The sequence below is a fragment of the Entelurus aequoreus genome, linkage group LG22 (genome assembly GCF_033978785.1).
Source record: "Entelurus aequoreus isolate RoL-2023_Sb linkage group LG22, RoL_Eaeq_v1.1, whole genome shotgun sequence".
NCBI lineage: Eukaryota > Metazoa > Chordata > Actinopteri > Syngnathiformes > Syngnathidae > Entelurus > Entelurus aequoreus.
In genome coordinates, this window is record NC_084752.1 from 251 (window position 1) to 144,429 (window position 144,179).

Genomic DNA, 144,179 nt, shown 5'->3' on the forward strand with positions numbered 1-144,179 from the left:
TCCCAGACACCTGTACACCTTGTGTTCTGCTGGAGAGATAGTCTGTGAAGAGGTGGTCCCAGACACCTGTACACCTTGTGTCCTGCTGGAGAGATAGTCTGTGAAGAGGTGGTCCCAGACACCTGTACACCTTGTGTTCTGCTGGAAGAGATAGTCTGTGAAGAGGTGGTCCCAGACACCTGTACACCTTGTGTTCTGCTGGAGAGATAGTCTGTGAAGAGGTGGTCCCAGACACCTGTACACCTTGTGTTCCTGCTGGACAGATAGTCTGTGAAGAGGTGGTCCCAGACACCTGTACACCTTGTGTTCTGCTGGAGAGATAGTCTGTGAAGAGGTGGTCCCAGACACCTGTACACCTTGTGTTCTGCTGGAGAGATAGTCTGTGAAGAGGTGGTCCCAGACACCTGTACACCTTGTGTCCTGCTGGAAAGATAGTCTGTGAAGAGGTGGTCCCAGACACCTGTACACCTTGTGTTCCTGCTGGAGAGATAGTCTGTGAAGAGGTGGTCCCAGACACCTGTACACCTTGTGTCCTGCTGGAAAGATAGTCTGTGAAGAGGTGGTCCCCAGACACCTGTACACCTTGTGTTCTGCTGGAGAGATAGTCTGTGAAGAGGTGGTCCCAGACACCTGTACACCTTGTGTTCTGCTGGAAGAGATAGTCTGTGAAGAGGTGGTCCCAGACACCTGTACACCTTGTGTCCTGCTGGAGAAGATAGTCTGTGAAGAGGTGGTCCCAGACACCTGTACACCTTGTGTCCTGCTGGAGAGATAGTCTGTGAAGAGGTGGTCCCAGACACCTGTACACCTTGTGTTCTGCTGGAGAGATAGTCTGTGAAGAGGTGGTCCCAGACACCTGTACACCTTGTGTTCCTGCTGGAAGATAGTCTGTGAAGAGGTGGTCCCAGACACCTGTACACCTTGTGTTCCTGCTGGAGAGATAGTCTGTGAAGAGGTGGTCCCAGACACCTGTACACCTTGTGTCCTGCTGGAAAGATAGTCTGTGAAGAGGTGGTCCCAGACACCTGTACACCTTGTGTTCTGCTGGAGAGATAGTCTGTGAAGAGGTGGTCCCAGACACCTGTACACCTTGTGTTCTGCTGGAAAGATAGTCTGTGAAGAGGTGGTCCCAGACACCTGTACACCTTGTGTTCCTGCTGGAAGAGATAGTCTGTGAAGAGGTGGTCCCAGACACCTGTACACCTTGTGTCCTGCTGGAGAGATAGTCTGTGAAGAGGTGGTCCCAGACACCTGTACACCTTGTGTTCTGCTGGAGAGATAGTCTGTGAAGAGGTGGTCCCAGACACCTGTACACCTTGTGTCCTGCTGGAGAAGATAGTCTGTGAAGAGGTGGTCCCAGACACCTGTACACCTTGTGTCCTGCTGGAAAGATAGTCTGTGAAGAGGTGGTCCCAGACACCTGTACACCTTGTGTTCTGCTGGAAGATAGTCTGTGAAGAGGTGGTCCCAGACACCTGTACACCTTGTGTCCTGCTGGAGAGATAGTCTGTGAAGAGGTGGTCCCAGACACCTGTACACCTTGTGTTCTGCTGGAGAGATAGTCTGTGAAGAGGTGGTCCCAGACACCTGTACACCTTGTGTTCTGCTGGAGAGATAGTCTGTGAAGAGGTGGTCCCAGACACCTGTACACCTTGTGTTCTGCTGGAGAGATAGTCTGTGAAGAGGTGGTCCCAGACACCTGTACACCTTGTGTTCTGCTGGAGAGATAGTCTGTGAAGAGGTGGTCCCAGACACCTGTACACCTTGTGTTCTGCTGGAGAGATAGTCTGTGAAGAGGTGGTCCCAGACACCTGTACACCTTGTGTCCTGCTGGAAAGATAGTCTGTGAAGAGGTGGTCCCAGACACCTGTACACCTTGTGTCCTGCTGGAAAGATAGTCTGTGAAGAGGTGGTCCCAGACACCTGTACACCTTGTGTCCTGCTGGAAAGATAGTCTGTGAAGAGGTGGTCCCAGACACCTGTACACCTTGTGTCTGCTGGAGAGATAGTCTGTGAAGAGGTGGTCCCAGACACCTGTACACCTTGTGTTCCTGCTGGAGAGATAGTCTGTGAAGAGGTGGTCCCAGACACCTGTACACCTTGTGTTCCTGCTGGAGAGATAGTCTGTGAAGAGGTGGTCCCAGACACCTGTACACCTTGTGTTCTGCTGGAGAGATAGTCTGTGAAGAGGTGGTCCCAGACACCTGTACACCTTGTGTTCTGCTGGAGAGATAGTCTGTGAAGAGGTGGTCCCAGACACCTGTACACCTTGTGTTCTGCTGGAGAGATAGTCTGTGAAGAGGTGGTCCCAGACACCTGTACACCTTGTGTTCTGCTGGAGAGATAGTCTGTGAAGAGGTGGTCCCAGACACCTGTACACCTTGTGTCCTGCTGGAGAGATAGTCTGTGAAGAGGTGGTCCCAGACACCTGTACACCTTGTGTCCTGCTGGAGAGATAGTCTGTGAAGAGGTGGTCCCAGACACCTGTACACCTTGTGTTCTGCTGGAGAGATAGTCTGTGAAGAGGTGGTCCCAGACACCTGTACACCTTGTGTTCTGCTGGAGAGATAGTCTGTGAAGAGGTGGTCCCAGACACCTGTACACCTTGTGTCCTGCTGGAGAGATAGTCTGTGAAGAGGTGGTCCCAGACACCTGTACACCTTGTGTCCTGCTGGAAAGATAGTCTGTGAAGAGGTGGTCCCAGACACCTGTACACCTTGTGTCCTGCTGGAGAGATAGTCTGTGAAGAGGTGGTCCCAGACACCTGTACACCTTGTGTTCTGCTGGAGAGATAGTCTGTGAAGAGGTGGTCCCAGACACCTGTACACCTTGTGTCCTGCTGGAGAGATAGTCTGTGAAGAGGTGGTCCCAGACACCTGTACACCTTGTGTCCTGCTGGAAAGATAGTCTGTGAAGAGGTGGTCCCAGACACCTGTACACCTTGTGTCTGCTGGAGAGATAGTCTGTGAAGAGGTGGTCCCAGACACCTGTACACCTTGTGTCTGCTGGAGAGATAGTCTGTGAAGAGGTGGTCCCAGACACCTGTACACCTTGTGTTCTGCTGGAGAGATAGTCTGTGAAGAGGTGGTCCCAGACACCTGTACACCTTGTGTTCTGCTGGAAAGATAGTCTGTGAAGAGGTGGTCCCAGACACCTGTACACCTTGTGTCCTGCTGGAGAGATAGTCTGTGAAGAGGTGGTCCCAGACACCTGTACACCTTGTGTCCTGCTGGAAAGATAGTCTGTGAAGAGGTGGTCCCAGACACCTGTACACCTTGTGTTCTGCTGGAGAGATAGTCTGTGAAGAGGTGGTCCCAGACACCTGTACACCTTGTGTTCTGCTGGAGAGATAGTCTGTGAAGAGGTGGTCCCAGACACCTGTACACCTTGTGTCCTGCTGGAGAGATAGTCTGTGAAGAGGTGGTCCCAGACACCTGTACACCTTGTGTTCTGCTGGAGAGATAGTCTGTGAAGAGGTGGTCCCAGACACCTGTACACCTTGTGTCCTGCTGGAGAGATAGTCTGTGAAGAGGTGGTCCCAGACACCTGTACACCTTGTGTTCCTGCTGGAAAGATAGTCTGTGAAGAGGTGGTCCCAGACACCTGTACACCTTGTGTTCCTGCTGGAGAGATAGTCTGTGAAGAGGTGGTCCCAGACACCTGTACACCTTGTGTTCTGCTGGAAAGATAGTCTGTGAAGAGGTGGTCCCAGACACCTGTACACCTTGTGTCTGCTGGAGAGATAGTCTGTGAAGAGGTGGTCCCAGACACCTGTACACCTTGTGTTCTGCTGGAGAGATAGTCTGTGAAGAGGTGGTCCCAGACACCTGTACACCTTGTGTTCTGCTGGAGAGATAGTCTGTGAAGAGGTGGTCCCAGACACCTGTACACCTTGTGTCCTGCTGGAGAGATAGTCTGTGAAGAGGTGGTCCCAGACACCTGTACACCTTGTGTCCTGCTGGAGAGATAGTCTGTGAAGAGGTGGTCCCAGACACCTGTACACCTTGTGTCCTGCTGGAAAGATAGTCTGTGAAGAGGTGGTCCCAGACACCTGTACACCTTGTGTTCTGCTGGAAAGATAGTCTGTGAAGAGGTGGTCCCAGACACCTGTACACCTTGTGTCCTGCTGGAGAGATAGTCTGTGAAGAGGTGGTCCCAGACACCTGTACACCTTGTGTCCTGCTGGAAAGATAGTCTGTGAAGAGGTGGTCCCAGACACCTGTACACCTTGTGTTCTGCTGGAGAGATAGTCTGTGAAGAGGTGGTCCCAGACACCTGTACACCTTGTGTTCTGCTGGAGAGATAGTCTGTGAAGAGGTGGTCCCAGACACCTGTACACCTTGTGTTCTGCTGGAGAGATAGTCTGTGAAGAGGTGGTCCCAGACACCTGTACACCTTGTGTTCTGCTGGAGAGATAGTCTGTGAAGAGGTGGTCCCAGACACCTGTACACCTTGTGTTCTGCTGGAGAGATAGTCTGTGAAGAGGTGGTCCCAGACACCTGTACACCTTGTGTCCTGCTGGAGAGATAGTCTGTGAAGAGGTGGTCCCAGACACCTGTACACCTTGTGTTCTGCTGGAGAGATAGTCTGTGAAGAGGTGGTCCCAGACACCTGTACACCTTGTGTTCTGCTGGAGAGATAGTCTGTGAAGAGGTGGTCCCAGACACCTGTACACCTTGTGTTCTGCTGGAGAGATAGTCTGTGAAGAGGTGGTCCCAGACACCTGTACACCTTGTGTCCTGCTGGAGAGATAGTCTGTGAAGAGGTGGTCCCAGACACCTGTACACCTTGTGTCCTGCTGGAAAGATAGTCTGTGAAGAGGTGGTCCCAGACACCTGTACACCTTGTGTCTGCTGGAGAGATAGTCTGTGAAGAGGTGGTCCCAGACACCTGTACACCTTGTGTTCTGCTGGAGAGATAGTCTGTGAAGAGGTGGTCCCAGACACCTGTACACCTTGTGTCCTGCTGGAGAGATAGTCTGTGAAGAGGTGGTCCCAGACACCTGTACACCTTGTGTCCTGCTGGAAAGATAGTCTGTGAAGAGGTGGTCCCAGACACCTGTACACCTTGTGTTCTGCTGGAGAGATAGTCTGTGAAGAGGTGGTCCCAGACACCTGTACACCTTGTGTTCTGCTGGAGAGATAGTCTGTGAAGAGGTGGTCCCAGACACCTGTACACCTTGTGTTCTGCTGGAGAGATAGTCTGTGAAGAGGTGGTCCCAGACACCTGTACACCTTGTGTTCTGCTGGAGAGATAGTCTGTGAAGAGGTGGTCCCAGACACCTGTACACCTTGTGTTCTGCTGGAGAGATAGTCTGTGAAGAGGTGGTCCCAGACACCTGTACACCTTGTGTCCTGCTGGAGAGATAGTCTGTGAAGAGGTGGTCCCAGACACCTGTACACCTTGTGTCCTGCTGGAGAGATAGTCTGTGAAGAGGTGGTCCCAGACACCTGTACACCTTGTGTCCTGCTGGAGAGATAGTCTGTGAAGAGGTGGTCCCAGACACCTGTACACCTTGTGTTCTGCTGGAGAGATAGTCTGTGAAGAGGTGGTCCCAGACACCTGTACACCTTGTGTCCTGCTGGAGAGATAGTCTGTGAAGAGGTGGTCCCAGACACCTGTACACCTTGTGTCCTGCTGGAAGATAGTCTGTGAAGAGGTGGTCCCAGACACCTGTACACCTTGTGTTCTGCTGGAGAGATAGTCTGTGAAGAGGTGGTCCCAGACACCTGTACACCTTGTGTTCTGCTGGAGAGATAGTCTGTGAAGAGGTGGTCCCAGACACCTGTACACCTTGTGTTCTGCTGGAGAGATAGTCTGTGAAGAGGTGGTCCCAGACACCTGTACACCTTGTGTTCTGCTGGAGAGATAGTCTGTGAAGAGGTGGTCCCAGACACCTGTACACCTTGTGTTCTGCTGGAGAGATAGTCTGTGAAGAGGTGGTCCCAGACACCTGTACACCTTGTGTTCTGCTGGAGAGATAGTCTGTGAAGAGGTGGTCCCAGACACCTGTACACCTTGTGTTCTGCTGGAGAGATAGTCTGTGAAGAGGTGGTCCCAGACACCTGTACACCTTGTGTTCTGCTGGAGAGATAGTCTGTGAAGAGGTGGTCCCAGACACCTGTACACCTTGTGTTCTGCTGGAAAGATAGTCTGTGAAGAGGTGGTCCCAGACACCTGTACACCTTGTGTTCTGCTGGAAAGATAGTCTGTGAAGAGGTGGTCCCAGACACCTGTACACCTTGTGTTCTGCTGAGAAGATAGTCTGTGAAGAGGTGGTCCCAGACACCTGTACACCTTGTGTCCTGCTGGAAAGATAGTCTGTGAAGAGGTGGTCCCAGACACCTGTACACCTTGTGTTCTGCTGGAGAGATAGTCTGTGAAGAGGTGGTCCCAGACACCTGTACACCTTGTGTTCTGCTGGAAAGATAGTCTGTGAAGAGGTGGTCCCAGACACCTGTACACCTTGTGTCCTGCTGGAGAGATAGTCTGTGAAGAGGTGGTCCCAGACACCTGTACACCTTGTGTTCTGCTGGAGAGATAGTCTGTGAAGAGGTGGTCCCAGACACCTGTACACCTTGTGTTCTGCTGGAGAGATAGTCTGTGAAGAGGTGGTCCCAGACACCTGTACACCTTGTGTTCTGCTGGAGAGATAGTCTGTGAAGAGGTGGTCCCAGACACCTGTACACCTTGTGTTCTGCTGGAGAGATAGTCTGTGAAGAGGTGGTCCCAGACACCTGTACACCTTGTGTTCTGCTGGAGAGATAGTCTGTGAAGAGGTGGTCCCAGACACCTGTACACCTTGTGTTCTGCTGGAGAGATAGTCTGTGAAGAGGTGGTCCCAGACACCTGTACACCTTGTGTTCTGCTGGAAAGATAGTCTGTGAAGAGGTGGTCCCAGACACCTGTACACCTTGTGTTCTGCTGGAGAGATAGTCTTTGAAGAGGTGGTCCCAGACACCTGTACACCTTGTGTTCTGCTGGAAAGATAGTCTGTGAAGAGGTGGTCCCAGACACCTGTACACCTTGTGTTCTGCTGGAGAGATAGTCTGTGAAGAGGTGGTCCCAGACACCTGTACACCTTGTGTTCTGCTGGAAAGATAGTCTGTGAAGAGGTGGTCCCAGACACCTGTACACCTTGTGTCCTGCTGGAGAGATAGTCTGTGAAGAGGTGGTCCCAGACACCTGTACACCTTGTGTCCTGCTGGAAAGATAGTCTGTGAAGAGGTGGTCCCAGACACCTGTACACCTTGTGTTCTGCTGGAGAGATAGTCTGTGAAGAGGTGGTCCCAGACACCTGTACACCTTGTGTTCTGCTGGAGAGATAGTCTGTGAAGAGGTGGTCCCAGACACCTGTACACCTTGTGTTCTGCTGGAGAGATAGTCTGTGAAGAGGTGGTCCCAGACACCTGTACACCTTGTGTTCTGCTGGAGAGATAGTCTGTGAAGAGGTGGTCCCAGACACCTGTACACCTTGTGTCCTGCTGGAGAGATAGTCTGTGAAGAGGTGGTCCCAGACACCTGTACACCTTGTGTTCTGCTGGAAAGATAGTCTGTGAAGAGGTGGTCCCAGACACCTGTACACCTTGTGTTCTGCTGGAGAGATAGTCTTTGAAGAGGTGGTCCCAGACACCTGTACACCTTGTGTTCTGCTGGAAAGATAGTCTGTGAAGAGGTGGTCCCAGACACCTGTACACCTTGTGTCCTGCTGGAGAGATAGTCTGTGAAGAGGTGGTCCCAGACACCTGTACACCTTGTGTCCTGCTGGAAAGATAGTCTGTGAAGAGGTGGTCCCAGACACCTGTACACCTTGTGTTCTGCTGGAGAGATAGTCTGTGAAGAGGTGGTCCCAGACACCTGTACACCTTGTGTTCTGCTGGAAAGATAGTCTGTGAAGAGGTGGTCCCAGACACCTGTACACCTTGTGTCTGCTGGAAAGATAGTCTGTGAAGAGGTGGTCCCAGACACCTGTACACCTTGTGTCCTGCTGGAAAGATAGTCTGTGAAGAGGTGGTCCCAGACACCTGTACACCTTGTGTTCTGCTGGAGAGATAGTCTGTGAAGAGGTGGTCCCAGACACCTGTACACCTTGTGTTCTGCTGGAAAGATAGTCTGTGAAGAGGTGGTCCCAGACACCTGTACACCTTGTGTCCTGCTGGAGAGATAGTCTGTGAAGAGGTGGTCCAGACACCTGTACACCTTGTGTCCTGCTGGAAAGATAGTCTGTGAAGAGGTGGTCCCAGACACCTGTACACCTTGTGTTCTGCTGGAGAGATAGTCTGTGAAGAGGTGGTCCCAGACACCTGTACACCTTGTGTTCTGCTGGAGAGATAGTCTGTGAAGAGGTGGTCCCAGACACCTGTACACCTTGTGTTCTGCTGGAGAGATAGTCTGTGAAGAGGTGGTCCCAGACACCTGTACACCTTGTGTCCTGCTGGAGAGATAGTCTGTGAAGAGGTGGTCCCAGACACCTGTACACCTTGTGTTCTGCTGGAAAGATAGTCTGTGAAGAGTTGGTCCCAGACACCTGTACACCTTGTGTTCTGCTGGAGAGATAGTCTGTGAAGAGGTGGTCCCAGACACCTGTACACCTTGTGTTCTGCTGGAGAGATAGTCTGTGAAGAGGTGGTCCCAGACACCTGTACACCTTGTGTCCTGCTGGAAAGATAGTCTGTGAAGAGGTGGTCCCAGACACCTGTACACCTTGTGTTCTGCTGGAGAGATAGTCTGTGAAGAGGTGGTCCCAGACACCTGTACACCTTGTGTTCTGCTGGAGAGATAGTCTGTGAAGAGGTGGTCCCAGACACCTGTACACCTTGTGTTCTGCTGGAGAGATAGTCTGTGAAGAGGTGGTCCCAGACACCTGTACACCTTGTGTTCTGCTGGAGAGATAGTCTGTGAAGAGGTGGTCCCAGACACCTGTACACCTTGTGTTCTGCTGGAAAGATAGTCTGTGAAGAGGTGGTCCCAGACACCTGTACACCTTGTGTGCTGCTGGAGAGATAGTCTGTGAAGAGGTGGTCCCAGACAACCTGTACACCTTGTGTTCTGCTGGAAAGATAGTCTGTGAAGAGGTGGTCCAGACACCTGTACACCTTGTGTGCTGCTGGAGAGATAGTCTGTGAAGAGGTGGTCCCAGACACTACTGGTAAAGTTTACTGGTCAGGTACACCTGGTCAGGTACACCTGGTCAGGTACACCTGGTCAGGTACACCTGGTCAGGTACACCACTACAATTGCAGAAAACAAGTCCAGGAAAAAGCATGAATATTAAATACAGAGCTTGTGTCAAAGTCATTGTTAAATGGTTTTACTACCTACCCAGGTCCAACATTCAAAGTTCACATGTCCAGGCTACAACAGTTGGAAGGCCAAGCTAAGGCTAGCAGAGGCCCAGCCTTAGTCAGTCTGAGGCTAGGATAGATCCAGCATGTGGCAGATGGAAGGCCAGGATGAAGCTAGCAGACCCAGTCTATAGGCAGTGAGGGGCCAAACTGGGGCTAGGATAGATCCAGACTGTGGCAGATGGAAGGCCAGGCTGAAGCTAGCAGACCCAGTCTGTAGGCAGTGAGGGGCCAAACTGGGGCTAGGATAGATCCAGACTGTGGCAGATGGAAGGCCAGGATGAAGCTAGCAGACCCAGTCTGTAGGCAGTGAGGGGCCAAACTGGGGCTAGGATTTATCCAGACTGTGGCAGATGGAAGGCCAGGATGAAGCTAGCAGACCCAGTCTGTAGGCAGTGAGGGGCCAAACTGGGGCTAGGATAGATCCAGACTGTGGCAGATGGAAGGCCAGGATGAAGCTAGCAGACCCAGTCTGTAGGCAGTGAGAGGCCAAACTGGGGCTAGGATAGATCCAGCATGTGGCAGATGGAAGGCCAAAATTTCAGCTATGTACAGAAGGGCGATTTACAGTAGTGTGATGTACAGTATGGCCATGTACAGTAGGGTGATGTACAGTATGGTCATGTACAGTAGTACAATGTACACTATGGTCATGTACAGTAGGGTGATGTACAGTAGTGTGATGTACACTATGGTTTTTTTTGTGATTGATTGAGACTTTTATTAGTAGGTTGCACAGTGAAGTACATATTCCGTACAATTGACCACTAAATGGTAACACCCGAATAAGTTTTTCAACTTGTTTAAGTCGGGGTCCACTTAAATGGATTCATGATACAGATATATACTATCATATATACTATCATCATAATACAGTCATCACACAAGATAATCACATTGAATTATTTACATTATTTACAATCAGGAGTGTGGAGGGGGGGTGGGGTGGGGGGGGTGGGGATATGGACATCAAGTAGTGGACATAGAGAGAGAGAGAGAGAGAGAGAGAGAGAGAGAGAGAGAGAGAGAGAGAGAGAGAGAGAGAGAGAGAGATCAGAAGGCATAAGAAAAAGAATCTGCATTTGATTGTTTACATTTGATTATTAGCAATCCGGGGAGGGTGTTAGTTTAGGGTTGTAGCTGCCTGGAGGTGAACTTTTATTGCGGTTTTGAAGGAGGATAGAGATGCCCTTTCTTTTATACCTGTTGGGAGTGCATTCCACATTGATGTGGCATAGAAAGAGAATGAGTTAAGACCTTTGTTAGTTCGGAATCTGGGTTTAACGTGGTTAGTGGAGCACCCCCTGGTGTTGTGGTTATGGCGGTCATTTACGTTAAGGAAGTAGTTTGACATGTACTTCGGTATCAGGGAGGTGTAGCGGATTTTATAGACTAGGCTCAGTGCAAGTTGTTTTACTCTGTCCTCCACCCTGAGCCAGCCCACTTTGGAGAAGTGGGTAGGAGTGAGGTGGGATCTGGGGTGGAGGTCTAGAAGTAACCTGACTAGCTTGTTCTGAGATGTTTGGAGTTTAGATTTGAGGGTTTTGGAGGTGCTAGGGTACCAGGAGGTGCATGCGTAATCGAAAAAGGGTTGAACAAGAGTTCCCGCCAGAATCCTCAAGGTGCTTTTGTTGACCAGAGAGGAAATTCTGTAGAGAAATCTCGTTCGTTGGTTAACCTTTTGATTACCTTGGTTGCCATTTTATCACAGGAAAGGTTAGCCTCTAGAATGGAACCTAGGTAGGTGACCTCATCTTTCCTGGTGATGACACTGTCACCTACTTTTATGGTGAAGTGATTGACTTTCTTAAGGTTGATGTGGGACCCAAACAGGATGGATTCTGTTTTACCCAAGTGGATGGATAGCTTGTTGTCAGCGAGCCAGGTGCAAGTTCTACAGAGCTCAGCACTGAGGATTTTCTCCACCTGTGACTTGTCCTTGCCGGATACCAGCAGGGCAGAGTCATCCGCAAACAATAACAATTCACAGTCGCATGCCGATGACAAGTCGTTTATGTATATTAGGAACAGTAAAGGTCCCAATATACTGCCTTGGGGGACTCCACAGTTCACCGAGAGGGGGGGGGACACGGTGCCGTTCACCTCTACCACCTGCTCCCTCCCCTCCAAGTAAGACTGCATCCAGCTCCAAGAGGTTTTGTTAAATCCGATTGCTCTGAGCTTATCCAACAGTATAGCGTGGTTAACGGTGTCAAAGGCCTTCTGAAGGTCCAGCATGACCATGCCGCAGTATTTGCCCGCGTCCACCTCATGTATGATGTGGTCGCTCACATAGAGAAGGCATGTGTCAGTGGAGTGGTTAGTTCTGAAGTCAGATAGAGAAGGCATGTGTCAGTGGAGTGGTTAGTTCTGAAGCCGGATTGGAATTTGTACATGAGTTTATTAGTGGCAAGGTAACTATCGACCTGTTCATAAACTATTTTCTCCATTACTTTGGAAATGGAGCTGAGAATAGAAACAGGTCGGTAGTTGCCAGGTTCCAATTTGCTTCCTTTTTTAAAGAGGGGAGTTACTCTTGCTATCTTAAAATCTTTTGGTACTTGGCCTTGTGTAATTGATAGGTTTATTATGTGCGTGATGATCGGGGCAATGATGGAGGCAGAGTCCCTGAGGAATCTGGAGGGAATATTATCAAGGCCGGTGGCCTTGTTAGGGTGGAGCGCGCTCAATTTTTTAAACACCTCATCAGCTGTGACCATTTCTAATTTGAAATCATTGTTGGATACTCCTAGCTTTCTGTAGAAGGCTTTAATGTGTTCTACACCAAAGCGACCAGAGTGGTGGGTCAGCTTGTTGACAAGAGTTGCAGCTATGCTGGTGAAAAAGGCGTTAAGTCTGTTTACTACCTCCATTTTGTCTGTAATGAGGGAGTCACCCTCCTTGATGCTGATGTTGGTGAGTCTTGTTTTAAGTTTCTGGCTGCAACCAGGAAGCTGGTTGTTGAGAATTTTCCAGAGCTCACGTGGCTTATTCGTGTTTTCCTCTATTTTGTCGGTAATGTAATTTTTTTTTAAGGATTTAGTCAGGTTAGTTGACTTATTTCTTAATTTATTGCATTGCTTTTTGAGAGTTGAAAGGAGTAATTTGAGGTTGATATTATTGGGTTGTTTATCTACTTCTGTTTTACATTTTTGGTATTCAGAGTATTTCCTGTCTCTGTCTTTTATGGCAGCTAATAGGTCATGTACAGTAGTGCGATGTACAGTAGTGTGATGTACACTATGGTCATGTACAGTAGTGTGATGTACACTATGGTCATGTACAGTAGTGTGATGTACAGTAGTGCAATGTACACTATGGTCATGTACAGTATGGCGATGTACATTACGGTCATGTACAGTAGTGTGATGTACAGTATGGTGGTGTACAGTAGTGCAATGTACACTATGGTCATGTACAGTAGGGTGATGTACAGTAGTGTGATGTACACTATGGTCATGTACAGTAGTGCAATGTACACTATGGTCATGTACAGTAGGGTGATGTACAGTATGGCGATGTACATTACGGTCATGTACAGTAGTGTTATGTACAGTATGGTGGTGTACAGTAGTGCAATGTACACTATGGTCATGTACAGTAGGGTGATGTACACTATGGTCATGTACAGTAGTGCGATGTACACTATGGTCATGTACAGTATGGTCATGTACAGTAGTGCAATGTACACTATGGTCATGTACAGTAGGGTGATGTACAGTATGGCGGTGTACACTACGGTCATGTACAGTAGTGTGATGTACAGTATGGTGGTGTACAGTAGTGCAATGTACACTATGGTCATGTACAGTAGGGTGATGTACAGTATGGTCATGTACAGTAGTGCAATGTACACTATGGTCATGTACAGTAGGGTGATGTACAGTATGGCGATGTACACTATGGTCATGTACAGTAGTGCAATGTACACTATGGTCATGTACAGTAGGGTGATGTACAGTATGGCAATGTACACTATGGTCATGTACAGTAGTGCAATGTGCACTATGGTCATGTACAGTAGGGTGATGTACAGTATGGCGATGTACACTACGGTCATGTACAGTAGTGTGATGTACAGTATGGTGGTGTACAGTAGTGCAATGTACACTATGGTCATGTACAGTAGGGTGATGTACAGTATGGTGGTGTACAGTAGTGCAATGTACACTATGGTCATGTACAGTAGTGTGATGTACAGTATGGTGGTGTACAGTAGTGCAATGTACACTATGGTCATGTACAGTAGGGTGATGTACAGTATGGTGTACAGTAGTGCAATGTACACTATGGTCATGTACAGTAAGGTGAAGTACAGTAGGGTGATATACAGTAAAGTGATGTACAGTAAGGTGAAGTACAGTAGGGCGATGTACAGTAAGGTGAAGTACAGTAGGGTGATGTACAGTAAGGTGAAGTACAGTAGGGTGATATACAGTAAAGTGATGTACAGTAAGGTGAAGTACAGTAGGGCGATGTACAGTAAGGTGAAGTACAGTAGGGTGATATACAGTAAAGTGATGTACAGTAAGGTGAAGTACAGTAGGGCGATATACAGTATTTGTTGTTTCACAACAGAAGGATGTTCCTCCACCTTCTCCTGGCGTGAAGGAGGGCGGAGACTCTCTCCTGGCTCCGCCCAGCGTGGCCTCGCTCTTGGACATCTCTCTGCCCGGCCCCCCCGAGGAGTCTCTGCCCCCTGGAGAGAATCAAAGCCACATCAGCGACTCCATCATCGAGCTGGCCATCAACTCCGCCCACTACGGTAAGCAGGAATATGGAGCTGGCCATCAACTCCGCCCACTAGGGTAAGCAGGAGGCCATGGCGGCGAGAGGACTTGATGATCTGATGTTGTCATGTGGCAGGCGAGGAGGCCAAGATGACCAAAGTGTCTCCCTCGGTCAGCCCGTCCAGAGACTGGATCCCCTCCCCCAGCCACGACCCCCAGTGGTACCCCAGTGACTCCTCTGACTCCACCCTGGGATGTCTTCTCTGTGAGTCTCCATCTTCTTCTTCTTCTTCTGTCTCTCAGCTCACATCATGTACTTCTCTGCAGCCAGCATGGGGCGACGTACCCCCCGCACTTTGTTCACCCCCAGCCTGATGGACTGCAACTCCCATGATTCCTTTCACTCCCGCGGCCTTCCTGACGTGGGCGAGGTGACTCTTCTCTCATGGCCATCACACATCACATCACACTCTGCACGACTGCTTGTATCACACATATCACACTCTGCACGACTGCTTGTATCACACATATCACACTCTGCACGACTGCTTGTATCACACATGATATCACACTCTGCACGACTGCTTGTATCACACATGATATCACACTCTGCACGACTGCTTGTATCACACACACTGCAGGACATTTCATCATCAAACATTTATTACAAGTAGCAGGAATTGGTGCCGTATCGCTTCATTGATTGAGGTGCCTCTATCTTCTTTTTCATTTCAACACACAAACAACATTTGTAATGTTTTCAGCACACACACAATTATTAATGTTTTCAGCACACACACAATTTGTAATGTTTTCAGCACACACAATTATTAATGTTTTCAGCACACACACAATTATTAATGTTTTCAGCACACACAATTAGAAGTGATTTGTGCTCCAGGTGGACTCCCAGCTGGCCTGCATGATGAGTGAGAGCAGTGTGGACTACATCGCTCGCTTCAACGATCTGGCTCAGGAGCTGGCTGTAAGCGAGCCCTCCATGGCGCCTCAAGAGCTGGCTGTAAGCGAGCCCTCCATGGCGCCTCAGGAGCTGGCTGTAAGCGAGCCCTCCATGGCGCCTCAAGAGCTAGCTGTAAGCGAGCCCTCCATGGCGCCTCAGGAGCTGGCTGTCAGCGAGCCCTCCATGGCGCCTCAAGAGCTGGCTGTCAGCGAACCCTCCATGGCGCCTCAAGAGCTGGCTGTCAGGGAGCCCTCCATGGCGCCTCAAGAGCTGGCTGTCAGCGAGCCCTCCATGGCGCCTCAAGAGCTGGCTGTCAGCGAGCCCTCCATGGCGCCTCAAGAGCTGGCTGTCAGCGAGCCCTCCATGGCGCCTCAAGAGCTGGCTGTCAGCGAGCCCTCCATGGCGCCTCAAGAGCTGGCTGTCAGCGAGCCCTCCATGGCGCCTCAAGAGCTGGCTGTCAGCGAGCCCTCCATGGCGCCTCAAGAGCTGGCTGTCAGCGAGCCCTCCATGGCGCCTCAAGAGCTGGCTGTCAGCGAGCCCTCCTTGGCGCCCCCCTGAGGACTGCAAGAAGAAGAAGAAGAAGGTGAATAAAGCCATCCCAGCAGGGGTCCACATTGACCTTTTTCATAGTTTTCATTCTCAAAAGCATTTTTTTGGACTTAAGGGCTCCATGGAGTCAAAAGGCTCATAAAGTCAGAAGTCAAATTGTTGTTATTCAACACAACTTCAGCTCTCTTCTTATCAACTAATGACTTCTATCATTCATAACATTGATTTTAAAATCAATATTTTATGAGCGATGACTTTTTTTTTTTTTTTTACTTTTAAAATCTAAAAGGGTGATAAAAGTGTTCTAAATGGAATTCAGATCTATCCATCAATGATTTTAATGATGACTTATTTCAAATGTGTTTGCCCTCTTTGGTCACATGAAAGTGTTTTTAAGGCAAAAACATGCAATATTTTCCCCCAAATATTTCAAATTGGAATTTTTGATGTGAAATAATTAGAGGCTTGATTTTAAGCAAAGTTTTCAAGGAAAACAACAAAGCAGCTTTGTTTTTTCTTGTGGACAACCTGGACTGAAGTTGGAAAAGAAACAAACTCTTGTTTTGTCACTAAACTTGACTTCTTCTTGCAACTTCAACTCTTGGAAAAGTCTTTGAGTGATTGGATCTGGCTGTGACTTGACTAGTAACACTAGTTCCGCTGCTCCTGAAGGATTTCTTCTACATTTTGTAACATCTAACTATTTATTGCTGAACTAAGTGCTTCTTTAACTTAAAATGTTCACTTGCTACAAATGTCTTTTTATGGCGTGCATAAAGTTGTCTAGAAAACTTCCTTCTGCTCTTGAGTCAATGATTTGTTTAGCAGTTGAAATGTCTTTTACCACAACTGGAACATTTACATTTGGAAAGTCGGCCTTTTAATATGAAAATAACTGCTGCAAACATGTTGTGTGGATTGTTAGGAAAATAATAAAACTACAACAAAAACTATAATCATTAATAACACAAAAACTAGTAGAGTTAATCATATATTAACTATACTAGTCAACTGCAAAACTAATAGTTAATCAAATAAAAAGTATAATAGTTAACTTAAAAACTAATAACAAAAGCTATCATAGTAAGTAACATAAAAACTATAATAGTTAACATAACTTTTTTAGCTGAAATGTTAGCATGCTAGGATAGGTTGGCATACGTCTAAGATGATATTTTGGTTTAAACCAACAAAACTAGTTCAAATTCTAGCATAAAACATTAGCAAGCTAACATTAGCATTATGATATAAGAAAAGTTAATGGACTTCTAAAATGGCGCCAAGAATCAAAATCCAAGATTTTTGGTGCTTTAGCATGCTAACAAATGCTTGAAAAGTGTTATTCAGTCTTAAACGTTAATTTATCCTGCATTTTAAAAGCCAGCTTGAATTTTTGTTGGTAAATGAGAGATTATCATCACACTTCAACATCTCATTGCTAATGAAAATATCTTCTCAGTTGTCTTAGCCTCCATAATAAAATGATAAATACATGTCAACTAGGAAGTTGCCTCCATAATAAAATGATAAATACATGTCAACTAGGAAGTTGCCTCCATAATAAAATGATAAATACATGTCAACTAGGAAGTTGCCTCCATAATAAAATGATAAATACATGTCAACTAGGAAGTTGCCTCCATAATAAAATGATAAATACATGTCAACTAGGAAGTTGCCTCCATAATAAAATGACAAATACATGTCAACTAGGAAGTTGCCTCCATAATAAAATGATAAATACATGTCAACTAGGAAGTTGCCTCCATAATAAAATGATAAATACATGTCAACTAGGAAGTTGCCTCCATAATAAAATGACAAATACATGTCAACTAGGAAGTTGCCTCCATAATAAAATGATAAATACATGTCAACTAGGAAGTTGCCTCCATAATAAAATGATAAATACATGTCAACTAGGAAGTTGCCTCCATAATAAAATGATAAATACATGTCAACTAGGAAGTTGCCTCCATAATAAAATGATAAATACATGTCAACTAGGAAGTTGCCTCCATAATAAAATGATAAATACATGTCAACTAGGAAGTTGCCTCCATAATAAAATGATAAATACATGTCAACTAGGAAGTATGTTCATATAAAAGTGATCAATATGAGTGACAAAGTAATACAAAATGATGACAAGTAAAAAAAAGTCATTAAAAGTGATAAAAAAAGAGATGAAAAGTTATAAAAAGTAATAAAGAGATTAAAAAGTGATTAAAATACAAAGCGATTAAAAAGTGATAGATTTAAAAGTGATTGAAAATTGGTAAAAGGTGATGAAAAGTACTGAAAATAAAAAGTGATGACAATTTGTTTTTTTTATACAAGGTGATACAAAGTCAAAAAATGGTTAAACATGATTAAAGTGATTAAAAATATGATAAAACAGTAATACAAAGTGATTAAATAATGATAAAGAGATTACAAAGTCATGAAAAGTAATACAAAGCAATTAAAAAGTCATAAAGAGATTAAAAAGTGGTACAAAGTAATAAAAGGTGATGAAAAGTAATACAAAGTGGTTAAAAAGTGATTATAAAGTAGTTAAAAGTGATACAAAATTATGAAAAAAGTGATGACACTTTTTTTATTATACAAAGTGATAGTCAAAAATTGATTACCGGTAATAGTGATTTAAAAAAGCGATAGAAAGTGATAAAAAGTAATAAGTGATAAGTGTTGAAAAGTAATACAAAGCGATTAAAAAAAGGATATGTGATGAAAAGTAATAAGCGATGAAAGGTGATAAAAAAAGTAATGAAAAGTTCTTAAAAGTGATAAGTGGAAATAAAATGTGGTAATATTAGTTTTAAAAAGTGGTAATAATAGTGATAATAAGTGGTAATATTAGTGATGAAAAGTGATAATAAAAAGTGGTTATATTAGTATTGAAAAGTGGTAATATTAGTGATGAAAAGTGGTAATATTAGTGATGAAAAGTGGTAATATTAGTGATGAAAAGTGGTAATAATGATGAAAAGTGGTAATATTAGTGATTAAAAGTGGTAATATTAGTGATTAAAAGTGGTAATATTAGTGATGAAAAGTGGTAATATTAGTGATGAAAAGTGGTAATATTAGTGATGAAAAGTGGTAATATTAGTGATGAAAAGTGGTAATATTAGTGATGAAAAGTGGTAATATTAGTGATGAAAAGTGGTAATATTAGTGATTAAAAGTGGCAAAAAAATGGTAATAGTGATTAAAGTGGTAATATTAGTGGTTAAAATGGTAATTACCTCAAGCAGGTTTGTGTTTGTGCTGTTTGCGAGCACGATAGTTGGTGAGGGTGAAGAAGAGGGCGGGGCATAGTGTGCGCAGGTAGATGGCAGCAGTGGGCACTGGTCCAGCCAGGATTAGGTCTTGACTCTTGACACGCACCGCTCTCAGGATGGCGTGGGCCACATCTCTGGGGTCACCACCTGAGGCCGTTGTGGGGTCCTCCACTGCAAACATCACACATTTGAAGGCTGCCTTCTGCTCTGCCTGAACACAAATGTTGTTTACCAAATGTATCTTAACAATGATGTGTTGCATCTGAAGGCAGCCTTCTATGTTGTTTACCAAATGTATCATAACAATGATGTGTTGTATCTGAAGGCAGCCTTCTATGTTGTTTACCAGTCAACAATGATGTGTTGTATCTGAAGGCAGCCTTCTATGTTGTTTACCAAATGTATCTTAACAATGATGTGTTGTATCTGAAGGCAGCCTTCTATGTTGTTTACCAAATGTATCTTAACAATGATGTGTTGTATCTGAAGACAGCCTTCTATGTTGTTTACCAAATGTATCTTAACAATGATGTGTTGTATCTGAAGGCTGCCTTCTATGTTGTTTACCAAATGTATCTTAACAATGATGTGTTGTATCTGAAGGCTGCCTTCTATGTTGTTTACCAGTCAACAATGATGTGTTGTATCTGAAGGCTGCCTTCTATGTTGTTTACCAGTCAACAATGATGTGTTGTATCTGAAGGCTGCCTTCTATGTTGTTTACCAGTCAACAATGATGTGTTGTATCTGAAGGCTGCCTTCTATGTTGTTTACCAGTCAACAATGATGTGTTATATCCGAAGGCTGCCTTCTATGTTGTTTACCAGTCAACAATGATGTGTTGTATCTGAAGGCTGCCTTCTATGTTGTTTATCAGTCAACAATGATGTGTTATATCCGAAGGCTGCCTTCTATGTTGTTTACCAGTCAACAATGATGTGTTGTATCTGAAGGCTGCCTTCTATGTTGTTTATCAGTCAACAATGATGTGTTGTATCTGAAGGCAGCCTTCTATGTTGTTTACCAGTCAACAATGATGTGTTGTATCTGAAGGCTGCCTTCTATGTTGTTTATCAGTCAACAATGATGTGTTGTATCTGAAGGCTGCCTTCTATGTTGTTTACCAGTCAACAATGATGTGTTGTATCTGAAGGCTGCCTTCTATGTTGTTTACCAGTCAACAATGATGTGTTATATCCGAAGGCTGCCTTCTATGTTGTTTACCAGTCAACAATGATGTGTTGTATCTGAAGGCTGCCTTCTATGTTGTTTACCAGTCAACAATGATGTGTTGTATCTGAAGGCTGCCTTCTATGTTGTTTATCAGTCAACAATGATGTGTTGTATCTGAAGGCTGCCTTCTATGTTGTTTACCAGTCAACAATGATGTGTTGTATCCGAAGGCTGCCTTCTATGTTGTTTACCAGTCAACAATGATGTGTTGTATCTGAAGGCTGCCTTCTATGTTGTTTACCAGTCAACAATGATGTGTTGTATCTGAAGGCTGCCTTCTATGTTGTTTATCAGTCAACAATGATGTGTTGTATCTGAAGGCTGCCTTCTATGTTGTTTATCAGTCAACAATGATGTGTTGTATCTGAAGGCAGCCTTCTATGTTGTTTACCAGTCAACAATGATGTGTTGTATCTGAAGGCTGCCTTCTATGTTGTTTACCAGTCAACAATGATGTGTTGTATCTGAAGGCAGCCTTCTATGTTGTTTACCAGTCAACAATGATGTGTTGTATCCGAAGGCTGCCTTCTATGTTGTTTACCAGTCAACAATGATGTGTTGTATCTGAAGGCAGCCTTCTATGTTGTTTACCAGTCAACAATGATGTGTTGTATCTGAAGGCTGCCTTCTATGTTGTTTACCAGTCAACAATGATGTGTTGTATCTGAAGGCTGCCTTCTATGTTGTTTACCAGTCAACAATGATGTGTTGTATCTGAAGGCTGCCTTCTATGTTGTTTACCAGTCAACAATGATGTGTTGTATCTGAAGGCTGCCTTCTATGTTGTTTACCAGTCAACAATGATGTGTTGTATCTGAAGGCAGCCTTCTATGTTGTTTACCAAATGTATCTTAACAATGATGTGTTGTATCTGAAGGCAGCCTTCTATGTTGTTTACCAAATGTATCTTAACAATGATGTGTTGTATCTGAAGATAGCCTTCTATGTTGTTTACCAAATGTATCTTAACAATGATGTGTTGCATCTGAAGGCTGCCTTCTATGTTGTTTACCAAATGTATCTTAACAATGATGTGTTGTATCTGAAGGCTGCCTTCTATGTTGTTTACCAGTCAACAATGATGTGTTGTATCTGAAGGCTGCCTTCTATGTTGTTTACCAGTCAACAATGATGTGTTGTATCTGAAGGCTGCCTTCTATGTTGTTTACCAGTCAACAATGATGTGTTGTATCTGAAGGCAGCCTTCTATGTTGTTTACCAGTCAACAATGATGTGTTGTATCTGAAGGCTGCCTTCTATGTTGTTTACCAGTCAACAATGATGTGTTGTATCTGAAGGCAGCCTTCTATGTTGTTTACCAAATGTATCTTAACAATGATGTGTTGTATCTGAAGGCAGCCTTCTATGTTGTTTACCAAATGTATCTTAACAATGATGTGTTGTATCTGAAGACAGCCTTCTATGTTGTTTACCAAATGTATCTTAACAATGATGTGTTGTATCTGAAGGCTGCCTTCTATGTTGTTTACCAAATGTATCTTAACAATGATGTGTTGTATCTGAAGGCTGCCTTCTATGTTGTTTACCAGTCAACAATGATGTGTTGTATCTGAAGGCTGCCTTCTATGTTGTTTACCAGTCAACAATGATGTGTTGTATCTGAAGGCTGCCTTCTATGTTGTTTACCAGTCAACAATGATGTGTTGTATCTGAAGGCTGCCTTCTATGTTGTTTATCAGTCAACAATGATGTGTTGTATCTGAAGGCTGCCTTCTATGTTGTTTACCAGTCAACAATGATGTGTTGTATCTGAAGGCAGCCTTCTATGTTGTTTACCAGTCAACAATGATGTGTTGTATCTGAAGGCTGCCTTCTATGTTGTTTATCAGTCAACAATGATGTGTTGTATCTGAAGGCTGCCTTCTATGTTGTTTATCAGTCAACAATGATGTGTTGTATCTGAAGGCAGCCTTCTATGTTGTTTACCAGTCAACAATGATGTGTTGTATCTGAAGGCTGCCTTCTATGTTGTTTACCAGTCAACAATGATGTGTTGTATCTGAAGGCAGCCTTCTATGTTGTTTACCAGTCAACAATGATGTGTTGTATCCGAAGGCTGCCTTCTATGTTGTTTACCAGTCAACAATGATGTGTTGTATCTGAAGGCAGCCTTCTATGTTGTTTACCAGTCAACAATGATGTGTTGTATCTGAAGGCTGCCTTCTATGTTGTTTACCAGTCAACAATGATGTGTTGTATCTGAAGGCTGCCTTCTATGTTGTTTACCAGTCAACAATGATGTGTTGTATCTGAAGGCTGCCTTCTATGTTGTTTACCAGTCAACAATGATGTGTTGTATCTGAAGGCTGCCTTCTATGTTGTTTACCAGTCAACAATGATGTGTTGTATCTGAAGGCAGCCTTCTATGTTGTTTACCAAATGTATCTTAACAATGATGTGTTGTATCTGAAGGCAGCCTTCTATGTTGTTTACCAAATGTATCTTAACAATGATGTGTTGTATCTGAAGACAGCCTTCTATGTTGTTTACCAAATGTATCTTAACAATGATGTGTTGCATCTGAAGGCTGCCTTCTATGTTGTTTACCAAATGTATCTTAACAATGATGTGTTGTATCTGAAGGCTGCCTTCTATGTTGTTTACCAGTCAACAATGATGTGTTGTATCTGAAGGCTGCCTTCTATGTTGTTTACCAGTCAACAATGATGTGTTGTATCTGAAGGCTGCCTTCTATGTTGTTTACCAGTCAACAATGATGTGTTGTATCTGAAGGCAGCCTTCTATGTTGTTTACCAGTCAACAATGATGTGTTGTATCTGAAGGCTGCCTTCTATGTTGTTTACCAGTCAACAATGATGTGTTGTATCTGAAGGCAGCCTTCTATGTTGTTTACCAAATGTATCTTAACAATGATGTGTTGTATCTGAAGGCAGCCTTCTATGTTGTTTACCAAATGTATCTTAACAATGATGTGTTGTATCTGAAGACAGCCTTCTATGTTGTTTACCAAATGTATCTTAACAATGATGTGTTGTATCTGAAGGCTGCCTTCTATGTTGTTTACCAAATGTATCTTAACAATGATGTGTTGTATCTGAAGGCTGCCTTCTATGTTGTTTACCAGTCAACAATGATGTGTTGTATCTGAAGGCTGCCTTCTATGTTGTTTACCAGTCAACAATGATGTGTTGTATCTGAAGGCTGCCTTCTATGTTGTTTATCAGTCAACAATGATGTGTTGTATCTGAAGGCTGCCTTCTATGTTGTTTACCAGTCAACAATGATGTGTTGTATCTGAAGGCTGCCTTCTATGTTGTTTACCAGTCAACAATGATGTGTTATATCCGAAGGCTGCCTTCTATGTTGTTTACCAGTCAACAATGATGTGTTGTATCTGAAGGCTGCCTTCTATGTTGTTTACCAGTCAACAATGATGTGTTGTATCTGAAGGCTGCCTTCTATGTTGTTTATCAGTCAACAATGATGTGTTGTATCTGAAGGCTGCCTTCTATGTTGTTTACCAGTCAACAATGATGTGTTGTATCCGAAGGCTGCCTTCTATGTTGTTTACCAGTCAACAATGATGTGTTGTATCTGAAGGCTGCCTTCTATGTTGTTTACCAGTCAACAATGATGTGTTGTATCCGAAGGCTGCCTTCTATGTTGTTTACCAGTCAACAATGATGTGTTGTATCTGGAGGCAGCCTTCTATGTTGTTTACCAGTCAACAATGATGTGTTGTATCTGAAGGCTGCCTTCTATGTTGTTTATCAGTCAACAATGATGTGTTGTATCTGAAGGCTGCCTTCTATGTTGTTTATCAGTCAACAATGATGTGTTGTATCTGAAGGCAGCCTTCTATGTTGTTTACCAGTCAACAATGATGTGTTGTATCTGAAGGCTGCCTTCTATGTTGTTTACCAGTCAACAATGATGTGTTGTATCTGAAGGCAGCCTTCTATGTTGTTTACCAGTCAACAATGATGTGTTGTATCCGAAGGCTGCCTTCTATGTTGTTTACCAGTCAACAATGATGTGTTGTATCTGAAGGCAGCCTTCTATGTTGTTTACCAGTCAACAATGATGTGTTGTATCTGAAGGCTGCCTTCTATGTTGTTTACCAGTCAACAATGATGTGTTGTATCTGAAGGCTGCCTTCTATGTTGTTTACCAGTCAACAATGATGTGTTGTATCTGAAGGCTGCCTTCTATGTTGTTTACCAGTCAACAATGATGTGTTGTATCTGAAGGCTGCCTTCTATGTTGTTTACCAGTCAACAATGATGTGTTGTATCTGAAGGCAGCCTTCTATGTTGTTTACCAAATGTATCTTAACAATGATGTGTTGTATCTGAAGGCAGCCTTCTATGTTGTTTACCAAATGTATCTTAACAATGATGTGTTGTATCTGAAGACAGCCTTCTATGTTGTTTACCAAATGTATCTTAACAATGATGTGTTGCATCTGAAGGCTGCCTTCTATGTTGTTTACCAAATGTATCTTAACAATGATGTGTTGTATCTGAAGGCTGCCTTCTATGTTGTTTACCAGTCAACAATGATGTGTTGTATCTGAAGGCTGCCTTCTATGTTGTTTACCAGTCAACAATGATGTGTTGTATCTGAAGGCTGCCTTCTATGTTGTTTACCAGTCAACAATGATGTGTTGTATCTGAAGGCAGCCTTCTATGTTGTTTACCAGTCAACAATGATGTGTTGTATCTGAAGGCTGCCTTCTATGTTGTTTACCAGTCAACAATGATGTGTTGTATCTGAAGGCAGCCTTCTATGTTGTTTACCAAATGTATCTTAACAATGATGTGTTGTATCTGAAGGCAGCCTTCTATGTTGTTTACCAAATGTATCTTAACAATGATGTGTTGTATCTGAAGACAGCCTTCTATGTTGTTTACCAAATGTATCTTAACAATGATGTGTTGTATCTGAAGGCTGCCTTCTATGTTGTTTACCAAATGTATCTTAACAATGATGTGTTGTATCTGAAGGCTGCCTTCTATGTTGTTTACCAGTCAACAATGATGTGTTGTATCTGAAGGCTGCCTTCTATGTTGTTTACCAGTCAACAATGATGTGTTGTATCTGAAGGCTGCCTTCTATGTTGTTTACCAGTCAACAATGATGTGTTGTATCTGAAGGCTGCCTTCTATGTTGTTTATCAGTCAACAATGATGTGTTGTATCTGAAGGCTGCCTTCTATGTTGTTTACCAGTCAACAATGATGTGTTGTATCTGAAGGCAGCCTTCTATGTTGTTTACCAGTCAACAATGATGTGTTGTATCTGAAGGCTGCCTTCTATGTTGTTTATCAGTCAACAATGATGTGTTGTATCTGAAGGCTGCCTTCTATGTTGTTTATCAGTCAACAATGATGTGTTGTATCTGAAGGCAGCCTTCTATGTTGTTTACCAGTCAACAATGATGTGTTGTATCTGAAGGCTGCCTTCTATGTTGTTTACCAGTCAACAATGATGTGTTGTATCTGAAGGCAGCCTTCTATGTTGTTTACCAGTCAACAATGATGTGTTGTATCCGAAGGCTGCCTTCTATGTTGTTTACCAGTCAACAATGATGTGTTGTATCTGAAGGCAGCCTTCTATGTTGTTTACCAGTCAACAATGATGTGTTGTATCTGAAGGCTGCCTTCTATGTTGTTTACCAGTCAACAATGATGTGTTGTATCTGAAGGCTGCCTTCTATGTTGTTTACCAGTCAACAATGATGTGTTGTATCTGAAGGCTGCCTTCTATGTTGTTTACCAGTCAACAATGATGTGTTGTATCTGAAGGCTGCCTTCTATGTTGTTTACCAGTCAACAATGATGTGTTGTATCTGAAGGCAGCCTTCTATGTTGTTTACCAAATGTATCTTAACAATGATGTGTTGTATCTGAAGGCAGCCTTCTATGTTGTTTACCAAATGTATCTTAACAATGATGTGTTGTATCTGAAGACAGCCTTCTATGTTGTTTACCAAATGTATCTTAACAATGATGTGTTGCATCTGAAGGCTGCCTTCTATGTTGTTTACCAAATGTATCTTAACAATGATGTGTTGTATCTGAAGGCTGCCTTCTATGTTGTTTACCAGTCAACAATGATGTGTTGTATCTGAAGGCTGCCTTCTATGTTGTTTACCAGTCAACAATGATGTGTTGTATCTGAAGGCTGCCTTCTATGTTGTTTACCAGTCAACAATGATGTGTTGTATCTGAAGGCAGCCTTCTATGTTGTTTACCAGTCAACAATGATGTGTTGTATCTGAAGGCTGCCTTCTATGTTGTTTACCAGTCAACAATGATGTGTTGTATCTGAAGGCAGCCTTCTATGTTGTTTACCAAATGTATCTTAACAATGATGTGTTGTATCTGAAGGCAGCCTTCTATGTTGTTTACCAAATGTATCTTAACAATGATGTGTTGTATCTGAAGACAGCCTTCTATGTTGTTTACCAAATGTATCTTAACAATGATGTGTTGTATCTGAAGGCTGCCTTCTATGTTGTTTACCAAATGTATCTTAACAATGATGTGTTGTATCTGAAGGCTGCCTTCTATGTTGTTTACCAGTCAACAATGATGTGTTGTATCTGAAGGCTGCCTTCTATGTTGTTTACCAGTCAACAATGATGTGTTGTATCTGAAGGCTGCCTTCTATGTTGTTTATCAGTCAACAATGATGTGTTGTATCTGAAGGCTGCCTTCTATGTTGTTTACCAGTCAACAATGATGTGTTGTATCTGAAGGCTGCCTTCTATGTTGTTTACCAGTCAACAATGATGTGTTATATCCGAAGGCTGCCTTCTATGTTGTTTACCAGTCAACAATGATGTGTTGTATCTGAAGGCTGCCTTCTATGTTGTTTACCAGTCAACAATGATGTGTTGTATCTGAAGGCTGCCTTCTATGTTGTTTATCAGTCAACAATGATGTGTTGTATCTGAAGGCTGCCTTCTATGTTGTTTACCAGTCAACAATGATGTGTTGTATCCGAAGGCTGCCTTCTATGTTGTTTACCAGTCAACAATGATGTGTTGTATCTGAAGGCTGCCTTCTATGTTGTTTACCAGTCAACAATGATGTGTTGTATCCGAAGGCTGCCTTCTATGTTGTTTACCAGTCAACAATGATGTGTTGTATCTGGAGGCAGCCTTCTATGTTGTTTACCAGTCAACAATGATGTGTTGTATCTGAAGGCTGCCTTCTATGTTGTTTATCAGTCAACAATGATGTGTTGTATCTGAAGGCTGCCTTCTATGTTGTTTATCAGTCAACAATGATGTGTTGTATCTGAAGGCAGCCTTCTATGTTGTTTACCAGTCAACAATGATGTGTTGTATCTGAAGGCTGCCTTCTATGTTGTTTACCAGTCAACAATGATGTGTTGTATCTGAAGGCAGCCTTCTATGTTGTTTACCAGTCAACAATAATGTGTTGTATCCGAAGGCTGCCTTCTATGTTGTTTACCAGTCAACAATGATGTGTTGTATCTGAAGGCAGCCTTCTATGTTGTTTACCAGTCAACAATGATGTGTTGTATCTGAAGGCTGCCTTCTATGTTGTTTACCAGTCAACAATGATGTGTTGTATCTGAAGGCTGCCTTCTATGTTGTTTACCAGTCAACAATGATGTGTTGTATCTGAAGGCTGCCTTCTATGTTGTTTACCAGTCAACAATGATGTGTTGTATCTGAAGGCTGCCTTCTATGTTGTTTACCAGTCAACAATGATGTGTTGTATCTGAAGGCAGCCTTCTATGTTGTTTACCAAATGTATCTTAACAATGATGTGTTGTATCTGAAGGCAGCCTTCTATGTTGTTTACCAAATGTATCTTAACAATGATGTGTTGTATCTGAAGACAGCCTTCTATGTTGTTTACCAAATGTATCTTAACAATGATGTGTTGCATCTGAAGGCTGCCTTCTATGTTGTTTACCAAATGTATCTTAACAATGATGTGTTGTATCTGAAGGCTGCCTTCTATGTTGTTTACCAGTCAACAATGATGTGTTGTATCTGAAGGCTGCCTTCTATGTTGTTTACCAGTCAACAATGATGTGTTGTATCTGAAGGCTGCCTTCTATGTTGTTTACCAGTCAACAATGATGTGTTGTATCTGAAGGCAGCCTTCTATGTTGTTTACCAGTCAACAATGATGTGTTGTATCTGAAGGCTGCCTTCTATGTTGTTTACCAGTCAACAATGATGTGTTGTATCTGAAGGCAGCCTTCTATGTTGTTTACCAAATGTATCTTAACAATGATGTGTTGTATCTGAAGGCAGCCTTCTATGTTGTTTACCAAATGTATCTTAACAATGATGTGTTGTATCTGAAGACAGCCTTCTATGTTGTTTACCAAATGTATCTTAACAATGATGTGTTGTATCTGAAGGCTGCCTTCTATGTTGTTTACCAAATGTATCTTAACAATGATGTGTTGTATCTGAAGGCTGCCTTCTATGTTGTTTACCAGTCAACAATGATGTGTTGTATCTGAAGGCTGCCTTCTATGTTGTTTACCAGTCAACAATGATGTGTTGTATCTGAAGGCTGCCTTCTATGTTGTTTACCAGTCAACAATGATGTGTTGTATCTGAAGGCTGCCTTCTATGTTGTTTATCAGTCAACAATGATGTGTTGTATCTGAAGGCTGCCTTCTATGTTGTTTACCAGTCAACAATGATGTGTTGTATCTGAAGGCAGCCTTCTATGTTGTTTACCAGTCAACAATGATGTGTTGTATCTGAAGGCTGCCTTCTATGTTGTTTATCAGTCAACAATGATGTGTTGTATCTGAAGGCTGCCTTCTATGTTGTTTATCAGTCAACAATGATGTGTTGTATCTGAAGGCAGCCTTCTATGTTGTTTACCAGTCAACAATGATGTGTTGTATCTGAAGGCTGCCTTCTATGTTGTTTACCAGTCAACAATGATGTGTTGTATCTGAAGGCAGCCTTCTATGTTGTTTACCAGTCAACAATGATGTGTTGTATCCGAAGGCTGCCTTCTATGTTGTTTACCAGTCAACAATGATGTGTTGTATCTGAAGGCAGCCTTCTATGTTGTTTACCAGTCAACAATGATGTGTTGTATCTGAAGGCTGCCTTCTATGTTGTTTACCAGTCAACAATGATGTGTTGTATCTGAAGGCTGCCTTCTATGTTGTTTACCAGTCAACAATGATGTGTTGTATCTGAAGGCTGCCTTCTATGTTGTTTACCAGTCAACAATGATGTGTTGTATCTGAAGGCTGCCTTCTATGTTGTTTACCAGTCAACAATGATGTGTTGTATCTGAAGGCAGCCTTCTATGTTGTTTACCAAATGTATCTTAACAATGATGTGTTGTATCTGAAGGCAGCCTTCTATGTTGTTTACCAAATGTATCTTAACAATGATGTGTTGTATCTGAAGACAGCCTTCTATGTTGTTTACCAAATGTATCTTAACAATGATGTGTTGCATCTGAAGGCTGCCTTCTATGTTGTTTACCAAATGTATCTTAACAATGATGTGTTGTATCTGAAGGCTGCCTTCTATGTTGTTTACCAGTCAACAATGATGTGTTGTATCTGAAGGCTGCCTTCTATGTTGTTTACCAGTCAACAATGATGTGTTGTATCTGAAGGCTGCCTTCTATGTTGTTTACCAGTCAACAATGATGTGTTGTATCTGAAGGCAGCCTTCTATGTTGTTTACCAGTCAACAATGATGTGTTGTATCTGAAGGCTGCCTTCTATGTTGTTTACCAGTCAACAATGATGTGTTGTATCTGAAGGCAGCCTTCTATGTTGTTTACCAAATGTATCTTAACAATGATGTGTTGTATCTGAAGGCAGCCTTCTATGTTGTTTACCAAATGTATCTTAACAATGATGTGTTGTATCTGAAGACAGCCTTCTATGTTGTTTACCAAATGTATCTTAACAATGATGTGTTGTATCTGAAGGCTGCCTTCTATGTTGTTTACCAAATGTATCTTAACAATGATGTGTTGTATCTGAAGGCTGCCTTCTATGTTGTTTACCAGTCAACAATGATGTGTTGTATCTGAAGGCTGCCTTCTATGTTGTTTACCAGTCAACAATGATGTGTTGTATCTGAAGGCTGCCTTCTATGTTGTTTATCAGTCAACAATGATGTGTTGTATCTGAAGGCTGCCTTCTATGTTGTTTACCAGTCAACAATGATGTGTTGTATCTGAAGGCTGCCTTCTATGTTGTTTACCAGTCAACAATGATGTGTTATATCCGAAGGCTGCCTTCTATGTTGTTTACCAGTCAACAATGATGTGTTGTATCTGAAGGCTGCCTTCTATGTTGTTTACCAGTCAACAATGATGTGTTGTATCTGAAGGCTGCCTTCTATGTTGTTTATCAGTCAACAATGATGTGTTGTATCTGAAGGCTGCCTTCTATGTTGTTTACCAGTCAACAATGATGTGTTGTATCCGAAGGCTGCCTTCTATGTTGTTTACCAGTCAACAATGATGTGTTGTATCTGAAGGCTGCCTTCTATGTTGTTTACCAGTCAACAATGATGTGTTGTATCCGAAGGCTGCCTTCTATGTTGTTTACCAGTCAACAATGATGTGTTGTATCTGGAGGCAGCCTTCTATGTTGTTTACCAGTCAACAATGATGTGTTGTATCTGAAGGCTGCCTTCTATGTTGTTTATCAGTCAACAATGATGTGTTGTATCTGAAGGCTGCCTTCTATGTTGTTTATCAGTCAACAATGATGTGTTGTATCTGAAGGCAGCCTTCTATGTTGTTTACCAGTCAACAATGATGTGTTGTATCTGAAGGCTGCCTTCTATGTTGTTTACCAGTCAACAATGATGTGTTGTATCTGAAGGCAGCCTTCTATGTTGTTTACCAGTCAACAATGATGTGTTGTATCCGAAGGCTGCCTTCTATGTTGTTTACCAGTCAACAATGATGTGTTGTATCTGAAGGCAGCCTTCTATGTTGTTTACCAGTCAACAATGATGTGTTGTATCTGAAGGCTGCCTTCTATGTTGTTTACCAGTCAACAATGATGTGTTGTATCTGAAGGCTGCCTTCTATGTTGTTTACCAGTCAACAATGATGTGTTGTATCTGAAGGCTGCCTTCTATGTTGTTTACCAGTCAACAATGATGTGTTGTATCTGAAGGCTGCCTTCTATGTTGTTTACCAGTCAACAATGATGTGTTGTATCTGAAGGCAGCCTTCTATGTTGTTTACCAAATGTATCTTAACAATGATGTGTTGTATCTGAAGGCAGCCTTCTATGTTGTTTACCAAATGTATCTTAACAATGATGTGTTGTATCTGAAGACAGCCTTCTATGTTGTTTACCAAATGTATCTTAACAATGATGTGTTGCATCTGAAGGCTGCCTTCTATGTTGTTTACCAAATGTATCTTAACAATGATGTGTTGTATCTGAAGGCTGCCTTCTATGTTGTTTACCAGTCAACAATGATGTGTTGTATCTGAAGGCTGCCTTCTATGTTGTTTACCAGTCAACAATGATGTGTTGTATCTGAAGGCTGCCTTCTATGTTGTTTACCAGTCAACAATGATGTGTTGTATCTGAAGGCAGCCTTCTATGTTGTTTACCAGTCAACAATGATGTGTTGTATCTGAAGGCTGCCTTCTATGTTGTTTACCAGTCAACAATGATGTGTTGTATCTGAAGGCAGCCTTCTATGTTGTTTACCAAATGTATCTTAACAATGATGTGTTGTATCTGAAGGCAGCCTTCTATGTTGTTTACCAAATGTATCTTAACAATGATGTGTTGTATCTGAAGACAGCCTTCTATGTTGTTTACCAAATGTATCTTAACAATGATGTGTTGTATCTGAAGGCTGCCTTCTATGTTGTTTACCAAATGTATCTTAACAATGATGTGTTGTATCTGAAGGCTGCCTTCTATGTTGTTTACCAGTCAACAATGATGTGTTGTATCTGAAGGCTGCCTTCTATGTTGTTTACCAGTCAACAATGATGTGTTGTATCTGAAGGCTGCCTTCTATGTTGTTTACCAGTCAACAATGATGTGTTATATCCGAAGGCTGCCTTCTATGTTGTTTACCAGTCAACAATGATGTGTTGTATCTGAAGGCTGCCTTCTATGTTGTTTATCAGTCAACAATGATGTGTTATATCCGAAGGCTGCCTTCTATGTTGTTTACCAGTCAACAATGATGTGTTGTATCTGAAGGCTGCCTTCTATGTTGTTTATCAGTCAACAATGATGTGTTGTATCTGAAGGCAGCCTTCTATGTTGTTTACCAGTCAACAATGATGTGTTGTATCTGAAGGCTGCCTTCTATGTTGTTTACCAGTCAACAATGATGTGTTATATCCGAAGGCTGCCTTCTATGTTGTTTACCAGTCAACAATGATGTGTTGTATCTGAAGGCTGCCTTCTATGTTGTTTACCAGTCAACAATGATGTGTTGTATCTGAAGGCAGCCTTCTATGTTGTTTACCAGTCAACAATGATGTGTTGTATCTGAAGGCTGCCTTCTATGTTGTTTACCAGTCAACAATGATGTGTTGTATCTGAAGGCTGCCTTCTATGTTGTTTACCAGTCAACAATGATGTGTTGCATCTGAAGGCTGCCTTCTATGTTGTTTACCAGTCAACAATGATGTGTTGTATCTGAAGGCTGCCTTCTATGTTGTTTACCAGTCAACAATGATGTGTTGTATCTGAAGGCTGCCTTCTATGTTGTTTATCAGTCAACAATGATGTGTTGTATCTGAAGGCTGCCTTCTATGTTGTTTATCAGTCAACAATGATGTGTTGTATCTGAAGGCAGCCTTCTATGTTGTTTACCAGTCAACAATGATGTGTTGTATCTGAAGGCTGCCTTCTATGTTGTTTACCAGTCAACAATGATGTGTTGTATCTGAAGGCAGCCTTCTATGTTGTTTACCAGTCAACAATGATGTGTTGTATCCGAAGGCTGCCTTCTATGTTGTTTACCAGTCAACAATGATGTGTTGTATCTGAAGGCAGCCTTCTATGTTGTTTACCAGTCAACAATGATGTGTTGTATCTGAAGGCTGCCTTCTATGTTGTTTACCAGTCAACAATGATGTGTTGTATCTGAAGGCTGCCTTCTATGTTGTTTACCAGTCAACAATGATGTGTTGTATCTGAAGGCTGCCTTCTATGTTGTTTACCAGTCAACAATGATGTGTTGTATCTGAAGGCTGCCTTCTATGTTGTTTACCAGTCAACAATGATGTGTTGTATCTGAAGGCTGCCTTCTATGTTGTTTACCAGTCAACAATGATGTGTTGTATCTGAAGGCTGCCTTCTATGTTGTTTACCAGTCAACAATGATGTGTTGTATCTGAAGGCTGCCTTCTATGTTGTTTACCAGTCAACAATGATGTGTTGCATCTGAAGGCTGCCTTCTATGTTGTTTACCAGTCAACAATGATGTGTTGTATCTGAAGGCTGCCTTCTATGTTGTTTACCAGTCAACAATGATGTGTTGTATCTGAAGGCTGCCTTCTATGTTGTTTATCAGTCAACAATGATGTGTTGTATCTGAAGGCTGCCTTCTATGTTGTTTATCAGTCAACAATGATGTGTTGTATCTGAAGGCAGCCTTCTATGTTGTTTACCAGTCAACAATGATGTGTTGTATCTGAAGGCTGCCTTCTATGTTGTTTACCAGTCAACAATGATGTGTTGTATCTGAAGGCAGCCTTCTATGTTGTTTACCAGTCAACAATGATGTGTTGTATCCGAAGGCTGCCTTCTATGTTGTTTACCAGTCAACAATGATGTGTTGTATCTGAAGGCAGCCTTCTATGTTGTTTACCAGTCAACAATGATGTGTTGTATCCGAAGGCTGCCTTCTATGTTGTTTACCAGTCAACAATGATGTGTTGTATCTGAAGGCTGCCTTCTATGTTGTTTACCAGTCAACAATGATGTGTTGTATCTGAAGGCTTCCTTCTATGTTGTTTACCAGTCAACAATGATGTGTTGTATCTGAAGGCTGCCTTCTATGTTGTTTACCAGTCAACAATGATGTGTTGTATCTGAAGGCTGCCTTCTATGTTGTTTACCAGTCAACAATGATGTGTTGTATCTGAAGGCTGCCTTCTATGTTGTTTACCAGTCAACAATGATGTGTTGTATCTGAAGGCTGCCTTCTATGTTGTTTACCAGTCAACAATGATGTGTTGTATCTGAAGGCTGCCTTCTATGTTGTTTACCAGTCAACAATGATGTGTTGTATCTGAAGGCTGCCTTCTATGTTGTTTACCAGTCAACAATGATGTGTTGTATCTGAAGGCTGCCTTCTATGTTGTTTACCAGTCAACAATGATGTGTTGTATCTGAAGGCTGCCTTCTATGTTGTTTACCAGTCAACAATGATGTGTTGTATCTGAAGGCAGCCTTCTATGTTGTTTACCAAATGTATCTTAACAATGATGTGTTGTATCTGAAGGCAGCCTTCTATGTTGTTTACCAAATGTATCTTAACAATGATGTGTTGTATCTGAAGACAGCCTTCTATGTTGTTTACCAAATGTATCTTAACAATGATGTGTTGCATCTGAAGGCTGCCTTCTATGTTGTTTACCAAATGTATCTTAACAATGATGTGTTGTATCTGAAGGCTGCCTTCTATGTTGTTTACCAGTCAACAATGATGTGTTGTATCTGAAGGCTGCCTTCTATGTTGTTTACCAGTCAACAATGATGTGTTGTATCTGAAGGCTGCCTTCTATGTTGTTTACCAGTCAACAATGATGTGTTGTATCTGAAGGCTGCCTTCTATGTTGTTTACCAGTCAACAATGATGTGTTGTATCTGAAGGCTGCCTTCTATGTTGTTTACCAGTCAACAATGATGTGTTATATCCGAAGGCTGCCTTCTATGTTGTTTACCAGTCAACAATGATGTGTTGTATCCGAAGGCTGCCTTCTATGTTGTTTACCAGTCAACAATGATGTGTTGTATCTGAAGGCTGCCTTCTATGTTGTTTACCAGTCAACAATGATGTGTTGTATCCGAAGGCTGCCTTCTATGTTGTTTATCAGTCAACAATGATGTGTTGTATCCGAAGGCTGCCTTCTATGTTGTTTACCAGTCAACAATGATGTGTTGTATCTGAAGGCAGCCTTCTATGTTGTTTACCAGTCAACAATGATGTGTTGTATCTGAAGGCTGCCTTCTATGTTGTTTACCAGTCAACAATGATGTGTTGTATCTGAAGGCAGCCTTCTATGTTGTTTACCAGTCAACAATGATGTGTTGTATCTGAAGGCTGCCTTCTATGTTGTTTACCAGTCAACAATGATGTGTTGTATCTGAAGGCTGCCTTCTATGTTGTTTACCAGTCAACAATGATGTGTTGTATCTGAAGGCAGCCTTCTATGTTGTTTACCAGTCAACAATGATGTGTTGTATCTGAAGGCTGCCTTCTATGTTGTTTACCAGTCAACAATGATGTGTTGTATCTGAAGGCAGCCTTCTATGTTGTTTACCAAATGTATCTTAACAATGATGTGTTGTATCTGAAGGCAGCCTTCTATGTTGTTTACCAAATGTATCTTAACAATGATGTGTTGTATCTGAAGACAGCCTTCTATGTTGTTTACCAAATGTATCTTAACAATGATGTGTTGCATCTGAAGGCTGCCTTCTATGTTGTTTACCAAATGTATCTTAACAATGATGTGTTGTATCTGAAGGCTGCCTTCTATGTTGTTTACCAGTCAACAATGATGTGTTGTATCTGAAGGCTGCCTTCTATGTTGTTTACCAGTCAACAATGATGTGTTGTATCTGAAGGCTGCCTTCTATGTTGTTTACCAGTCAACAATGATGTGTTGTATCTGAAGGCTGCCTTCTATGTTGTTTATCAGTCAACAATGATGTGTTGTATCTGAAGGCTGCCTTCTATGTTGTTTACCAGTCAACAATGATGTGTTGTATCTGAAGGCAGCCTTCTATGTTGTTTACCAGTCAACAATGATGTGTTGTATCTGAAGGCTGCCTTCTATGTTGTTTATCAGTCAACAATGATGTGTTGTATCTGAAGGCTGCCTTCTATGTTGTTTATCAGTCAACAATGATGTGTTGTATCTGAAGGCAGCCTTCTATGTTGTTTACCAGTCAACAATGATGTGTTGTATCTGAAGGCTGCCTTCTATGTTGTTTACCAGTCAACAATGATGTGTTGTATCTGAAGGCAGCCTTCTATGTTGTTTACCAGTCAACAATGATGTGTTGTATCCGAAGGCTGCCTTCTATGTTGTTTACCAGTCAACAATGATGTGTTGTATCTGAAGGCAGCCTTCTATGTTGTTTACCAGTCAACAATGATGTGTTGTATCTGAAGGCTGCCTTCTATGTTGTTTACCAGTCAACAATGATGTGTTGTATCTGAAGGCTGCCTTCTATGTTGTTTACCAGTCAACAATGATGTGTTGTATCTGAAGGCTGCCTTCTATGTTGTTTACCAGTCAACAATGATGTGTTGTATCTGAAGGCTGCCTTCTATGTTGTTTACCAGTCAACAATGATGTGTTGTATCTGAAGGCAGCCTTCTATGTTGTTTACCAAATGTATCTTAACAATGATGTGTTGTATCTGAAGGCAGCCTTCTATGTTGTTTACCAAATGTATCTTAACAATGATGTGTTGTATCTGAAGACAGCCTTCTATGTTGTTTACCAAATGTATCTTAACAATGATGTGTTGCATCTGAAGGCTGCCTTCTATGTTGTTTACCAAATGTATCTTAACAATGATGTGTTGTATCTGAAGGCTGCCTTCTATGTTGTTTACCAGTCAACAATGATGTGTTGTATCTGAAGGCTGCCTTCTATGTTGTTTACCAGTCAACAATGATGTGTTGTATCTGAAGGCTGCCTTCTATGTTGTTTACCAGTCAACAATGATGTGTTGTATCTGAAGGCAGCCTTCTATGTTGTTTACCAGTCAACAATGATGTGTTGTATCTGAAGGCTGCCTTCTATGTTGTTTACCAGTCAACAATGATGTGTTGTATCTGAAGGCAGCCTTCTATGTTGTTTACCAAATGTATCTTAACAATGATGTGTTGTATCTGAAGGCAGCCTTCTATGTTGTTTACCAAATGTATCTTAACAATGATGTGTTGTATCTGAAGACAGCCTTCTATGTTGTTTACCAAATGTATCTTAACAATGATGTGTTGTATCTGAAGGCTGCCTTCTATGTTGTTTACCAAATGTATCTTAACAATGATTTGTTGTATCTGAAGGCTGCCTTCTATGTTGTTTACCAGTCAACAATGATGTGTTGTATCTGAAGGCTGCCTTCTATGTTGTTTACCAGTCAACAATGATGTGTTGTATCTGAAGGCTGCCTTCTATGTTGTTTATCAGTCAACAATGATGTGTTGTATCTGAAGGCTGCCTTCTATGTTGTTTACCAGTCAACAATGATGTGTTGTATCTGAAGGCTGCCTTCTATGTTGTTTACCAGTCAACAATGATGTGTTATATCCGAAGGCTGCCTTCTATGTTGTTTACCAGTCAACAATGATGTGTTGTATCTGAAGGCTGCCTTCTATGTTGTTTACCAGTCAACAATGATGTGTTGTATCTGAAGGCTGCCTTCTATGTTGTTTATCAGTCAACAATGATGTGTTGTATCTGAAGGCTGCCTTCTATGTTGTTTACCAGTCAACAATGATGTGTTGTATCCGAAGGCTGCCTTCTATGTTGTTTACCAGTCAACAATGATGTGTTGTATCTGAAGGCTGCCTTCTATGTTGTTTACCAGTCAACAATGATGTGTTGTATCCGAAGGCTGCCTTCTATGTTGTTTACCAGTCAACAATGATGTGTTGTATCTGGAGGCAGCCTTCTATGTTGTTTACCAGTCAACAATGATGTGTTGTATCTGAAGGCTGCCTTCTATGTTGTTTATCAGTCAACAATGATGTGTTGTATCTGAAGGCTGCCTTCTATGTTGTTTATCAGTCAACAATGATGTGTTGTATCTGAAGGCAGCCTTCTATGTTGTTTACCAGTCAACAATGATGTGTTGTATCTGAAGGCTGCCTTCTATGTTGTTTACCAGTCAACAATGATGTGTTGTATCTGAAGGCAGCCTTCTATGTTGTTTACCAGTCAACAATGATGTGTTGTATCCGAAGGCTGCCTTCTATGTTGTTTACCAGTCAACAATGATGTGTTGTATCTGAAGGCAGCCTTCTATGTTGTTTACCAGTCAACAATGATGTGTTGTATCTGAAGGCTGCCTTCTATGTTGTTTACCAGTCAACAATGATGTGTTGTATCTGAAGGCTGCCTTCTATGTTGTTTACCAGTCAACAATGATGTGTTGTATCTGAAGGCTGCCTTCTATGTTGTTTACCAGTCAACAATGATGTGTTGTATCTGAAGGCTGCCTTCTATGTTGTTTACCAGTCAACAATGATGTGTTGTATCTGAAGGCAGCCTTCTATGTTGTTTACCAAATGTATCTTAACAATGATGTGTTGTATCTGAAGGCAGCCTTCTATGTTGTTTACCAAATGTATCTTAACAATGATGTGTTGTATCTGAAGACAGCCTTCTATGTTGTTTACCAAATGTATCTTAACAATGATGTGTTGCATCTGAAGGCTGCCTTCTATGTTGTTTACCAAATGTATCTTAACAATGATGTGTTGTATCTGAAGGCTGCCTTCTATGTTGTTTACCAGTCAACAATGATGTGTTGTATCTGAAGGCTGCCTTCTATGTTGTTTACCAGTCAACAATGATGTGTTGTATCTGAAGGCTGCCTTCTATGTTGTTTACCAGTCAACAATGATGTGTTGTATCTGAAGGCAGCCTTCTATGTTGTTTACCAGTCAACAATGATGTGTTGTATCTGAAGGCTGCCTTCTATGTTGTTTACCAGTCAACAATGATGTGTTGTATCTGAAGGCAGCCTTCTATGTTGTTTACCAAATGTATCTTAACAATGATGTGTTGTATCTGAAGGCAGCCTTCTATGTTGTTTACCAAATGTATCTTAACAATGATGTGTTGTATCTGAAGACAGCCTTCTATGTTGTTTACCAAATGTATCTTAACAATGATGTGTTGTATCTGAAGGCTGCCTTCTATGTTGTTTACCAAATGTATCTTAACAATGATGTGTTGTATCTGAAGGCTGCCTTCTATGTTGTTTACCAGTCAACAATGATGTGTTGTATCTGAAGGCTGCCTTCTATGTTGTTTACCAGTCAACAATGATGTGTTGTATCTGAAGGCTGCCTTCTATGTTGTTTACCAGTCAACAATGATGTGTTATATCCGAAGGCTGCCTTCTATGTTGTTTACCAGTCAACAATGATGTGTTGTATCTGAAGGCTGCCTTCTATGTTGTTTATCAGTCAACAATGATGTGTTATATCCGAAGGCTGCCTTCTATGTTGTTTACCAGTCAACAATGATGTGTTGTATCTGAAGGCTGCCTTCTATGTTGTTTATCAGTCAACAATGATGTGTTGTATCTGAAGGCAGCCTTCTATGTTGTTTACCAGTCAACAATGATGTGTTGTATCTGAAGGCTGCCTTCTATGTTGTTTACCAGTCAACAATGATGTGTTATATCCGAAGGCTGCCTTCTATGTTGTTTACCAGTCAACAATGATGTGTTGTATCTGAAGGCTGCCTTCTATGTTGTTTACCAGTCAACAATGATGTGTTGTATCTGAAGGCAGCCTTCTATGTTGCTTACCAGTCAACAATGATGTGTTGTATCTGAAGGCTGCCTTCTATGTTGTTTACCAGTCAACAATGATGTGTTGTATCTGAAGGCTGCCTTCTATGTTGTTTACCAGTCAACAATGATGTGTTGCATCTGAAGGCTGCCTTCTATGTTGTTTACCAGTCAACAATGATGTGTTGTATCTGAAGGCTGCCTTCTATGTTGTTTACCAGTCAACAATGATGTGTTGTATCTGAAGGCTGCCTTCTATGTTGTTTATCAGTCAACAATGATGTGTTGTATCTGAAGGCTGCCTTCTATGTTGTTTATCAGTCAACAATGATGTGTTGTATCTGAAGGCAGCCTTCTATGTTGTTTACCAGTCAACAATGATGTGTTGTATCTGAAGGCTGCCTTCTATGTTGTTTACCAGTCAACAATGATGTGTTGTATCTGAAGGCAGCCTTCTATGTTGTTTACCAGTCAACAATGATGTGTTGTATCCGAAGGCTGCCTTCTATGTTGTTTACCAGTCAACAATGATGTGTTGTATCTGAAGGCAGCCTTCTATGTTGTTTACCAGTCAACAATGATGTGTTGTATCTGAAGGCTGCCTTCTATGTTGTTTACCAGTCAACAATGATGTGTTGTATCTGAAGGCTGCCTTCTATGTTGTTTACCAGTCAACAATGATGTGTTGTATCTGAAGGCTGCCTTCTATGTTGTTTACCAGTCAACAATGATGTGTTGTATCTGAAGGCTGCCTTCTATGTTGTTTACCAGTCAACAATGATGTGTTGTATCTGAAGGCTGCCTTCTATGTTGTTTACCAGTCAACAATGATGTGTTGTATCTGAAGGCTGCCTTCTATGTTGTTTACCAGTCAACAATGATGTGTTGTATCTGAAGGCTGCCTTCTATGTTGTTTACCAGTCAACAATGATGTGTTGCATCTGAAGGCTGCCTTCTATGTTGTTTACCAGTCAACAATGATGTGTTGTATCTGAAGGCTGCCTTCTATGTTGTTTACCAGTCAACAATGATGTGTTGTATCTGAAGGCTGCCTTCTATGTTGTTTATCAGTCAACAATGATGTGTTGTATCTGAAGGCTGCCTTCTATGTTGTTTATCAGTCAACAATGATGTGTTGTATCTGAAGGCAGCCTTCTATGTTGTTTACCAGTCAACAATGATGTGTTGTATCTGAAGGCTGCCTTCTATGTTGTTTACCAGTCAACAATGATGTGTTGTATCTGAAGGCAGCCTTCTATGTTGTTTACCAGTCAACAATGATGTGTTGTATCCGAAGGCTGCCTTCTATGTTGTTTACCAGTCAACAATGATGTGTTGTATCTGAAGGCAGCCTTCTATGTTGTTTACCAGTCAACAATGATGTGTTGTATCCGAAGGCTGCCTTCTATGTTGTTTACCAGTCAACAATGATGTGTTGTATCTGAAGGCTGCCTTCTATGTTGTTTACCAGTCAACAATGATGTGTTGTATCTGAAGGCTGCCTTCTATGTTGTTTACCAGTCAACAATGATGTGTTGTATCTGAAGGCTGCCTTCTATGTTGTTTACCAGTCAACAATGATGTGTTGTATCTGAAGGCTGCCTTCTATGTTGTTTACCAGTCAACAATGATGTGTTGTATCTGAAGGCTGCCTTCTATGTTGTTTACCAGTCAACAATGATGTGTTGTATCTGAAGGCTGCCTTCTATGTTGTTTACCAGTCAACAATGATGTGTTGTATCTGAAGGCTGCCTTCTATGTTGTTTACCAGTCAACAATGATGTGTTGTATCTGAAGGCAGCCTTCTATGTTGTTTACCAAATGTATCTTAACAATGATGTGTTGTATCTGAAGGCAGCCTTCTATGTTGTTTACCAAATGTATCTTAACAATGATGTGTTGTATCTGAAGGCTGCCTTCTATGTTGTTTACCAGTCAACAATGATGTGTTATATCCGAAGGCTGCCTTCTATGTTGTTTACCAGTCAACAATGATGTGTTGTATCCGAAGGCTGCCTTCTATGTTGTTTACCAGTCAACAATGATGTGTTGTATCTGAAGGCTGCCTTCTATGTTGTTTATCAGTCAACAATGATGTGTTGTATCTGAAGGCTGCCTTCTATGTTGTTTATCAGTCAACAATGATGTGTTGTATCTGAAGGCAGCCTTCTATGTTGTTTACCAGTCAACAATGATGTGTTGTATCCGAAGGCTGCCTTCTATGTTGTTTACCAGTCAACAATGATGTGTTGTATCTGAAGGCAGCCTTCTATGTTGTTTACCAGTCAACAATGATGTGTTGTATCTGAAGGCTGCCTTCTATGTTGTTTACCAGTCAACAATGATGTGTTGTATCTGAAGGCAGCCTTCTATGTTGTTTACCAGTCAACAATGATGTGTTGTATCTGAAGGCTGCCTTCTATGTTGTTTACCAGTCAACAATGATGTGTTGTATCTGAAGGCTGCCTTCTATGTTGTTTACCAGTCAACAATGATGTGTTGTATCTGAAGGCTGCCTTCTATGTTGTTTACCAGTCAACAATGATGTGTTGTATCTGAAGGCTGCCTTCTATGTTGTTTACCAGTCAACAATGATGTGTTGTATCTGAAGGCAGCCTTCTATGTTGTTTACCAAATGTATCTTAACAATGATGTGTTGTATCTGAAGGCAGCCTTCTATGTTGTTTACCAAATGTATCTTAACAATGATGTGTTGTATCTGAAGACAGCCTTCTATGTTGTTTACCAAATGTATCTTAACAATGATGTGTTGCATCTGAAGGCTGCCTTCTATGTTGTTTACCAAATGTATCTTAACAATGATGTGTTGTATCTGAAGGCTGCCTTCTATGTTGTTTACCAGTCAACAATGATGTGTTGTATCTGAAGGCTGCCTTCTATGTTGTTTACCAGTCAACAATGATGTGTTGTATCTGAAGGCTGCCTTCTATGTTGTTTACCAGTCAACAATGATGTGTTGTATCTGAAGGCTGCCTTCTATGTTGTTTACCAGTCAACAATGATGTGTTGTATCTGAAGGCTGCCTTCTATGTTGTTTACCAGTCAACAATGATGTGTTATATCCGAAGGCTGCCTTCTATGTTGTTTACCAGTCAACAATGATGTGTTGTATCCGAAGGCTGCCTTCTATGTTGTTTACCAGTCAACAATGATGTGTTGTATCTGAAGGCTGCCTTCTATGTTGTTTACCAGTCAACAATGATGTGTTGTATCCGAAGGCTGCCTTCTATGTTGTTTATCAGTCAACAATGATGTGTTGTATCCGAAGGCTGCCTTCTATGTTGTTTACCAGTCAACAATGATGTGTTGTATCTGAAGGCAGCCTTCTATGTTGTTTACCAGTCAACAATGATGTGTTGTATCTGAAGGCTGCCTTCTATGTTGTTTACCAGTCAACAATGATGTGTTGTATCTGAAGGCAGCCTTCTATGTTGTTTACCAGTCAACAATGATGTGTTGTATCTGAAGGCTGCCTTCTATGTTGTTTACCAGTCAACAATGATGTGTTGTATCTGAAGGCTGCCTTCTATGTTGTTTACCAGTCAACAATGATGTGTTGTATCTGAAGGCAGCCTTCTATGTTGTTTACCAGTCAACAATGATGTGTTGTATCTGAAGGCTGCCTTCTATGTTGTTTACCAGTCAACAATGATGTGTTGTATCTGAAGGCAGCCTTCTATGTTGTTTACCAAATGTATCTTAACAATGATGTGTTGTATCTGAAGGCAGCCTTCTATGTTGTTTACCAAATGTATCTTAACAATGATGTGTTGTATCTGAAGACAGCCTTCTATGTTGTTTACCAAATGTATCTTAACAATGATGTGTTGCATCTGAAGGCTGCCTTCTATGTTGTTTACCAAATGTATCTTAACAATGATGTGTTGTATCTGAAGGCTGCCTTCTATGTTGTTTACCAGTCAACAATGATGTGTTGTATCTGAAGGCTGCCTTCTATGTTGTTTACCAGTCAACAATGATGTGTTGTATCTGAAGGCTGCCTTCTATGTTGTTTACCAGTCAACAATGATGTGTTGTATCTGAAGGCTGCCTTCTATGTTGTTTACCAGTCAACAATGATGTGTTGTATCTGAAGGCTGCCTTCTATGTTGTTTACCAGTCAACAATGATGTGTTATATCCGAAGGCTGCCTTCTATGTTGTTTACCAGTCAACAATGATGTGTTGTATCCGAAGGCTGCCTTCTATGTTGTTTACCAGTCAACAATGATGTGTTGTATCTGAAGGCTGCCTTCTATGTTGTTTACCAGTCAACAATGATGTGTTGTATCTGAAGGCTGCCTTCTATGTTGTTTACCAGTCAACAATGATGTGTTGTATCTGAAGGCTGCCTTCTATGTTGTTTACCAGTCAACAATGATGTGTTGTATCTGAAGGCTGCCTTCTATGTTGTTTACCAGTCAACAATGATGTGTTGTATCTGAAGGCTGCCTTCTATGTTGTTTACCAGTCAACAATGATGTGTTGTATCTGAAGGCTGCCTTCTATGTTGTTTACCAGTCAACAATGATGTGTTGTATCTGAAGGCTGCCTTCTATGTTGTTTACCAGTCAACAATGATGTGTTGTATCTGAAGGCTGCCTTCTATGTTGTTTACCAGTCAACAATGATGTGTTGTATCTGAAGGCTGCCTTCTATGTTGTTTACCAGTCAACAATGATGTGTTGCATCTGAAGGCTGCCTTCTATGTTGTTTACCAGTCAACAATGATGTGTTATATCCGAAGGCTTCCTTCTATGTTGTTTACCAGTCAACAATGATGTGTTGTATCCGAAGGCTGCCTTCTATGTTGTTTACCAGTCAACAATGATGTGTTGTATCTGAAGGCTGCCTTCTATGTTGTTTACCAGTCAACAATGATGTGTTGTATCTGAAGGCTGCCTTCTATGTTGTTTACCAGTCAACAATGATGTGTTATATCCGAAGGCTTCCTTCTATGTTGTTTACCAGTCAACAATGATGTGTTGTATCCGAAGGCTGCCTTCTATGTTGTTTACCAGTCAACAATGATGTGTTGTATCTGAAGGCTGCCTTCTATGTTGTTTACCAGTCAACAATGATGTGTTGTATCTGAAGGCTGCCTTCTATGTTGTTTACCAGTCAACAATGATGTGTTGTATCTGAAGGCTGCCTTCTATGTTGTTTACCAGTCAACAATGATGTGTTGCATCTGAAGGCTGCCTTCTATGTTGTTTACCAGTCAACAATGATGTGTTGTATCTGAAGGCTGCCTTCTATGTTGTTTACCAGTCAACAATGATGTGTTGTATCTGAAGGCTGCCTTCTATGTTGTTTACCAGTCAACAATGATGTGTTGTATCTGAAGGCTGCCTTCTATGTTGTTTACCAGTCAACAATGATGTGTTGTATCTGAAGGCTGCCTTCTATGTTGTTTACCAGTCAACAATGATGTGTTGTATCTGAAGGCAGCCTTCTATGTTGTTTACCAGTCAACAATGATGTGTTGTATCTGAAGGCTGCCTTCTATGTTGTTTACCAGTCAACAATGATGTGTTGTATCTGAAGGCTGCCTTCTATGTTGTTTACCAGTCAACAATGATGTGTTGTATCTGAAGGCAGCCTTCTATGTTGTTTACCAGTCAACAATGATGTGTTGTATCTGAAGGCTGCCTTCTATGTTGTTTACCAGTCAACAATGATGTGTTGTATCTGAAGGCTGCCTTCTATGTTGTTTACCAGTCAACAATGATGTGTTGTATCTGAAGGCTGCCTTCTATGTTGTTTACCAGTCAACAATGATGTGTTGTATCTGAAGGCAGCCTTCTATGTTGTTTACCAGTCAACAATGATGTGTTGTATCTGAAGGCTGCCTTCTATGTTGTTTACCAGTCAACAATGATGTGTTGTATCTGAAGGCTGCCTTCTATGTTGTTTACCAGTCAACAATGATGTGTTGTATCTGAAGGCTGCCTTCTATGTTGTTTACCAGTCAACAATGATGTGTTGTATCTGAAGGCTGCCTTCTATGTTGTTTACCAGTCAACAATGATGTGTTGTATCTGAAGGCAGCCTTCTATGTTGTTTACCAAATGTATCTTAACAATGATGTGTTGTATCTGAAGGCAGCCTTCTATGTTGTTTACCAAATGTATCTTAACAATGATGTGTTGTATCTGAAGACAGCCTTCTATGTTGTTTACCAAATGTATCTTAACAATGATGTGTTGCATCTGAAGGCTGCCTTCTATGTTGTTTACCAAATGTATCTTAACAATGATGTGTTGTATCTGAAGGCTGCCTTCTATGTTGTTTACCAGTCAACAATGATGTGTTGTATCTGAAGGCTGCCTTCTATGTTGTTTACCAGTCAACAATGATGTGTTGTATCTGAAGGCTGCCTTCTATGTTGTTTACCAGTCAACAATGATGTGTTGTATCTGAAGGCAGCCTTCTATGTTGTTTACCAGTCAACAATGATGTGTTGTATCTGAAGGCTGCCTTCTATGTTGTTTACCAGTCAACAATGATGTGTTGTATCTGAAGGCAGCCTTCTATGTTGTTTACCAAATGTATCTTAACAATGATGTGTTGTATCTGAAGGCAGCCTTCTATGTTGTTTACCAAATGTATCTTAACAATGATGTGTTGTATCTGAAGACAGCCTTCTATGTTGTTTACCAAATGTATCTTAACAATGATGTGTTGTATCTGAAGGCTGCCTTCTATGTTGTTTACCAAATGTATCTTAACAATGATGTGTTGTATCTGAAGGCTGCCTTCTATGTTGTTTACCAGTCAACAATGATGTGTTGTATCTGAAGGCTGCCTTCTATGTTGTTTACCAGTCAACAATGATGTGTTGTATCTGAAGGCTGCCTTCTATGTTGTTTACCAGTCAACAATGATGTGTTATATCCGAAGGCTGCCTTCTATGTTGTTTACCAGTCAACAATGATGTGTTGTATCTGAAGGCTGCCTTCTATGTTGTTTATCAGTCAACAATGATGTGTTATATCCGAAGGCTGCCTTCTATGTTGTTTACCAGTCAACAATGATGTGTTGTATCTGAAGGCTGCCTTCTATGTTGTTTATCAGTCAACAATGATGTGTTGTATCTGAAGGCAGCCTTCTATGTTGTTTACCAGTCAACAATGATGTGTTGTATCTGAAGGCTGCCTTCTATGTTGTTTACCAGTCAACAATGATGTGTTATATCCGAAGGCTGCCTTCTATGTTGTTTACCAGTCAACAATGATGTGTTGTATCTGAAGGCTGCCTTCTATGTTGTTTACCAGTCAACAATGATGTGTTGTATCTGAAGGCAGCCTTCTATGTTGTTTACCAGTCAACAATGATGTGTTGTATCTGAAGGCTGCCTTCTATGTTGTTTACCAGTCAACAATGATGTGTTGTATCTGAAGGCTGCCTTCTATGTTGTTTACCAGTCAACAATGATGTGTTGCATCTGAAGGCTGCCTTCTATGTTGTTTACCAGTCAACAATGATGTGTTGTATCTGAAGGCTGCCTTCTATGTTGTTTACCAGTCAACAATGATGTGTTGTATCTGAAGGCTGCCTTCTATGTTGTTTATCAGTCAACAATGATGTGTTGTATCTGAAGGCTGCCTTCTATGTTGTTTATCAGTCAACAATGATGTGTTGTATCTGAAGGCTGCCTTCTATGTTGTTTACCAGTCAACAATGATGTGTTGTATCTGAAGGCTGCCTTCTATGTTGTTTACCAGTCAACAATGATGTGTTGTATCTGAAGGCAGCCTTCTATGTTGTTTACCAGTCAACAATGATGTGTTGTATCCGAAGGCTGCCTTCTATGTTGTTTACCAGTCAACAATGATGTGTTGTATCTGAAGGCAGCCTTCTATGTTGTTTACCAGTCAACAATGATGTGTTGTATCTGAAGGCTGCCTTCTATGTTGTTTACCAGTCAACAATGATGTGTTGTATCTGAAGGCTGCCTTCTATGTTGTTTACCAGTCAACAATGATGTGTTGTATCTGAAGGCTGCCTTCTATGTTGTTTACCAGTCAACAATGATGTGTTGTATCTGAAGGCTGCCTTCTATGTTGTTTACCAGTCAACAATGATGTGTTGTATCTGAAGGCAGCCTTCTATGTTGTTTACCAGTCAACAATGATGTGTTGTATCTGAAGGCTGCCTTCTATGTTGTTTACCAGTCAACAATGATGTGTTGTATCTGAAGGCTGCCTTCTATGTTGTTTACCAGTCAACAATGATGTGTTGTATCTGAAGGCAGCCTTCTATGTTGTTTACCAAATGTATCTTAACAATGATGTGTTGTATCTGAAGGCAGCCTTCTATGTTGTTTACCAAATGTATCTTAACAATGATGTGTTGTATCTGAAGACAGCCTTCTATGTTGTTTACCAAATGTATCTTAACAATGATGTGTTGCATCTGAAGGCTGCCTTCTATGTTGTTTACCAAATGTATCTTAACAATGATGTGTTGTATCTGAAGGCTGCCTTCTATGTTGTTTACCAGTCAACAATGATGTGTTGTATCTGAAGGCTGCCTTCTATGTTGTTTACCAGTCAACAATGATGTGTTGTATCTGAAGGCTGCCTTCTATGTTGTTTACCAGTCAACAATGATGTGTTGTATCTGAAGGCAGCCTTCTATGTTGTTTACCAGTCAACAATGATGTGTTGTATCTGAAGGCTGCCTTCTATGTTGTTTACCAGTCAACAATGATGTGTTGTATCTGAAGGCAGCCTTCTATGTTGTTTACCAAATGTATCTTAACAATGATGTGTTGTATCTGAAGGCAGCCTTCTATGTTGTTTACCAAATGTATCTTAACAATGATGTGTTGTATCTGAAGACAGCCTTCTATGTTGTTTACCAAATGTATCTTAACAATGATGTGTTGTATCTGAAGGCTGCCTTCTATGTTGTTTACCAAATGTATCTTAACAATGATGTGTTGTATCTGAAGGCTGCCTTCTATGTTGTTTACCAGTCAACAATGATGTGTTGTATCTGAAGGCTGCCTTCTATGTTGTTTACCAGTCAACAATGATGTGTTGTATCTGAAGGCTGCCTTCTATGTTGTTTACTAGTCAACAATGATGTGTTATATCCGAAGGCTGCCTTCTATGTTGTTTACCAGTCAACAATGATGTGTTGTATCTGAAGGCTGCCTTCTATGTTGTTTATCAGTCAACAATGATGTGTTATATCCGAAGGCTGCCTTCTATGTTGTTTACCAGTCAACAATGATGTGTTGTATCTGAAGGCTGCCTTCTATGTTGTTTATCAGTCAACAATGATGTGTTGTATCTGAAGGCAGCCTTCTATGTTGTTTACCAGTCAACAATGATGTGTTGTATCTGAAGGCTGCCTTCTATGTTGTTTACCAGTCAACAATGATGTGTTATATCCGAAGGCTGCCTTCTATGTTGTTTACCAGTCAACAATGATGTGTTGTATCTGAAGGCTGCCTTCTATGTTGTTTACCAGTCAACAATGATGTGTTGTATCTGAAGGCAGCCTTCTATGTTGTTTACCAGTCAACAATGATGTGTTGTATCTGAAGGCTGCCTTCTATGTTGTTTACCAGTCAACAATGATGTGTTGTATCTGAAGGCTGCCTTCTATGTTGTTTACCAGTCAACAATGATGTGTTGCATCTGAAGGCTGCCTTCTATGTTGTTTACCAGTCAACAATGATGTGTTGTATCTGAAGGCTGCCTTCTATGTTGTTTACCAGTCAACAATGATGTGTTGTATCTGAAGGCTGCCTTCTATGTTGTTTATCAGTCAACAATGATGTGTTGTATCTGAAGGCTGCCTTCTATGTTGTTTATCAGTCAACAATGATGTGTTGTATCTGAAGGCAGCCTTCTATGTTGTTTACCAGTCAACAATGATGTGTTGTATCTGAAGGCTGCCTTCTATGTTGTTTACCAGTCAACAATGATGTGTTGTATCTGAAGGCAGCCTTCTATGTTGTTTACCAGTCAACAATGATGTGTTGTATCCGAAGGCTGCCTTCTATGTTGTTTACCAGTCAACAATGATGTGTTGTATCTGAAGGCAGCCTTCTATGTTGTTTACCAGTCAACAATGATGTGTTGTATCTGAAGGCTGCCTTCTATGTTGTTTACCAGTCAACAATGATGTGTTGTATCTGAAGGCTGCCTTCTATGTTGTTTACCAGTCAACAATGATGTGTTGTATCTGAAGGCTGCCTTCTATGTTGTTTACCAGTCAACAATGATGTGTTGTATCTGAAGGCTGCCTTCTATGTTGTTTACCAGTCAACAATGATGTGTTGTATCTGAAGGCAGCCTTCTATGTTGTTTACCAAATGTATCTTAACAATGATGTGTTGTATCTGAAGGCAGCCTTCTATGTTGTTTACCAAATGTATCTTAACAATCATGTGTTGTATCTGAAGACAGCCTTCTATGTTGTTTACCAAATGTATCTTAACAATGATGTGTTGCATCTGAAGGCTGCCTTCTATGTTGTTTACCAAATGTATCTTAACAATGATGTGTTGTATCTGAAGGCTGCCTTCTATGTTGTTTACCAGTCAACAATGATGTGTTGTATCTGAAGGCTGCCTTCTATGTTGTTTACCAGTCAACAATGATGTGTTGTATCTGAAGGCTGCCTTCTATGTTGTTTACCAGTCAACAATGATGTGTTGTATCTGAAGGCTGCCTTCTATGTTGTTTACCAGTCAACAATGATGTGTTGTATCTGAAGGCTGCCTTCTATGTTGTTTACCAGTCAACAATGATGTGTTATATCCGAAGGCTGCCTTCTATGTTGTTTACCAGTCAACAATGATGTGTTGTATCCGAAGGCTGCCTTCTATGTTGTTTACCAGTCAACAATGATGTGTTGTATCTGAAGGCTGCCTTCTATGTTGTTTATCAGTCAACAATGATGTGTTGTATCTGAAGGCTGCCTTCTATGTTGTTTATCAGTCAACAATGATGTGTTGTATCTGAAGGCAGCCTTCTATGTTGTTTACCAGTCAACAATGATGTGTTGTATCCGAAGGCTGCCTTCTATGTTGTTTACCAGTCAACAATGATGTGTTGTATCTGAAGGCAGCCTTCTATGTTGTTTACCAGTCAACAATGATGTGTTGTATCTGAAGGCTGCCTTCTATGTTGTTTACCAGTCAACAATGATGTGTTGTATCTGAAGGCAGCCTTCTATGTTGTTTACCAGTCAACAATGATGTGTTGTATCTGAAGGCTGCCTTCTATGTTGTTTACCAGTCAACAATGATGTGTTGTATCTGAAGGCTGCCTTCTATGTTGTTTACCAGTCAACAATGATGTGTTGTATCTGAAGGCTGCCTTCTATGTTGTTTACCAGTCAACAATGATGTGTTGTATCTGAAGGCTGCCTTCTATGTTGTTTACCAGTCAACAATGATGTGTTGTATCTGAAGGCAGCCTTCTATGTTGTTTACCAAATGTATCTTAACAATGATGTGTTGTATCTGAAGGCAGCCTTCTATGTTGTTTACCAAATGTATCTTAACAATGATGTGTTGTATCTGAAGACAGCCTTCTATGTTGTTTACCAAATGTATCTTAACAATGATGTGTTGCATCTGAAGGCTGCCTTCTATGTTGTTTACCAAATGTATCTTAACAATGATGTGTTGTATCTGAAGGCTGCCTTCTATGTTGTTTACCAGTCAACAATGATGTGTTGTATCTGAAGGCTGCCTTCTATGTTGTTTACCAGTCAACAATGATGTGTTGTATCTGAAGGCTGCCTTCTATGTTGTTTACCAGTCAACAATGATGTGTTGTATCTGAAGGCTGCCTTCTATGTTGTTTACCAGTCAACAATGATGTGTTGTATCTGAAGGCTGCCTTCTATGTTGTTTACCAGTCAACAATGATGTGTTATATCCGAAGGCTGCCTTCTATGTTGTTTACCAGTCAACAATGATGTGTTGTATCCGAAGGCTGCCTTCTATGTTGTTTACCAGTCAACAATGATGTGTTGTATCTGAAGGCTGCCTTCTATGTTGTTTACCAGTCAACAATGATGTGTTGTATCCGAAGGCTGCCTTCTATGTTGTTTATCAGTCAACAATGATGTGTTGTATCCGAAGGCTGCCTTCTATGTTGTTTACCAGTCAACAATGATGTGTTGTATCTGAAGGCAGCCTTCTATGTTGTTTACCAGTCAACAATGATGTGTTGTATCTGAAGGCTGCCTTCTATGTTGTTTACCAGTCAACAATGATGTGTTGTATCTGAAGGCAGCCTTCTATGTTGTTTACCAGTCAACAATGATGTGTTGTATCTGAAGGCTGCCTTCTATGTTGTTTACCAGTCAACAATGATGTGTTGTATCTGAAGGCTGCCTTCTATGTTGTTTACCAGTCAACAATGATGTGTTGTATCTGAAGGCAGCCTTCTATGTTGTTTACCAGTCAACAATGATGTGTTGTATCTGAAGGCTGCCTTCTATGTTGTTTACCAGTCAACAATGATGTGTTGTATCTGAAGGCAGCCTTCTATGTTGTTTACCAAATGTATCTTAACAATGATGTGTTGTATCTGAAGGCAGCCTTCTATGTTGTTTACCAAATGTATCTTAACAATGATGTGTTGTATCTGAAGACAGCCTTCTATGTTGTTTACCAAATGTATCTTAACAATGATGTGTTGCATCTGAAGGCTGCCTTCTATGTTGTTTACCAAATGTATCTTAACAATGATGTGTTGTATCTGAAGGCTGCCTTCTATGTTGTTTACCAGTCAACAATGATGTGTTGTATCTGAAGGCTGCCTTCTATGTTGTTTACCAGTCAACAATGATGTGTTGTATCTGAAGGCTGCCTTCTATGTTGTTTACCAGTCAACAATGATGTGTTGTATCTGAAGGCTGCCTTCTATGTTGTTTACCAGTCAACAATGATGTGTTGTATCTGAAGGCTGCCTTCTATGTTGTTTACCAGTCAACAATGATGTGTTATATCCGAAGGCTGCCTTCTATGTTGTTTACCAGTCAACAATGATGTGTTGTATCCGAAGGCTGCCTTCTATGTTGTTTACCAGTCAACAATGATGTGTTGTATCTGAAGGCTGCCTTCTATGTTGTTTACCAGTCAACAATGATGTGTTGTATCCGAAGGCTGCCTTCTATGTTGTTTATCAGTCAACAATGATGTGTTGTATCCGAAGGCTGCCTTCTATGTTGTTTACCAGTCAACAATGATGTGTTGTATCTGAAGGCAGCCTTCTATGTTGTTTACCAGTCAACAATGATGTGTTGTATCTGAAGGCTGCCTTCTATGTTGTTTACCAGTCAACAATGATGTGTTGTATCTGAAGGCTGCCTTCTATGTTGTTTACCAGTCAACAATGATGTGTTGTATCTGAAGGCTGCCTTCTATGTTGTTTACCAGTCAACAATGATGTGTTGTATCTGAAGGCTGCCTTCTATGTTGTTTACCAGTCAACAATGATGTGTTGTATCTGAAGGCTGCCTTCTATGTTGTTTACCAGTCAACAATGATGTGTTGTATCTGAAGGCTGCCTTCTATGTTGTTTACCAGTCAACAATGATGTGTTGTATCTGAAGGCTGCCTTCTATGTTGTTTACCAGTCAACAATGATGTGTTGTATCTGAAGGCTGCCTTCTATGTTGTTTACCAGTCAACAATGATGTGTTGTATCTGAAGGCTGCCTTCTATGTTGTTTACCAGTCAACAATGATGTGTTGCATCTGAAGGCTGCCTTCTATGTTGTTTACCAGTCAACAATGATGTGTTATATCCGAAGGCTTCCTTCTATGTTGTTTACCAGTCAACAATGATGTGTTGTATCCGAAGGCTGCCTTCTATGTTGTTTACCAGTCAACAATGATGTGTTGTATCTGAAGGCTGCCTTCTATGTTGTTTACCAGTCAACAATGATGTGTTGTATCTGAAGGCTGCCTTCTATGTTGTTTACCAGTCAACAATGATGTGTTATATCCGAAGGCTTCCTTCTATGTTGTTTACCAGTCAACAATGATGTGTTGTATCCGAAGGCTGCCTTCTATGTTGTTTACCAGTCAACAATGATGTGTTGTATCTGAAGGCTGCCTTCTATGTTGTTTACCAGTCAACAATGATGTGTTGTATCTGAAGGCTGCCTTCTATGTTGTTTACCAGTCAACAATGATGTGTTGTATCTGAAGGCTGCCTTCTATGTTGTTTACCAGTCAACAATGATGTGTTGCATCTGAAGGCTGCCTTCTATGTTGTTTACCAGTCAACAATGATGTGTTGTATCTGAAGGCTGCCTTCTATGTTGTTTACCAGTCAACAATGATGTGTTGTATCTGAAGGCTGCCTTCTATGTTGTTTACCAGTCAACAATGATGTGTTGTATCTGAAGGCTGCCTTCTATGTTGTTTACCAGTCAACAATGATGTGTTGTATCTGAAGGCTGCCTTCTATGTTGTTTACCAGTCAACAATGATGTGTTGTATCTGAAGGCAGCCTTCTATGTTGTTTACCAGTCAACAATGATGTGTTGTATCTGAAGGCTGCCTTCTATGTTGTTTACCAGTCAACAATGATGTGTTGTATCTGAAGGCTGCCTTCTATGTTGTTTACCAGTCAACAATGATGTGTTGTATCTGAAGGCAGCCTTCTATGTTGTTTACCAGTCAACAATGATGTGTTGTATCTGAAGGCTGCCTTCTATGTTGTTTACCAGTCAACAATGATGTGTTGTATCTGAAGGCTGCCTTCTATGTTGTTTACCAGTCAACAATGATGTGTTGTATCTGAAGGCTGCCTTCTATGTTGTTTACCAGTCAACAATGATGTGTTGTATCTGAAGGCAGCCTTCTATGTTGTTTACCAGTCAACAATGATGTGTTGTATCTGAAGGCTGCCTTCTATGTTGTTTACCAGTCAACAATGATGTGTTGTATCTGAAGGCTGCCTTCTATGTTGTTTACCAGTCAACAATGATGTGTTGTATCTGAAGGCTGCCTTCTATGTTGTTTACCAGTCAACAATGATGTGTTGTATCTGAAGGCTGCCTTCTATGTTGTTTACCAGTCAACAATGATGTGTTGTATCTGAAGGCTGCCTTCTATGTTGTTTACCAGTCAACAATGATGTGTTGTATCTGAAGGCAGCCTTCTATGTTGTTTACCAGTCAACAATGATGTGTTGTATCTGAAGGCTGCCTTCTATGTTGTTTACCAGTCAACAATGATGTGTTGTATCTGAAGGCTGCCTTCTATGTTGTTTACCAGTCAACAATGATGTGTTGTATCTGAAGGCAGCCTTCTATGTTGTTTACCAGTCAACAATGATGTGTTGTATCTGAAGGCTGCCTTCTATGTTGTTTACCAGTCAACAATGATGTGTTGTATCTGAAGGCTGCCTTCTATGTTGTTTACCAGTCAACAATGATGTGTTGCATCTGAAGGCTGCCTTCTATGTTGTTTACCAGTCAACAATGATGTGTTGTATCTGAAGGCTGCCTTCTATGTTGTTTACCAGTCAACAATGATGTGTTGTATCTGAAGGCTGCCTTCTATGTTGTTTATTAGTCAACAATGATGTGTTGTATCTGAAGGCTGCCTTCTATGTTGTTTATCAGTCAACAATGATGTGTTGTATCTGAAGGCAGCCTTCTATGTTGTTTACCAGTCAACAATGATGTGTTGTATCTGAAGGCTGCCTTCTATGTTGTTTACCAGTCAACAATGATGTGTTGTATCTGAAGGCAGCCTTCTATGTTGTTTACCAGTCAACAATGATGTGTTGTATCCGAAGGCTGCCTTCTATGTTGTTTACCAGTCAACAATGATGTGTTGTATCTGAAGGCAGCCTTCTATGTTGTTTACCAGTCAACAATGATGTGTTGTATCTGAAGGCTGCCTTCTATGTTGTTTACCAGTCAACAATGATGTGTTGTATCTGAAGGCTGCCTTCTATGTTGTTTACCAGTCAACAATGATGTGTTGTATCCGAAGGCTGCCTTCTATGTTGTTTACCAGTCAACAATGATGTGTTGTATCTGAAGGCAGCCTTCTATGTTGTTTACCAGTCAACAATGATGTGTTGTATCTGAAGGCTGCCTTCTATGTTGTTTACCAGTCAACAATGATGTGTTGTATCTGAAGGCTGCCTTCTATGTTGTTTACCAGTCAACAATGATGTGTTGTATCTGAAGGCTGCCTTCTATGTTGTTTACCAGTCAACAATGATGTGTTGTATCTGAAGGCTGCCTTCTATGTTGTTTACCAGTCAACAATGATGTGTTGTATCTGAAGGCAGCCTTCTATGTTGTTTACCAAATGTATCTTAACAATGATGTGTTGTATCTGAAGGCAGCCTTCTATGTTGTTTACCAAATGTATCTTAACAATGATGTGTTGTATCTGAAGATAGCCTTCTATGTTGTTTACCAAATGTATCTTAACAATGATGTGTTGCATCTGAAGGCTGCCTTCTATGTTGTTTACCAAATGTATCTTAACAATGATGTGTTGTATCTGAAGGCTGCCTTCTATGTTGTTTACCAGTCAACAATGATGTGTTGTATCTGAAGGCTGCCTTCTATGTTGTTTACCAGTCAACAATGATGTGTTGTATCTGAAGGCTGCCTTCTATGTTGTTTACCAGTCAACAATGATGTGTTGTATCTGAAGGCTGCCTTCTATGTTGTTTACCAGTCAACAATGATGTGTTGTATCTGAAGGCTGCCTTCTATGTTGTTTACCAGTCAACAATGATGTGTTATATCCGAAGGCTGCCTTCTATGTTGTTTACCAGTCAACAATGATGTGTTGTATCCGAAGGCTGCCTTCTATGTTGTTTACCAGTCAACAATGATGTGTTGTATCTGAAGGCTGCCTTCTATGTTGTTTATCAGTCAACAATGATGTGTTGTATCTGAAGGCTGCCTTCTATGTTGTTTATCAGTCAACAATGATGTGTTGTATCTGAAGGCAGCCTTCTATGTTGTTTACCAGTCAACAATGATGTGTTGTATCCGAAGGCTGCCTTCTATGTTGTTTACCAGTCAACAATGATGTGTTGTATCTGAAGGCAGCCTTCTATGTTGTTTACCAGTCAACAATGATGTGTTGTATCTGAAGGCTGCCTTCTATGTTGTTTACCAGTCAACAATGATGTGTTGTATCTGAAGGCAGCCTTCTATGTTGTTTACCAGTCAACAATGATGTGTTGTATCTGAAGGCTGCCTTCTATGTTGTTTACCAGTCAACAATGATGTGTTGTATCTGAAGGCTGCCTTCTATGTTGTTTACCAGTCAACAATGATGTGTTGTATCTGAAGGCTGCCTTCTATGTTGTTTACCAGTCAACAATGATGTGTTGTATCTGAAGGCTGCCTTCTATGTTGTTTACCAGTCAACAATGATGTGTTGTATCTGAAGGCAGCCTTCTATGTTGTTTACCAAATGTATCTTAACAATGATGTGTTGTATCTGAAGGCAGCCTTCTATGTTGTTTACCAAATGTATCTTAACAATGATGTGTTGTATCTGAAGACAGCCTTCTATGTTGTTTACCAAATGTATCTTAACAATGATGTGTTGCATCTGAAGGCTGCCTTCTATGTTGTTTACCAAATGTATCTTAACAATGATGTGTTGTATCTGAAGGCTGCCTTCTATGTTGTTTACCAGTCAACAATGATGTGTTGTATCTGAAGGCTGCCTTCTATGTTGTTTACCAGTCAACAATGATGTGTTGTATCTGAAGGCTGCCTTCTATGTTGTTTACCAGTCAACAATGATGTGTTGTATCTGAAGGCTGCCTTCTATGTTGTTTACCAGTCAACAATGATGTGTTGTATCTGAAGGCTGCCTTCTATGTTGTTTACCAGTCAACAATGATGTGTTATATCCGAAGGCTGCCTTCTATGTTGTTTACCAGTCAACAATGATGTGTTGTATCTGAAGGCTGCCTTCTATGTTGTTTACCAGTCAACAATGATGTGTTGTATCCGAAGGCTGCCTTCTATGTTGTTTATCAGTCAACAATGATGTGTTGTATCCGAAGGCTGCCTTCTATGTTGTTTACCAGTCAACAATGATGTGTTGTATCTGAAGGCAGCCTTCTATGTTGTTTACCAGTCAACAATGATGTGTTGTATCTGAAGGCTGCCTTCTATGTTGTTTACCAGTCAACAATGATGTGTTGTATCTGAAGGCAGCCTTCTATGTTGTTTACCAGTCAACAATGATGTGTTGTATCTGAAGGCTGCCTTCTATGTTGTTTACCAGTCAACAATGATGTGTTGTATCTGAAGGCTGCCTTCTATGTTGTTTACCAGTCAACAATGATGTGTTGTATCTGAAGGCAGCCTTCTATGTTGTTTACCAGTCAACAATGATGTGTTGTATCTGAAGGCTGCCTTCTATGTTGTTTACCAGTCAACAATGATGTGTTGTATCTGAAGGCAGCCTTCTATGTTGTTTACCAAATGTATCTTAACAATGATGTGTTGTATCTGAAGGCAGCCTTCTATGTTGTTTACCAAATGTATCTTAACAATGATGTGTTGTATCTGAAGACAGCCTTCTATGTTGTTTACCAAATGTATCTTAACAATGATGTGTTGCATCTGAAGGCTGCCTTCTATGTTGTTTACCAAATGTATCTTAACAATGATGTGTTGTATCTGAAGGCTGCCTTCTATGTTGTTTACCAGTCAACAATGATGTGTTGTATCTGAAGGCTGCCTTCTATGTTGTTTACCAGTCAACAATGATGTGTTGTATCTGAAGGCTGCCTTCTATGTTGTTTACCAGTCAACAATGATGTGTTGTATCTGAAGGCTGCCTTCTATGTTGTTTACCAGTCAACAATGATGTGTTGTATCTGAAGGCTGCCTTCTATGTTGTTTACCAGTCAACAATGATGTGTTATATCCGAAGGTTGCCTTCTATGTTGTTTACCAGTCAACAATGATGTGTTGTATCCGAAGGCTGCCTTCTATGTTGTTTACCAGTCAACAATGATGTGTTGTATCTGAAGGCTGCCTTCTATGTTGTTTACCAGTCAACAATGATGTGTTGTATCCGAAGGCTGCCTTCTATGTTGTTTATCAGTCAACAATGATGTGTTGTATCCGAAGGCTGCCTTCTATGTTGTTTACCAGTCAACAATGATGTGTTGTATCTGAAGGCAGCCTTCTATGTTGTTTACCAGTCAACAATGATGTGTTGTATCTGAAGGCTGCCTTCTATGTTGTTTACCAGTCAACAATGATGTGTTGTATCTGAAGGCTGCCTTCTATGTTGTTTACCAGTCAACAATGATGTGTTGTATCTGAAGGCTGCCTTCTATGTTGTTTACCAGTCAACAATGATGTGTTGTATCTGAAGGCTGCCTTCTATGTTGTTTACCAGTCAACAATGATGTGTTGTATCTGAAGGCTGCCTTCTATGTTGTTTACCAGTCAACAATGATGTGTTGTATCTGAAGGCTGCCTTCTATGTTGTTTACCAGTCAACAATGATGTGTTGTATCTGAAGGCTGCCTTCTATGTTGTTTACCAGTCAACAATGACGTGTTGTATCTGAAGGCTGCCTTCTATGTTGTTTACCAGTCAACAATGATGTGTTGTATCTGAAGGCTGCCTTCTATGTTGTTTACCAGTCAACAATGATGTGTTGCATCTGAAGGCTGCCTTCTATGTTGTTTACCAGTCAACAATGATGTGTTATATCCGAAGGCTTCCTTCTATGTTGTTTACCAGTCAACAATGATGTGTTGTATCCGAAGGCTGCCTTCTATGTTGTTTACCAGTCAACAATGATGTGTTGTATCCGAAGGCTGCCTTCTATGTTGTTTACCAGTCAACAATGATGTGTTGTATCTGAAGGCTGCCTTCTATGTTGTTTACCAGTCAACAATGATGTGTTATATCCGAAGGCTTCCTTCTATGTTGTTTACCAGTCAACAATGATGTGTTGTATCCGAAGGCTGCCTTCTATGTTGTTTACCAGTCAACAATGATGTGTTGTATCTGAAGGCTGCCTTCTATGTTGTTTACCAGTCAACAATGATGTGTTGTATCTGAAGGCTGCCTTCTATGTTGTTTACCAGTCAACAATGATGTGTTGTATCTGAAGGCTGCCTTCTATGTTGTTTACCAGTCAACAATGATGTGTTGCATCTGAAGGCTGCCTTCTATGTTGTTTACCAGTCAACAATGATGTGTTGTATCTGAAGGCTGCCTTCTATGTTGTTTACCAGTCAACAATGATGTGTTGTATCTGAAGGCTGCCTTCTATGTTGTTTACCAGTCAACAATGATGTGTTGTATCTGAAGGCTGCCTTCTATGTTGTTTACCAGTCAACAATGATGTGTTGTATCTGAAGGCTGCCTTCTATGTTGTTTACCAGTCAACAATGATGTGTTGTATCTGAAGGCAGCCTTCTATGTTGTTTACCAGTCAACAATGATGTGTTGTATCTGAAGGCTGCCTTCTATGTTGTTTACCAGTCAACAATGATGTGTTGTATCTGAAGGCTGCCTTCTATGTTGTTTACCAGTCAACAATGATGTGTTGTATCTGAAGGCAGCCTTCTATGTTGTTTACCAGTCAACAATGATGTGTTGTATCTGAAGGCTGCCTTCTATGTTGTTTACCAGTCAACAATGATGTGTTGTATCTGAAGGCTGCCTTCTATGTTGTTTACCAGTCAACAATGATGTGTTGTATCTGAAGGCTGCCTTCTATGTTGTTTACCAGTCAACAATGATGTGTTGTATCTGAAGGCAGCCTTCTATGTTGTTTACCAGTCAACAATGATGTGTTGTATCTGAAGGCTGCCTTCTATGTTGTTTACCAGTCAACAATGATGTGTTGTATCTGAAGGCTGCCTTCTATGTTGTTTACCAGTGAACAATGATGTGTTGTATCTGAAGGCTGCCTTCTATGTTGTTTACCAGTCAACAATGATGTGTTGTATCTGAAGGCTGCCTTCTATGTTGTTTACCAGTCAACAATGATGTGTTGTATCTGAAGGCTGCCTTCTATGTTGTTTACCAGTCAACAATGATGTGTTGTATCTGAAGGCAGCCTTCTATGTTGTTTACCAGTCAACAATGATGTGTTGTATCTGAAGGCTGCCTTCTATGTTGTTTACCAGTCAACAATGATGTGTTGTATCTGAAGGCTGCCTTCTATGTTGTTTACCAGTCAACAATGATGTGTTGTATCTGAAGGCAGCCTTCTATGTTGTTTACCAGTCAACAATGATGTGTTGTATCTGAAGGCTGCCTTCTATGTTGTTTACCAGTCAACAATGATGTGTTGTATCTGAAGGCAGCCTTCTATGTTGTTTACCAGTCAACAATGATGTGTTGTATCTGAAGGCTGCCTTCTATGTTGTTTACCAGTCAACAATGATGTGTTGTATCTGAAGGCTGCCTTCTATGTTGTTTACCAGTCAACAATGATGTGTTGTATCTGAAGGCAGCCTTCTATGTTGTTTACCAGTCAACAATGATGTGTTGTATCTGAAGGCTGCCTTCTATGTTGTTTACCAGTCAACAATGATGTGTTGTATCTGAAGGCTGCCTTCTATGTATCTAACTTCTTCCTCTCAGGACTAATCAAATCAGCACTTTTCACTTTGTAAAGCAACACAATATCCCATCCATCCATTTTCTACCGCTTATTCCCTTCGGGGTCGCGGGGGGCGCTGGAGCCTATCTCAGCTACAATCGGGCGGAAGGCGGGGTACACCCTGGACAAGTCGCCACCTCATCGCAGGGCCGCAACACAATATGTGACAAGCAAATTAGGAGCAGGAAGTGATTATTATGTATTCAAATGTTGATATGATCACACTTACAGTATTTGTATCACACTTACAGTATTTGTATCACACCTACAGTATTTGTATCACACCTACAGTATTTGTATCACATCTACAGTATTTGTATCACACCTACAGTATTTGTATCACACCTACAGTATTTGTATCACATCTACAGTATTTGTATCACACCTACAGTATTTGTATCACATCTACAGTATTTGTATCACACCTACAGTATTTGTATCACACCTACAGTATTTGTATCACATCTACAGTATTTGTATCACACCTACAGTATTTGTATCACACCTACAGTATTTGTATCAGACTTACAGTATTTGTATCACATCTACAGTATTTGTATCACACCTACAGTATTTGTATCACACCTACAGTATTTGTATCAGACTTACAGTATTTGTATCACACCTACAGTATTTGTATCACACTTACAGTATTTGTATCACACCTACAGTATTTGTATCACACTTACAGTATTTGTATCACATCTACAGTATTTGTATCACACCTACAGTATTTGTATCACATCTACAGTATTTGTATCACACTTACAGTATTTGTATCACACTTACAGTATTTGTATCACACCTACAGTATTTGTATCACACTTACAGTATTTGTATCACATCTACAGTATTTGTATCACATCTACAGTATTTGTATCACACTTACAGTATTTGTATCACATCTACAGTATTTGTATCACACTTACAGTATTTGTATCACATCTACAGTATTTGTATCACACCTACAGTATTTGTATCACATCTACAGTATTTGTATCACATCTACAGTATTTGTATCACACTTACAGTATTTGTATCACATCTACAGTATTTGTATCACACCTACAGTATTTGTATCACACTTACAGTATTTGTATCACACTTACAGTATTTGTATCACATCTACAGTATTTGTATCACACCTACAGTATTTGTATCACATCTACAGTATTTGTATCACACTTACAGTATTTGTATCACACCTACAGTATTTGTATCACACTTACAGTATTTGTATCACACCTACAGTATTTGTATCACACCTACAGTATTTGTATCACACTTACAGTATTTGTATCACACTTACAGTATTTGTATCACACCTACAGTATTTGTATCACACTTACAGTATTTGTATCACATCTACAGTATTTGTATCACACCTACAGTATTTGTATCACACTTACAGTATTTGTATCACACCTACAGTATTTGTATCACACCTACAGTATTTGTATCACACCTACAGTTTTTACAATTGTACTTTTTCCTACATGTCGTCGGCCATGTTGCTTTTCAGGTGCATTTTGGGAAGGGTTCCATTAGTTGTGACCCGGGACGTGTAGGGTGTAGTTGTGACCCGGGACGTGTAGGGTGTAGTTGTGACCCGGGACGTGTAGGGTGTAGTTGTGACCCGGGACGTGTAGGGTGTAGTTGTGACCCGGGACGTGTAGGGTGTAGTTGTGACCCGGGACGTGTAGGGTGTAGTTGTGACCCGGGACGTGTAGGGTGTAGTTGTGACCCGGGACGTGTAGGGTGTAGTTGTGACCCGGGACGTGTAGGGTGTAGTTGTGACCCGGGACGTGTAGGGTGTAGTTGTGACCCGGGACGTGTAGGGTGTAGTTGTGACCCGGGACGTGTAGGGTGTAGTTGTGACCCGGGACGTGTAGGGTGTAGTTGTGACCCGGGACGTGTAGGGTGTAGTTGTGACCCGGGACGTGTAGGGTGTAGTTGTGAACCGGGACGTGTAGGGTGTAGTTGTGACCCGGGACGTGTAGGGTGTAGTTGTGAACCGGGACGTGTAGGGTGTAGTTGTGACCCGGGACGTGTAGGGTGTACTTGTGACCCGGGACGTGTAGGGTGTAGCTGTGACCCGGGACGTGTAGGGTGTAGTTGTGACCCGGGACGTGTAGGGTGTAGTTGTGACCCAGGACGTGTAGGGTGTAGTTGTGACCCGGGACATGTAGGGTGTAGTTGTGACCCAGGACGTGTAGGGTGTAGTTGTGACCCGGGACGTGTAGGGTGTAGTTGTGACCCGGGACGTGTAGGGTGTAGTTGTGACCCAGGACGTGTAGGGTGTAGTTGTGACCCGGGACGTGTAGGATGTAGTTGTGACCAAGGACGTGTAGGGTGTAGTTGTGACCCGGGACGTGTAGGGTGTAGTTGTGACCCGGGACGTGTAGGGTGTAGTTGTGACCCGGGACGTGTAGGATGTAGTTGTGACCCAGGACGTGTAGGGTGTAGTTGTGACCCAGGACGTGTAGGGTGTAGTTGTGACCCGGGACGTGTAGGGTGTAGTTGTGACCCAGGACGTGTAGGGTGTAGTTGTGACCCGGGACGTGTAGGGTGTAGTTGTGACCCGGGACGTGTAGGGTGTAGTTGTGACCCGGGACGTGTAGGATGTAGTTGTGACCCAGGACGTGTAGGGTGTAGTTGTGACCCGGGACGTGTAGGGTGTAGTTGTGACCCGGGACGTGTAGGGTGTAGTTGTGACCCGGGACGTGTAGGGTGTAGTTGTGACCCGGGACGTGTAGGGTGTAGTTGTGACCCGGGACGTGTAGGGTGTAGTTGTGACCCGGGACGTGTAGGGTGTAGTTGTGGCCCGGGACGTGTAGGGTGTAGTTGTGGCCCGGGACGTGTAGGGTGTAGTTGTGGCCCGGGACGTGTAGGGTGTAGTTGTGGCCCGGGACGTGTAGGGTGTAGTTGTGACCCGGGACGTGTAGGGTGTAGTTGTGACCCGGGACGTGTAGGGTGTAGTTGTGACCCGGGACGTGTAGGGTGTAGTTGTGACCCGGGACGTGTAGGGTGTAGTTGTGACCCGGGACGTGTAGGGTGTAGTTGTGACCCGGGACGTGTAGGGTGTAGTTGTGACCCGGGACGTGTAGGGTGTAGTTGTGACCCGGGACGTGTAGGGTGTAGTTGTGACCCGGGACGTGTAGGGTGTAGTTGTGACCCAGGACGTGTAGGGTGTAGTTGTGACCCGGGACGTGTAGGGTGTAGTTGTGACCCGGGACGTGTAGGGTGTAGTTGTGACCCAGGACGTGTAGGGTGTAGTTGTGACCCGGGACGTGTAGGATGTAGTTGTGACCCAGGACGTGTAGGGTGTAGTTGTGACCCGGGACGTGTAGGGTGTAGTTGTGACCCGGGACGTGTAGGGTGTAGTTGTGACCCGGGACGTGTAGGGTGTAGTTGTGACCCAGGACGTGTAGGGTGTAGTTGTGACCCGGGACGTGTAGGGTGTAGTTGTGACCCGGGACGTGTAGGGTGTAGTTGTGACCCGGGACGTGTAGGGTGTAGTTGTGACCCGGGACGTGTAGGGTGTAGTTGTGACCCGGGACGTGTAGGGTGTAGTTGTGACCCAGGACGTGTAGGGTGTAGTTGTGACCCGGGACATGTAGGGTGTAGTTGTGACCCAGGACGTGTAGGGTGTAGTTGTGACCCGGGACGTGTAGGGTGTAGTTGTGACCCGGGACGTGTAGGGTGTAGTTGTGACCCAGGACGTGTAGGGTGTAGTTGTGACCCGGGACGTGTAGGATGTAGTTGTGACCAAGGACGTGTAGGGTGTAGTTGTGACCCGGGACGTGTAGGATGTAGTTGTGACCAAGGACGTGTAGGGTGTAGTTGTGACCCGGGACGTGTAGGATGTAGTTGTGACCAAGGACGTGTAGGGTGTAGTTGTGACCCGGGACGTGTAGGATGTAGTTGTGACCCAGGACGTGTAGGGTGTAGTTGTGACCCGGGACGTGTAGGGTGTAGTTGTGACCCAGGACGTGTAGGGTGTAGTTGTGACCCAGGACGTGTAGGGTGTAGTTGTGACCCGGGACGTGTAGGGTGTAGTTGTGACCCGGGACGTGTAGGGTGTAGTTGTGACCCAGGACGTGTAGGGTGTAGTTGTGACCCGGGACGTGTAGGGTGTAGTTGTGACCCGGGACGTGTAGGGTGTAGTTGTGACCCGGGACGTGTAGGGTGTAGTTGTGACCCGGGACGTGTAGGGTGTAGTTGTGACCCGGGACGTGTAGGGTGTAGTTGTGACCCGGGACGTGTAGGGTGTAGTTGTGACCCGGGACGTGTAGGGTGTAGTTGTGACCCGGGACGTGTAGGGTGTAGTTGTGGCCCGGGACGTGTAGGGTGTAGTTGTGACCCGGGACGTGTAGGGTGTAGTTGTGACCCGGGACGTGTAGGGTGTAGTTGTGACCCGGGACGTGTAGGGTGTAGTTGTGAACCGGGACGTGTAGGGTGTAGTTGTGACCCGGGACGTGTAGGGTGTAGTTGTGACCCGGGACGTGTAGGGTGTAGTTGTGACCCGGGACGTGTAGGGTGTAGTTGTGACCCGGGACGTGTAGGGTGTAGTTGTGACCCGGGACGTGTAGGGTGTAGTTGTGACCCGGGACGTGTAGGGTGTAGTTGTGACCCAGGACGTGTAGGGTGTAGTTGTGACCCAGGACGTGTAGGGTGTAGTTGTGACCCGGGACGTGTAGGGTGTAGTTGTGACCCGGGACGTGTAGGGTGTAGTTGTGACCCGGGACGTGTAGGGTGTAGTTGTGGCCCGGGACGTGTAGGGTGTAGTTGTGACCCGGGACGTGTAGGGTGTAGTTGTGACCCGGGACGTGTAGGGTGTAGTTGTGACCCGGGACGTGTAGGGTGTAGTTGTGAACCGGGACGTGTAGGGTGTAGTTGTGACCCGGGACGTGTAGGGTGTAGTTGTGACCCGGGACGTGTAGGGTGTAGTTGTGACCCAGGACGTGTAGGGTGTAGTTGTGACCCGGGACGTGTAGGGTGTAGTTGTGACCCGGGACGTGTAGGGTGTAGTTGTGACCCGGGACGTGTAGGGTGTAGTTGTGGCCCGGGACGTGTAGGGTGTAGTTGTGACCCGGGACGTGTAGGGTGTAGTTGTGACCCGGGACGTGTAGGGTGTAGTTGTGACCCGGGACGTGTAGGGTGTAGTTGTGAACCGGGACGTGTAGGATGTAGCTGCACTTAGGCACACTTTGGACGCCATAAACACAGGAAGTTGCATCATAGACATCCTCTAAACAGGAAGTCCAAAAGTAAGTCCACTTATTAAAAGTTGTGGCTAAATAGAATTTTATTGCTCCATTTTTCCACACTTACTTTCAGAAACTATTTGTATTCTATTTCATCACAATAATCATCAAATGATTTCCTTTTTGACATGAAATCAAATCAATAGACTACAGAGTACTGCCATCTAATGTCTGGGAAGTGCAACTGCATTGTAGATGTGATCATACAGAGTACTGCCATCTAATGTCTGGGAAGTGCAACTGCATTGTACATGTGATCATACAGACTAGAATGTCATGTCAACCAACTGTATTGTTATTATTATTATCAACTGTATTGTTACAGTGACATTATTATTATTATTATTATCAACTGTATTGTTACAGTGACAACATTATTATTATTATTATTATCAACTGTATTGTTACAGTGACAACATTATTATTATCAACTGTATTGTTACAGTGACATTATTATTATTATTATTATTATTATCAACTGTATTGTTACAGTGACAAAATTATTATTATCAACTGTATTGTTACAGTGACATTATTATTATTATTATTATTATCAACTGTATTGTTACAGTGACAACATTATTATTATTATTATTATCAACTGTATTGTTACAGTGACAACATTATTATTATTATCAACTGTATTGTTGATAATACAGTTGATAATACAATATTGTTACAGTGACAACATTATTATTATCAACTGTATTGTTACAGTGACAACATTATTATTATCAAATGTATTGTTACAGTGACAACATTATTATTATTATTATTATCATCAACTGTATTGTTACAGTGACAACATTATTATTATTATCAACTGTATTGTTACAGTGACAACATTATTATTATTATCATCAACTGTATTGTTACAGTGACAACATTATTATTATCAACTGTATTGTTACAGTGACAACATTATTATTATTAACTGTATTGTTACAGTGACAACATTATTATTATTGTACTATATTTATTGCAGCCTTACCTCCATATTTGGAGTAAAATGACAATATAATATAATGATGTTAGTGTATTTCATGCAGCCTTACCTCCATATTTGGAGTAAAATGACAATATAATATAATGATGTTAGTGTATTTCATGCAGCCTTACCTCCATATTTGGAGTAAAATGACAATATAATATAATGATGTTAGTGTATTTCATGCAGCCTTACCTCCATATTTGGAGTAAAATGACAATATAATATAATGATGTTAGTGTATTTCATGCAGCCTTACCTCCATATTTGGAGTAAAATGACAATATAATATAATGATGTTAGTGTATTTCATGCAGCCTTACCTCCATATTTGGAGTAAAATGACAATATAATATAATGATGTTAGTGTATTTCATGCAGCCTTACCTCCATATTTGGAGTAAAATGACAATATAATATAATGATGTTAGTGTATTTCATGCAGCCTTACCTCCATATTTGGAGTAAAATGACAATATAATATAATGATGTTAGTGTATTTCATGCAGCCTTACCTCCATATTTGGAGTAAAATGACAATATAATATAATGATGTTAGTGTATTTCATGCAGCCTTACCTCCATATTTGGAGTAAAATGACAATATAATATAATGATGTTAGTGTATTTCATGCAGCCTTACCTCCATATTTGGAGTAAAATGACAATATAATATAATGATGTTAGTGTATTTCATGCAGCCTTACCTCCATATTTGGAGTAAAATGACAATATAATATAATGATGTTAGTGTATTTCATGCAGCCTTACCTCCATATTTGGAGTAAAATGACAATATAATATAATGATGTTAGTGTATTTGATGCAGCCTTACCTCCATATTTGGAGTAAAATGACAATATAATATAATGATGTTAGTGTATTTCATGCAGCCTTACCTCCATATTTGGAGTAAAATGACAATATAATATAATGATGTTAGTGTATTTCATGCAGCCTTACCTCCATATTTGGAGTAAAATGACAATATAATATAATGATGTTAGTGTATTTCATGCAGCCTTACCTCCATATTTGGAGTAAAATGACAATATAATATAATGATGTTAGTGTATTTCATGCAGCCTTACCTCCATATTTGGAGTAAAATGACAATATAATATAATGATGTTAGTGTATTTCATGCAGCCTTACCTCCATATTTGGAGTAAAATGACAATATAATATAATGATGTTAGTGTATTTCATGCAGCCTTACCTCCATATTTGGAGCCGTCTCCTGTGACAGCGTTGACGGACAGGTTAGTCCTGATGTATCCCGGGCTGATGACGGTCACAGCGATGCCGTAGCGCTCCACCTCGGCCCTCAAGCAGTCGAAGTAGGCCTGGGTGGCGTGTTTGGAGGCGGAGTCTGAGCACATGCAGCACAATTATTGTGAGAATGACAAAAAGGATGACAATAGGAGGCGGGAGGAAACTCACAGGCTGATCTGTAAGGAATGGCAATCTTGCCCTGGACGCTGCTGATGACCACAACATGGCCGCTGCGCCTGCGGACCATGGCGGGCAGGAGAGCTGACAAGAAATACTTCTCTGACCTTTGACCCCACACCCACTCACCTTGCGTGAGAGCCACAGGCCCAAAGTAATTGGTTGCCATGACTTCCTTGTGAACGGACAGGTGGGTGTCCAGTATGTTGCCACGGTAACTGATTCCAGCATTGTTGAGGAGCACGTCCACTTGGCCGTAACACTTCAAGATGGCGTCAGCAGCGCCGTCCAGCGAGTCTGTGCTGGACAGGTCAAAGGTCACCGTCCTTGGGGTGTACAACTGATGGGTCAACATAAACAGTTTGTGTGTCAGCGTCTCTTACTGTCACATCCTCCATTTTGGAACACTTAGGGCTGGGCAAACAAACCATATCAACATGTATCGCCATAGACAAACCATATCAACATGTATCGCCATAGACAAACCATATCAACATGTATCGCCATAGACAAACCATATCAACATGTATGGCCATAGACAAACCATATCAACATGTATCGCCATAGACAAACCATATCAACATGTATGGCCATAGACAAACCATATCAACATGTATGGCCATAGACAAACCATATCAACATGTATCGCCATAGACAAACCATATCAACATGTATGGCCATAGACAAACCATATCAACATGTATCGCCATAGACAAACCATATCAACATGTATCGCCATAGACAAACCATATCAACATGTATCGCCATAGACAAACCATATCAACATGTATGGCCATAGACAAACCATATCAACATGTATGGCCATAGACAAACCACATCAACATGTATCGCCATAGACAAACCATATCAACATGTATGGCCATAGACAAACCATATCAACATGTATGGCCATAGACAAACCATATCAACATGTATCGCCATAGACAAACCATATCAACATGTATCGCCATAGACAAACCATATCAACATGTATCGCCATAGACAAACCATATCAACATGTATGGCCATAGACAAACCATATCAACATGTATGGCCATAGACAAACCATATCAACATGTATGGCCATAGACAAACCACATCAACATGTATCGCCATAGACCAGGGGTCGGCAACCCGCGGCTCTAGAGCCGCATGCGGCTCTTTAGCGCCGCCCTAGTGGCTCTCTGGAGCTTTTTCAAAAATGTATGAAAAATGGAAAAAGATGATGGGAAAAAAAAACATTTTTTGTTTTAGTATGGTTACTGTAGGAGGACAAACATGACACAAACCTCCCTAATTGTTATAAAGCACACTGTTTATATTAAACAGGCTTCACTGATTCGAGTATTTGGCGAGCACCGTTTTGTCCTATTAATTTTGGCGGTCCGTGAACTCACCTTAGTTTGTTTCCATGTATAACTTTCTCCGACTTTCTAGGACGTGTTTTATGCCACTTCTTTTTCTGTCTCATTTTGTCCACCAAACCTTTAACGTTGTGCATGAATGCACAAAGGTGAGTTTTGTTGATGTTATTGACTTGTGTGGAGTGCTAATCAGACATATTTGGTCACTGCATGACTGCAAGCTAATCGATGCTAACATGCTATTTAGGCTAGCTATATGTACATATTGCATCATTATGCCTCATTTGTAGCTATATTTGAGCTCATTTAGCTTCCTTTAAGTCCTCTTAATTCAATTTATATCTCATGACACACTATCTGTATGTATTATGGCTTCTAATTTGTTGCGGCTCCAGACAGATTTGTTTTTGTATTTTTGGTCCAATATGGCTCTTTCAACATTTTGGGTTGCCGACCCCTGCCATAGACAAACCATATCAACATGTATCGCCATAGACAAACCATATCAACATGTATCGCCATAGACAAACCATATCAACATGTATCGCCATAGACAAACCATATCAACATGTATCGCCATAGACACGTCATCCAGATCAATTAAAAATACCTTTGATAAAACCTTCGGCCATATTTTATACATTGTAAGTGGGAAGAAAGGTGAAGTATGGTTAGCAAGGTTGGTTGCATGAACAAAGGCTCTCTTGTAAGACAGGAAGTGATCATGTGACACGCTAACAGCCATCTTGTAAGACAGGAAGTGATCATGTGACACGCTAACAGCCAATCAGGGGACAGTATCAACAATCAATCTGCTTGATTCTTTGCATGGAGTGAGAAGAGAAAGTCCAAATGAAGAAATGGTGGATCAAAGAGGAAAAGTCACTTTTGGGGATTTTTCCAAAGGAACTGTAGTCTGACCAATGTGATCTGTACATGATGCAAGGCAAGAGCGCCAACAACACACCACCTTAGCTCACCCTTTAGAGCACAGCTGTAACTTCCTGCCACTAAACCTGCAGAAAATACTTCTTCTCAGGTTTCTACATGTTTACATTGTGCACTATTTTCTTACACTTTATGAAGCATTTCTTACATATTGATGATTTGTAAGATCTTATTGTGAAGTCTTACACTTTATGAAGCATTTCTTACATATTGATGATTTGTAAGATCTTATTGTGAAGTCTTACACTTTATGAAGCATTTCTTACATACTGATGATTTGTAAGATCTTATTGTGAAGTCTTACACTTTATGAAGCATCCATCCATTTTCTACCGCTTATTCCCTTCGGGGTCGCGCTGGAGCCTATCTCAGCTACAATCGGGCGGAAGGCGGGGTACACCCTGGACAAGTGGCCACCTCATCACAGATAGACAACATTCACACACTAGTAGGGACCATTTAGTGTTGCCAATCAACGTATCCCCACATTAATGATATGTAAGATCTTATTGTGAAGTCTTCAATGTGATTGTTGACATTGTTGGAGTGTTGACATTTCCTTCCTGCCTTGATAGCTGAGGGAATATCATTTTAAGGAAGGTTAGATTTGAAATATTTTTTTTCATTTAATATACTTTCCTCCTAGACTTTATTTTCCATAAGTCATAAAAAATATCAGTAAATATCGATATAGGAGTGCACAAAAAAAATCTGTTCACATCCAAATCGCAATACTTACTCATCTCAGTTTTAAAAGGATTCATCATTTTAAAAAATTGATTGAAATGTTTTTTCATACATATTTTATTGCGTATTATACTCAATGGTTAACTGGACATCTTTATGTGCTGGACGCCTCAATCATTGGTATGTTTTCATCTACAAAAGCATTCTGGGTATCACTCCATCTTATCTGTCTTGTCTTTTAACAAAGAAACAAGGAAGTCACAATCTTGGTTCAATGAATGTTGTGCAATTTGTCGTCCCCAAAGTAAGAACTGAAGTGGGCAAGAAAGCATTTAGGTTTTCAGCAGCGAAGGCTTGGAATAACCTACAATGGAATATTCAACTTCAAAGCCTTGTTACGTTGAATGAGTTTAAAGCTTCTGTGAAAGGACTGCAGTCTACCTTGTCTGTATGCACATGTGTTATGTGAGCAAGTTTTAATGTCGTAAATGTGATGTTTTATGTATTTGTTTACTGTTTTTAATGTAACCTTGCTGCTGCCCTCTTGGCCAGGTCTCCCTTGGAAAAGAGATCTTTGATCTCAATGGGATTTTACCTGGTTAAATAAAGGCTAATAAAGGCTAATAAATAAATAGAAAACATTCTTAGCCCATCTCCATGCAAGCAACCAGAAGGAGTTTTCTAACCTGTAAGCGGCTTTTACAAAGTAACTATCATTTTCATAGCAAATAGTACATTGCGGGAATTGTGTTGAATGGAGAATGTATTTTGAGCGGAATGGTCACCCGAGGAATGGGAATGAATAGTTAGGTGCCCAAAGACACACACATTCTATAAACACAGCCATATTCAAAGATGATAAATACCTGCTGCTTTCTATCCTTCGCACCTTCCACCAGCTCCTGGACCACCTGCTGCAGTCGTGCTGCATCTCGCCCACACAGCACCAGTCGAGCCCCCGCGCTGTGGAAGACGCCAGCACATTCTACAAGCACAACATCACCAATTAGCCAAACTGGAGATCAACGAGAGACGCGTAGAAGAGGGTGATGAGCAGGAAGTTGACCTCTGCCCAGTCCGGAGCTGGCGCCCGTGATGACCACCACGGCGTCCTGGAGTGAAGCGCCCGCTCTGAGTCGGCGGAGTACACGATATAGAAGCAAGACCCCCACGCTTGCTAAGATCAGGGCTGGTAACGTGCCTCCTCCTGGGAGCCGCTCCATCTCTTTGTGAGCTTCAAGCCTGAGGCCTGCAGACATTCAATCAGGTTGTTGTGACATCATTGTATCTGGGGGGGCTGCTATGATAGACTGTGATATTCTACATCGGGGGTGTCAAACATACGGCTCCAGGGCCAGATCAGGCCTGCAAACAGCTTTTGTTTGTGGGCGGGTTTGCTAAGTATAAAAATGAACCTGACATTTTTGAATGAAAGAAACAGCTGTTCTAAATGTGTCCACTAGATGTCGCAATAGCAAGTCTTTGTATCTTTGTAGATGGTGCTACATATGTACAAAATAAACCACGTTAGTACATCAGTCCAATAACATTCTGTCATTTGATTTTGATATCATTGTTTTATCTTGACAGATTGAAAATGAACACCAATGAACATTATCACATCATTTATTCAGAAAATATAAATAACCACAAATAAAATATATATACTATAAATCGCATCAGGCAATTGTAAAAAATAAAATAAAAAAGAAGCCCAACAACATTATGATTTGTACAATTACAGAATGTGCTTGTTCTATTTTTAAACAAAGAAAACAATCTGAAGTTGTCTTTATTTTTAAGTTATCGTGCCGTGATTTTACCAGTCCGGCCCACTTGGGAGTAGATTTTTCTCCATGTGGCCACCCATCTAAAATGACTTTGACAGAGTGCAGTCATCCAGTTTGCTGAAAATAATAGTTGAATGACTCACATAGTGTTTCTAGACTTTCATTTATACTACCTTATATTGCATATTCCTCTATGCAGAACATTTCTACTACCTTATATTGCATATTCCTCTATGCAGAACATTTCTACTACCTTATATTGCATATTCCTCTATGCAGAACATTTCTACTACCTTAAATTGCATATTCCTCTATGCAGAACATTTCTACTACCTTATATTGCATATTCCTCTATGCAGAACATTTCTACTACCTTATATTGCATATTCCTCTATGCAGAACATTTCTACTACCTTATATTGCATATTCCTCTATGCAGAACATTTCTACTACCTTATATTGCATATTCCTCTATGCAGAACATTTCTACTACCTTATATTGCATATTCCTCTATGCAGAACATTTCTACTACCTTATATTGCATATTCCTCTATGCAGAACATTTCTACTACCTTATATTGCAGAACATTTCATAGTCGGATGTACACAAACAGTTCGCATTGTCCTAGCTAGCACCTATAACTTTAACGTTAGCCACCATGTATGAATATATAAGTAGGCTTTATGTGTACAAGGAGTCCAGATAGTAGGCTTTATACACACCTTTATGTGCACAAGGAGTCCAGATAGTAGGCTTTATACACACCTTTATGTGCACAAGGAGTCCAGATAGTAGGCTTTATACACACCTTTATGAGAGTTGTCTTGTTTCAGCTACTTTCTCCCAGCCAGACAACACAGAATGTACTTCCGGTGTTTTCGCCACAATGCCTCGTGGGTGTTGTAGTCTGGCGCTAGTAGCTCATATAGTGCGTATGTACAGAATGTGTTTGCATAAAAGTGTGTTTTTTATGAATTGAAGTTTTACAGATAGTTTCTTGTTTAGTCCTTTCTGACTTCCAGAGATGACCAGACGGAATTTACTTCCGGTTTGTTTCCCGCAAGGCCTGATGGGAATTGCCTGGCGCTTGCAGCTCATTCATACATCATTTACTTAATTGTTGTCTTTTATTACTTTGTTTTTGTCTTTTATCACTTTGGTTTTGTCTTTTATCACTTTGGTTTTGTCTTTTATCATAGGTATGAACATCATTTACTTTGTTTTTGTCTTTTATCGCTGTTTGTCTTACAGATAGTCTTGTTTTCCCCACACAACAGTCAGCAACAGTTTATCTTACAGATAGTCTTGTTTTCCCCACACAACAGTCAGCAACAGTTTATCTTACAGATAGTCTTGTTTCCCCACACAACAGTCAGCAACAGTTTATCTTACAGATAGTCTTGTTTTCCCCACACAACAGTCAGCAACAGTTTATCTTACAGATAGTCTTGTTTCCCCACACAACAGTCAGCAACAGTTTATCTTACAGATAGTCTTGTTTCCCCCACACAACAGTCAGCAACAGTTTATCTTACAGATAGTCTTGTTTCCCCACACAACAGTCAGCAACAGTTTATCTTACAGATAGTCTTGTTTCCCCACACAACAGTCAGCAACAGTTTATCTTACAGATAGTCTTGTTTCCCCACACAACAGTCAGCAACAGTTTATCTTACAGATAGTCTTGTTTCCCCACACAACAGTCAGCAACAGTTTATCTTACAGATAGTCTTGTTTCCCCACACAACAGTCAGCAACAGTTTATCTTACAGATAGTCTTGTTTCCCCACACAACAGTCAGCAACAGTTTATCTTACAGATAGTCTTGTTTCCCCACACAACAGTCAGCAACAGTTTGTCTTACAGATAGTCTTGTTTCCCCACACAACAGTCAGCAACAGTTTATCTTACAGATAGTCTTGTTTCCCCACACAACAGTCAGCAACAGTTTATCTTACAGATAGTCTTGTTTCCCCACACAACAGTCAGCAACAGTTTATCTTACAGATAGTCTTGTTTCCCCACACAACAGTTTATCTTACAGATAGTCTTGTTTCCCCACACAACAGTCAGCAACAGTTTATCTTACAGATAGTCTTGTTTCCCCACACAACAGTCAGCAACAGTTTATCTTACAGATAGTCTTGTTTTCCCCACACAACAGTCAGCAACAGTTTATCTTACAGATAGTCTTGTTTCCCCACACAACAGTCAGCAACAGTTTATCTTACAGATAGTCTTGTTTCCCCACACAACAGTCAGCAACAGTTTATCTTACAGATAGTCTTGTTTTCCCCACACAACAGTCAGCAACAGTTTATCTTACAGATAGTCTTGTTTCCCCACACAACAGTCAGCAACAGTTTATCTTACAGATAGTCTTGTTTCCCCACACAACAGTCAGCAACAGTTTATCTTACAGATAGTCTTGTTTTCCCCACACAACAGTCAGCAACAGCTACAGTCTGACGAGACCGGAGTTTACTTCCGGTTGGTTTCCCGCAAGGCCTCATGGGGATTGTAGTTTAATATGCCTGGCGCGAGCAACTCCTACCATGTGCAGTATTTATTTGGTGTAAATGTATGTTTTTTGTATTTGTTTGACCGAAAGACTAGATATAAAAATATGTCAATTACTGCGCAATTTAAAGATGTCAAATAGCCAGAAAGTCATCTATGTTCCTGGTTTTGGACTCCCTTTATTATGAATTGGCCACCAAAAGTACAACTGAAAGTCTGTAATATTTGAACGTGAAGGTGATATTCAGCATATAAACACACATTTTCCCAAGGGTTAATGGGGCTCCAGGGGAGTCTAATGCTATCTGTTGACATTTTTGGTAACTTCCTGTCTAGCTTTTGATGAATCAGCCATCCTAAAGTCACTTGAATTCAAATGAGAATGGACACTATCATTTCCAAGTAAAACAACTTGAGTGGAATGTGTTGTGTCAAAGGTGGATCTAGACTGCGGTGGAGCAGTTTGCTTTGACATTTGTGCTAATGCAAACTGTCCCAAGTTTCACTTTTCTGAATTCTGTGCTGGAAACAATCGTCCTATTCTTCTTGTATGCAACATTTGAAGTCAGTAGGTCACATCTATTACATAAAGACAGCACACACCAGAAGTAGAGATCCACCGATGGGGGATTTTTTTTAGGGCCCATTGCGATTATTTGCAGTAAAAGTTATTTAAACATGAATATTACGTCAGTAAACATCTGGACAAGATGATTATTTTTAGGAAAGATGGGACCGTGTTTAATGTATCATCAAAAAACAAACACCTTTATTACGTGTCTAAGAAGAGCATCAACATTTGATTTCTAAATATGGAAAATCTCCTGGGAAAACTGGTTAAAAAAAAAGACATTTGTCTACATCACAATAACGCATCTAGTCCATTTTATAACACTTTATGGATTCAACACATTGTAAGGTTCCTGAATGTTGTCAACATTGAAATAAAAACAATTGTGGCCTCCTTCATGTAGATTATAGTTGAGACATTTTTCAAGATGGCTGACATTTCTTCCTTGATGTTACAGAAAGTATGAGAATGTGTGAGCTGCTGCCTGCTGTTGACATATCTCATATTTGTCAAGATATTTACACAAAGTTGGCATTTTTGTCAGAGATATCTTATCTGTCGTCTTCACGTTATTTGACTGAATGACTCGTGGCGCTCCTTTGAAGAGGCCACACTCCGAGTGGAGCCGAGGATTGTAGAGCGACTCGATCGCTGCAGGGGCCAAAACAAACAAAAAGGGGACTGAGAAGACGCCCGGAAAGAAGGACAAAAACGGGATTCCCCGGCAAAAGATAAGCAGGAGACGTCCTGTAGGCGAGCAGCATTAGAAGGAGAGAATGGGGGCAGTGAACGCAGCGGAGCAGACTGGAGAAGAATTCTCACAAGAACTCAAATGGCAGATATCAAAACATGTTTAGGGAGAATTATTGACTTTTATTCTTGAATGAATTAAAAAAACAACTATTTGGCTCCAGCAAGAAGAGAACATTGCTAAAGCAGTGTTTTTTTGTACTATTTCTTTGAAATAATGTGTCTCTAATTGAATGGGTGGGTGTGTAGCGAGACCCTCATATGACCTGGGACTGGACTTGGAGAGAAAAAGACAGGAAGAGGGGAGTTTGATATCTGCTAAAGTTTAATGTGAGTTACTAGACGTGTGTCGGAGGCAAGGGATCATGTGTGCTGTGGTTCAGGAAACATTGAACAAAACAATTCCTTCTAGTTTGATCAAAGTAGGCGCGCCCACCCTGATGGGGACCTTTCCTGGAAAGGTTTTTCAAAGGTCTTCATACGGCGTAGAGTTCGTAGATCTTCTTGGCGCAGTACGCCAGCGCGGCCAGCGCTATCGTGTTGTGAAGTCTCTTTCTGTGGACGTCGTCCCTGCGGACCAAGACCACGGGCGTGGACGAGGTCAGCGTGTGAAGGGGCAGCCGCGAGAGTTTTTGGCTGTCGTATTCCACCTGGTACTTGCAGCAGGGGTCAAACTGCCAGGAGATGCCGTACAGGGCGGAGCAGGCCACGCTCAGGGCGCCGGCGGACAGCGCCACGTAGCACGAGTACTCCGGGGGCAGCGAGAGCGGCGTCAGGAGGCAAGCGGCGCCCGACAACACGGCCGTCTTGTGCAGGCAGTTGCCCACCGTGACCCAGCGGGCCGTCTCGTCTCCGATGCGCGTGGGCTCGATGACGATGTACTTGTACTGGGCCTCCAGCGCCTGCTCCAGCTCGTACTCAAACTGCTCCTGCGCGTTCTCCCCGTTGTAGATCTCGTGGACAATGTAGCAGTCTGTCGCCGCCATGGCTCCCCTGCAGAGCAGAGACATTTTCAGGCTACTAAAAACTCAACTCATTGCTTCCAGATAAAACAACAATTCTCAGATTAGGTGCAGAGGGCCCTTAAAAATGATCTGGCAGCACTTTGGACACCTAAATGTAGAACGTTGCTGTTACCACACTCTTCAGTAAGGGTGTGCAAAACATGTTTTCAAATCAGAATCACGATTCTTGATCATCCCCATTATAATATCCAACCATCCATTTTCTACCGCTTGTCCCTTTCGGGATAGCGGGGGGTGCTGGAGCCTATCTCAGCTCCATTCGGGCGGAAGGCGGGGTACACCCTGGACAAGTCACCACCTCGTCACAGATATCCAATCATATTTTTCAAAAATACATGAACTCTTTTTATAAAATAAGAATTTAAATATGTTATTATAATGATTTGTTCTTACCTGCTTTGAAAAATGAGTATTATAAATAACATGTCTAGAATGAGGAATGGCATTGAATGGTTGGGTGGCCAAAGATTCACAAAACTATTTGTTAGGGTCTTTTACTTCTTTACTTGTCAGACATTTAGTATATTTTTCTTTTGGAAAATGGTAAACCAATTACTGTAAATGCCCAACTGTAAGTCACTCACGATTTGAACCCTGCGGATTATAAAACGGTGCAGCTAATTGAAGGATTTGTCTTTGCTGATGGCAACCATGCAAATAGTTATTAAAAAAACATACATGCAAAATGGCTGAAATGGTGTTATTGTTTGTCATCTAGTTTGCTGACTGTAGATGCAGCTGGGTGAATGTACAGCTTTAAAGCTTTCAACCGGAAGTAGAAGTGCTGTTCTGTCTTCTTCATTGATCACTTTAAGCAACATTTGAAAGTTTTACAATATAACTAAAACAATTCTTACTTACTAAACCGTCCCACGTGTGATGTCTGTAGGAGTGTTTTCGTAATGTAATGAAGCTACTAGCCTCATTAGCATTAGTGACTATACTAACACTTTTACGAGTGACATTACTACTAGTAGTAATGTAGTAACACACATAACAAACATAGGACACCAAACATGTCCTATGTTTGGCCACATGACACCGTGTGGCCAAACATAGGACACCATGTGGCCAAACATAGGACACCGTGTGGCCAAACATAGGACACCATGTGGCCAAACATAGGACACCGTGTGGCCAAACATAGGACACCGTGTGGCCAAACATAGGACACCATGTGGCCAAACAGTAAATAGTAATGTTACTACTAGTAGGACACCATGTGGCCAAACATACGACACCCTGTGGCCAAACCTAGGACACCATGTGGCCAAACATAGGACACCATATGGCCAAACAGTAAATAGTAATGTTACTACTAGTAGGACACCATGTGGCCAAACATAGGACACCGTGTGGCCAAACATAGGACACCGTGTGGCCAAACATAGGACACCATGTGGCCAAACATAGGACACCGTGTGGCCAAACATAGGACACCGTGTGGCCAAACATAGGACACCATGTGGCCAAACAAAGGACACCGTGTGGCCAAACATAGGACACCATATGGCCAAACAGTAAATAGTAATGTTACTACTAGTAGGACACCATGTGGCCAAACATAGGACACCGTGTGGCCAAACATAGGACACCGTGTGGCCAAACATAGGACACTGTGTGGCCAAACATAGGACACCGTGTGGCCAAACATAGGACACCATGTGGCCAAACATAGGACACTGTGTGGCCAAACATAGGACACCGTGTGGCCAAACATAGGACACCATGTGGCCAAACAAAGGACACCGTGTGGCCAAACATAGGACACCATATGGCCAAACAGTAAATAGTAATGTTACTACTAGTAGGACACCATGTGGCCAAACATAGGACACCGTGTGGCCAAACATAGGACACCGTGTGGCCAAACATAGGACACCGTGTGGCCAAACATAGGACACCGTGTGGCCAAACATAGGACACCATGTGGCCAAACATAGGACACCATGTGGCCAAACAGTAAATAGTAATATTTAGGGCTGCAACAACTAATCGATTAAATCGATTATAAAAATAGTTGCCGATTAATTTAGTCATCGATTTGTTGGATCTATGCAATGTGCATGCGCAGAGGCTACTTTTTTTTTTCAATAAACCTTTATTTATAAACTGCAACATTTACAAACAGCTGAGAAACAATCATCTAAATAAGTATGGTGCCAGTATGCTGGTTTTTTTCAATAAAATACTGGAAAGGATAGAAATGTAGTTTGTCGGGGACGGCGTGGCAAAGTTGGTAGAGTGGCCGTGCCAGCAATCTGAGGGTTACTGGTTCAATCCCCACCTTCTACCATCCTAGTCACGTCCGTTGTGTCCTTGTGTCACCCTTGCTCCTGATGGGTGCTGGTTAGCGCCTTGCATGGCAGCTCCCGCCATCAGTGTGTGAATGTGTGTGTGAATGGGTGAATGTGGAAATAGTGTCAAAGCGCTTTGAGTTCCTTAAAAAAGGTAGAAAAGCGCTATACAAGTATAACCCATTTACCATTTTTGTCTCTTTTATCCGATTATTAATCGAAGTAATAATCGACAGATTAATCGATTATCAAATGAGTTATTAGTTGCAGCCCTAATTTAGTCATCGTTGGATCTATGCTATGCTACGCGCTGAAGGCTACATTTGTATTTTTTTGTTTTTTTAATTTAATAAACCTTTATTTATAAACTGCAACATTTACAAGCAGCTGAGAAACAATCATCTAAATAAGTACAATGCTATGTCTCATGAGGTGGCAGTAAGCCAGCCAATGATGTGTCATGTGCAGCTCACGTGACGCCTCCTTTGCCTGGAAACATTGGAAAAATGGCGTCAGAAAACAGTACAGAGGTACATCTTGAGGTCATTGCTTCAATGGAAAAAAGTGTACAACCCAAGTGGTCAAAAGTGTGGGAACACTTGACTTTAAAGACTTCAAAGAAGAGCGTTTCCTGCAAAATGGCACGGAAGTACAACATTGCACCTGAAGACGAAACATGTTGAAGGGAAGAACTCACGCTACGTAACTTTTTAAGTCCATAGTCCGGGTACATTGACCCGTTGTGTCCGTCTTTGTGCCTTTTTAATATTTTGTAGGGCTGCAACTAACAACTAATTTGATAATCGATGAATCATTATTCATGCGTTCGTTACATCTCGTCTCGATTACTGTAACGTATTATTTTGGGGCCTCCCTATGTCTAGCATTAAAAGATTACAGTTGGTACAAAATGCGGCTGCTAGACTTTTGACAAGAACAAGAAAGTTTGATCATATTAGTAGAAGCATTTAAGTCCCATCTTAAAACTCATTTGTATACTCTAGCCTTTAAATAGACCCCCTTTTTAGACCAGTTGATCTGCCGTTTTCTTTTCTCCTCTGCCCCCTCGCTGGGTTATTCCGGTTCCGGTGACCATGGATGAGGTGCTGGCTGTCCAGAGCTGAGACTCGGGGTGGACCACTCGCCTGTGCATCGGTTGGGGACGTCTCTGCGCTACTGACCTGTCTCCGCTCGGGATGGTCTCCTGCTGGCCCCACTATGGACTGTTATGTTGGATCCACTAGGGACTGTACTTAGAGGGGGGGTTACCCACATATGCGATCCTCCCCAAGGTTTCTCATTGTCATTCACATCGACGTCCCTTGTGTGGGCTCTGTGCCGAGGATGTCGTTGTGGCTTGTGCAGCCCTTTGAGACTTTTGTGATTTAGGGCTATATAAATAAACATTGATTGATTGAATCTGTCGATTAATTACTTCGATTAATCGATTAATAATCTTATAAAAGAGACAAACTACATTTCTACCCTTTCCAGTATTTTATTGAAAAAACCCAGCATACTGTTACCATACTTATTTAGATTATTGTTTCTCAGCTGTTTGTAAATGTTGCAGTTTATAAAAAATAAATAAATAAAAAGTAGCCTCTGCGCATGCGCATAGCATAGATCCTACGAATCGATGACTAAATGAATCGCCAACTATTTTTTATAATCGATTAGTTGTTGCAGCCCTAATATTTTGTTAACGCAGAGATTTTTTTAAGGAAGCGAAGCAGCAACTGTTGTGTAGTAACTTTCAGAGTGTTAGGAACTTCTTGGAGAGTGCGACGACTTCATTTTTTGTGTTCTTTTGAGTGGCAACAGGCATTCATGAGTTCATCTTTTTTGTGAGTAACTTTAACGTTATCCCTTTGTTGCAACACGGGGCTGATAATGTGTCTCCGGCACATTTGACTCCGTTTTGAGAGAGAAAACGCACGGTTACCAATTTGGAAATAAACGTAACGGACAGAACTATCTCAGGTTGGTTTCATAATGGATCAAAGTAGCCGGGCCCGATAAAGCTATATAAATATATTTAGATTTGAGTGACGCTTTAGTATAACTAAACGTTATGAAGGTGCTGGAATATTTCATGCTATTATTCACAGGCAGCCTAAAATGAATCCTTTATTATTCACAACAGAAACGTGTACAATATCTGATCCAGTTCTGATCTGATGAGTTACATTTCTGTGTTATTATTGCTGTATGCTGCATCCCCAATGTCCATTTATTTCTTTTAGATTTTTTTTTTTTTTTTTTGTGGTGACGTATTTGCCTTTTACGTCAGAAATTATTAATTAAATCAACTATGTATGTATTAAGTGATATGTAAATGATGCTACTATATATGTTCATTATATGGTTTCTCTCATTTCAGAAAGAAACAAGCCAGCATTAGCGACTTGGTACAAAGGAAGGTGTGCACACCACAGCAAGCGGCTGCATTGACTGATGCTATCCTGAATATGTTGCTAACTGACATGAGGCCACTATCAATGGTGGAGGATGAAGGTTTTAGACAAATGATTGACGTCCTCAACCCTGGTTACACTCTTCCCTCGAGGACCCATTTGACCAAAGTGATGGAGAGGAAGTAGGAGCAGACATTCCAAGCAGTGTAGACTGACACAGCAAAGTTGCTCTCCCTACTGACGTGTGGACAAGTGCAGCCACCTTGGCAATACATGCCATTCCATTGCAGCCGAATGGAACATGAAGTCAATCTGCCTTACGACCATAGATAGATAGATAGATAGATAGATAGATAGATAGTACTTTATTGATGCCACTAGAGGAAAGACATTCAGCAGAATGGTTGGAATAGGCAGTAGCCAGCTTTGAAATTCCCCCAAGCTAAATTATTGCTATTGTGCATGACAATGGTGCACTTTATAAAAAAAAACATTTTTGTAACATTTTCCTTGTTTTATTTGGCAAGTTGAAAGAACATGGTGCCAGTATGCTGTTTTCCCCCCCAATAAAATACTGGAAAGGATAGAAATGAAGTTTGTCCCTTTTATCCGATTATTAATGGATTAATTGAAGTATTAATCGCCAGATTAATCGATTATCAAATTAGTTGTTAGTTGCAGCCCTAGTAATGTTACTATTAGAAGGACACCATGTGGCCAAACAGTAAATAGCAATGCTACTACTAGTAGGACACCACGTGGCCAAACATAGGACACCACGTGGTCAAACATAGGACACCACGTGGCCAAACATAGGACACCACGTGGCCAAACATAGGACACCACGTGGCCAAACATAGGACACCACGTGGCCAAACATAGGACACCACGTGGTCAAACATAGGACACCACGTGGCCAAACATAGGACACCACGAGGTCAAACATAGGACACCACGTGGCCAAACATAGGACACCACGTGGCCAAACATAGGACACCACGAGGTCAAACATAGGACACCACGTGGCCAAACATAGGACACCACGAGGTCAAACATAGGACACCACGTGGCCAAACATAGGACACCACGTGGCCAAACATAGGACACCACGAGGTCAAACATAGGACACCACGTGGCCAAACATAGGACACCACGAGGTCAAACATAGGACACCACGTGGCCAAACATAGGACACCACGTGGCCAAACATAGGACACCACGAGGTCAAACATAGGACACCACGTGGCCAAACATAGGACACCACGAGGTCAAACATAGGACACCACGTGGCCAAACATAGGACACCACGTGGCCAAACATAGGACACCACGAGGTCAAACATAGGACACCACGTGGCCAAACATAGGACACCACGAGGTCAAACATAGGACACCACGTGGCCAAACATAGGACACCACGAGGTCAAACATAGGACACCACGTGGCCAAACATAGGACACCACGAGGTCAAACATAGGACACCACGAGGTCAAACATAGGACACCACGTGGCCAAACATAGGACACCACGAGGTCAAACATAGGACACCACGTGGCCAAACATAGGACACCACGAGGTCAAACATAGGACACCACGTGGGCAAACATAGGACACCACGTGGCCAAACATAGGACACCACGTGGCCAAACATAGGACACCACGAGGTCAAACATAGGACACCACGTGGCCAAACATAGGACACCACGTGGCCAAACATAGGACACCACGAGGCCAAACATAGGACACCACGTGGCCAAACATAGGACACCACGTGGCCAAACATAGGACACCACGAGGTCAAACATAGGACACCACGAGGTCAAACATAGGACACCACGTGGCCAAACATAGGACACCACGTGGTCAAACATAGGACATCACGTGGTCAAACATAGGACACATGTGGCCTAACATAGGACACATGTGGCCAAACATAGGACACCATGTGGCCAAACATAGGACACCATGTGGCCAAACATAGGACACCACGTGGTCAAACATAGGACACCACGTGGCCAAACATAGGACACCATGTGGCCAAACATAGGACACATGTGGCCAAACATAGGACACCATGTGGCCAAACATAGGACACATGTGGCCAAACATAGGACACCATGTGGCCAAACATAGGACACATGTGGCCAAACATAGGACACCATGTGGCCAAACATAGGACACATGTGGCCAAACATAGGACACATGTGGCCAAACATAGGACACCACGTGGCCAAACGAGGCTAACTGGCTTGCATGGAAGAAACTTGTGCGAGTTGAATCCTTTTAGTGGAAGAACGCAGCCTATTTGAGACAAAACTCCCAAGCGAAGCAAATAAAGTACAGAACGATTGAATTGATGAACGTGGACTTAAACAAGTGTAAAAACTTATTGGGGTGTTACCATTTAGTTGTCAATTGTAGGGAATATGTACTGTACTGTGCAATCTACTAATACAAGTTTTAATCAATCAACGTCGGTAAATCTTTCATTGTTAGGTTGGTGAGGTGAAATAAAGTTTTCATTGTTAGGTTGCTGAGGTGAAATAAAGTTTTAATTGTTAGGTTGCTGAGGTGAAATAAGCAAAAGTCGCAGACATGTTAGCAAGTTAGCATGCTAACTTCCGTGCTAACACCAGCTAGCCAGACAGGTTAGCATGCTAAGGTTAGCCCAGCATTAGATGCCAATGTGAGTGTTGCAGGTCCTAGGTGACTAAGGTGACTAAGGTGAGGTGTAAACATGTTCCGTGTGCGGTGTGCGGCGGCAGAGAGCAACATTTCAAGCAGTAACTGACCTCTCCCTGCTTACTGGGACACCGCGCCTCCTTCCCAGCGACGCCATGTTGGAGATACAACCGCGATGGCAACTGACGCACGGCAGGACACGGCTTTCTGGGTAATGTAGTTTCTCTCCGGAGGCTCGCACGGCGCAACGTGGCTTGGACGTGAATGTAAACTACACTTCCCACAATGCACCACCGTGGTACGTGTTCCGCATTGACGCTCGGAGAGGTCAAATGAAATACTGTGACGCATTCAATGTCCCCTATGTGTGCGGGAAAATGACTATTAAGCCGCCAGTTAATGATTCCCCACCAAAAGAATGAATACACATTTTAAATGGCCTTTGTTAATGACTGAGCAACATGCACCATCCTCCTATTATCTCTTTGACAGAAATATATGTATTAAATAGTGCAGGATTGTTACCAATGCTTCTGTGTGACGTCCTCTCTGCCACCTGACGCTATTCACCTTTAGCACGTGACCACAGATATGCTGCATTATAATATTGAACATGTCAACCTCTCCATCACTTCCTCTTTGAACATTCATCACGATCAATGTATTCAACAACACAACTCACTGAAGGCTTTTACTTGGGAATAAAATAACACATTCAACTCAAATGCAACTAAAAAAAAGGTATTTACAGTTTACATATTGACAGAGTGATTTTTTGCCCCCAATTCATATTTACTTGAAATAGGAGCAGTTTACAACATAATTAAACAAATAAAAATTGTATTTGTAAAATGTATGAATTAATTTTCTTACTATATCATTTTTTAATTCATACTTACTTTAAATTAGAGCGGTATATAACATAATTAAAAGAAATAAAAACGTGTATTTGTAAAATGTATGAATATATATATATATATATATATATATATATATATATATATATATATATATATATATATATATATATATATATATATATATATATATATATATATTTGGACCATAAAATAGAAACACATTTTACAACCACAACTAATACAAATAAAAGAGTGAAAAGTAATTAGCTTTTATAATATATAATTTTATATATATTTTTTAAATGTATATATCATTTATTCTATTTATATTCACTTTAAATAGGAGCAATTTACAACAATATAAGTAAAACAAAAAAAAAATTTTTTTGTAAAATGTATGAAATATTATTTTTCTACTATAAAATAAAAACACATTTTACAACAACAACAAATAAAAAGTGAAAAGTAGTTATAATATATAATTTTAATATTTTTTTCAATTTATATTTACTTTAAATAGGAGCAGTTTGCAACAATGTAAGTAAAACAAATAAAACAATTTGTACAATTTTCATTTTTATAAAACAGAAAAAACCCACCACAATTAACACAAATAAAAAAGTTATTCACTATTTTTTAAAGACAAAAATAAATATATATATATATATATATATATATATATATATATATATATATATATATATATATATATATATATATATATATATATATATATATATATATATATATATATATATAAATATAACCTTGGTACAAAAACGTAACATTTTACTCCCTTAAATTTAATTATGATTTTATTTTTGCCGTCTTGTCATTTTCTGTAAAGTACTTTGAATTGCCTTGTGTGCTCTATAAATAAACCTGCCTTTTGGCCCCAGTCCTATACCTGCTGTTTGTATAGACTACGATATTAATAATGATGAACAGACTATTTATACATAAATGCAATAATAAGCACATATCAATATGGTTGCTTTGGAATGATTTTTCCATCAAGTTAAAAGCCACCTTTCAGAATAATGTCTGAAAATATAAAGAATTTTGTTCGGGGCCACTTTAAGACTATGCCTCTCAATTCTGTTCTGGAGGACAAAACACGACTCAAACTAGTATCCTTTGTCCATACAATTGTTATAAGTACACCTCTGCATACTAACATGAAAGAAAACAAACAAAAACGAAATATGGATCAATTTACATTAAACAAAACAAAATATTTATAATCAATATACTTGAAATTTAAAAAAAAATCCTTGATTAAACTATACACTTTTTTGACTGACTTGAACCATTTGGTACTGATTAAAAAAAACTAAAAACTTTACTAAATATTAATAATTGAAATGAACCAGCTCCATTAACTGAGTGGCACAATATATAAACACTATATAAACTTACAACAAACAGAAAAAGATTCAAAATGCAGCATTTTGCCTGAAATTTAAAGAAAAATTATTATTTTTTTAAATAAAAATATTGTTTGACCGACTTGATTATCTCAACAGGTAGTAAAATAAACAATTTGTCATCCTTTGCCACATTGTGCTTTAAAGTTTGCAGCCTCATTCCTTTTTTGAACATAGTGTAAAGAAATGTGGCCTATTTGAAGCATAAATATGTGTAAATGAAGTCCAAATCTATCAATACTGCACTGGAGAAGACCTAACCTGTGATTGGCTGAGCCTCAGCAACATTACTGTATTGGCTCATGTTGAGATGACTATCCATCCATTTAATACCGCTTTTCCCTTTAGGGGTCGCGGGGGGTGCTGGAGCCTATACAAATCATGTTCAAAAGAGTATTCACAACAAAGTGCAGCCATTTTGTTTTTGTTGAAAGAAAACCAACAGTAAAAATGTATGAAAAGAGAGCAAAAAAATCAGAATGTAATTTTAAAACTAATAATTAATAATGATATACTTAGTCACCTATAAAACAGTTTGGTATTCAAATATATACAAATCTGTTTTTAGCATTTTTTTTTTAAAATAAAAAAGTATCAAAATGCCCCCCTCCTTGACTGGTCAGTATGTGGTCCTTGGTGGAACAAGTTTAGACACCCCTGATCTCAAATATTAGAAGCTCTCCAAATAAAAGCACAAACAAAGTTGAGTTGGTTACCTAAACATTTCTAATTAATTTGAAAAATGACAACAACAATAATCAATGTGTAACTGAACACAAATATTTTTGACACACTATTAATAACTGTCTTATTAATATTTGTATTCTTACATGGGGAAAGGAAAAGGAAAAATTTACAAAAAAAAGAGCAAACAATTGGAATGTAACATTAAAGAAAACTAACAAAAAATAAGTATGGCTCAACTTACATTAAACAAAATAAAAAAGCTGAAATGTTCTAATAATCAATAATATAGTCACAAAGTCGTGTCTTTAAATATATACATTTTTACCATTTTGTTTTTAAATGAAAAAATATATATCAAAATGGCGCTTGCACAACTTGAATGTTTATTATGCAGCCAACGGTGGAAAATGTGTTTTTTATGCTGTGGCTATGAAAATATTAAATTCTTAACACTTGTGATTATGGTCATTTAAAAGGATTCCGTGATATATTAAAGATGGAAATGAGCACGGTGCTGAATGCGGTTTTTAATGTCACCTTTAAATAAACAACTAGTGCCTCATTTTCTATACTTTTTCATTCAGAAACCACAAAGTGTGCCCCCCGGCACCTTCAGGAAATACCATCAAAAGGTCTTTTTCAAAAAGTGGAATAATAGAGCATACAGGTGAAATGTAACAAAAAAAGTAGCAATTTGGACTTTAATAATACAAAGTTGTCAATTTTTTTCTTTTAAGCTGTCATTGCTCCAAAAATATGTTATGGACCTCTTCAAGGCTCCAATTTCTTCACATCAAATATTACATTTTAGGAAAATATTGCATATTTTGTGTGTTTGCCATAAAAAACAAAATGTTATTGACAAAAAGGTGGAAAAAACAATCAAAAAGTACTGAAGTTGGTTAAGACTTAGGCGTTAAAAGTGAAAACATATATTTTGTTTTTAACACTTTTAGAAGTGGGGCCCTTTTGGATCCCCCCAAATTTGAGTGTTTTTTTCAACTTATGAATTATTGACTTATTTACTTCACATCAAATATTCCACTTAGAAATATTTTTTGGGGGAGATATTGCACATTTTGGGTGTTTGCTATAAAAAAGTAAATGCTATTGACAAAAAGGTGGCCAAAAACATGAAAAAACAATCAAAAAGTACAATGGTCTGAAGACTTAGGCATTAAAAGTGAAAACATATATTTTGTTTTTAACACTTAATCCCAAGTGTTAGTGTTTTTTTACTAATGAATTATTGACTTATTTACTTCACATCAAATATTCCACTTTGAAACTTTTTGGGGGGTAAAATATTGCATATTTTGTTTTTCCATGTCAAAAAAGGGTTTTAACATAAAAAACAACAACTTCATATCGACAGATAGATTTGAGCGGTCAAATACATTTATTTTATTTTATATATGACCTATTTTTCTAAAAACATTTTTATGACTAAAACTTTTCCGGGTCCTCTGGACCAAACTTGAGGGGCGCCCTGAAGACAAAACAATTAGAAATATATTGTATTGGTTTTGAAAATGGAAGAAGTTTGGACTAGAAAGCAAGTCAATACTTGAGTGAAAGTCACCTTGATGACTTTATTCAGACAATAGAGCCTATTGAGCTCTTAAAGGAACACACACATACTGCACCTACTGGCTCTCATAGTTCTCAGACGCCTGCTGGTGTTTTCCCTGAGGTTTCTCCGTCACGACTTAAGATTGTCAACAGCAAAAAGGCTCCCGTGAAGCCAAAGCACAGTTTTGACAAGAAAACAAAAGGTACGCAGGCTCCATCTAGTGGTACAGCAAAGAATGACTGAAGTGAATGTTCAAACACAGTGTTACTGTTCACACTGTGTGTAATGTTACAGTGGCCAAATATACTTGCTTTTAATGACTACTTAGGCCTACTGTGTTTTAATGTGGCGGTCCTTGAACACAACTAGTCTTTGGGTCGGTTCGAGTTGAGACGCTGTATTTGAGCGGACAGGAAGCGGATGTGGGGGCGGGGACTTGAATCTCTATTGTCCTTTTTGGCAGGAGGTGACTGTCCAACTACCCCTGGAAGGACATGGGTTTATCTAGTCTTTCAAGTCGTGAGGTTTGACAATTTATGGCTAAATTGTTTGAACTTGTCCTGCATCACATGGACTGACGGTATTTGGAATCAACACAACGGAGAGAAACATGCCAAGGAAATACCACTCCCATTCCTTTGAGGACATGGTATTTACATGGGGAAGCGTTCCATGGAATGAACACGGTCCAGGTGGTTGGCGTCCTGCTTCAGCCCTCTTGTGGTGGACGGACGTGAACACTTTCCCCAGCGTTCAAGTTTCTTCTAACAATGCCCGGCAGCTCCTTCTCTGCCTGGTCCTTGGGTCATTGGTAAATGTGCTCAAAGTACTGCGGTTGGGGGTTCTCTTTGACATACTTCTGAATGTACCAACAGGTCAGGTGGGCCTTCAGATCTTCTTCCACCACAAAGTCCATGGCCGCCTGTAGTTCACAAGAGCATAAAATGTAAGGTTAATAGCTATGCTGCATCACCGCTAAACCCATTTCATCCATGAATTCCAGTTTTATGTTGCAGACGATTTTAAAGATAAGTAACTTTTTGCCCTCCCCCTTACTTCAGGGAAAACATGGCTACGCACACCAGACCGAGACGTTTGTTCCAAAGAAAAGAAAAGTGTCGTCGGTGGTTTAGATTTGTGGCAACAGGCCGCAACCAGTGACTGCACGCTGCAAAGTTTTTTTGAAAAAGGGGCCTTATTATGGGTTTTTTCCATTTCAAACATCTCAGGGCATTCCATCGATCGCACATTGACTGTTTGGTTTGTCTAAGAAGACAAGTCTGTCTAGTCAGACTGGATCTGACCAATCCAAGTCTATGAGCACCAACTGATGAGAGGCGAAAGGTCTTCTAAGACAAACCAAACAGTCCAGTTGCGATGAGAACATTCCCAGATCCATTTAAAAGACTTCACTGGGGTCTACATGACATGGAACCATGGTTCTTTGCTGAAAATTCTGCATAGATCTTCAACTATTTGTGAGCCATATTTGTGTTCCTTTTCAAAACAAGCAGAGTTGTTAGATACAAATCAACCTCTCCTCACCACGCCGAGTCAGCATTCTCCTCGACCAGCAGAAATGTTTTCTATTTCTTCTTCTTTTGTGGTGCACTATGGACAACGATGACAAGCACCAGCCATCTCTCACCACCACATCCCAGGTGATGTAGCCAGATCTACGGCTAGTTTTTGGTGGAGAAACTTTATTTTGCTGAAAAAGTCACTGCGGTGGAAAAGGGCCTAATGTTTACTATGTGAGTTTTGAAGTAATCATGGACCCGGGCGACAAAAACATGCAATTAAGTGATCAAGTTTGAAATGTCTTTATAAAACTCTGGGCTTTAGTTCTTCAGACCACAACCAGAATCCACTTCATTGTCTAACACATTTGACTTAGTAGACTGTTCTCTCTCACTTCAATGTAAACAATACATGTTCATTCAAATGATAAACAAGTGCTTCAATAAGCAACATGTGCAAAGTTACTAAGGAAGATGAAGCTAGAACATTCCCAGGGACAGATGAGTTCCAGTTTGGCGTCCATGCCAGTGATAGCCTGGGGGAAGAAAGTGTTCTTAGGACGGCTTGTTTTGGTGTACACACCCTTTCCAAAAAATGACAATACCATGGAAAAGTGTATTCATTTCCATAATCCCAATTAAAACGTTGAATTTTCATAGATTATTTATTCAGGGACCACGATTTAAACCATTTCAAGTACTTAGTTGTTCATTTGTACATCTTTTGCGCTTCTGGCTCATAAAACCCACGAAAACAGGTTTTCAAAAAATTAGAATACTGTGAAGAACTAACAATTTCGGGGATTAATAAAATACTTCTGGTTCTGATTACTTCTGAGATTTTGCAGATAAAGACATTCGGATGACATCAAATCAATCAAAATATAGCCTGAATGTGTTGTTTTTTAAAGCTGTGACTACCGCCTCATTCCATTCTTTCTGGATCTCTGCCAGATTGATGAATTTTCTGTTTGATCATCCATGGTCAGCTCTTCTGCTGGTGCATCTTCTCCTGACACATTTTGCCCTTCCACTAGATTTCCATTGATATGTTGGACACAGCACTCTGTGAAGCTCCTTAGATAGGAACTTACCTCCTATGGAGGGTCTCAATGATGGTCTTCCACTAGACTTTCATTGATATGTTGGACACAGCACTCTGTGAAGCTCCTTAGATAGGAACTTACCTCCTATGGAGGGTCTCAATGATGGTCTTCCACTAGACTTCCATTGATATGTTGGACACAGCACTCTGTGAAGCTCCTTAGCTAGGAACTTACCTCCTATGGAGGGTCTCAATGATGGTCTTCCACTAGACTTCCATTGATATGTTGGACACAGCACTCTGTGAAGCTCCTTAGATAGGAACTTACCTCCTATGGAGGGTCTCAATGATGGTCTTCCACTAGATTTCCATTGATATGTTGGACACAGCACTCTGTGAAGCTCCTTAGATAGGAACTTACCTCCTATGGAGGGTCTCAATGATGGTCTTCCACTAGATTTCCATTGATATGTTGGACACAGCACTCTGTGAAGCTCCTTAGATAGGAACTTACCTCCTATGGAGGGTCTCAATGATGGTCTTCCACTAGACTTTCATTGATATGTTGGGCACAGCACTCTGTGAAGCTCCTTAGCTAGGAACTTACCTCCTATGGAGGGTCTCAATGATGGTCTTCCACTAGACTTCCATTGATATGTTGGACACAGCACTCTGTGAAGCTCCTTAGCTAGGAACTTACCTCCTATGGAGGGTCTCAATGATGGTCTTCCACTAGATTTCCATTGATATGTTGGACACAGCACTCTGTGAAGCTCCTTAGATAGGAACTTACCTCCTATGGAGGGTCTCAATGGTGGTCTTCCACTAGACTTCCATTGATATGTTGGGCACAGCACTCTGTGAAGCTTCTTAGCAAGGAACTTACCTCCTATGGAGGGTCTCAATGGTGGTCTTCTGGACACTTGTCAAGTCTTCCACATATTGATCCTAACTAAGAACCAAAGTCAAGCAATGTAATGACAAGCTGTGCAGGTGCTTTGAGTTTAGTAGGTGAGTAGCGTGTGACACCCAGTCCAAAACACTCATGTCTTGTCACATTTGCCCTGACTTCTTCACAGTATTCTCATTTTTTGATATCCTGTTTTTGTGAGTTGGAGGCCCAAACTTGAAATTGTTGAAGTTGTGGGCCCTGAATCTATAATCTATGGAAGTTGAATGTTTTGAATGGAATTATGGAAATAAATACACTTTTCCATGATATTCTCCTTTTTCGGAAAGGGTCTGTACAGTGATTTGTACCGCCTATCAGAGGGGGGATTCCAAACACAGTTAGTGATCAAAAACAAATTGATATTAGGGGTAATAACTGCCGGATTCCTTTTTAGGAGCAAAAAAATGTGTAAAGATGGTGACATTTCAGTCATGTGGAAGCTATGGATCCTTTAACTTTACCTTTGCTAGGTGTTTGGCGATCCCTCTCCCTCTGTAAGCATCCGGAACTTCAGTGTGTTGCAAGTCCACAGTCTTCTTCCCCACGTATTCATAGAGAAGAACTGCCCGATCGTGGGACCCTGAGGGAAGGGAAGTCAGGAGTGATCCACTTAGATTTAGCCAGTCCAGGTGTCTCATCAAATATAAGCGGGAACAAAGAATTTGACGTGAATCGAAACCCGTTCATACAGACAGAATTCGGTCGGTGCCTATAAAAGTACAGAATTTAGTACCCAACCTTAGTAAGGACTATTAAAAATCTGGAATGGTGACAACCCTGGAATAGTTAGCTAGATGCCCAATGCATTTACTGTAAATATGTCAACATCTACCTATGGTTTGACTTGGCAGAACTAGTACCCATTAGGAACAGAGCTAGCTTGACCGTCACGCATATTTAATGGTCGGGACGTGTGGTCAAGCTAGCTCTGTTCTCAATGGCTACTGGGCGCCATTTAGCCTTTCTCCAAGAAAAAATGCCCTATTTTTGTGTTGTTTACAGCTGTAAGAACCGTTCAAATCACGAAAAGGATAAACGTTTCTTCAGAGTTCCTCGAGAAGCAATCAAGAAGATTGAAAGAGTGCAAGATTTTACAAAACAAGGCCAAGAAAAGCAGCACACACTCCAGTCCAAGGAAGCAGGGTGGAAGAATGCATGAGTTTACTTTGTTAAAGGTTTGTTTGATATACTTTTAACCTTTATTATTTCCCATTTAGGCATTATCTTGATATTATTTACATTCAAATTGTACTCCACATGTTTGCTACGAGTGTTTGGAAAAGCACCGACTCAGCGAGTCCAAATAAAAGAAATCAAATGTGAGCAAAACTTAAAAGAGTTAAGTTTTCCCCAAAGACAACAATCATAAATGAATCTTTAAGCACATACACAATGTTGACATCTATAGTTATATTTTGTTAAACAATCATAAATGAATCTTTCAGCACATACACAATGTTGACATCTATAGTTATATTTTGATAAACAATAATAAATAAATATTTAAGCACATACACAATGTTGACATCTATAGTTATATTTTGATAAACAATCATAAATAAATATTTAAGCACATACACAATGTTGACATCTATAATTATATTTTGATAAACAATCATAAATAAATATTTAAGCACATACACAATGTTGACATCTATAATTATATTTTGATAAACAATCATAAATAAATATTTAAGCACATACACAATGTTGACATCCATAGTTATATTTTGATAAACAATCATAAATAAATATTTAAGCACATACACAATGTTGACATCTATAGTTATATTTTGTTAAACAATCATAAATAAATATTTAAGCACATACACAATGTTGACATCTATAGTTATATTTTGATAAACAATCATAAATAAATATTTAAGCACATACACAATGTTGACATCTATAGTTATATTTTGTTAAACAATCATAAATAAATATTTAAGCACATACACAATGTTGACATCTATAGTTATATTTTGTTAAACAATCATAAATAAATATTTAAGCACATACACAATGTTGACATCTATAGTTATATTTTGTTAAACAATCATAAATAAATATTTAAGCACATACACAATGTTGACATCTATAGTTATATTTTGTTAAACAATCATAAATAAATATTTAAGCACATACACAATGTTGACATCTATAGTTATATTTTGTTAAACAATCATAAATAAATATTTAAGCACATACACAATGTTGACATCTATAGTTATATTTTGTTAAACAATCATAAATAAATATTTCAGCATGTACACAATGTTGACATCTATAGTTATATTTTGATAAACAATCATAAATAAATATTTAAGCACATACACAATGTTGACATCTATAGTTATATTTTGTTAAACAATCATAAATAAATATTTAAGCACATACACAATGTTGACATCTATAGTTATATTTTGATAAAGACGGGGAAAACACATTACTCGTAAACGATGCGTGCAACAACAACAACAACCATGGCAGTAGTCGCAGAGTTAAACCATGAAATACAACCTTACCCTTACAAAAACGATACATATTTATCCAGGAGAGTGTTGATAGCAATGTCATTGACCCAGGCACACACAAAGAAGTTGTAGACCTCCATGCTTTTTACAAGTTTTCATCGGTTTTGTGGTGTAGAATGATGATAGTTCCAGATTTCTGGGAACGCCATCACTCGACAAATATTTTTGTAATAAAGTATAGGATATATTCCATTGCACAGTTGGATTTTTGCAGGAAGATTTAAGCCTATTTTGTACTCAGATAGTTCGCACACTGCTTGCTGTACAACAGCAGCCATCTTGGCTTGTTTGACCACCACTGCTTTTCACTTCCGGGAAGAAGTCACGTGTCGGAATACAAGCAATGATCAGCGAGGAGAATCTGACCTACATGATCCAAGTTCAGCATCTTTGTTTAATCCCCTTCCTAACATCATGTCCCATTAAATGATTGATACAAATACATAATCATTGAACCACCAGTGTCTTATATTAACGATAGGCGAGCAAAGCAAGTCAACTTAGCCGTAGGCTAGCATTAGCCACAAGCTAACCACCACTACTTAGCACACATTTTACATACCGTTCAGTCTTATGACAAACTGCCGACGTTTTTTATCGTGTTCCACCTGGATGTGAGGGCTGTTGGCGTCGAAGGCACTGGGCTGTGCTGTGTGAGCCATGGCGGCGAGTAGTTGTCTGTTGGAAGCTAAGCTCGACGACACAGTTGTTGTCTGTTGGAAGCTAAACTCGACGACACAGTTGTTGTCTGTTGGAAGCTAAACTCGACGACACAGTTGTTGTCTGTTGGAAGCTAAACTCGACGACACAGTTGTTGTCTGCTGGAAGCTAAACTTGACGACACAGTTGTTGTCTGTTGGAAGCTAAACTCGACGACACAGTTGTTGTCTGCTGGAAGCTAAACTTGACGACATAGTTGTTGTCTGCTGGAAGCTAAACTTGACGACATAGTTGTTGTCTGTTGGAAGCTAAGCTCGACGACACAGTTGTTGTCTGCTGGAAGCTAAACTCGACGACACAGTTGTTGTCTGCTGGAAGCTAAACTCGACGACACAGTTGTTGTCTGCTGGAAGCTAAACTCGACGACACAGTTGTTGTCTGCTGGAAGCTAAACTCGACGACACAGTTGTTGTCTGCTGGAAGCTAAACTCGACGACACAGTTGTTGTCTGCTGGAAGCTAAACTCGACGACATAGTTGTTGTCTGCTGGAAGCTAAACTTGACGACACAGTTGTTGTCTGCTGGAAGCTAAACTCGACGACACAGTTGTTGTCTGCTGGAAGCTAAACTTGACGACACAGTTGTTGTCTGCTGGAAGCTAAACTCGACGACACAGTTGTTGTCTGCTGGAAGCTAAACTCGACGACACAGTTGTTGTCTGCTGGAAGCTAAACTCGACGACACAGTTGTTGTCTGCTGGAAGCTAAACTCGACGACACAGTTGTTAAGCTAGGCTACATGGAGTGACGACTGCTAGCAAAACTCAGCTGGAGGAGGAGGTCACGTGACAGCTGACCAATCAGCACTGGGTGCTCCGAGTTGGGCGGGAACCAAGAATTGTATTTAAATATATTTTTTATGTATTTTTCTTTCAAATCTATATTTATTTTTTCACAACTTTTTTAGGGAATATTTCTTATTTTGTTGTGTAAGAGTAGGGTTTGTTTAGTTGCATAGCAACCATGCAACGTAGGTGCCTGCTTCGTGACGTCACACACCTTCTTTAAAGGTTTCTAACGTGCTGGAATTTGATTGATTGAAACTTGTATTAGTAGATTGCACAGTACAGTACATATTTATTAGTAGATTGCACAGTACAGTACATATTTATTAGTAGATTACACAGTACAGTACATATTTATTAGTATATTGCACAGTACAGTACATATTTATTATTAGATTGCACAGTACAGTACATATGTATTAGTAGATTGCACAATACAGTACATATTTATTAGTAGATTGCACAGTACAGTACATATTTATTAGTAGATTGCACAATACAGTACATATTTATTAGTAGATTGCACAGTACAGTACATATTTATTAGTAGATTGCACAATACAGTACATATTTATTAGTAGATTGCACAGTACAGTACATATTTATTAGTAGATTGCACAATACAGTACATATTTATTGGTAGATTGCACAGTACAGTACATATTTATTAGTAGATTGCACAGTTCAGTACATATTTTTTAGTAGATTGTACAGTACATATTTATTAGTAGATTGCACAGTACATATTTATTAGTAGATTGCACAGTTCAGTACATATTTATTAGTAGATTGCACAGTACAGTACATATTTATTAGTAGATTGTACAGTACATATTTATTAGTAGATTGCACAGTTCAGTACATATTTATTAGTAGATTGCACAGTTCAGTACATATTCATTAGTAGATTGTACAGTACATATTTATTAGTAGATTGCACAGTACATATTTATTAGTAGATTGCACAGTTCAGTACATATTTATTAGTAGATTGCACAGTACAGTACATATTTATTAGTATATTACACAATACAGTACATATTTATTAGTAGATTGCACAGTACATATTTATTAGTAGATTGCACAGTTCAGTACATATTTATTAGTAGATTGCACAGTTCAGTACATATTTATTAGTAGATTGTACAGTACATATTTATTAGTAGATTGCACAGTTCAGTACATATTTATTAGTAGATTGTACAGTACATATTTATTAGTAGATTGCACAGTACAGTACATATTTATTAGTAGATTGTACAGTACATATTTATTAGTAGATTGCACAGTTCAGTACATATTTATTAGTAGATTGCACAGTACAGTACATATTTATTAGTAGATTGCACAGTTCAGTACATATTTATTAGTAGATTGTACAGTACATATTTATTAGTAGATTGCACAGTTCAGTACATATTCCATACAATTGACCACTAAATGGTAACACCCCAATAAGTTGTTTAAATGGGGGTCCACGTTCATCAATTCATGGAAGCACTTTGAAGACGTCTCTTCACGTCGTGCGGGCTGCTCTTCTCCTCTTTGCCTTTGGAAAGAAAATCATTCTCCTTTTCAATGTTGTCAAATATACTTTCTCAAAATATTTGACTTGTGAAATTTAAACGTTTTTTTAATTGTCATCGGTTTATTTATCCACCCATCCATCCATTTCTACCGCTTGTCCCTTTCGGGCATTTATCAATAAAAAGAATCGTAAAATGGAACAAGACAATAAAAATGGGTATATTTAATAAAAACGAGTAACAAGGGACAAGCGGTAGAAAATGGATGGATGGGTTTTAGCAACAATTTCAACCACTTTATGCCTCTGTAATTGCAATAAAGGACGCACGAGGGCGCCAATGTTTCACCTCTCTTTTAAATATGGACTTTTTTAAACGACCACCTCAATTCTGAAGTGCGATACTACCCATTGTCTTTCCAGTCCGATACCAAGTAAAATTCGGGATGGTGTCGGCGATACCGATCCGATCATTTGTGCAAATATATCTAACGTGTCTGCTGAAATGTAAAAAGTTGTGTATTTTTCAAGTAATAACACATCCATAAAAAAAAAATAACAGTAAAAACGTAAGAAAAAAGAGCAACGAAATGTAATGTAATGAGAAAAAGCAGTAATAATGAAGTAATAAGAATAGTATTAATATACATACCTGTTAAACCCAGATTCCGATCTAACAAAGGTCTTAACTCATTCTCCTTTTATGCCACATCAATATGGAATGCACTCCCAACAGGTGTAAAACAAAGTGCATCTCTATCCTCCTCCAAAAGCGCACTAAAACAACACCTACAGGCAACTTCAACCCTAACTAACACCCTCCCCGGATTGTTAATAATTAATAATCAAATGTAGATACTTTTTCTTATGCTTTCTGATCTCTCTCTCTATGTCCACTACTTGCTGTACATATCCTACCAAGTCAGTCCTACACTGTTTCAATGTCCATTTCTCTGATGATGCAATTGTTGATGACTGAAGTGTTGATATCAACCAAACCTAACACCGCCCCCCCCACCCCACCCCCTTCCACATCCCACACCCCGGATTGTAAATAATGTAAATAATTAAATGTATATACTCTGATGATTATCTTGTGTGATGACTCTATTATGATGATAGTATCATGAATCAATTTAAGTGGACCCCGACATAAACAAGTTGAAAAACTTATTGGGGTGTTACCATTTAGTGGTCAATTGTACGGAATATGTACTTTACTGTGCAATCTACTAATAAAAGTCTCAATCAATCAATCAAGTGTTGTCAAAGAAAACATGGCAACAGTACTTGAAATGATGGTCTTTGAAAAAACTGTCTCGTCTTTAAAGTTTTTTTTTCAATTATTCATCAAGGAATCGAGCAATGGTAGCAGTTATAAGATCATTTATATTCACACAAATTTGACACGATTAGTGAGGATTTCTGTCATCTAAAATGTTGGCTATAATTGTGTTTTATTGTCAACATTCCATAAGGGGGCGCCATATCCCCAGGCTTTGACAGTGACGTCACTATTTTGAACTTTTCCCCTCACCTAAAAAACTTTGTCACACAAGAGCATTTGAGAGAAACAAAACACAAATAATAAGTAAACATAAAATATACGTATGGATAAAAAAAAATATATATATATATATATATATATATATATATATATATATATATATATATATATATATATATATATATATATCAGTGACGTGCAGTCAGGGGATGCAGGGGAGGCGGGGCCTCACGTGCCATCATGGAAAGAAAAAAAATGTAAAAAGAAAAAAAATTAATGAAATTGTTATATGTATCCAGTGATTATACTATAAAGTTATTTTCCATTTAACTTCACCAGTTTTAGATTATTTTTATTCAAAATCGCTGAATTTTCACATTTGCCGTTCATATACTGAGAAGAGACTTGCGGTGAGTCACCAGCCAGTTGAGCCTCACCATGGATTGCGCAATGACTCGACTAACTGCTGGCCTGCTGTGCAGTGAGAGCGTATTGCTATATGAATTATATTATACATTCCCATAGTTTAGTTAGCTGAGGTATATAATGTACAGTGTATTTTGTCAACAACTGTATGTGTGTAACGTATTTCTTGTGCTTTTATATATATATATATATATATATAAATGTTTTAAATAAAAAAAATGAAATTGCTACTGTATATTTATTTTCATATATTATTTTATTATATTTATTCATTTTGATTCACTTTTTTAAATCATTTTTCTGATTTGTTTTTAAATGCCCTAATTTTTTTCCCTTCGTTATATATATATATATATATATATATATATATATATATATATATATATATATATATATATATATATATATATATATATCAGTGATGTGCGGTGAGGTTCATGGCTGGTGAGGCACTGCATCATCACAGTCAGACTTACAAACATATGAACCCTAAAGAGTATCTTATTCACCATTTGATTGGCAGCAGTTAACGGGTTATGTTTAAAAGCTCATACCAGCATTCTTTACACAACTGTAGCACACAAAAAAGCACATTTAATAAAAAAAACATTATTATGGTCTTACCTTTCTTGCTGGACATCCACACAGCGAGCCTTTGCGTGTGTACCACGCCGTTTGAAAAGAACTGGTCTTCTGTCCCGAAGTCAAAAGCAAACCTTTTAGCTCCGGCGTTGGTCTACCTTTAATTATTACCTCCTGCTTCCATTGAAAGTCCAGTTTAGAAAACTGTTTTATTTTACATATGTAATCCTCCATGTTTTTAATAAAAGTCCAGGCGAGAGGAAATAAACAATCGCTTGCAAACTTTTTTTTTTTTTTCCCCCTTCTGCGGCCGATGAATGATCTCTGGGATCACTACCGCCCTCTACCACCAGGAGGCCGGATTACTGCGAGCCTCAACCAGTACGTCTTTTGCAGCAGATTTATGAATGCTCAGCACAAGAAATACGTGACACACAGAGTTGTTGACAAAATACAATGTACATTATATACCTCAGCTAACTCAACTATGTCATAGTTTAGTTAGCTGATATAATTCATATAGCAATACAGTGTCACTGCACAGCAGCTCAGCAGTTAGCCCAGTCATTGTGCAATCCATGCAGTAAGGTATGTGAGATTGTTGAAATGTTGTTGAAATGTACACATCCAAGTACGAAATAAATAATTGAATTGAATTGAATTGAATTGTTGAGGCACAAATCAGTGACGTGCCTCAACTGGCTGCTGATCACCGCACCGTCTCTTCTCAGTATTTGAACGGCAAATGTGAAAATAAAAATAAAAATAATCTAAAACTGGTGAAGTTAAATGGAAAATAACTTTAGTATAATCACTGGATACATATAACAATTTAATTAATTTTTTTTTCTTTTTACCTTTTTTTTCTTTCCATGATGGCAGGTGAGGCCCCGCCTCCCCTGCCTCTAGTGACTGCACGCCACTGATATATATATATATATATATATTATATATATATATATATATATATATATATATATATATATATATATATATATATATATACCATACCAACTTTTTTATAAAGCCTATATATACACACTATATTGCCAAAAGTATTTGGCCACCTGCCTTGACTCACATATGAAGTTGAAGTGCCATCCCATTCCTAACCCATAGGGTTCAATATGACCTTTTGCAGCTATTACAGCTTCAACTCTTCTGGGAAGGCTGTCCACAAGGTTGCCGAGTGTGTTTAAATCTTCTGGGAAGGCTGTCCACAAGGTTGTGGAGTGTGTTTATATCTCCTGGGAAGGCTGTCCACAAGGTTGTGGAGTGTGTTTATAGCAATTTTCCACAATTCTTTCAAAAGCGCATTGGTGAGGTCACACACTGATGTTGGTGGAGAAGGCCTGGCTCTCATTCTCTGTTCTAATTCATCCCAAAGGTGTTCTATGGGGTTCAGGTCAGGACTCTGTGCAGGTCAGTCAAGTTCATCCACACCAGACTCTGTCATCCATGTCTTTATGGACCTTGCTTTGTGCACTGGTGCACAGTCATGTTGAAAGAGGAAGGGGCCCGCTCCACTGTTCCCACAAGGTTGGGAGCATGGAATTGTCCAACATGTTTTGCTATCCTGGAGCATTCAAAGTTCATTTCACCGGAACTAAGGGGCCAAGCCCAACTCCTAAATAAAAAAACCCACACCATAATTCCTCCTCCACCAAATGTCACACTCTGCACAATGCAGTCCAAAATGTAGCGTTCTGCTGGCAACCTCCAAACCCAGACTGGTCCATCAGATTGCCAGATGTAAAAGTGTGATTCATCAGTCCAGAGAAAGCGTCTCCACTGCTCTAGAGTCCAGTGGTGATGTCCTTTACACCACTGCATCCCACGCTTTGCATTGGACTTGGTGACGTATGACTTAGATGCAGCTGCTCGGCCATGGAAACCCATTCCATGAAGCTCTCTGCGGACTGTACGTGGGCTAATTGGAAGGTCACATGAAGTATGTATTTAGGGCGTCTGGGTCGTAATAACGGCCAATCTGGAGGCGTAACCTGGCGCTTCGGTCTTCGTTTCCGCTCGGACCTGACCGGGACCCATCCGTCGTCATACCCATAGACATCTTATAAGTAGACGCAGCATTGACTGCTGTGACGCGAGAAATTGGGCCGCCATCTTGAAGTGGTGATGAGGAGCCGGCGAGCAGCCTAAACTGACAGTTGACAGGTAGAAAACAAAGATGCTAAACTGACAGTTGACAGGTAGAAAACAAAGATGCTAAACTGACAGTTGACAGGTAGAAAACAAAGATGCTAAACTGACAGTTGACAGGTAGAAAACAAAGATGCTAAACTGACAGTTGACAGGTAGAAAACAAAGATGCTAAACTGACAGTTGAAAGGTAGAAAACAAAGATGCTAAACTGACAGTTGAAAGGTAGAAAACAAAGATGCTAAACTGACAGTTAACAGGTAAAAAACAAAGATGCTAAACTGACAGTTGACAGGTAAAAAACAAAGATGCTAAACTGACAGTTGACAGGTAGAAAACAAAGATGCTAAACTGACAGTTGACAGGTAGAAAACAAAGATGCTAAACTGACAGTTGACAGGTAGAAAACAAAGATGCTAAACTGACAGTTGACAGGTAGAAAACAAAGATGCTAAACTGACAGTTGACAGGTAGAAAACAAAGATGCTAAACTGACAGTTGACAGGTAGAAAACAAAGATGCTAAACTGACAGTTGACAGGTAGAAAACAAAGATGCTAAACTGACAGTTGACAGGTAGAAAACAAAGATGCTAAACTGACAGTTGACAGGTAGAAAACAAAGATGCTAAACTGACAGTTGACAGGTAGAAAACAAAGATGCTAAACTGACAGTTGACAGGTAGAAAACAAAGATGCTAAACTGACAGTTGACAGGTAGAAAACAAAGATGCTAAACTGACAGTTGACAGGTAGAAAACAAAGATGCTAAACTGACAGTTGAAAGGTAGAAAACAAAGATGCTAAACTGACAATTGACAGGTAGAAAACAAAGATGCTAAACTGACAGTTGACAGGTAGAAAACAAAGATGCTGAACTGACAGTTGACAGGTAGAAAACAAAGATGCTAAACTGACAGTTGACAGGTAGAAAACAAAGATGCTAAACTGACAGTTGACAGGTAGAAAACAAAGATGCTAAACTGACAGTTGACAGGTAGAAAACAAAGATGCTAAACTGACAGTTGACAGGTAGAAAACAAAGATGCTAAACTGACAGTTGACAGGTAGAAAACAAAGATGCTAAACTGACAGTTGACAGGTAGAAAACAAAGATGCTAAAGCGACAGTTGACAGGTAGAAAACAAAGATGCTAAACTGACAGTTGACAGGTAGAAAACAAAGATGCTAAACTGACAGTTGACAGGTAGAAAACAAAGATGCTAAACTGACAGTTGACAGGTAGAAAACAAAGATGCTAAACTGACAGTTGACAGGTAGAAAACAAAGATGCTAAACTGACAGTTGACAGGTAGAAAACAAAGATGCTAAACTGACAGTTGACAGGTAGAAAACAAAGATGCTAAACTGACAGTTGACAGGTAGAAAACAAAGATGCTAAACTGACAGTTGACAGGTAGAAAACAAAGATGCTAAACTGACAGTTGACAGGTAGAAAACAAAGATGCTAAACTGACAGTTGACAGGTAGAAAACAAAGATGCTAAACTGACAGTTGACAGGTAGAAAACAAAGATGCTAAACTGACAGTTGACAGGTAGAAAACAAAGATGCTAAACTGACAGTTGACAGGTAGAAAACAAAGATGCTAAAGCGACAGTTGACAGGTAGAAAACAAAGATGCTAAACTGACAGTTGACAGGTAGAAAACAAAGATGCTAAACTGACAGTTGACAGGTAGAAAACAAAGATGCTAAACTGACAGTTGACAGGTAGAAAACAAAGATGCTAAACTGACAGTTGACAGGTAGAAAACAAAGATGCTAAACTGACAGTTGACAGGTAGAAAACAAAGATGCTAAACTGACAGTTGACAGGTAGAAAACAAAGATGCTAAACTGACAGTTGACAGGTAGAAAACAAAGATGCTAAACTGACAGTTGACAGGTAGAAAACAAAGATGCTAAACTGACAGTTGACAGGTAGAAAACAAAGATGCTAAACTGACAGTTGACAGGTAGAAAACAAAGATGCTAAACTGACAGTTGAAAGGTAGAAAACAAAGATGCTAAACTGACAATTGACAGGTAGAAAACAAAGATGCTAAACTGACAGTTGACAGGTAGAAAACAAAGATGCTGAACTGACAGTTGACAGGTATAAAACAAAGATGCTGAACTGACAGTTGACAGGTAGAAAACAAAGATGCTAAACTGACAGTTGACAGGTAGAAAACAAAGATGCTAAACTGACAGTTGACAGGTAGAAAACAAAGATGCTAAACTGACAGTTGACAGGTAGAAAACAAAGATGCTAAACTGACAGTTGAAAGGTAGAAAACAAAGATGCTAAACTGACAGTTGACAGGTAGAAAACAAAGATGCTAAACTGACAGTTGACAGGTAGAAAACAAAGATGCTAAACTGACAGTTGACAGGTAGAAAACAAAGATGCTAAACTGACAGTTGACAGGTAGAAAACAAAGATGCTAAAGCGACAGTTGACAGGTAGAAAACAAAGATGCTAAACTGACAGTTGACAGGTAGAAAACAAAGATGCTAAACTGACAGTTGACAGGTAGAAAACAAAGATGCTAAACTGACAGTTGACAGGTAGAAAACAAAGATGCTAAACTGACAGTTGACAGGTAGAAAACAAAGATGCTAAACTGACAGTTGACAGGTAGAAAACAAAGATGCTAAACTGACAGTTGACAGGTAGAAAACAAAGATGCTAAACTGACAGTTGACAGGTAGAAAACAAAGATGCTAAACTGACAGTTGACAGGTAGAAAACAAAGATGCTAAACTGACAGTTGAAAGGTAGAAAACAAAGATGCTAAAGTGACAGTTGACAGGTAGAAAACAAAGATGCTAAACTGACAGTTGACAGGTAGAAAACAAAGATGCTAAACTGACAGTTGACAGGTAGAAAACAAAGATGCTAAAGTGACAGTTGACAGGTAGAAAACAAAGATGGTGTTCAGCGTTTTCCTGCTCAAATGAGCGGACTGTTGAAAATAGGAATCGGGGGATTACTTTTCACAAGTAAGATTTAAAATTAACGTACTATTGGTTGTATTTTGTGAAAAGAATATTAGCACAGAGTTGAGAAGGAGCAAAGATCTTCAACAGTACTGAAATCATAGCCACTAGCAAACAAGAGTATGACCATAATAGAATTGCTTGTCAATGAAATTAATTACATTTAAAAATGTCATACTTGAATAACAAAGTCGAAATAAATGATGAAGATAAAGATTGTAAAAGCCAACAGGGGTAAAAGTTAGGACCACAGTCCAGATTGTGTAAGGGGGCGGGGGGTATTTAAAGATATAAAGACTTTCAGGTGTTTATATATGTTTATGTTGAAGTATTTGGCAGACACTTTTATCCAAAGCGACATACATGAAAAATACATCTAAAACAATGACTGTAAACATGATCATTTAAGGGAAGAATGTCATAGAAAATATCAATACAAAGTGTCAAGACAGAATAAAGTCTCTACTGCTGCAGCCACAGATTTACAGTCTATAGATATCTAATGTATTCATACATTGTTTATGAAGCATGTATATATAACCTCATTTTATTGTTTCTTCCATTTAAAAATAGCTGACCGTTTTTCCCCTTCTCTGGGATTATATTCCCAGTTTTGATCTGATCACTTATAGCCAATGTTCCCTCTAATTGTTCATGTGTGTGAGCAAAGACAAAAACTCCCTGAGCATTGAGTGGAGCACATGTGAGCAACATCACACGTGGCAATACCAGCAGCACACCAGTCTCAAACCAATCTTTTATAATAACACTCAAATGAGAGGAGTCATTTTCATGAGATTATTTTGTATTATTAGTGATTTGGCCCACTTGTAATGAAAATAAAAATAAATCTTGTTTTTCATAAGCTATGAATTAGTATTGTACAATATGTCTGGGTTGGGGTCCTGCTTTGGAAATCATCTGTACCCATTTCAGAGATCACATTTAGTTCCCCTTAAACATCCTCATGTTGCACAATGAAATGTAAGCATATAGGATGAAGTGTGCATTCCTGTAACTTTCTCTAGTAACAGCATTCCATGATTAATATCAATAAATTAACATTAATAATAAATGACAGTAGAATAAGCACACGTATGACTGAGGAGTCATAGTGTAACTTTGTGTGGTGTTTGAGTTGTCCGACTTTTTGTGTGGCCATAAACGCACCAGTGGTTGGGTTAGGGTTAGGTTTTGGGGGATTAAGAAAGAAAGAGTGAGAGAGAGAGAGAGAGAGAGAGAGAAAGGGGGAGGGGTTTGTGCACGGTCCGTCAACTCCCCGCCAAGGCAACGCCCCGCCAGACGCAGAACCCCCCGGAAGTCCCCAAAGGAGGCCAACCAGATAACACCCACAAAGTCAGACATTTTGCACCCCATTTAGACATCCCCTCGATATATGGGTCATGTGTGGTGGGCCCGCCCATTTACGGAACCAGCGTGTCAGCCCGTCAGTGGGGGACTTCCAAGTCACCGCACCGACATCTGTGGCTGGCTGGCTGGACAAGGATGGGCGTGAGCGAGCTGTAGTCAGGAGGAACGGTGCGCTCAGGACTCGGTCGTCTCATCCTCTCCGTCTCAGGTCGCCTGCAGGTGGGAGGGGGTGAACCACAAGTCGCACTCTGTACCTGGGGCGCGCGGGGTCCGATGTTCCACGGTCTCAGGTCACTCACGGGCCGTCTGCGTTCTCGCCTTCGTCTGCCGTCTTGCGTCACAGGAGCGGAGCAGGAAGCTTCTGCGTGTGTGCTGGAATCTTGTGGAGTCATCAGAACAGCCGGCGCCAAGCAGGCAGGAGGAGGGAACTCGCCGCCAATCTCCACCATGGCCTGAGGTTTCTGGGATGCAGAGACAGGCTTCGTCGTCATCGCTCGGTCCTGGTGGAACCGCTCGCTCGTTGTGGCCTTTGGGTGTCATCATCAGCGAGGCTATATGGCTCTCCGCCAGTTGTAGGGTGTCAAAAGTCATCTTTGTGCCAAACTTCTTTTTGGCCCAGTTGGAGGCAATAAAAAAGGAAGACCTCCAATTGTATCCAATTATAGGAGTCAGCTTGTCCTTTTCAATGTTTAATGCGTTTAAATAATGCCTCTTCAAAATGTCCATAGTTGCGCCGGCCCAATTTCTGGCGTTAATTACAATTAAGGCCTGCGTGTCCGCATTGTTTAATGCAGCCCTTATTCTGTTGGCCAATGTATTTGCCATTTTGGAAATAGTTTGTGGTTGCTCATGTTGGTTAACATTTTTAAGATGATGCAACATTGTGATAATGTTTTGCATACCTCTTATTTTAGGGCCGAAATGGTAGTCTTGGAGACCATCTCCGTTCTGGATGTTGTTGCCTGCTAATTCGCCGTAGCGTGACTCATAGTTGAGGCCACGCCCATCTTCACCGGCGCTAGCAGCAGTAAGCCAAAATGGTGGCACCGCATGGCTTTTGCTAATGCTGCTAGCCATAAAAAGAGGGGCTTGCTTTTTCAACAACCCGGACATTGTATACAAATATAAAGCAGGCAACAGAATCGGAGGTAGTTTGTTAAAGTGTCAATGGGCAGATGAAAAGGAAAAATGAAAAATCCAAATTTCCAAAAAATACCACTATTTATTAACATGTATAAACTATGACAAATCGATGCAACGTTTCTGTAAAACCTTCATCAGGCACTATATGTCATAAAAAATAGTGTCAAAGAAAATTTAAAGAAGCTTACACAAGGTCACAGGAGCACTTCTGCCGTCGATAACTATGGAGCTTCTGATTCTTTGTTACACAGTGAAAGGAGACTTGAAGGATAGTATGCAGCTCATTGGCTGAACAGGAGACATGTGATCTGCTAGTGTCACTCTGTGGAAAATACCCAGTTGCTAGAATGCCAAGCGTGGATCGCTGGCGCCATCTGGTGGACAAAACCAGTCATTACAGTGCACTGCGTGTCCCTCTGAATAAATCTGCCAAATCAACCAATATTCACTGAAATATAAATCAAAGTATGATTATAGATCACCTTAAATTATGCTCTATCCCAATGGAATATAGAAAGACATAATTAGGTGGCAGAAAACCTCCTACCTCCACGCATAATTGTGATCCAGCATAATTAATAGCCTTATACTTATTCCTTGAAAAATTGTCTCACAAGTTATGACAAGGTTAGGTTTTTAGGCATACACCATAGTGGGGTTAGGTTTAGGCCCCTACCATAGTGAGGTTAGGGTTAGGATAAGGATCAGGGTGGAGGTAGGATACAGTTATCTGCGGCCCATTGTACACAAAATACACCTTAGCTTGTGCATTGTAAAATACGGATTCTAAAAGACACATAACCAGGCGACAGAGGAATGCATCCCTTATAAAATTGTGAAACAAGTTTTACAACGGATATAAAATTGGCATCTCTGTGGCTCCAAGACAAAATGCAACAAGTAGCCTAATAGTGACAGTAGTCCATCAAAAAAATTGTCAATTTTTTGCCTGTGTGATTTATACAGGACATGGATGGGTGGGGGTGCGCCCCAGGAGGAGGAGCAAAGGCAAGCCCCCAACAGAGACCCCAGAGGGACCCGCGCGAGGCAGGGCATCAACCATACAACGGAGAGGAGGCACAGGCCAGTTAGGTTTTTGGGGTTAGGTGTTGGGGGGTTAGGATTAGGGTTTGGGGGAGGGGCAAGGATGCTCTGTCCTGCCACAGCCCGCGCCGGTAACGTCTACCTCCAACGGTAGACCCTCAGGGCACCCTGCAAGAAAGAAATCACAACAAGCATTAGATGTGATGTCAAACACATGTTGGACCTGACTCCAGCGACGCGTTTCGGCCCTCTAGGCCTCCTCAGGCTGGCTGTGGCTTCTCCATGATTTCTCTACAGCGTGATGTCCTCGCATCGAGCGCTGTGAGGGAGATGTGCCTGTCTCAGGAATGGAGGAGGTTTTGAGCAGGAAGGGGGCGGGGATGACACCCTCCACATCAAGGCAAGAAGATATTTGCCTTGATCTCCCTCAAACTCCAATTTACAATGTGTTTAGAAACAAGTCTTTCAAGTTTATGACTTGCTGCCCCCATCACACCTGCAGCAAGAGGATAACTCACCCACAAGGGTTAGGGTTAGGGTTAGGGTTAGGGTTAGGGTTAGGGTTAGGTTTGGGGTTAGGGTTAGGGTTAGGGTTAGGGTTAGGGTTAGGTTTATGGTAAGGATTTAGGGTTAGGGTTAGGGTTAGGGTTGGGTTTATGGTAAGGATTTAGGGTTAGGGTTAGGGTTAGGGTTAGGGTTAGGGTTAGGGTTAGGGTTAGGGTTGGGGTTAGGGTTAGGGTTAGGGTTAGGGTTGGGGGAGGGGTTAGGGTTAGGGTTAGGGTTAGGGTTAGGGTTGGGGTAGGGTTAGGGTTAGGGTTAGGAGAAGGGGATGTGCACTGTCCGTCTACAATCCAACGAACTGACACTTACATCTCATTTAGGCCCCCCGGATGTCTGGTGCCCAATTTGGAGATCCAAAGGAGCTCCGCCCTGTGACGTTGGGCGAGGCTCCATTTAGGATCCGTCTCTACGACAGTCACCCGGACGGAAGACCATCCGTGCAGGAGGAAATGCTGAACCAGGTGAGTGTTGGTATTTTTTTGTCTAACAATGTTGTATTTGTGCTGGGCGAATCTCCTGGCTAAGGTATTGCCCGTCTCGCCCACGTACATACACCCACATTGCTGACAACGAATGACATACACACAGTTCTGTGTATGTCGGCCGCCACGGCACAACGGCTGGAAAACCTTGCGGTTATGGGGGTTCACCAACCATTGTGAGTGGCGGACAAGGGCGTCCCTCTTGGTGGAGGGCGGGTCTCTCAATGAGCAGACCCTGGCCCTGACCAACTGATCATTCAAGTTGGGGTTCTTGCGGTAGGCCGGCACCACATAGCGACCAGGCAGCCTCCCACTACTCTCCACAAAGACCCGGAAGTGGTCTTTGATCTTCCAAGCGGCCCGCACGGCCGAAGGAGAGTAGGTGGTAATCAGAGGAATCATGTCTGTCCCAGGGGGAGGTCCCCTAGGGTCCAAGAAGCCCCTCAACTGCCGTCTGAGGAAGGACCTGGAATAGCCCCTCCTCATCAGAGCAGAAAAGAGGGTCCTCGAGGCCCCCAGGAAGTCCTCCCGTCTGGTGCAGATACGATGAAACCTCAATAATTGGGATTTCACCAACCCCGCAAAGGTATGCGTGGGGTGGAAGCTGCTTCTGTAAAGGAGCGCATGGGTGTCGGTCTCCTTGAAGAACACCCGGATGTCCAAGTGTTGCGTAATAGCAAAGTCGGGACCCTTGAATGTAGTGGTGTCCAAAAAGTCGACAGAAGTACTGCTAATGGTCGACTTGATGGTGATATTTTTGTTGTGAGTGTTCAGCGTGTTCAAAAACATGCTGAACTCCTCACTGGAATGCGTCCAAACACCCCAGATGTCATCCAGGTACCGGAAATAATAAAGGGGACGTTTTGGGCAGGCGGCCAAAGCAGAGGTCTCCCACTCTGCCATAAAAATGTTGGCATACGCCGGTGTAAATTTCTTGCCCATGGCAGTGCCCTTAATTTGGAGGTAGAAACGACCGTCAAACTCAAAGTCGTTTCTCCTCAAATTAATTTCAAGGAGCTGTAGAATCTCCTTCTCGGGCCTGCTGACGTCGCGGTACTTGTAGAAGACATTTTTGACAGCCTGAATACCCTCATGGATGTCCATGTTTGTATACAGGCTGTCAATGTCTATGGTGAACAGGATGGCATCTGGGGGAATGTTCACACTCTTGATTTTATCTATAAAATCATAGGTATCTCTGAGGTAGCTGTCGTGCAGAACGGAGAGCGGAGTTAAAAAATGGTGGATAAACTCTGCCGTTCTGTACGTCTCGCTGCCGCAGTCGGACACAATGGGGCGGCCCGGAGGGATCTCGTGGGGCTCACTCCACTTGTCTGGCTCCTTATGAATTTTAGGGAGCATGTAAAACCTGCGGGGGCGAGGATCACGCTCCCCCATGAGATACCTCTGTTGTTTGAAATTTATGAATTTTTTGAGGCGAAGATTATCAAGAATCTTGCCTACCATGGGGATGGTCTGGGGATAAATTGGTTCCGGCAGTGGTTTGTAATACGTCATGTCACTCAACTGCCGGGAACCCTCCCATATATATTGTGACCTGTCAAAAATGACAACAGCACTCCCCTTGTCAGCTGGTTTGATGACAATGTGCTTATTTCTTTTTAGATTTTGAAGGGCCTCAACTTCTTCCCATGTCAAATTGGGAGCGACCGCAGGTGCGCAGCCCGAACCGGACACGGAAAGCCCATCGGACCGGACCATAGCCTGGAATTCCGGAGGCATAAGTCCAGATGAGGGCTCCCAGCCGGAGCGGGCTGTGAAAGGTGTGGGTCCTAGAGAATCTTGATTCTCATAATACACCTCAAGTTTGACACGTCTATGGTAGCGCTGGAGGTCAAATTGAAGTTGATGATGCCAGTCGCTACTGAGGTTAGTGGAAGGAATAAAGTTGAGGCCCTTATTAAGGAGGGAGATGTGTGACGGGGTTGGCGTGAAATTACGGGCCAAATTTATCACGTTCTTATTACCCCCCCGAACCAACGGGATTATGGGGATGCCAAGTTTAAAAACTCAAGCCAGTGCTTGAGCATCAACTTGGCAGTGTCCTGAGTCCAGTGGATCAGGTCAGGTTGGGTCTCAAAGTCCCGGCCGTCGAGAGCCGGGATGTGAGCATAATTGTTCCTGATGCAAAGATTCAGCAGCCCAAGGTTGGCTTTTTGCTCAGCGGGCAGAGCTGCCGAAAAATTGATCAGGGGGATTAGCACTCGGGCCCGTGGGAAGGTAAGCGCGGCTGCCCTGAGTGCCCCTTGGAGCTGCTTAATAGCAGTCTCCTTCACTTTCTGCTCACGATGATGGATCCCAAAAGAAAGTACCAACACTTCCACCAGGACAGCAATTATGGTTTTGCGCAGGATGGCCTCCGCGTGTCGAAAATTGGCGTCCGGGTAACTATCGATCTGAAGGTCGTCGATATAAAAAGGAGGAAGATGAGAGAGATTGCAGTCGCCGATCATCAAGTACTTCTTGGTGGCCGACAACTTCCAATCCATCATCCTCCTCTGAGAGCCCATATGTCTAGTGGGTCTACGGGGGGAGGAGCGGGTAACATCCTCTACCAACTGGACACAATCTGAAATGGACAGGTGTGGAGTACCTGGGACCAAAGGCTCCCCATGTGGTTTCTTTTTTAGTACCCCGGAGAACAAATGTGACCAATCGGGGGACTCCTGAGGAAGCATCTCCACAGGGAGCGTCTTCCGCAAAAGGTATGAAGGTGAGTCTTCACAGTCCACCCTAGGGGTCCCGGAAAGTGTGGGCCCCTGTGGTGAAAATTCACCTTGTGGTGTCGTCTCATCTTCCGTGTGAAGCTGGAGCGGGGATGAGACGGGGGTGGCGGCGGCGACAGGAGAGATGCTTGGGGACAACATCGGAGCAAGATCCTGTCCCTGTTCCTGGGCCTGAAGATCAATGAGGAGGGGCGAATGAAGCGTGGGCCCCATTGGTGAGTAACCGTAGTACTCAGTCTGAGTGGGGGTCTCCTGGGTTTTACTTTCCCCGGAGACTGTGAACCCACATGTGGGGGTATCCTGGGTGTTGTTTTGCCCGGAGACTGTGGACCCACGTGGTGATTCATCGTCGTCCTCGGTCTGTGTGGGGGTATCCTGTGTGTCTTGTCTTGCAGGTGATCCCAGAGGAAGTAGCCTGCGGCGTGCAGGAATGGGCCGGGTCGGGAGATCCTCACCGATGATGTCTTCGGCGGGTCTGCTGTCCGGAGCTCGGCGCGTGGTCATCCTCTGCTCCTTGGGAGGTTCCGCCACTGCAGGAGTCGGCGGCCGGCGAGGAAGGAAGATGGGGGCCATCCGGATTGGAGGGATTGCTGGACGGTCCGCCTCGGGAGACCAATCTGGGGCGACAGCGTCGGTGCTGGTAGCCACCGAAACCCGAGTGACTATCTGAGCTGGAGGGCTTCTAGCCCGTACCCAGTCAGGAGCCCCAACTGGGCCCATAGGGTCAGTGAGGGTACCCACCGATACCAGGGTGGTAGTCTGGACCGGTATAGACCGGGCCGGGTGTACCACCTCCGGTACCGGGGTGGCAGTCTGGACTGGTAAGGGCTGGGCCGGGCGTGCCCCCCCAGCGTTGACAGGGGGGTCGGCAAAGGCTGCGACAATGAGGGCCTCGGCCTGCTTGAGGGTGTCCCCCAACAATCTTTCCCCAAGTGTTTTTTTGCCCATGTAACAGCCAGCTCAAAAGCGGGTCTCCAATTCTCGTGAATAAAATTGGTTATCTTGCCCAATTCTATTTGCAGAGTGTCATGGTAATGGTCTCTTAAAACTTCAACAGTTGTTGATGCCCAAGTATTGGCATTGGCCCTGATCAAAACCTCAATCTCAATGTTGGTGACCGCTGGTTTAATCATAGTGGCCAGCGTCTCCCACATTTTTATTATGGATTGGGGGTAAGTGTCTTTAGTAAAATTGATAAGGTGATGTGTGATTTTAACAATGTTATAAAAACACTGAGCTTTTAAATTCCCCTCCATGGATATTGGGGAATTTTCCGGGGGTGCCTTCTTCCGAGAAGCGTTCTGCTGCTTCTTGCGCTTCTTCTTGGGACGGGGAGGAACGCGGGGACGTCTTCGAGGTGAATATTCAGGTAAGAAATATTGCCTTGAAGGTACAAAGTCCCTGTCACTGCTGGAATATTGACGTGGCACCTCCCTCCTGGAAGAGTCCTGGCGCCTCCCGAGTGGACGAGGAGGATTGCGGGGACGTCTTGGAGGTGAAAAATGTGGTCTCAAATATTCAGGAGAGTGATGTCTTGAAGGCACAAAGTCTCGGTTGTTTTGTGCTGGGCGTGTGTTCCACCCATCATTCCACAATTTTTCATGAGTGCACTGTCCGTCTGCAACCCGTCAAGGCGACGCCCACGCCAAACGCAGGACCCCCGGGACCCCATCCGACATAACTCCCATTGCGGGCGCTCAATGTGGTGGCAGACACACTCGAAAAATCCCTGCGGCTGTCCAACGACGCGTTTCGGCCCCCTAGGCCTCGTCAGGTTGGCTTTTGACCTCGTGCCTGCTGGGACGCTTCTAATTCCCTAGCAGGTGGAGCACTATGGGCTCCTGAGGCTTCCCTATTTGTCTTCACGGCCGGAGAGGGAATGAGCCTGCTGGCAGGAGGAGGATATATATAGGTGAGCTGCAGGGGGGCGGGGCTTAAGCTCCCCACTGCAGTGTCGCCAGCGACTACTCAAACCTATGGATCAAAGAAAACGCCTACATGTGTGATGTGTCCCCTCGACATATGTTGTGCATCACACAGTGGCCAAACACACAGGTAAGTATGGTTATGTTTGGTGAATGTATTAAAATGTTTTCTTTGATCCATCCTCTGACTCCTGTGTTGATTGATTGAGGCGTCTGAGCCCCTCACCACATTTCGATAACAGGGCCGCGGGGGACCCACGAACGGCAGGGCGCCACCAAGCGACGGGTTGGAGTTACTGGCGGGTTAGGTTTGGGGTTAGGGTTAGGGTTAGGGGAAGGGGGAGGGGCAAAGGGAGTGCACTGTCCGTCTGCAACCCGTCAAGGGTTAGGGTTAGGGTTAGGGTTAGGGTTAGGGTTAGGATTAGGTTTATGGTAAGGATAGGGTTAGGGTTAGGGTTAGGGGTTAGGGGTTAGGGTTAGGGTTAGGGTTAGGGTTAGGTGTTGGGGGGTTAGGGTTAGGGTTAGGGCCAGGGTTGGGGGAGGGTTAGGGTTAGGGTTGGGGTTAGGGTTAGGGTTAGGGTTAGGGTTAGGGTTAGGGTTAGGGTTAGGGTTAGGGTTAGGGTTAGGGGTAGGGTTAGGGGTTAGGGGTTAGGGTTAGGGTTAGGGTTAGGGTTAGGGTTGGGGTTAGGGTTAGGGTTAGGGCCAGGGTTGGGGGAGGGTTAGGGTTAGGGTTGGGGTTAGGGTTAGGGTTAGGGTTAGGGTTAGGGTTAGGGTTAGGGTTAGGTTGTAGAGGGTTATGGTTAGGGTTAGGGTTAGGGTTAGGGGAATGGGACAGGAATTAGGATGGCACGGTTCAATCAACAACCCGCCAGAGTGACGCCCCCACTAGACGCACACCCCCCAAGGACCCCGAACGGCAACCGCCGAGTGTGGCGTCAACACAGTCAAGTTCTAAAAATCACACTACGTACGTTTCGGCCTATATGGCCTCATCAGGTGTGAAACTTTAAAAACTTTGGCTTCATTACTTCTCCCAGACCAGTTGTCCCCTCAACTGCTGGAGGTAAAATGAGCCGCGAATGCAAAAAGAGGTTTTAAAGGAGCTAGCAGGGGGCGTGGCTTATGCCCTCAGCTGCAATGAATCGCTCCGAGTGTTTGCAGGTGGCGATTGCTCACAGCTGCAATGATCACACTCCACAGACATGGAAAAGTATTTGGTGCAAAATAACACCAAAAAATAATCACTCCAAAGGTAAGTAAAGATAAAAGTGATCCAGGCCAGCTGGACTCAAAAAGCACTGCACACAGGTAAGTAAGTAATTCACAGCACACAAAATAAAGAAGTATAAATCACTTCAAACAAAATCAAGATACGATCTGTCCACCTCTTTTTACCTTCTCTCGATCAGACACTTAGAAAAAAAACGGGAAAAAAAAATTATTGGATTTTTTCTAAGTACAAAATTGAGAGAGGCTGAAAATCACCTCTTTTTACCTTCTCTCGATCAGACACTTAGAAAAAAAACGGGAAAAAAAAAAATTATTGGATTTTTTCTAAGTACCAAATCGAGAGAGGCTAAAAATCACCTCTTTTTACCTTCTCTCGATCAGACACTTAGAAAAAAAACGGAAAAAAAAATTATAGGATTTTTTCTAAGTACCAAATCGAGAGAGGCTAAAAATCACCTCTTTTTACCTTCTCTCGATCAGACACTTAGAAAAAAAACGGTAAAAAAAAAATTCTTGGATTTTTTCGAAGTACAAAATCGAGAGAGGCTAAAAATCACCTCTTTTTACCTTCTCTCGATCAGACACTTAGAAAAAAATCGGAAAAAAAAAAAAAATTTCTTGGATTTTTTCTAAGTACAAAATCGAGAGAGGCTAAAAATCACCTCATTTTACCTTCTCTCGATCAGACACTTAGAAAAAAACCTGAAAAAAAATTAAAAATTTTGGGATTTTTTCTAAGTACAAAATCGAGAGAGGCTAAAAATCACCTCATTTTACCTTCTCTCGATCAGACACTTAGAAAAAAACCTGAAAAAAAATTAAAAATTTTGGGATTTTTTCTAAGTACAAAATCGAGAGAGGCTAAAAATCACCTCATTTTACCTTCTCTCGATCAGACACTTACAAAAAAAACGAAAAAAAAAAAAAATTTTCTTTGATTTTTTCTAAGTACAAAATCGAGAGAGGCTAAAAATCACCTCATTTTACCTTCTCTCGATCAGACACTTAGAAAAAAAACGGAAAAAAAAAAAAATTTTCTTTGATTTTTTCTAAGTACAAAATCGAGAGAGGCTAAAAATCACCTCATTTTACCTTCTCTCGATCAGACACTTAGAAAAAAAACGGAAAAAAAAAAAAAAATGTTGGATTTTTTTCTAAGTACAAAATCGAGAGAGGCTAAAAATCACCTCTTTTTACCTTCTCTCGATCAGACACTTAGAAAAAAAACGGAAAAAAAAATAAAATTTCTTGGATTTTTTCTAAGTACAAAATCGAGAGAGGCTAAAAATCACGTCATTTTACCTTCTCTCGATCAGACACTTAGAAAAAAAACTGAAAAAAAAAAATTTTTTGGATTTTTTCTAAGTACAAAATCGAGAGAGGCTAAAAATCACCTCTTTTTACCTTCTCTCGATCAGACACTTAGAAAAAAACCGGAAAAAAAATAAAAAATTCTTGGATTTTTTCTAAGTACAAAATCGAGAGAGGCTAAAAATCACCTCTTTTTACCTTCTCTCGATCAGACACTTAGAAAAAAAACGGAAAAAAAAAAAAAAACTTTTGGATTTTTTCTAAGTACAAAATCGAGAGAGGCTAAAAATCACCTCTTTTTACCTTCTCTCGATCAGACACTTAGAAAAAAAACTGAAAAAAAAAAAAAAAAATTTGGATTTTTTCTAAGTACAAAATCGAGGGAGGCTAAAAATCACCTCATTTTACCTTCTCTCGATCAGACACTAAGAAAAATAACTGAAAAAAAAAAAAATTTTGGATTTTTTCTAAGTACAAAATCGAGAGAGGCTAAAAATCACCTCTTTTTACCTTCTCTCGATCAGACACTTAGAAAAAAACGGAAAAAAAAAAAAAAAAATTTGGATTTTTTCTAAGTACAAAATCGAGAGAGGCTAAAAATCACCTCATTTTACCTTCTCTCGATCAGACACTTAGAAAAAAAACTGAAAAAAAAAAAAAAATGTTGGATTTTTTCTAAGTACAAAATCGAGAGAGGCTAAAAATCACCTCTTTTTACCTTCTCTCGATCAGACACTTAGAAAAAAATCGGAAAAAAAAATAATTTTTTTTTGATTTTTTCTAAGTACAAAATCGAGAGAGGCTAAAAATCACCTCATTTTACCTTCTCTCGATCAGACACTTAGAAAAAAAACGTAAAAAAAAAAAAAATTATTGGATTTTTTCTAAGTACAAAATCGAGAGAGGCTAAAAATCACCTCTTTTTACCTTCTCTCGATCAGACACTTAGAAAAAAATCGGAAAAAAAAAAAAAATTTCTTGGATTTTTTCTAAGTACAAAATCGAGAGAGGCTAAAAATCACCTCATTGTACCTTCTCTCGATCAGACACTTAGAAAAAAAACTGAAAAAAAAAAAAAAATTTTGGGATTTTTTCTAAGTACAAAATCGAGAGAGGCTAAAAATCACCTCATTTTACCTTCTCTCGATCAGACACTTAGAAAAAAAACTGAAAAAAAAAAAAAAAATGTTGGATTTTTTCTGAAGTACAAAATCGAGAGAGGCTAAAAATCAATCAATCAATCAATCAATCAATGTTTATTTATATAGCCCTAAATCACAAGTGTCTCAAAGGGCTGTACAAGCCACAACGACATCCTCGGTACAGAGCCCACATACGGGCAAGGAAAAACTCACCCCAGTGGGACGTCGGTGAATGACTATGAGAAACCTTGGAGAGGACCGCATATGTGGGTAACCCCCCCCCTCTAGGGGAGACTGAAAGCAACGGATGTCGAGTGGGTCTGACATAACATTGTGAAAGTCCAGTCCACAGTGGATCCAACACATCAGCGGGAGTCCAGTCCACAGCGGGGCCAACAGGAAACCATCCCGAGCGGAGACGGGTCAGCAGCGCAGAGATGTCCCCAACCGATGCACAGGCTAGTGGTCCACCCGGGGTCCCGGCTCTGGACAGCCAGCACTTCATCCATGGCCACCGGACCTATGCAACTCCCCCTCGCAAGGGACAGGGGAGAAGAGGAGAGAAGAAAAGAAACGGCAGATCAACTGGTCTAAAAAAGGGGGGGTCTATTTAAAGGCTAGATTATACAAATGAGTTTTAAGATGGGACTTAAATGCTTCTACTGAGGTAGCATCTCTAACTGTTACCGGGAGGGCATTCCAGAGTACTGGAGCCCGAATAGAAAACGCTCTATAGCCCGCAGACTTTTTTTTGGCTCTGGGAATCACTAATAAGCCGGAGTTCTTTGAACGCAGATTTCTTGTCGGGACATATGGTACAATACAATCGGCGAGATAGGCTGGAGCTAAACCGTGTAATATTTTATACGTAAGTAGTAAAACCTTAAAGTCGCATCTTAAGTGCACAGGAAGCCAGTGCAAGTGAGCCAGTATAGGCGTAATATGATCAAACTTTCTTGTTTTTGTCAAAAGCCTTGCAGCCGCATTTTGTACCAACTGTAATCTTTTAATGCTAGACATAGGGAGACCCGAAAATAATACGTTACAGTAATCGAGACGAGACGTAACGAACGCATGAATAATGATCTCAGCGTCGCTAGTGGACAAGATGGAACGAATTTTAGCGATATTACGGAGATGAAAGAAGGCCGTTTTAGTAACACTCTTAATGTGTGACTCAAACGAGAGAGTTGGGTGGAAGATAATACCCAGATTCTTTACCGAGTCTCCTTGTTTAATTGTTTGGTTGTCAAATGTTAAGGTGGTATTATTAAATAGATGTTGGTGTCTAGCAGGACCGATAATCAGCATTTCCGTTTTCTTAGCGTTGAGTTGCAAAAAGTTAGCGGACATCCATTGTTTAATTTCATTAAGACACGCCTCCAGCTGACTACAGTCCGGCGTGTTGGTCAGCTTTAGGGGCATGTAGAGTTGAGTGTCATCAGCATAACAGTGAAAGCTAACACCGTATTTGCGTATGATGTCACCCAGCGGCAGCATGTAAATACTAAAGAGTGCAGGGCCAAGAACCGAACCCTGGGGAACTCCGCACGTTACCTTGACATAGTCCGAGGTCACATTGTTATGGGAGACACACTGCATCCTGTCAGTGAGAAAAGAGTTAAACCAAGACAAGGCTAAGTCTGACATACCAATACGTGTTTTGATACGCTCTAATAAAATATTATGATCGACGGTATCGAAAGCGGCGCTAAGATCAAGAAGCAGCAACATAGATGACGCATCAGAATCCATCGTTAGCAATAGATCATTAGTCATTTTTGCGAGGGCTGTCTCCGTAGAGTGATTTGCCCTGAAACCGGATTGAAAAGGTTCACAGAGATTGTTAGTCACTAAGTGTTCATTTAGCTGCTGTGCGACAATTTTTTCGAGAATTTTGGAAATAAACGGAAGGTGGGAGACCGGTCGGTAGTTTACCATGAGGTCAGGATCGAGGTTAGGTCTTTTGAGTAGAGGATGAATAACCGCTTTTTTGAATGCTAGGGGAACAGTGCCGGAGGAAAGTGATAAGTTTATAATATTTAACACTGATGGACCTAATAATACAAACAGTTCCTTGATAAGTTTCCCAGGAAGTGGGTCAAGTAAACATGTTGTTTGTTTTATCCCACTTACACGCTGTAATAATTCCTCTAATGTTATTTCATCAAAAATAGAGAGACTATTTTGGAGGGCAGTGTCCGTCGTATATACAGTCGTATTTGTGTTAATAGAACCCAGTTGTAGCTGGGATGCGTTGTCTTTAATCTCCTTTCTAATGAGTTCAATTTTCTTATTAAAGAAATTCATAAAATCATCTGCCGAGTGGGTGGAGCTACTGGGAGGAATCACCTCTTTTTACCTTCTCTCGATCAGACACTTAGAAAAAAAACGGAAACGGAAAAAAAAAATTCTTGGATTTTTTCTAAGTACAAAATCGAGAGAGGCTAAAAATCACCTCTTTTTACCTTCTCTCGATCAGACACTTAGAAAAAAACGGAAAAAAAAAAAAAACATTTGGATTTTTTCTAAGTACAAAATCGAGAGAGGCTAAAAATCACCTCATTTTACCTTCTCTCGATCAGACACTTAGAAAAAAAACTGAAAAAAAAAAAAAAATGTTGGATTTTTTCTAAGTACAAAATCGAGAGAGGCTAAAAATCACCTCTTTTTACCTTCTCTCGATCAGACACTTAGAAAAAAAACGGAAAAAAAAAAATTTTTTTTTTGATTTTTTCTAAGTACAAAATCGAGAGAGGCTAAAAATCACCTCATTTTACCTTCTCTCGATCAGACACTTAGAAAAAAAACGTAAAAAAAAAAAAAATTATTGGATTTTTTCTAAGTACAAAATCGAGAGAGGCTAAAAATCACCTCTTTTTACCTTCTCTCGATCAGACACTTAGAAAAAAATCGGAAAAAAAAAAAAAATTTCTTGGATTTTTTCTAAGTACAAAATCGAGAGAGGCTAAAAATCACCTCATTGTACCTTCTCTCGATCAGACACTTAGAAAAAAAACTTAAAAAAAAAAAAAAAATGTTGGATTTTTTCTGAAGTACAAAATCGAGAGAGGCTAAAAATCACCTCTTTTTACCTTCTCTCGATCAGACACTTAGAAAAAAAACCGAAAAAAAAAAAAAAATTCTTGGATTTTTTCTAAGTACAAAATCGAGAGAGGCTAAAAATCACCTCTTTTTACCTTCTCTCGATCAGACACTTAGAAAAAAAACGGAAAAAAAAAAAAATTTCTTGGATTTTTTCTAAGTACAAAATCGAGAGAGGCTAAAAATCACCTCATTTTACCTTCTCTCGATCAGACACCTAGAAAAAAAACTGAAAAAAAAAAAAAAAGGTTGGATTTTTTCTAAGTACAAATTCGAGAGAGGCTAAAAATCACCTCATTTTACCTTCTCTCGATCAGACACTTAGAAAAAAAACGTAAAAAAAAAAAAAATTATTGGATTTTTTCTAAGTACAAAATCGAGAGAGGCTAAAAATCACCTCTTTTTACCTTCTCTCGATCAGACACTTAGAAAAAAATCGGAAAAAAAAAAAAAATTTCTTGGATTTTTTCTAAGTACAAAATCGAGAGAGGCTAAAAATCACCTCATTGTACCTTCTCTCGATCAGACACTTAGAAAAAAAACTTAAAAAAAAAAAAAAAATGTTGGATTTTTTCTGAAGTACAAAATCGAGAGAGGCTAAAAATCACCTCTTTTTACCTTCTCTCGATCAGACACTTAGAAAAAAAACCGAAAAAAAAAAAAAAATTCTTGGATTTTTTCTAAGTACAAAATCGAGAGAGGCTAAAAATCACCTCTTTTTACCTTCTCTCGATCAGACACTTAGAAAAAAAACGGAAAAAAAAAAAAATTTCTTGGATTTTTTCTAAGTACAAAATCGAGAGAGGCTAAAAATCACCTCATTTTACCTTCTCTCGATCAGACACCTAGAAAAAAAACTGAAAAAAAAAAAAAAAAGGTTGGATTTTTTCTAAGTACAAATTCGAGAGAGGCTAAAAATCACCTCTTTTTACCTTTTCTCGATCAGACACTTAGAAAAAAAACGGAAAAAAAATAAAAAATTATTGGATTTTTTCTAAGTACAAAATCGAGAGAGGCTAAAAATCACCTCTTTTTACCTTCTCTCGATCAGACACTTAGAAAAAAAACGGAAAAAAAAAAAAAATTTCTTGGATTTTTTCTAAGTACAAAATTGAGAGAGGCTAAAATTCACCTCTTTTTACCTTCTCTCGATCAGACACTTAGAAAAAAAACGGAAAAAAAAAAAAAATTTCTTGGATTTTTTCTAAGTACAAAATCGAGAGAGGCTAAAAATCACCTCATTTTACCTTCTCTCGATCAGACACTTAGAAAAAAAACTGAAAAAAAAATAAAAATTTTGGATTTTTTCTAAGTACAAAATCGAGAGAGGCTAAAAATCACCTCTTTTTACCTTCTCTCGATCAGACACTAAGAAAAAAAACGGAAAAAAAAAATAAAAAATTTGGATTTTTTCTAAGTACAAAATCGAGAGAGGCTAAAAATCACCTCATTTTACCTTCTCTCGATCAGACACTTAGAAAAAAAACTGAAAAAAAAAAAAAAAAAATTGGATTTTTACTAAGTACAAAATCGAGAGAGGCTAAAAATCACCTCTTTTTACCTTCTCTCGATCAGACACTTAGAAAAAAAACGGGAAAAAAAATAAAAAAAATTGGATTTTTTCTAAGTACAAAATCGAGAGAGGCTAAAAATCACCTCTTTTTACCTTCTCTCGATCAGACACTTAGAAAAAAAACTTGAAAAAAAATAAAAAATGTTGGATTTTTTCTAAGTACAAAATCGAGAGAGGCTAAAAATCACCTCATTTTACCTTCTCTCGATCAGACACTAAAAAAAAAAACTGAAAAAAAAAAAAATTTTGGGATTTTTTCTAAGTACAAAATCGAGAGAGGCTAAAAATCACCTCTTTTTACCTTCTCTCGATCAGACACTTAGAAAAAAAACGGGAAAAAAAAAAAAAATTTTGGATTTTTTCTAAGTACAAAATCGAGAGAGGCTAAAAATCACCTCATTTTACCTTCTCTCGATCAGACACTTAGAAAAAAAACGGAAAAAAAAATAAAAATTTTTGGATTTTTTCTAAGTACAAAATCGAGAGAGGCTAAAAATCACCTCTTTTTACCTTCTCTCGATCAGACACTTAGAAAAAAATCGGAAAAAAAAAAAATTTCTTGGATTTTTTCTAAGTACAAAATCGAGAGAGGCTAAAAATCACCTCATTGTACCTTCTCTCGATCAGACACTTAGAAAAAAAACTGAAAAAAAAATTAAAATTTTGGGATTTTTTCTAAGTACAAAATCGAGAGAGGCTAAAAATCACCTCATTTTACCTTCTCTCGATCAGACACTTAGAAAAAAAACGGAAAAAAAAAAAAATTTTCTTGGATTTTTTCTAAGTACCAAATCGAGAGAGGCTAAAAATCACCTCATTTTACCTTCTCTCGATCAGACACTTAGAAAAAAAACTGAAAAAAAAAAAAAAAATGTTGGATTTTTTCTAAGTACAAATTCGAGAGAGGCTAAAAATCACCTCTTTTTACCTTTTCTCGATCAGACACTTAGAAAAAAAACGGAAAAAAAATAAAAATTCTTGGATTTTTTCTAAGTACAAAATCGAGAGAGGCTAAAAATCACCTCTTTTTACCTTCTCTCGATCAGACACTTAGAAAAAAAACGGAAAAAAAAAAATAATTTCTTGGATTTTTTCTAAGTACAAAATCGAGAGAGGCTAAAAATCACCTCATTTTACCTTCTCTCGATCAGACACTTAGAAAAAAAACTGAAAAAAAAATAACAATTTTGGGATTTTTTCTAAGTACAAAATCGAGAGAGGCTAAAAATCACCTCTTTTTACCTTCTCTCGATCAGACACTTAGAAAAAAAACGGAAAAAAAAAATTAATTTCTTGGATTTTTTCTAAGTACAAAATCGAGAGAGGCTAAAAATCACCTCATTTTACCTTCTCTCGATCAGACACTTAGAAAAAAAACTTTAAAAAAAATAAAAATTTTGGGATTTTTTCTAAGTACAAAATCGAGAGAGGCTAAAAATCACCTCTTTTTACCTTCTCTCGATCAGACACTTAGAAAAAAAACGGAAAAAAAAAAAAAATTTCTTGGATTTTTTCTAAGTACAAAATCGAGAGAGGCTAAAAATCACCTCATTTTACCTTCTCTCGATCAGACACTTAGAAAAAAAACTGAAAAAAAAAATTTTTTTGGATTTTTTCTAAGTACAAAATCGAGAGAGGCTAAAAATCACCTCTTTTTACCTTCTCTCGATCAGACACTTAGAAAAAAAACGGAAAAAAAAAAAAAAATTCTTGGATTTTTTTTAGTACAAAAATCGAGAGAGGCTAAAAATCACCTCTTTTTACCTTCTCTCGATCAGACACTTACAAAAAAAACGGAAAAAAAATTAAAAAATTTTGGATTTTTTCTAAGTACAAAATCGAGAGAGGCTAAAAATCACCTCTTTTTACCTTCTCTCGATCAGACACTTAGAAAAAAAACTGAAAAAAAATAAAATTTTTTTGGATTTTTTCTAAGTACAAAATCGAGAGAGGCTAAAAATCACCTCTTTTTACCTTCTCTCGATCAGACACTTAGAAAAAAATCGGAAAAAAAAATAAATTTCTTGGATTTTTTCTAAGTACAAAATCGAGAGAGGCTAAAAATCACCTCATTGTACCTTCTCTCGATCAGACACTTAGAAAAAAAACTGAAAAAAAATTTAAAATTTTGGGATTTTTTCTAAGTACAAAATCGAGAGAGGCTAAAAATCACCTCATTTTACCTTCTCTCGATCAGACACTTAGAAAAAAAACGGAAAAAAAAAAAAAATTTCTTGGATTTTTTCTAAGTACAAAATCGAGAGAGGCTAAAAATCACCTCATTTTACCTTCTCTCGATCAGACACTTAGAAAAAAAACTGAAAAAAAAAAAAAAAAAGTTGGATTTTTTCAAAGTACAAATTCGAGAGAGGCTAAAAATCACCTCTTTTTACCTTTTCTCGATCAGACACTTAGAAAAAAAACGGAAAAAAAATAAAAAATTCTTGGATTTTTTCTAAGTACAAAATCGAGAGAGGCTAAAAATCACCTCTTTTTACCATATCTCGATCAGACACTTAGAAAAAAAACTTAAAAAAAAAAAAAAATTCTTGGATTTTTTCTAAGTACAAAATCGAGAGAGGCTAAAAATCACCTCTTTTTACCTTCTCTCGATCAGACACTTAGAAAAAAAACGGAAAAAAAAAAAAATTTCTTGGATTTTTTCTAAGTACAAAATCGAGAGAGGCTAAAAATCACCTCATTTTACCTTCTCTCGATCAGACACCTAGAAAAAAAACTGAAAAAAAAAAAAAAAAGGTTGGATTTTTTCTAAGTACAAATTCGAGAGAGGCTAAAAATCACCTCTTTTTACCTTTTCTCGATCAGACACTTAGAAAAAAAACGGAAAAAAAATAAAAAATTATTGGATTTTTTCTAAGTACAAAATCGAGAGAGGCTAAAAATCACCTCTTTTTACCTTCTCTCGATCAGACACTTAGAAAAAAAACGGAAAAAAAAAAAAAATTTCTTGGATTTTTTCTAAGTACAAAATTGAGAGAGGCTAAAATTCACCTCTTTTTACCTTCTCTCGATCAGACACTTAGAAAAAAAACGGAAAAAAAAAAAAAATTTCTTGGATTTTTTCTAAGTACAAAATCGAGAGAGGCTAAAAATCACCTCATTTTACCTTCTCTCGATCAGACACTTAGAAAAAAAACTGAAAAAAAAATAAAAATTTTGGATTTTTTCTAAGTACAAAATCGAGAGAGGCTAAAAATCACCTCTTTTTACCTTCTCTCGATCAGACACTAAGAAAAAAAACGGAAAAAAAAAATAAAAAATTTGGATTTTTTCTAAGTACAAAATCGAGAGAGGCTAAAAATCACCTCATTTTACCTTCTCTCGATCAGACACTTAGAAAAAAAACTGAAAAAAAAAAAAAAAAAATTGGATTTTTACTAAGTACAAAATCGAGAGAGGCTAAAAATCACCTCTTTTTACCTTCTCTCGATCAGACACTTAGAAAAAAAACGGGAAAAAAAATAAAAAAAATTGGATTTTTTCTAAGTACAAAATCGAGAGAGGCTAAAAATCACCTCTTTTTACCTTCTCTCGATCAGACACTTAGAAAAAAAACTTGAAAAAAAATAAAAAATGTTGGATTTTTTCTAAGTACAAAATCGAGAGAGGCTAAAAATCACCTCATTTTACCTTCTCTCGATCAGACACTAAAAAAAAAAACTGAAAAAAAAAAAAATTTTGGGATTTTTTCTAAGTACAAAATCGAGAGAGGCTAAAAATCACCTCTTTTTACCTTCTCTCGATCAGACACTTAGAAAAAAAACGGGAAAAAAAAAAAAAATTTTGGATTTTTTCTAAGTACAAAATCGAGAGAGGCTAAAAATCACCTCATTTTACCTTCTCTCGATCAGACACTTAGAAAAAAAACGGAAAAAAAAATAAAAATTTTTGGATTTTTTCTAAGTACAAAATCGAGAGAGGCTAAAAATCACCTCTTTTTACCTTCTCTCGATCAGACACTTAGAAAAAAATCGGAAAAAAAAAAAATTTCTTGGATTTTTTCTAAGTACAAAATCGAGAGAGGCTAAAAATCACCTCATTGTACCTTCTCTCGATCAGACACTTAGAAAAAAAACTGAAAAAAAAATTAAAATTTTGGGATTTTTTCTAAGTACAAAATCGAGAGAGGCTAAAAATCACCTCATTTTACCTTCTCTCGATCAGACACTTAGAAAAAAAACGGAAAAAAAAAAAAATTTTCTTGGATTTTTTCTAAGTACCAAATCGAGAGAGGCTAAAAATCACCTCATTTTACCTTCTCTCGATCAGACACTTAGAAAAAAAACTGAAAAAAAAAAAAAAAATGTTGGATTTTTTCTAAGTACAAATTCGAGAGAGGCTAAAAATCACCTCTTTTTACCTTTTCTCGATCAGACACTTAGAAAAAAAACGGAAAAAAAATAAAAATTCTTGGATTTTTTCTAAGTACAAAATCGAGAGAGGCTAAAAATCACCTCTTTTTACCTTCTCTCGATCAGACACTTAGAAAAAAAACGGAAAAAAAAAAATAATTTCTTGGATTTTTTCTAAGTACAAAATCGAGAGAGGCTAAAAATCACCTCATTTTACCTTCTCTCGATCAGACACTTAGAAAAAAAACTGAAAAAAAAATAACAATTTTGGGATTTTTTCTAAGTACAAAATCGAGAGAGGCTAAAAATCACCTCTTTTTACCTTCTCTCGATCAGACACTTAGAAAAAAAACGGAAAAAAAAAATTAATTTCTTGGATTTTTTCTAAGTACAAAATCGAGAGAGGCTAAAAATCACCTCATTTTACCTTCTCTCGATCAGACACTTAGAAAAAAAACTTTAAAAAAAATAAAAATTTTGGGATTTTTTCTAAGTACAAAATCGAGAGAGGCTAAAAATCACCTCTTTTTACCTTCTCTCGATCAGACACTTAGAAAAAAAACGGAAAAAAAAAAAAAATTTCTTGGATTTTTTCTAAGTACAAAATCGAGAGAGGCTAAAAATCACCTCATTTTACCTTCTCTCGATCAGACACTTAGAAAAAAAACTGAAAAAAAAAATTTTTTTGGATTTTTTCTAAGTACAAAATCGAGAGAGGCTAAAAATCACCTCTTTTTACCTTCTCTCGATCAGACACTTAGAAAAAAAACGGAAAAAAAAAAAAAAATTCTTGGATTTTTTTTAGTACAAAAATCGAGAGAGGCTAAAAATCACCTCTTTTTACCTTCTCTCGATCAGACACTTACAAAAAAAACGGAAAAAAAATTAAAAAATTTTGGATTTTTTCTAAGTACAAAATCGAGAGAGGCTAAAAATCACCTCTTTTTACCTTCTCTCGATCAGACACTTAGAAAAAAAACTGAAAAAAAATAAAATTTTTTTGGATTTTTTCTAAGTACAAAATCGAGAGAGGCTAAAAATCACCTCTTTTTACCTTCTCTCGATCAGACACTTAGAAAAAAATCGGAAAAAAAAATAAATTTCTTGGATTTTTTCTAAGTACAAAATCGAGAGAGGCTAAAAATCACCTCATTGTACCTTCTCTCGATCAGACACTTAGAAAAAAAACTGAAAAAAAATTTAAAATTTTGGGATTTTTTCTAAGTACAAAATCGAGAGAGGCTAAAAATCACCTCATTTTACCTTCTCTCGATCAGACACTTAGAAAAAAAACGGAAAAAAAAAAAAAATTTCTTGGATTTTTTCTAAGTACAAAATCGAGAGAGGCTAAAAATCACCTCATTTTACCTTCTCTCGATCAGACACTTAGAAAAAAAACTGAAAAAAAAAAAAAAAAAGTTGGATTTTTTCAAAGTACAAATTCGAGAGAGGCTAAAAATCACCTCTTTTTACCTTTTCTCGATCAGACACTTAGAAAAAAAACGGAAAAAAAATAAAAAATTCTTGGATTTTTTCTAAGTACAAAATCGAGAGAGGCTAAAAATCACCTCTTTTTACCATATCTCGATCAGACACTTAGAAAAAAAACGGAAAAAAAAAAAAAATTTCTTGGATTTTTTCTAAGTACAAAATCGAGAGAGGCTAAAAATCACCTCATTTTACCTTCTCTCGATCAGACACTTAGAAAAAAAACTGAAAAAAAAATTTTTTTTGGATTTTTTCTAAGTACAAAATCGAGAGAGGCTAAAAATCACCTCTTTTTACCTTCTCTCGATCAGACACTTAGAAAAAAAACGGAAAAAAAAATAAAAATTCTTGGATTTTTTTTAGTACAAAAATCGAGAGAGGCTAAAAATCACCTCTTTTTACCTTCTCTCGATCAGACACTTAGAAAAAAAACGGAAAAAAAATAAAAAAAATTTGGATTTTTTCTAAGTACAAAATCGAGAGAGGCTAAAAATCACCTCATTTTACCTTCTCTCGATCAGACACATAGAAAAAAAACTGAAAAAAAAAAAATTTTTTTTTGATTTTTTCTAAGTACAAAATCGAGAGGCTAAAAATCACCTCTTTTTCCTTCTCTCGATCAGACACTTAGAAAAAAAACTGAAAAAAAAAAAAAAAATTGGATTTTTTCTAAGTACAAAATCGAGAGAGGCTAAAACTCACCTCTTTTTCCTTCTCTCGATCAGACACTTAGAAAAAAAACGGAAAAAAAAAAAAAATTCTTGGATTTTTTCTAAGTACAAAATCGAGAGAGGCTAAAAATCACCTCTTTTTCCTTCTCTCGATCAGACACTTAGAAAAAAAACGGAAAAAAAAAATAAAAAAATTGGATTTTTTCTAAGTACAAAATCGAGAGAGGCTAAAAATCACCTCTTTTTCCTTCTCTCGATCAGACACTTAGAAAAAAAACTGAAAAAAAAAATAAAAAATTTTGGATTTTTTCTCAGTACAAAATCGAGAGAGGCTAAAAATCACCTCTTTTTCCTTCTCTCGATCAGACACTTAGAAAAAAAACTGAAAAAAAAATAAAAATTTTTTGGATTTTTTCTAAGTACAAAATCGAGAGAGGCTAAAAATCACCTCTTTTTCCTTCTCTCGATCAGACACTTAGAAAAAAAACGGAAAAAAAAAAAAAAAAATTTGGATTTTTTCTAAGTACAAAATCGAGAGAGGCTAAAAATCACCTCTTTTTCCTTCTCTCGATCAGACACTTAGAAAAAAAAATGAAAAAAAAAAAAAAAAAATTGGATTTTTTCTAAGTACAAAATCAAGAGAGGCTAAAAATCACCTCTTTTTCCTTCTCTCGATCAGACACTTAGAAAAAAAACGGAAAAAAAAAAAAAAAATTTGGATTTTTTCTAAGTACAAAATCGAGAGAGGCTAAAAATCACCTCTTTTTCCTTCTCTCGATCAGACACTTAGAAAAAAACGGAAAAAAAAAAAAAAAAATTTGGATTTTTTCTAAGTACAAAATCGAGAGTGGCTAAAAATCACCTCTTTTTCCTTCTCTCGATCAGACACTTAGAAAAAAAACGGAAAAAAAAAAAAAAAACAATTGGATTTTTTCTAAGTACAAAATCGAGAGTGGCTAAAAATCACCTCTTTTTCCTTCTCTCGATCAGACACTTAGAAAAAAAAATGAAAAAAAAAAAAAAAATTGGGATTTTTTCTAAGTACAAAATCGAGAGAGGCTAAAAATCACCTCTTTTTCCTTCTCTCGATCAGACACTTAGAAAAAAAACGGAAAAAAAAAAAAAAAAATTTGGATTTTTTCTAAGTAAAAAATCGAGAGAGGCTAAAAATCACCTCTTTTTCCTTCTCTCGATCAGACACTTAGAAAAAAAACGGAAAAAAAAAAAAAAAATTTGGATTTTTTCTAAGTACAAAATCGAGAGAGGCTAAAAATCACCTCTTTTTCCTTCTCTCGATCAGACACTTAGAAAAAAAAAAGAAAAAAAAAATAAAAATTGGATTTTTTCTAAGTACAAAATCAAGAGAGGCTAAAAATCACCTCTTTTTCCTTCTCTCGATCAGACACTTAGAAAAAAAACGGAAAAAAAAAAAAAAAAAATTTGGATTTTTTCTAAGTACAAAATCGAGAGTGGCTAAAAATCACCTCTTTTTCCTTCTCTCGATCAGACACTTAGAAAAAAAACGGAAAAAAAAAAAAAAAAAATTTGGATTTTTTCTAAGTACAAAATCGAGAGTGGCTAAAAATCACCTCTTTTTCCTTCTCTCGATCAGACACTTTGAAAAAAAAAAGAAAAAAAAAAAAAAAATTGGGATTTTTTCTAAGTACAAAATCGAGAGAGGCTAAAAATCACCTCTTTTTCCTTCTCTCGATCAGACACTTAGAAAAAAACGGAAAAAAAAAAAAAAAAAATTTGGATTTTTTCTAAGTAAAAAATCGAGAGAGGCTAAAAATCACCTCTTTTTCCTTCTCTCGATCAGACACTTAGAAAAAAAAACGGAAAAAAAAAAAAAAAAAATTTGGATTTTTTCTAAGTACAAAATCGAGAGTGGCTAAAAATCACCTCTTTTTCCTTCTCTCGATCAGACACTTAGAAAAAAAAATTAAAAAAAAAAAAAAATTGGATTTTTTCTAAGTACAAAATCAAGAGAGGCTAAAAATCACCTCTTTTTCCTTCTCTCGATCAGACACTTAGAAAAAAAACGGAAAAAAAAAAAAAAAAAATTTGGATTTTTTCATAGTACAAAATCAAGAGAGGCTAAAAATCACCTCTTTTTCCTTCTCTCGATCAGACACCTAGAAAAAAAACGAAAAAAAAAAAAAAAAAATTTGGATTTTTTCTAAGTACAAAATCGAGAGAGGCTAAAAATCACCTCTTTTTCCTTCTCTCGATCAGACACTTAGAAAAAAAACGGAAAAAACAAAAAAAAAAAATTGGATTTTTTCTAAGTACAAAATCGAGAGTGGCTAAAAATCACCTCTTTTTCCTTCTCTCGATCAGACACTTAGAAAAAAAAACGAAAAAAAAAAAAAAAAATTGGATTTTTTCTAAGTACAAAATCGAGAGAGGCAAAAAATCACCTCTTTTTCCTTCTCTCGATCAGACACTTAGAAAAAAAACGGAAAAAAAAAAAAAAAAAATTTGGATTTTTTCTAAGTACAAAATCGAGAGTGGCTAAAAATCACCTCTTTTTCCTTCTCTCGATCAGACACTTAGAAAAAAAAATGAAAAAAAAAAAAAAAAAATTGGATTTTTTCATAGTACAAAATCAAGAGAGGCTAAAAATCACCTCTTTTTCCTTCTCTCGATCAGACACCTAGAAAAAAAACGGAAAAAACAAACAAAAAAATTTGGATTTTTTCTAAGTACAAAATCGAGAGTGGCTAAAAATCACCTCTTTTTCCTTCTCTCGATCAGACACTTAGAAAAAAAAAAGAAAAAAAAAAAAAAAAATTGGATTTTTTCTAAGTACAAAATCAAGAGAGGCTAAAAATCACCTCTTTTTCCTTCTCTCGATCAGACACTTAGAAAAAAAACGGAAAAAAAAAAAAAAAAAATTTGGATTTTTTCTAAGTACAAAATCGAGAGAGGCTAAAAATCACCTCTTTTTCCTTCTCTCGATCAGACACTTAGAAAAAAAACGGAAAAAAAAAAAAAAAAATTTGGATTTTTTCTAAGTACAAAATCGAGAGTGGCTAAAAATCACCTCTTTTTCCTTCTCTCGATCAGACACTTAGAAAAAAAACGGAAAAAAAAAAAAAAAAAATTTGGATTTTTTCTAAGTACGAAATAGAGAGTGGCTAAAAATCACCTCTTTTTCCTTCTCTCGATCAGACACTAAGAAAAAAAAATGAAAAAAAAAAAAAAAAATTGGATTTTTTCTAAGTACAAAATCGAGAGAGGCTAAAAATCACCTCTTTTTCCTTCTCTCGATCAGACACTTAGAAAAAAAACGGAAAAAAAAAAAAAAAAAAATTTGGATTTTTTCTAAGTACAAAATCGAGAGAGGCTAAAAATCACCTCTTTTTCCTTCTCTCGATCAGACACTTAGAAAAAAAACGGAAAAAAAAAAAAATAAAATTTGGATTTTTTCTAAGTACAAAATCGAGAGTGGCTAAAAATCACCTCTTTTTCCTTCTCTCGATCAGACACTTAGAAAAAAAAATGAAAAAAAAAAAAAAAAATTGGATTTTTTCTAAGTACAAAATCAAGAGAGGCTAAAAATCACCTCTTTTTCCTTCTCTCGATCAGACACTTAGAAAAAAAACTGAAAAAAAAAAAAAAAAAATTTGGATTTTTTCTACGTACAAAATCGAGAGAGGCTAAAAATCACCTCTTTTTCCTTCTCTCGATCAGACACTTAGAAAAAAAACTGAAAAAAAAAAAAAAAAAATTGGATTTTTTCTAAGTACAAAATCGAGAGAGGCTAAAAATCACCTCTTTTTCCTTCTCTCGATCAGACACTTAGAAAAAAAACTGAAAAAAAAAAAATAAAAATTTGGATTTTTTCTAAGTACAAAATCGAGAAAGGCTAAAAATCACCTCTTTTTCCTTCTCTCGATCAGACACTTAGAAAAAAAACGGAAAAAAAAAAAAAAAAATTTGGATTTTTTCTAAGTACAAAATCGAGAGTGGCTAAAAATCACCTCTTTTTCCTTCTCTCGATCAGACACTTAGAAAAAAAACGGGGAAAAAAAAATAAAAAATTTGGATTTTTTCTAAGTACAAAATCGAGAGAGGCTAAAAATCACCTCTTTTTCCTTCTCTCGAACAGACACTTAGAAAAAAAACGGAAAAAAAAAAAAAAAAAATTTGGATTTTTTCTTAGTACAAAATCGAGAGAGGCTAAAAATCACCTCTTTTTCCTTCTCTCGATCAGACACTTAGAAAAAAAACGGAAAAAAAAAAAAAAAAAATTTGGATTTTTTCTTAGTACAAAATCGAGAGTGGCTAAAAATCACCTCTTTTTCCTTCTCTCGATCAGACACTTAGAAAAAAAAATGAAAAAAAAAAAAAAAAAATTGGATTTTTTCTAAGTACAAAATCAAGAGAGGCTAAAAATCACCTCTTTTTCCTTCTCCCGATCAGACACTTAGAAAAAAAACGGAAAAAAAAAAAAAAAAAATTTGGATTTTTTCTAAGTACAAAATCGAGAGTGGCTAAAAATCACCTCTTTTTCCTTCTCTCGATCAGACACTTAGAAAAAAAACGGAAAAAAAATAAATAAAAAATTGGATTTTTTCTAAGTACAAAATCGAGAGTGGCTAAAAATCACCTCTTTTTCCTTCTCTCGATCAGACACTTAGAAAAAAAAAAGAAAAAAAAAAAAAAAATTGGATTTTTTCTAAGTACAAAATCAAGAGAGGCTAAAAATCACCTCTTTTTCCTTCTCTCGATCAGACACTTAGAAAAAAAACGGAAAAAAAAAAAAATAAAATTTGGATTTTTTCTAAGTACAAAATCGAGAGAGGCTAAAAATCACCTCTTTTTCCTTCTCTCGATCAGACACTTAGAAAAAAAACGGAAAAAAAAAAAGAAAAAATTTGGATTTTTTCTAAGTACAAAATCGAGAGTGGCTAAAAATCTCCTCTTTTTCCTTCTCTCGATCAGACACTTAGAAAAAAAACGGAAAAAAAAAAAAAAAAAATTTGGATTTTTTCTAAGTACAAAATCGAGAGTGGCTAAAAATCACCTCTTTTTCCTTCTCTCGATCAGACACTTAGAAAAAAAAATGTAAAAAAAAAAAAAAATTGGATTTTTTCTAAGTACAAAATCGAGAGAGGCTAAAAATCACCTCTTTTTCCTTCTCTCGATCAGACACTTAGAAAAAAAACGGAAAAAAAAAAAAAAAAATTTGGATTTTTTCTCAGTACAAAATCGAGAGAGGCTAAAAATCACCTCTTTTTCCTTCTCTCGATCGGACACTTAGAAAAAAAAAAAACAAAAAAAAAAAATTTGGATTTTTTCTAAGTACAAAATCGAGAGAGGCTAAAAATCACCTCTTTTTCCTTCTCTCGATCAGACACTTAGAAAAAAAACGGAAAAAAAAAATATATATATTTGGATTTTTTCTAAGTACAAAATCGAGAGAGGCTAAAAATCACCTCTTTTTCCTTCTCTCGATCAGACACTTAGAAAAAAAACGGAAAAAAAAAAAAAAAAAAATTGGATTTTTTCTAAGTACAAAATCGAGAGAGGCTAAAAATCACCTCTTTTTCCTTCTCTCGATCGGACACTTAGAGAAAAAAAAAAAAAAAAAAAAAAATTTGGATTTTTTCTAAGTACAAAATCGAGAGAGGCTAAAAATCACCTCTTTTTCCTTCTCTCGATCAGACACTTAGAAAAAAAACGGAAAAAAAAAAAAAAAATTTGGATTTTTTCTAAGTACAAAATCGAGAGAGGCTAAAAATCACCTCTTTTTCCTTCTCTCGATCGGACACTTACAAAAAAAAAAAAAAAAAAAAAAAAAAATTTGGATTTTTTCTAAGTACAAAATCGAGAGAGGCTAAAAATCACCTCTTTTTCCTTCTCTCGATCAGACACTTAGAAAAAAAACGGAAAAAAAAAAAAAAAAATTTGGATTTTTTCTAAGTACAAAATCGAGAGAGGCTAAAAATCACCTCTTTTTCCTTCTCTCGATCAGACACTTAGAAAAAAAACGGAAAAAAAAAAAAAAAAAATTTGGATTTTTTCTAAGTACAAAATCGAGAGAGGCTAAAAATCACCTCTTTTTCCTTCTCTCGATCGGACACTTAGAAAAAAAAAAAAAAAAAAAAAAATTTGGATTTTTTCTAAGTACAAAATCGAGAGAGGCTAAAAATCACCTCTTTTTCCTTCTCTCGATCAGACACTTAGAAAAAAAACGGAAAAAAAAAAAAAAAAAATTTGGATTTTTTCTAAGTACAAAATCGAGAGAGGCTAAAAATCACCTCTTTTTCCTTCTCTCGATCAGACACTTAGAAAAAAAACGGAAAAAAAAAAAAAAAAAATTTGGATTTTTTCTAAGTACAAAATCGAGAGAGGCTAAAAATCACCTCTTTTTCCTTCTCTCGATCGGACACTTAGAAAAAAAAAAAAAAAAAAAAAAAAAAATTTGGATTTTTTCTAAGTACAAAATCGAGAGAGGCTAAAAATCACCTCTTTTTCCTTCTCTCGATCAGACACTTAGAAAAAAAACGGAAAAAAAAAAAAAAAAATTTGGATTTTTTCTAAGTACAAAATCGAGAGAGGCTAAAAATCACCTCTTTTTCCTTCTCTCGATCGGACACTTAGAAAAAAAAAAAATAAAAAAAAAATAAATTTGGATTTTTTCTAAGTACAAAATCGAGAGAGGCTAAAAATCACCTCTTTTTCCTTCTCTCGATCAGACACTTAGAAAAAAAACGGAAAAAAAAAAAAAAAAAATTTGGATTTTTTCTAAGTACAAAATCGAGAGAGGCTAAAAATCACCTCTTTTTCCTTCTCTCGATCGGACACTTAGAAAAAAAAAAAAAAAAAAAAAAAAAATTGGATTTTTTCTAAGTACAAAATCGAGAGAGGCTAAAAATCACCTCTTTTTCCTTCTCTCGATCAGACACTTAGAAAAAAAACGGAAAAAAAAAAAAAAAAATTTGGATTTTTTCTAAGTACAAAATCGAGAGAGGCTAAAAATCACCTCTTTTTCCTTCTCTCGATCGGACACTTAGAAAAAAAAAAAAAAAAAAAAAAAAAATTGGATTTTTTCTAAGTACAAAATCGAGAGAGGCTAAAAATCACCTCTTTTTCCTTCTCTCGATCAGACACTTAGAAAAAAAACGGAAAAAAAAAAAAAAAAATTTGGATTTTTTCTCAGTACAAAATCGAGAGAGGCTAAAAATCACCTCTTTTTCCTTCTCTCGATCGGACACTTAGAAAAAAAAAAAAAAAAAAAAAAAATTTGGATTTTTTCTAAGTACAAAATCGAGAGAGGCTAAAAATCACCTCTTTTTCCTTCTCTCGATCAGACACTTAGAAAAAAAACGGAAAAAAAAAAAAAAAACAATTGGATTTTTTCTAAGTACAAAATCGAGAGAGGCTAAAAATCACCTCTTTTTCCTTCTCTCGATCAGACACTTAGAAAAAAAACTGAAAAAAAAAAATAAAAATTTGGATTTTTTCTAAGTACAAAATCGAGAGAGGCTAAAAATCACCTCTTTTTCCTTCTCTCGATCGGACACTTAGAAAAAAAAAAAAAAAAAAAAAAAAAATTTGGATTTTTTCTAAGTACAAAATCGAGAGAGGCTAAAAATCACCTCTTTTTCCTTCTCTCGATCAGACACTTAGAAAAAAAACGGAAAAAAAAAATAAAAAATTTGGATTTTTTTCTAAGTACAAAATCGAGAGAGGCTAAAAATCACCTCTTTTTCCTTCTCTCGATCGGACGCTTAGAAAAAAAAAAAAAAAAAAAAAAAAAATTTGGATTTTTTCTAAGTACAAAATCCAGAGAGGCTAAAAATCACCTCTTTTTCCTTCTCTCGATCGGACACTTAGAAAAAAAAAAAAAAAAAAAAAAAAATTGGATTTTTTCTAAGTACAAAATCGAGAGAGGCTAAAAATCACCTCTTTTTCCTTCTCTCGATCAGACACTTAGAAAAAAAACGGAAAAAAAAAAAAAAAAATTTGGATTTTTTCTAAGTACAAAATCGAGAGAGGCTAAAAATCACCTCTTTTTCCTTCTCTCGACAGACACTTAGAAAAAAAACGGAAAAAAAAAAAAAAAAAATTGGATTTTTTCTAAGTACAAAATCGAGAGAGGCTAAAAATCACCTCTTTTTCCTTCTCTCGATCGGACACTTAGAAAAAAAAAAAAAAAAAAAAAAAAAATTTGGATTTTTTCTAAGTACAAAATCGAGAGAGGCTAAAAATCACCTCTTTTTCCTTCTCTCGATCGGACACTTAGAAAAAAAAAAAAAAAAAAAAAAAAATTTGGATTTTTTCTAAGTACAAAATCGAGAGAGGCTAAAAATCACCTCTTTTTCCTTCTCTCGATCAGACACTTAGAAAAAAAACGGAAAAAAAAAAAAAAAAAAATTGGATTTTTTCTAAGTACAAAATCGAGAGAGGCTAAAAATCACCTCTTTTTCCTTCTCTCGATCAGACACTTTGAAAAAAAACAGAAAAAAAAAAAAAAAAATTTGGATTTTTTCTAAGTACAAAATCGAGAGAGGCTAAAAATCACCTCTTTTTCCTTCTCTCGATCAGACACTTAGAAAAAAAACAGAAAAAAAAAAAAAAAATTTGGATTTTTTCTAAGTACAAAATCGAGAGAGGCTAAAAATCACCTCTTTTTCCTTCTCTCGATCGGACACTTAGAAAAAAAAAAAAAAAAAAAAAAAAAAAATTTGGATTTTTTGTAAGTACAAAATCGAGAGAGGCTAAAAATCACCTCTTTTTCCTTCTCTCGATCAGACACTTAGAAAAAAAACGGAAAAAAAAAATAAAAAATTTGGATTTTTTCTAAGTACAAAATCGAGAGAGGCTAAAAATCACCTCTTTTTCCTTCTCTCGATCGGACACTTAGAAAAAAAAAAAAAAAAAAAAAAAAAAATTTGGATTTTTTCTAAGTACAAAATCGAGAGAGGCTAAAAATCACCTCTTTTTCCTTCTCTCGATCAGACACTTAGAAAAAAAACGGAAAAAAAAAAAAAAAAATTTGGATTTTTTCTAAGTACAAAATCGAGAGAGGCTAAAAATCACCTCTTTTTCCTTCTCTCGATCGGACACTTAGAAAAAAAAAAAAAAAAAAAAAAAAATTGGATTTTTTCTAAGTACAAAATCGAGAGAGGCTAAAAATCACCTCTTTTTCCTTCTCTCGATCAGACACTTGGAAAAAAAACGGAAAAAAAAAAAAAAAAAATTGGATTTTTTCTAAGTACAAAATCGAGAGAGGCTAAAAATCACCTCTTTTTCCTTCTCTCGATCAGACACTTAGAAAAAAAACGGAAAAAAAAAAAAAAAAATTGGATTTTTTTCTAAGTACAAAATCGAGAGAGGCTAAAAATCACCTCTTTTTCCTTCTCTCGATCGGACACTTAGAAAAAAAAAAAAAAAAAAAAAATAATTTGGATTTTTTCTAAGTACAAAATCGAGAGAGGCTAAAAATCACCTCTTTTTCCTTCTCTCGATCAGACACTTAGAAAAAAAACGGAAAAAAAAAAAAAAAAAATTTGGATTTTTTCTCAGTACAAAATCGAGAGAGGCTAAAAATCACCTCTTTTTCCTTCTCTCGATCAGACACTTAGAAAAAAAACGGAAAAAAAAAAAAAAAAAATTTGGATTTTTTCTAAGTACAAAATCGAGAGTGGCTAAAAATCACCTCTTTTTCCTTCTCTCGATCAGACACTTAGAAAAAAAAAAGAAAAAAAAAAAAAAAATTGGGATTTTTTCTAAGTACAAAATCGAGAGAGGCTAAAAATCACCTCTTTTTCCTTCTCTCGATCAGACACTTAGAAAAAAAAATGAAAAAAAAAAAAAAATAATTGGATTTTTTCATAGTACAAAATCAAGAGAGGCTAAAAATCACCTCTTTTTCCTTCTCTCGATCAGACACCTAGAAAAAAAACGGAAAAAACAAAAAAAAAAATTTGGATTTTTTCTAAGTACAAAATCGAGAGTGGCTAAAAATCACCTCTTTTTCCTTCTCTCGATCAGACACTTAGAAAAAAAAAAGAAAAAAAAAAAAAAAAATTGGATTTTTTCTAAGTACAAAATCAAGAGAGGCTAAAAATCACCTCTTTTTCCTTCTCTCGATCAGACACTTAGAAAAAAAACGGAAAAAAAAAAAAATAAAATTTGGATTTTTTCTAAGTACAAAATCGAGAGAGGCTAAAAATCACCTCTTTTTCCTTCTCTCGATCAGACACTTAGAAAAAAAACGGAAAAAAAAAAAAAAAAAATTTGGATTTTTTCTAAGTACAAAATCGAGAGTGGCTAAAAATCACCTCTTTTTCCTTCTCTCGATCAGACACTTAGAAAAAAAACGGAAAAAAAAAAAAAAAAAATTTGGATTTTTTCTAAGTACAAAATCGAGAGTGGCTAAAAATCACCTCTTTTTCCTTCTCTCGATCAGACACTTAGAAAAAAAAATGAAAAAAAAAAAAAAAAATTGGATTTTTTCTAAGTACCAAATCGAGAGAGGCTAAAAATCACCTCTTTTTCCTTCTCTCGATCAGACACTTAGAAAAAAAACGGAAAAAAAAAAAAAAAAATTTGGATTTTTTCTCAGTACAAAATCGAGAGAGGCTAAAAATCACCTCTTTTTCCTTCTCTCGATCGGACACTTAGAAAAAAACAAAACAAAAAAAAAAAAATTTGGATTTTTTCTAAGTACAAAATCGAGAGAGGCTAAAAATCACCTCTTTTTCCTTCTCTCGATCAGACACTTAGAAAAAAAACGGAAAAAAAAAAAATATATATTTGGATTTTTTCTAAGTACAAAATCGAGAGAGGCTAAAAATCACCTCTTTTTCCTTCTCTCGATCAGACACTTAGAAAAAAAACGGAAAAAAAAAAAAAAAAAATTTGGATTTTTTCTAAGTACAAAATCGAGAGAGGCTAAAAATCACCTCTTTTTCCTTCTCTCGATCGGACACTTAGAGAAAAAAAAAAAAAAAAAAAAAAATTTGGATTTTTTCTAAGTACAAAATCGAGAGAGGCTAAAAATCACCTCTTTTTCCTTCTCTCGATCAGACACTTAGAAAAAAAACGGAAAAAAAAAAAAAAAATTTGGATTTTTTCTAAGTACAAAATCGAGAGAGGCTAAAAATCACCTCTTTTTCCTTCTCTCGATCGGACACTTACAAAAAAAAAAAAAAAAAAAAAAAAAAAATTTGGATTTTTTCTAAGTACAAAATCGAGAGAGGCTAAAAATCACCTCTTTTTCCTTCTCTCGATCAGACACTTAGAAAAAAAACGGAAAAAAAAAAAAAAAAATTTGGATTTTTTCTAAGTACAAAATCGAGAGAGGCTAAAAATCACCTCTTTTTCCTTCTCTCGATCAGACACTTAGAAAAAAAACGGAAAAAAAAAAAAAAAAAATTTGGATTTCTAAGTACAAAATCGAGAGAGGCTAAAAATCACCTCTTTTTCCTTCTCTCGATCGGACACTTAGAAAAAAAAAAAAAAAAAAAAAAATTTGGATTTTTTCTAAGTACAAAATCGAGAGAGGCTAAAAATCACCTCTTTTTCCTTCTCTCGATCAGACACTTAGAAAAAAAACGGAAAAAAAAAAAAAAAAAATTTGGATTTTTTCTAAGTACAAAATCGAGAGAGGCTAAAAATCACCTCTTTTTCCTTCTCTCGATCAGACACTTAGAAAAAAAACGGAAAAAAAAAAAAAAAATTTGGATTTTTTCTAAGTACAAAATCGAGAGAGGCTAAAAATCACCTCTTTTTCCTTCTCTCGATCGGACACTTAGAAAAAAAAAAAAAAAAAAAAAAAAAAATTTGGATTTTTTCTAAGTACAAAATCGAGAGAGGCTAAAAATCACCTCTTTTTCCTTCTCTCGATCAGACACTTAGAAAAAAAACGGAAAAAAAAAAAAAAAAATTTGGATTTTTTCTAAGTACAAAATCGAGAGAGGCTAAAAATCACCTCTTTTTCCTTCTCTCGATCGGACACTTAGAAAAAAAAAAATAAAAAAAAAATAAATTTGGATTTTTTTCTAAGTACAAAATCGAGAGAGGCTAAAAATCACCTCTTTTTCCTTCTCTCGATCAGACACTTAGAAAAAAAACGGAAAAAAAAAAAAAAAAAATTTGGATTTTTTCTAAGTACAAAATCGAGAGAGGCTAAAAATCACCTCTTTTTCCTTCTCTCGATCGGACACTTAGAAAAAAAAAAAAAAAAAAAAAAAAAATTGGATTTTTTCTAAGTACAAAATCGAGAGAGGCTAAAAATCACCTCTTTTTCCTTCTCTCGATCAGACACTTAGAAAAAAAACGGAAAAAAAAAAAAAAAAATTGGATTTTTTCTAAGTACAAAATCGAGAGAGGCTAAAAATCACCTCTTTTTCCTTCTCTCGATCAGACACTTAGAAAAAAAACGGAAAAAAAAAAAAAAAAAAATTTGGATTTTTTTCTAAGTACAAAATCGAGAGAGGCTAAA

General features: G+C 39.4%; 4 protein-coding genes across 6 annotated transcripts; 1 reads left to right on the forward strand and 3 right to left on the reverse strand.

The window, feature by feature from the left end:
- The first annotated feature begins 13,571 nt into the window (after positions 1-13,571).
- On the forward strand, positions 13,572-15,593 carry LOC133639865 (MAGE-like protein 2). Its single transcript, XM_062033527.1, has 4 exons — positions 13,572-14,109; positions 14,211-14,339; positions 14,402-14,505; positions 14,976-15,593. Exons 2-4 carry the CDS (start codon positions 14,225-14,227, stop codon positions 15,591-15,593), a joined length of 837 nt encoding a protein of 278 aa, XP_061889511.1. The 5' UTR covers positions 13,572-14,109; positions 14,211-14,224.
- On the reverse strand, positions 14,691-75,420 carry dhrs7b (dehydrogenase/reductase (SDR family) member 7B). Of its 3 annotated transcripts, none has more exons than XM_062032369.1 (8): positions 74,751-75,420; positions 73,260-73,442; positions 73,060-73,178; positions 69,324-69,534; positions 69,186-69,278; positions 68,962-69,114; positions 18,836-19,042; positions 14,691-15,596 (listed from the first exon to the last, which is right to left on the reverse strand). In XM_062032369.1, the coding sequence occupies exons 2-7, from the start codon at positions 73,414-73,416 to the stop codon at positions 18,837-18,839; spliced, it is 939 nt and encodes a 312-aa protein (XP_061888353.1). In that variant the 5' UTR covers positions 73,417-73,442; positions 74,751-75,420; the 3' UTR covers positions 14,691-15,596; position 18,836. The 3 variants fall into 3 exon arrangements, with proteins under 3 accessions (XP_061888353.1, XP_061888352.1, XP_061888351.1); XM_062032368.1 differs by having other exon boundaries at positions 74,708-75,420; XM_062032367.1 differs by having other exon boundaries at positions 14,692-15,596; positions 74,794-75,413.
- Positions 75,421-78,133: 2,713 nt separating this feature from the next.
- On the reverse strand, positions 78,134-86,496 carry LOC133639923 (transmembrane protein 11, mitochondrial). Its single transcript, XM_062033619.1, has 2 exons — positions 86,357-86,496; positions 78,134-78,819 (listed from the first exon to the last, which is right to left on the reverse strand). The coding sequence occupies exons 1-2, from the start codon at positions 86,401-86,403 to the stop codon at positions 78,303-78,305; spliced, it is 564 nt and encodes a 187-aa protein (XP_061889603.1). The 5' UTR covers positions 86,404-86,496; the 3' UTR covers positions 78,134-78,302.
- A 2,841-nt stretch (positions 86,497-89,337) lies between these two features.
- LOC133639353 (protein NATD1-like) lies at positions 89,338-98,310 on the reverse strand. Its single transcript, XM_062032603.1, has 3 exons — positions 97,407-98,310; positions 94,772-94,890; positions 89,338-91,715 (listed from the first exon to the last, which is right to left on the reverse strand). The coding sequence occupies exons 1-3, from the start codon at positions 97,504-97,506 to the stop codon at positions 91,599-91,601; spliced, it is 336 nt and encodes a 111-aa protein (XP_061888587.1). The 5' UTR covers positions 97,507-98,310; the 3' UTR covers positions 89,338-91,598.
- Between the last annotated feature and the right edge of the window lie 45,869 nt (positions 98,311-144,179).

What these genes read in the sequence shown, in the direction of transcription:
- LOC133639353 (XM_062032603.1), bottom strand. Translation starts at nt 97,506, where the DNA reads ATGGCTCACACAGCACAGCCCAGTGCCTTCGACGCCAACAGCCCTCAC. An exon ending in GTTTGTCATAAGACTGAACG is followed by an intron (nt 94,891 to 97,406) that starts GTATGTAAAATG and finishes CCCTTCCCTCAG; the next exon opens with GGTCCCACGATCGGGCAGTT. An exon ending in TCGCCAAACACCTAGCAAAG is followed by an intron (nt 91,716 to 94,771) that starts GTAAAGTTAAAG and finishes TGTGAACTACAG; the next exon opens with GCGGCCATGGACTTTGTGGT.
- LOC133639923 (XM_062033619.1), bottom strand. Translation starts at nt 86,403, where the DNA reads ATGGCGTCGCTGGGAAGGAGGCGCGGTGTCCCAGTAAGCAGGGAGAG. An exon ending in GTCCCAGTAAGCAGGGAGAG is followed by an intron (nt 78,820 to 86,356) that starts GTCAGTTACTGC and finishes TCTGCTCTGCAG; the next exon opens with GGGAGCCATGGCGGCGACAG.
- dhrs7b (XM_062032369.1), bottom strand. Translation starts at nt 73,416, where the DNA reads ATGGAGCGGCTCCCAGGAGGAGGCACGTTACCAGCCCTGATCTTAGCA. An exon ending in CATTCCTTACAGATCAGCCT is followed by an intron (nt 69,115 to 69,185) that starts GTGAGTTTCCTC and finishes GCATGTGCTCAG; the next exon opens with ACTCCGCCTCCAAACACGCC. An exon ending in AGACGGCTCCAAATATGGAG is followed by an intron (nt 19,043 to 68,961) that starts GTAAGGCTGCAT and finishes TGATGTTTGCAG; the next exon opens with TGGAGGACCCCACAACGGCC.
- LOC133639865 (XM_062033527.1), top strand. Translation starts at nt 14,225, where the DNA reads ATGACCAAAGTGTCTCCCTCGGTCAGCCCGTCCAGAGACTGGATCCCC. An exon ending in CACCCTGGGATGTCTTCTCT is followed by an intron (nt 14,340 to 14,401) that starts GTGAGTCTCCAT and finishes ACTTCTCTGCAG; the next exon opens with CCAGCATGGGGCGACGTACC. An exon ending in GCCTTCCTGACGTGGGCGAG is followed by an intron (nt 14,506 to 14,975) that starts GTGACTCTTCTC and finishes TTTGTGCTCCAG; the next exon opens with GTGGACTCCCAGCTGGCCTG.